Source organism: Pelecanus crispus, chromosome 1, assembly GCF_030463565.1.
Source record: "Pelecanus crispus isolate bPelCri1 chromosome 1, bPelCri1.pri, whole genome shotgun sequence".
Taxonomy (NCBI): Eukaryota; Metazoa; Chordata; class Aves; order Pelecaniformes; family Pelecanidae; genus Pelecanus; species Pelecanus crispus.
The window spans coordinates 141,317,673-141,461,851 of record NC_134643.1 but is presented as its reverse complement, the minus strand read 5'-3'; the positions used below and the strand labels follow the sequence as shown (position 1 = coordinate 141,461,851).

Below are 144,179 nucleotides of genomic sequence, written 5' to 3'. Positions count from 1 at the left end.
CATACTGAGAGTGATTAATGGGAAACTGCTGACCTTCTACATATATCCTCTGCTGCTCTTCATTTTCCCTAGAGAATAGGCAGCTAATTACTCCAAATGACTTGGGAATAGAGCCATGAAAGGCTCTTAGTACTTAAATCTTGTAATCTAAGTCCGAAGTTGTGATCCTTTAAAACCCGTCTCATCTGATGCTGAAAGCAGGGAAGTGCATGTACATTTAGTGCAGCATCTGTATGAATCCAAGCTAGATTCAAGTATTCCAAGTAGAAATAATGTTTCCAAGCCTTGAAAGCCCAGATCCCACTGTCTTGTCCCACTCTTACATCCTTCTGGCACTCATGAGCTAGGTACTTCTCTGCCTGTACTGGTGGAGGGGCCCAGTCTGCCAAGATATCCTTACACGATGTCAGTTGAGGATCATCACAGCACAGCTCAGTGACAGTCAACAGTCACCCCTGAGTGTAGGACCTATGTTCTCCTGACCCAGCCTACATCCTCCCCCTCCAAAAACAGCAGTCTAGATCATACACCTGTTCAGGCTTGCCCAACATGGAAGAGTTTCAACAGGCATATCTATCTCCCCTCATGTCCGAGGCATGTCTAAGATTGCAAAATAGCCCATAGCTTTACAATTCAGACACTCTGGTTGGAGGGAATAAAAAAAAAAAAACAAAACCAACAACAAAACTAAATCAAACCAAACAAAAAAAAAACCAATACCCTGAATAACCTGAATACCCTTAAACCAACAACATGAATACCCTTGGAGAAAAAGATTAAGCTTTGATGATCCAGCTGAGTTCTTACAGCAAATCTTGGCTAAGCATGCACTTGGGAAGAAGGGAGGGGTGGGTTCAATGTGAAACTGCCAGGCAGGGACTTGTGGCCAAGAGGCAGATACCTACATCCCACAGTGGGTTGGGATTTAAGACCTATTTCTGTTCTCTGTATTTCTGAGTGATGATATTAAATGTTTCATTGTTCAACACACTAGTTTATGAATATCCCACTCTGAAACACCTCATTTTTCCACTCTTCTACTTTATGGAGTAGTAGTCCCCAATCTGGTGGTCAGGCATCTAAAATGTCAGGTAGCAGAGCATGCTGCTCTGAGGCACCCTCATTTTCTCATGTTTTTCACTCTTGGCATTTTCACAAGATAGGAACTGAGATGGAGACATAAGCTGTGTTCACCAATGACCTTGGATGCAAATTGATTGAAGGTTATCTAATAAAACATAATCTCTAATGAACACAGGCTCACAAAGCATTAGCCTGCTGTGATAGTTTAAATAGATGAGGAAAAGATAGAAAAGGAATTTTCTGAATGTACACAAATATAGGGGAAAAAAAGCAGAAAGGTTATCCTTTGTATGGTCGTTCAAAAAATAATTCCATCTTTAAAATGACTACACAGAAATAGAAAACTTGGTTTCAAATTCAGTCTGAAGGCTTTCTATGACTTTGTGTGCCTGTAGCCAAAGGAACCATCATCATAGACAGCACACTCACCAGCACCAAGACGGGCACCAACACGTGGTGGAACAGGAGAAAGAGCAGAGCAGAGAAAGGACGTGTGCCTGCACAACAGCCCTCAGTGGGGATTTCACTGGCTATCCTCAACCTGGCAGACATGGGCAACTCTGGTTAAGCATGAAAAGGGACACAAAGGAGACAGCTACAAGGTCCTTTACAATGTATTGTCCTTTTTTTCCTGTTTTCCAGTATATAAGTAGAATATTCTTGTCTTGTTCAGGTCATCTTCATAACAAATAATCTACATTCTTCTTTTTTAACAATATAATACCCTTAAACCTCTTCTGTGTGCATACACAGAGGTCTACAAGAACTTTTCTTTGAGATCTTCAGCAGCTAATAAGCATGAGGGAGACCACAGACTGAATAAATAACATAAGCCCCAGGAAAAAAGACTACACACAGAAGTTATTATCCTAGATTCCCAAGCTTGAGATGATTTATTTGGTGCAAACAGCCACCTCACCCCCATCTGCCTGAAATTTCTGGAAAAACATGTTTGTTTGATGTTTAAAGGATAACTCCCCTGAACGGGAAAATGGGGTTTCATGCAACTCCCTGGCCAGTGGCATCTTGCCTGGTGTGTCACACTGTGTGCCACAAGGCATTCATCACCTAGGAAACTGAAAAAAGTCCACATTTTATTCTTTAAGCAAGAATTACACAACATACATCTAGTTCTACCTAATGTGCTTTGGTGACAGGGAAGAGAAGGGCATGACAAAACACAATGAAAAAAAAAAGAGATTCAGACAACTCCAAGTGCAGTATTCTCTGCCAAGATTTTCTAACTAATACGCAGTTGAATTAATTCACACATGGTTTCATCCACTTAATAAGGCAAGCAGCTATATGTGCACTTTCACTGGGGATTATTGAAGGGCAGATTGTCATTGATAATTATGACTATGTAACAAGGCAAGTGAGCAGCTTACAGTAGCTCAGAGTGAAAAATGCCATCCCCAGATCAAGAAGAAGTGGAGGTAACTTTTCTAGTTGGACTGCAGGTCAGTCCTTGATGTAACTTAAAAAACACAGGTCCCTGCTAGGCGCTGCACAGCAGAGCTGGTCAGACTTGTCCTCCAGAGTCCCAATCTGCTTTTTAATGCTGGCATGAAAAGTTTCCCACGGAGAGCCTGATCCCGAGTTCTCCCTGTGCGCAGTGTTTCCACACCACCATGAGCCACAGGGCCTGAACCACCCTATCCTATTACAGATGGGGAGGATGTCCATGGCCAGAGCTGCCCCAGTCACTGCACAAGCAGGAAGGGGATGGATCCTCAGCTGGCAGCAGTTGTGCATGTCCCTGTGACCACCAAAATGTGTGTACTGCCATAGCCCTGCTACTCTGGATGCAAGGATCCTTTGGTGTCTTGACTAGGGATATGAAGAGATCTTTGGCTTTCCTTGGGAAAAAAAACTCCTTCTTCCCTGACCCCCAGTTCCACAAGGTAATGTAATCCTGATAAAACACTGTCTTGTGGATGGACACTAGCCATTGAATTAGTGGTGAATTACAAAATGTATCACTCGGATCAAAAGCTCTGGTGTAATTTTGTCAGCTTAACTTTGTACATATGCAATACTATCCAATCTTCTTTGCAATAATCTCTTTCCAGAAGCTTCCCTACTTTCCTGTCTGTTTAGCCTGGAGGGTGAATGAGTCAGACATCCAGAAGACCATGTCCTTCCTCTCGTCTTGCTGGTTCCCTGGGAGAGGGGGGGAAGAGGAGTCTGAGTAAGCTTGTCACCCTAAGGTCATGCAGGCAGTGGTCTTTCCCAACAGAGACCAAAGAGTAGCCACTTTACATATAAAACTCAGTGGCTTTGTCTGCACTGCCTCTTCACAGTGCTCTGGAGGGGACCCGGCTGCAGGACCCCAGGTATGGCCTGGAGAGAGCAGCAGTGATGCAGGTTGGTCCCCCAGTGCCAGGTCACACTGGTGGGCACAGCAAGCCCTTCTTGGGATGCTCTGGGCTGTGTGGCCTTTCTGAATGTCCCCATAGGGACAGGGGTGTGCGAGGCTGCTTCGGGTATGTGCTGCTTATCAGGGATGAACTCTCTCCAAGACACCTGATTCAAAGAAGTAGGCTTGGTGTTTCTTGCATGTAAAACTGGAAAGAGGAACAGAGCTGTACCTGGCAGGAAAATCAGACGGTGATCACCAGAGGTTTGTAAGCAAATGGTATATGCTTTAGGCAAACTCCACAGAAATCTTCGGAAAGGCAGGGGGTGTTTTCCTTGTTCTCCTGTATCTAAATATCTGTCAAAGAAGGTTTTCTCATGCTGAGTGAATGACAGGATTTGCACACAGTCCTTAATGATGCATATTGATAAAGGCAAGGCTGGGCAGAGCTGTAAATAGGAAAAAAAAATCAAAGCTGCAACTTGCAATTTTGCTATGGTATAGTTTACCTGGGAAGGTTTCAGAGCCGAGGCTGCAATTTCCTGCACCATCCCTGAGGTCAGAGATCACTTTCCTCCCAAAGCACAAAGTATTGATTGCTCCTCACCCCCTCCCATCATCTTGAATAAGTATCCTGCATTGGTTACTAAGATAAGTAATTGACAGTTTCTGGAAAGGGCAGGAGGAAAGGGTCTTGGGAAAACACATTCTTCTGAAAGCAGAAGCTAAGCAAATTCAACTTGAAATTGAAATGCAATTAAACATCAGTGAGGCATTGCAACAACTCAGCTAGAGATCTGGCAGATTCCCTGTCATTTTAATTTTTCTCCCCTGTATTTGAAATCTCTCTGGAAGAGACAATTTAGTGAAACAAAGTCAAGATTTTTCAGGCAGGAGTTTTTGAGCAAATGCTCAACATGGTTTGTACTGATAAATGACCATGGAAATTCTTTTGTAGATTTAAAAAATATTCTCTTTCTAAAAACAATGCATGATACCCCACAAAGATTTACCTTGCAAATCAGAAGAGCGTGTTAGTAAGGGGATATTTCTCTATCAGGGCTGAGTATGATGTGTGTATGTGGTCAGTCAGCTCACAACTGCAGCCACAAATGTGTAAAGGACTCCAGATGCTCATGCCTTCTTGCTTCACTTGTTAGCCTGGACTAAACATGTGGTTTGCAACCTTTTTTGGTCTGCAGACCCCTAAATACTTTTCAGTAAGCCTCTCTGTAATGTACTGCAGTTTGCTTAGACATTATTTGCTCTTTCTAATTACCATATCTATATGCTGTAGAAATAGCAATGAGAATGGATTTATGGATCTGAGAGTCCTAAAAAACACTGCACTGAATAACTTTTTTCTGATCCCATGACTGTTCTGAGTTCATGCACTGTTGTCCTTCTGCTACCCACATTAGTCTTCAGCCAGCATCCACATTTGCCCACATACTATAAATTTCCTCCAAATCCTATTTGATTCTTCGAAGTCCCAAAGTTTTATTCACGTAACAGAGAATGGTTTGTACAGAGGAAAAAAAAAAAAGTTCCAATAAGCCTAAAGAAAGCAAGATCAGTTAATTTTATTCAAGTTGGAGGAAAAATTCATTCTGCTTAACTTGGCTTGTCACATTTCATATGCCTCATTTCCTAACTCTATGAAAGACCTAGTGGGTACTAGGGCTACTTTGTTGTTACATTGTCAGTCGGTCTGATGTAAACAAAAATACGTTCACTAATGACTTTCTTGGCTTAGTGTAACCCCTGCCAGGAGAATGAGGTTCCCCTACTGTCTTCTGCCTTATGCCTGGTTATTTATATCTGTGTAGGCAGTTGATATTTAAGGTGGCCAAGATGCAGTAAAAGCATAAAGCAATTAAAACAAATGTATCATGTCTCTCTCCTAGGTTTTGCCAGGGAGCCAATATTTAATGAAGCTTAGCATTATCTGACAGCCCTTCAACTTTCCTCTAATTAACTTGCAGCACTTCGAATAAACCCTTTGAACATGGTGGGACTGTCTGTGAATGCAATGTTTTGCATGCTGCTTCGGAAGTCATTGACCTCCTCGGTGTGGCTGTGAGGCCAGCTCTTTACTTTCTTTCTCCATTAATTGCTCTTTCCCTTGGAAGCTGTATCAGTGCTTTCCCCTAAATAGAAATTTTATCATACTTTCATGAGAAGGCTTAGCAGGATATTTTATATGCTCCAGAATTCAAAATATTAATGTGTGTCTTTATCAAACAGGACTGCTTGTATTCATCTGCTATAAGTCACGTTCCTCATTCCAAACAGCAGCCAAAATAATGGGGACCAGCTCCAAAATGTAGCTGGAGTCTCTGGGACCCTCTGTTTTCCCAAACATGTGTCGCTCTCCCCTCCAAGTAGAGTTGAATAACAACCCTTGGATGATACTTTGAGAGATGCGTAACAGGAGAACAATTCCTACTATCAATTATTATTGACAAAACAGCCAAATGTCATATTTTGAAATCCTACTTTAGTTCATCCAGATTTAACCCTTTGTCCCTGTGATGAAGAGCAGGTATGAAGTGAGCCATGTTCCCTTTCCTCCCTTCACTCCTCATCTTTTGTTACAGACTAGCTCATACACCCAAAGAGATAAAGCTGGAGGATTTAATTCCGCTCGGATGGGAGACAGAGCCCAGGTCACCCTTATCTTCAGAGATGGATGCAAGGGAGTGTTACACTGGACAAAAGGAAAGATCCTTTCTCTCCGTTACACCATATCCTATATGTAAAATCCTTCCTCAAAACAGAAGGATCATTTAGAAGAAACTACACCCAGCAGGTGTCCCTTCCAGAGCAATAATTTTTCTTCTCCTTTTTAGTGGGCTCTTCTCTTTGAATTTTGCATATGGTGTAGAGATTAAAACTGAAAATATAGTGAGGATGGACTGAACCTCAGCAGGTGCAGAGTGCTACTGATTTTCACCAGTGAAGACTCAGCTCATCCTTGGTAATCACTTACTTTTTAAGGTCAAAAATAATGGTGTACATACATGAGAAAGTGTGGGTGCCCAAGAAGCTACATATTCTCCCAGCATGTGTTACTTACTGTAACAGACAGATGAAGCTGACTGTAAAACTACTGCTTGCTTAATGACTTATTAACTATCACTTTTCAGTCACGATTCTCTTCAGTATAGCTTAAAAAAACCCCTCAAAGTTAGCTTAAATGTGACAGAAAAGAAGCCATGTTGAGAGTTCTTGCATAGTTGCCTAAAACCGCATTTGTTAACACATTTACCATAGCAACAATGCTTTAGTGTTTTGTCAGTCCATGACCCATGAATGTACAGCATAACCATGTAGCTTGTTGTTTTTATACTGGATAAAAACCCTTCACAGATGTTTGCAGGTTCTCTCTGCGGTTGTTCCAGTCTCTTATTAGGACGTTGGTTAATAACCCAAGCTTGTACAGTTTTGCTTTTGCTTGTAAAATTTATCCTACCTTGTCAGCTCTATTTGGCACTAGAAAACTCAAATTCAGTTCTTGAGCATACAGTTGTTCTTCTTAAGACTTTCCACAACCTTCTGTACCATTAATATACAGTGGTGACTTTCAGCTCATCTTTTGGCTCCTCAGAGTATCCCCTTCTAGGGAAATGCCACTTTCTTTGTCATTCAGCAGCTGAAATCACCGTTAGTCTTCCCATTCAATACATTGGCAACCTTCAGTCAATTTTTTTTCCTAGAAATTGCTTTTGTCACACAGTAGGCCCCTTTTTTCTTTCTCCCTCTTTCTTTTTGGGAATGGACATTGTCTCACAACTTTGCTGGAGTCCCCTTTGATGTAGTTTATACTTTCCCTTATGACTTCACACATGAAGATTCATGTGCACGGTGAGAGCGCTAAGAAAGGACAGAGACATAGATCCTGGACTAATGAGGTGCAATCCTGGAAAGGGAAACAGGCTTGATATGAAGGAAGGTTTCCTAATTCTGAGGTCTATTGACTCACAGAATAGTCTCCAAAGACAAAGAGAAAAGCTCCTGTAAATGACACATTTTAAACTATTTAGGAGTAGAACTTACTGGGAGTTTTCTGATGAAAGGTGAAATGTGAACCACCTGAAGGCAGGTTTTCTCACAAAAGTACATCAGCTATTTTTGATAGGTTGGAGTTTCAAACATGGGTGGTGAAGGTGTACTATCAACCTCCTAATGGTCAACAGTTTTATGATTAGGGCTCTCATCTGCATTGTGATCCCACCTTCCACAAATACTAGATATTGGTACAGAGTTAAACAAGGCCAGGAGCAGAGGAGAGACTGGAAAACTTAGACCTGAGGCTTGAGAAATCAGTGTGAGAGCCTGACAGTTAAGTCCTGGTCTGCATCAGGTGGAACAGTGTCTTGAACAGAATGACAGGATCTCAGATTGGTTGAGGTTGGAAGGGACCTCTGCAGCTGATCTGGTCCAACCCTTCTGCTCAAGCATGGCCACCTAAAGCTGGTTGCCCAGGACTGTGTCCAGACAGCTTTTGAGTACCTCCAAGGGTGGAGACTCCACAACCTCTCTGGGCAGCCTGTGTCAGGGCTTGGTCACCCACAAATTTAAAAAGTGTTAAAATTTGTTTTTCCAACCTTGCTGTTCCAACTTGTCACAGTTTTTTTAATGTCCAAGTAGAAAGGTTTCTTGTAGATACAGAGAGTTTTCATCTAGCTGCCTTTTTGAGAAAAGTACTTGGAAGGTAGGTACAGAAAAGTAATTTACCGCAGTCCTCCTTGTTTTCAGAACTGCAAGGACAGTTATCTCCACAGCAGTGGGATACAGGTGCTTCCTCCAAGAGCACCAACCTGGCCACTGGTGCACATGTAGAGCCTGGGAATGAAAAGACAGACTAAGGGATCAGAAAGGGCAAACATTACTTGAATGAGCACCTCTGCAACATATTCCAGGGTAACCCTGTTTTCCCAGAAGCCTTTGGCCTCAGATACTGCTCTGCAGATTTTGAGGGCTTTGTCTTGTTCTCAGATGAGACACTGGGTTACAGAGGCTAACTATTAAAGCAAATGAGTTGTCATGACATAGGATCCCATGAACAGTTGTGGAGAGCAGAGGATGCTTGCCTTTCTATAGACGTGCGCGGACAGAGTAACTAATAACTGGTTATCCATGACCAGTTGCATTCTGTGTAGAAAACTAGTAATATAACAGAAATTGTAAGCTTACCTGAAGACATTTATAACCAACCGCCTGTATAACATTTGATGTGAGTGCATCAGCAGCATGATAGCAAGACTAAAGAGGATGGGGTAACATCCCATAGCCACCTCCAGCAAGAGCCTTCATATTATTTTCACTGTCCATATACCCCCTGCTCTTTCAGGGATGAACCCTGGCGTGATAAAATCTTTGAGTGAAGAACCCAAAATACAAGCTTCTCAACAGAGCCATCAAATACATTTGCATTCATATTCCAAACCTCAATAATAAAATAGAGAGAAGACCCTGAGGTGGCTGTCCTGCAGCAAACCCTAAAATAAGAACTGAGGGCACCATTCAGAAGAGGTGATCTTGCCATTAGTACTAAACCTCCTGCTCTTTCGGACAGGATGCATCTTGGGACTATGAGGTAAGAGAAAGGGCATTAAGAAGAACACACTGTTGTTAAGAGACAGTTCTGACTGTATGTATTTGTTTAATCTATAACCTTTTGTTTCCTGCCTTGCAATGAGAAGCCTGACCTTAAAGTATCAATGTATAAACTCTTGCTTTTTTTTTTTTTTTTCACAGCATTATGCTTGTATATTGCCTTAGTGGCAGAGTAAATTATGGGCCAAATGAGAAACATACAATGGTCTGTTTTCCCAAAAGCAGAGAATGCAAAAGGAACAGTGTGTGCAGGCAGTCCAGCCTATACCACAAGGATTTAGAGTGTTTCCTGATAAATTGCAAAGGGATCCTTTGGGGGCTTCTATTAACAAGTGCAAATTTTGGAGAGAAATTCCCTTCTGCTTTTCCCTTAATGAGTTTTAGCTAATGAATGTCCCACAAGGAGGGAAAGAAAAAAAGTCATCCCACCTTTTTGAACAACCCCCATGTATCAAACTCTCCTAAACAACACATCGCATCTCCAAAGTGTCTTACATTAGCAGAGGAACCAGTGTGACTCACAATCTGTCTTTGGGGTTGCTTTCTTCGAGAATCTCTTGCATGAATGGACATCTTCTTACACAATCACAGTCCTTTTCTTATGAAGAAATACCTTCAGAGAAGGTATTACTCAGTAAGGTCTTCATCCCACAGAATGACTCAGACCTCAAACTGCTTACAGAGCCCAAACTTCCCAAAGTAAAGATGTCACCCTATTGTCAGGGACAAGAAGGAATGATAGCAGAAAAATGTGGACAGAGGGCTACTAAGACAATCAATATATTTTTATGTTCTATCTCCTCAACCTCTAAAGAATCTCCCCATGTAATTTCAGGTAACATCAAGGACAGTAATTTGGGGGAAGAAGGCCATATCAATTCTTTTGTTGTCCAGATCCTACTTTTCTGCTTTTTGAAGATAGATGCAGTGTCAGCAATTCTCCAGTTAAATGACTTGAACTTAATAAAGTCCTTAATAGAAGTCTTGCAACTCTTTATGGTGAGTCTTTGGGTCTATTAAGGTAGAGGTGATCTGCCCCCTTGATGTGAGGACATTAATCTCTCAAAGTATTGAGGTCAATGCAGAGATGGCGATTTTGCTTTCTATGTATTTGTCCTATTAGCTGTTCCACCTTAGCCCCAATTTTCTTCCTTGTCATCCAAGGAGAAAAATAAAAGGAAAGCTATGAAAAAGTTTGCAGGTTTCTGCATTAAACTTTCAAAGCCTGCCTGCTTGGGAAGTCTTAACGTACAACAGCCTTACTGGGTTTACAGACCATCTCTTGCTCCTGCCTGACAGCTCAGCAAAGTGGCAGAATGGTACAGAAACCAAAGTAATGCTTTTGCAGATTTAGAAAATGAGTTAGCCTTTGCAGCAATCTTCAAAACATTATTGTGCATGACTTAAATGTTAACTGTTAAATGAAATAGCATCTGAGAGCTAAACTGGCCTCAGTTTGAATCAAAAAGTCTGTCTCATAGTTATGGTCTTGCAATATGTGTAGTAGAGCTATGGAAGCTGCATTGCTGGAGGACTTTACAGAACTACCATGGCCTGGTTTATAGTTGCTTGCAGTCATGGAAATCATGAAGGTTTTAAGATCATCCACTGTCTGTGGAGTTGTTGATGATTATCAAGTGACGTTCTACAATCTGGATTTTAAAAACTAGCGATTGTTTTGCTCAAAATTTTGATTGTTTAAAGAATTTGTTGTTAGTTTAATTGAAATCTTAACAGTATAATCAATATTAATCCAGATTTAATTATTACAGGTAAAAAAAAGAATAACAATACAATCAGAACAGATACAGAAACACTTGTTATTTTCTACCCTTTTTGCTGAGTTATGCTGACCCTCTCCCTGCTCCTCTGGGCCGCAATGTAGGTGGTTTCATGCTGGTGATGGTAGGGTGTTGTTACAGCAAGTCGTCAGCATTTGAAGGCTTTTGCTGAGAAGGGCATGATGTTCACATTGATGGTTTCTTCTTCCTCACCCCTTATTTGGCCCATAATTTACTCTGCCACTAAGGCAATATACAAGCATAATGCTGGAAAAAAAAAACAAAACCAAGAGTTTATACATTGATACTTTAAGGTCAGGCTTCTCATTGCAAGGTAGCAAACAAAAGGTTATAGATTAAACAAATACATACAGTCAGAATTTTACAAAGTAGTAAAATCCATATAAGCATATTTTTCAAATGAAAACTTCAATGATGAACAGTTTACCTCTGCTGTTGCTACGTAGGCTCTGCTTGTCACCGGAAGTCTTTCTCAGGCAGATAGAAAAGTTTCCTTAAAATCTATTGCCATGCACACCAGATCTGCAGTTCCTTGTCCTGCAAAATGTTATTCTATACTAGTTTTAATGCTAGACAAAAAAAAAAAAAAAGGCTGGGGGGGGCGGGGACATGGACGGACTTGAATGGTGTTGCCTGCTCTGGGAAGGGTTTGCAAATCCCTACAAAAAAGAACCCAGCAGCAATCCCTTCCATTTCTGTGAAACTGCCTTTCAGGGCCAGAAACAGAGGTCGGTCTTATACTTATAAATCTGCTTTCAATTAGTACAGGTGTGAAATGAAGGTGAGGTGCAGGTGATTGAATGTCGCTGTTGTGACTGTACAGAGAAATGTAAGCAAACTGTGGACTGTGGACCAAGCTCTTTCCCTTTTGGAAGCTACCTATACTAGCAGAATAAATTGCAGAATAAATCACAGAATAATTGAGGCTGGAGGGCACCCCTGGAGATCATCTAGCCCAGCCCCATGCTCAGAGCAGGGTCACCTAAAGCAGGTTGCTCAGGACTACATCCATCATGTTTTGAATATTTGCAGGGATGAAGAGTCCACAGCTTATCTGGGCAACATGTGCCAGTGCTCAGTCATCCTCCTAGTAAAATGTTTTTCTTATGTTTAAGTGGAACCTCCTGTGTTTCAATTTGTGCCCACTGCCTCTTGTCCTGTTACTGGGCATCACCAAGAAGAGCCTGGCTCTGTCTTCTTTACTTAGGCCCCATCAGGTATTTATACACATAGATAGGATCCCCCTGAACCTTCTCCTCTCCAGGTTCAGCAGCCCCAGCTCTCAGCCTCTCCTTGTATGAAAGGTATTCCAGTCCTTTAATCATCTTTGTGGTCCTGCGCTGGACTCACTTTAGTATGTCCATGCCTCTCTAGTGCTGTGGAGCCCAGAGACAAACCCAGCACTCCAAATGTGTCTCAGCAGTGCTAAGCGGAGGGGAAGGATCACCTCCCTCGACCTGCTGGCAAAGCTCTGCCTAATGCACCCAGGAAGCCATTGACCTTCTTTGCTGTAAGGGCACATTGCTGGCTGATGTTTAACTTCTTGTTAAAGGATACCCTGAGCCTTTTCCTGCAAGAGTTCACTTGCAGACTTGCTGAGGCTGCACTTTGCCCTGTCTCCAGGTCGTCGTCCCTGGTATTGATCCCACCACTAGTTGCCAGCCTCAAACTCAGCTTCATGATGCTGATCACAACCTTTGAAGTCTGGCAGTTCAGCTGGTTTTCAGTCCACCTCACTGCCTATTTACCTGCTTATTCAACAGCTTGTGTATGAGGCTGTCACAGAAGACAATGTCAAAAGCCTTGCTAAATGGAGATAAACAACATCTACTGCTCTCCTCTCATCCACCAAGCCAGTAATCTTGTTATAAAAGGCTACTAGGTTGGTCAAGCAAGAGTTGCCCTTCACAAATCCATGTTGACTACTCCAGATCACCTTCTTGTCCTTTATGTGTTTGTCTGCAAAGAGCTGCTAGCAGATGGAAACTAAAGGCTAGAAGCGAGGTCTTTATTAACTTCAATCCCACTTTCAGGTGAAGATGAATTTCCTTTCACTGATGCCCATGGTGTGCTGGCCATCAGAGCAGGGAGCAACAAGCACCATTCCTTTGTACTCTCTCTGTTGACTCCCAAGTATAGTACAATAGAAACCCACCTTTTTTAAATGAGGATGACTCATGAGGTAGGGGAGTGTCAATGAGTGCAGAAAGAGATTAAATGGGGAAAGATAAATCAGAGAATGCTTGGAGGAAAATCAGGGCTGGAGCTGGGAGCTTGGAGGTCTCAAAGTGAGTTGGAAAAACTAAGGAGAGAAAGATTGAGTCTGTATGGAAATGGAGGCTGAACACAGGGAAGCTGTGGGTAGACAAATGGGAGATTACTGAGGGAAGAAGGAAGAATCAGGGATGAGTTTGGTGATGGGACCAAAGAAAGAAGGGCTTCAGAACATGCTGGTCTGCCAGGGAGGAACCCTTGGGCCATATCAACAATGAAAATATGGTGTGGCCTGAAACAGAGGTGAAACTAATAAAGTCTGCTGGGATTATTGGTTTGCATTTCACAACAGGTTTGCATTTCTCCAGTCACTGCCAGTTGCAGGGAGAAGGGAGAAGCAGAGGGAGGAGCAAGGGAGAAGGAAAGAGAAGGAAGAAAGGGAAGAGAGAGGTGGCAGAATAGGATACAAAGAAACAGCTGTGGGGAAGGATGAGAATGAGGAAGAGAAAGTAGCATTGGTAATGCCAGTCTATTGAGACCTCAGGGGTTGCGGTGAGAATAGCCTTGCAGGAGGATGAGCTGAGCTCACCATCTCCCGCTATATAATATAATAGCAGCTCCACCTCCAGCATTCACTCCTTGTCCCTTTGGTCCTCTGGACTTCAGAGATGCTGTTAGTCCTGTAAGATTTATCTCTCATGGGAGCTGGAAGCCACATTTCCTGAGGGAAGGATGAGATCCTGGTGCAGGGTGTTGTATGATGTCATGGAGATGTGGGTCTTGCTTTGCCCCTATCAACTACTCTGCGCATACTGCCAGGCAAGACACATAAACATGGCATTTGAAAAGAAGCAGTCATTCTGTATACATTTTCTTTACATCTAGCTTGATTATCAATAACTTTCTCACAGTTGCAACTGAAATGAAAACCAGCTGCATATTAAGTATTTACAGTGTTACATAATACTAAACAGCTGGGGAAAAAAAGATGCCAGATAACTCAAATGGGCATCCAAAACTAGGAATCTTGCTGTGACCCTGCTCTCTGATTGTACAGTGGAGACTGCTTGCTGGGGAACTGTAACAATGCATTGACTAATGGCTTGTGTAGAAGATAGCCATGGCAGTGATCAGCCCCAAAGAAAAGCGCTGGAGGAATTTAATAACCTTACCATCAGGGCATGGTTTGAGTAACCTACAATGAATTGAGGCAGGGTGCCAACACACTGAGCAATAAGAAGGAACCACATTACTTCACACACATCTACAGTGAGGATGCAGGGTCTAGGGAAAGAACAGCTATCATATAGTTAAAGACCATGGCAGGATTCATAGGTCCAAGGAAACTGAACTGAGGCTGAAAGGGCAGCATTACTCCTAGCACTGCCCAGCTTTTTAGGGATTCATGTTGAAGCCTTAGCTCTTGTTATTATAATTACTTGGTATGGGTTAGTAAGAAATGCACTAGAAAAGAGAAAAAAGGAGAAATCATTGCAAAGGATTTATTTTCCTTCATATATGTTAAAAAAACTATAGACTTAAAGAAAAGAATGGGGTTGTGAAACATCGGTGCTTCCTTTCCCAGTAGTATTCAGGTTAAGTCCAGTAAACTTCCCACCAACAACATCCACAGCTCTCATCCAGCTACGTCTTTTGGAGCTCAGTCGTCTTCTGAGGAAGGCCAGTCCTGAGAGTGACAGAGTCCCTGTGTCTGCCTGGCTGGGTGGGTTAACCTGGGTGCTTGCCACAGCCCCTCACAGAGAGGGGCAGGAGAACATCAACAGGCCTGTTTAATAGCCCACAGTTCCTCCCTTTCCAGCCCATCTCTCATCTTCCCTGTTATTTTGTAACCTGAGATATCCCAAGGACACGGACACTCCATGCAGTGCATGACTTCTGAAAGAGATGCAAGCACATGGCATATATGTGCCATCCCTATCACCCATTAGATTTTGAACCGATCATGTTTAACATATCATGAAAACAGCTGGCCAGGCAGAGGATGGAAATTCTATAGCTATGTCTCTACCAGTATGTCATAGAGAGAACTTCCCAGAAGCGCAAAATCAAAGTCTCTTCCCATACTGTTACACTGTTAGAAAAGCAGCGGTCCTCAAAGGGGTTGGTTTGGGAGTTAGTGCAGACCAAGAGGGACCAGTCCTAATTGCTGATGCAGTCACTTTTTTTTGCAGGGGGAGAGTTTAATGGTAGGGGTCTGGCAGGTTTCTTTGCTATTGGCCTCAGAATCAGCAAACAGTCCCAGCGCATGTATTAGCACAGCTGTAGCTTATCTGTGTATGCTCAGAGAACAAGGCTGCTGCCTAGCCATTACTAGGCACCAGAGAATCCACACAGGAGAAGTTAGTACCTATTCTCTAGGGGGATGACAAGAAACTCTCGCTGGGGTCTCTACCCTGTGAGATCCTTGGATTAAAGGCTTGTGTGCCAAAAAGGAGAGAGCTTACTCTCTAAGTTTGTACAATATTCCACATTAAAGAGGTAGTTCACCATCTATGCAGAAAACCAGCCTTAAATCACACTCTTTTCATTGTATTACTGTGGTTTATGCCCAGTAATGCGCTTATGTCACAAAGACCCATGGTTTCAGCTCTGCAGGAACATGCTTCACAGCATTCTCGCTGGCCAAGAAGTGGTGCTAGTAGAAGCAGTCATGCCAAGTGAACTTTGCAACTGGGGCCTTAGCAGCTAAGGGTTTGAACATCAAAGTCAGTGTCCTGAACTGCAGCTGAAGATCAGGTGAAGCCAATCCTGTCTCAAAAGTAATGCCGCTATGTTCTCCCAGTGTCAAATTTTTGCTGAACAATTGGGCAATTTGATTTTGTAGAAGCTGTAGCTTGAGCATTCTCCAAACAGAGCTAACTGTACTACACAGTGGATTAATCCAAACCCCAGTGTTGAAGTCAAGATACCATGGGTAAAAATATGTGTTTTGGAGAAATAGCTAAAGCTTTTGTGCAAAGGACAAATAACGAGCAAAGCCTCCAGGGTTTCCCTTTATAAACAGAGGGGAGAAAAAGGGAAGGGTGGGAGGATGCATTACTTAGTGCTTATTATCCTGTTGACATTCTTCCTCCTCAACAAAGCTGCAGGACAAATGGTTTTTTTCTTTTTCATTTCTCCACCAATATTTTTTGTCATGTTTTCACATCTTTTCTCTAGGAGAAGCACAACATCCAATACTTCATGAAACAAACCAGCCAAATTGTTCTGATTCCTTTAATGACAACTTGGCACCCTTTCCTTGCTCACTCACCTATTGGATAAATAAGCTTACAAAAACTTTGGACTCTTTAGATAGGTGAGGACTGTTAACAACCTATGATTCTCAACTGTACTGAGAATAACATCTACAATCTGACCATCCCACTATGTTTCAGATGTGCACAAAACATCATTCTGCCTCTTTGGTAGGTGAGATTCAGGTAAATACTGTCTCTGATTTGTACCTCCTCTCTCCTCATGAGAAAGACACCCAGCCACAGTGGTCTGAAGGAAGTAAAAGCATTCTCCAGTCTGGTCCCTGATGTTGGCAATGGGTGGAGCAGAAGTCAGTGGCTGTGGCATCCGGATGCTATTCAGCCTCAGTGAAGCCAAATCAACCATGGGTTTCTTTTTAGCAATTATGAAACACTCATCAGAGAAGAATCCTTAATTCCAGTTTCACCATATACTGCATTTGCTTATGGATGAAATGCCGCCACGCCAGTGCAGATATGAGAACCTAAATCCTCAGGTCATCCACACGTCAGAGGAAGGAGGTCCCCTGTTGTCATGGAAGGTGGATGTAAAGCATCCAGGAACTACTGGGGAGAGGAAGGGTACATGTGTACACCTTACACTGTGGAGTAACAGGAACTTGGGGATTTCTTTGCAACTAATTCCTGGGATGTGTTTGAAAATGCAGCAGGTAGCGAACATGCCACTAGGCTAAGGGCTGGCCACCTGTCAGTCCATAAGGTCTTTCATTCACACTCTGGTCCAAGCAAAATCTTTGTATGACGGCATCTAAATAGCTTTATGGGTCTGGTTGTCAAGGGAAGTTGTGTGACTGTCGTTTGGAGCATGAACAATAGTTACCAAAAATTACGGGTGTCTATTCTGGGTTATTTTTTGCCTGGATTTGGATGCAAAAGTGGCTTTGAGTCAATATATAATTGTCAGCTTTTTTTTTTTTTTTAATCTGCCTTTTGGACTCTTTTAAAAGTGCTTTCCAAATCCCTCAACAATGTTCACATTCAAGCCTCATATTCATGGCACTTTAAAAATACTAATGGTAATGGTCACCTTTCACAAGGCTAAGGGAACAGAAATGCCTCTTAAATAACTACAAAATGCTGCAAACAAAGAACTGCAAGTTTTTCCCCAATGAATGTTTCTTTGGAGATTCAGCAGCTGATATTTTACTGAACTTGTTCTGCCTGTGGGCAATCATAATGGCTCTCAAAAAAAGTAATCCACACCAAAGCTTTGTGCGATAAAGCACAAAGCTGCAGGAAATTAGGTTTATTTTGCTGTTAATGGAAAGAGGCAAAATCCTGCAGTAACTTAACTTGGGGTTTTTTTCATGTTTAAATGATTGAAAGAGATTAATAAAATTGAAGAGACAGAATGAATTTGCACTTGTTATGATCATGGAAGGGCACTGTATACTAACAGTAGATTTCTGGGATAACCATAAAGCAGAATTTAATGAAATTGCTTCAGAGAAATGCAGCAATAAATACATGTAATGAGCCAGCAAAAGGAGCCAGGAGGCAAGGTGCTTCCATAGATATGAGTCAATAAGTGCATTAGTGAAAGGAAGAATGGGATCTTAGAGAGAAAATTGTTTAAAGTGATCAGAAAAGAGAACAGAAATAATTTGTACAAAATTCCACCAAGAAACCTTCCCCCCATCCCCTGGCTATCTTAGCATATCTACACTCTAATAGAAGTCTGAGGGGGCCAAAAATGGCAGCTAACACACTATGCTTTTACTGTCAGCCAAAGTATCTTCAAAGGCTGATGTGTGATATGAAACAAGGTTGTTCATCCCAGCCCACATGCACCATATTACCAACCAGCACACAAAATACAGCGCTGCTGGGGGAACAGCAGCCTCAAGATGACCACAGCTGGAGCTTAGTGTTAAAATATGCATCACTTAAGATGGGGCCCATACTAAATGCACCATAAACTCCTCGGTGCTTACATCTCTGTGATGTGTGGTTTCCACCCAGCCAATTACAGCACTCCCCTTCTCATGGACTCAGGCTGCAAGGGTGAGTTCTAATAGATTGAGCCCAGAGGCACACAGGTGATAGAGAGCAAAGCAGAGCTCCTGTCTCCTTTCCTTTATGGGTTTTGTGGAGCCAGAAGAAACTGGTGAAGGAACTGTGCATCCTATATACATCAGCCAGCAGCAATTTGCTGCACAGAGTAGCACAAACACACTAAATTTATGATGCCGTTCCTGCACCCTACATTTTATCTCACTGATATTTGCAATATACTCTGCAGGTCCTATATAAGATTCAGAGAAATGAGAGCACTATCAAAGTAACTGCCTCTGTTTGCACAAGGCAAATGCACATCTTCAGGCAGTCATTTATATGTCTTACTAAATTACCTTGCCTGGGAGGATGTGTGAAGATCTGAAATAATAATTCACAGCATATATTACATTTAAAATGCCCAGCCTACATGTAGTCAGTATGTGAAGGCATTTATTTCTAAGACATGAAGCTGAATTAGATCACCATAATCAATGTATACATCTCCTGGGCTGTAGATCATGGAAAGCGGTATAAACAAAACACTGTAGAGAGGAAATGGAAATAAGACATTTCCCTGTAATTAGAGTCACTGCACAGCATCGAGCACAGATGTGATGAGCCCTGGCTATGGCACCAAATGGCTTTGTAAAGTCCTGTGCTGCATGTTTTTTAGAAGGCTCCAAGTAGCTCCATGGAGCACTCTCACCCAAAATAAATTACAGGACGGACTTTTGCCTAAAGCTGCTATCTAGAAAGTGGTAACAGCCAGCCTGTACAATTAGGAAGCTGGCAATAATAACTATTTCCTTAGAAGACAGAAGGTGTTCTGAAGGGTGTTACACTGCAGTAAATACTCTTTCTGAACACTGAGGCAGATTTCAGTGTCTAAATGGTTAATGATATGTAATTTCAGTAGGTATGGATGTTCCATTTTCTGGAACTGACAGTTTTTCTGTCAAGTGTTAATGGGAGAAAAATATCTTAAACAAACTGCTATGTAAAAAACCAAGTCAACGAGCAGACCTTTCTAAGACTTGGGAGTGCTGCAGCATACCTCTAATTACCAGGTCATTGATGAACAGTGACCAAGCAAGAGAATTTGTGTTCATTTTCTCCAGAGCTGCCTGGTGCTTTCTTCACGGCATCTATGAATTGTAAAAATATTAGACTTCACTGTAAAAGGAAGGAAAATATAAAGCACAGTTAATCTGTCGGTTAAGAGAAACCCTAGCATTGTATGCATCCTGTTGAATCCCATTTTTGGACAATTGATGCAGAAAAGCTGGGCAATAGTAAGACAGTAAAAAATGAAAGTTTCTCTGCTTTTGGCTGGAAGTGGCAATGATGGGACATTCCCTGGTCCATGTGAGCCTGAGTTTGTGTTTGCTCCCAGCACTGCTACTATCCTCGCTCAGTTTTCCCCCTGATTATTCCTCTTGCAAAACTTTTCTGCAGAGGCGTGTGTCAGCAATACCATCTGCTGGCTAAACCTAGCACTGTCTGGCAGAGTGGGCAAAGGCAGTGGACTGACAGCCCCCGTGGTGGCCAATTTTCTGCCCCTCACCCTCCTGTCCCAGGTGGGCTCCTGTACCTGGGGCAGCAGGCAGCCAGCCCCCAGGAAACGCTGTGGCAGGGGAAAGGCAGCAAATCCCTATCTCAGCCTCACAAGCCAGAAATGTATTCGCTTACTCCTATCCCACATTTCTCTCAGTGTTCTGGCTTTCAGTCCTGGTTCATAGGAGTCAAGGGTTTGGGGGCTTTTAATCATCACGCTTAACAGGAAAGAAATGCCTTGCCTGACCACCTCTCTACTCAGCTGCCCAGGCACAAGGAAGAAAAGATACAAACTCCAGACTATGCACAGGGATCAGGCACAATCCGTTTTCCATGTCCCAGGAAGGGAAGAGTTCTCTGTGCTATGCCTTTGTGGGACCTTTGCACATAGCAGTCCCTGTTTAAGCCAGGATAAGAGTGCAAAACAATTAAAATCATTTTTATGGAATGACATAACTGAAAGGAGAGAGCATGTGCAAAACCCCTTCAGGAACTGAGTTGAGGGTGTTTTCACTGGGTATTTATTTTGGATTAAGCTGTCTGGTTATATGAGCTAGGAACAGAGAAACATCTGAGAAACACTATGGGCACACAAGGAAAGCAGCTGGGAAGCATTAGATCGCTCTGGCCATTTTTTCTTTTGGGGGGGCAAGAGGATACTTTACTTACAAATAGAATCACAGTATTTCAGTCTCCCAGCTTCTGTCCAAGGAGTGGCTAAAGAGTCTGGGAGTCTTTGGCCTGGGAAAAAAAGAGGCTATGATAGAGGGATGAGATAGAGGAGAACCAAGGACAGAGTAAGGAACAATTGTTCATTTTCTTAGATAAAATTATCTGGAAACTCTTGCAGAACAAATGGGAGAATTACACATACACAAAATATGTGGTGGAGCTATAGATCTCCTCTTTATAGGATGCCATGGATGCTGAGAATTTACATGGCTACCCAGATGTCCAAGCCCTGAGGGCACCACCAGCCCTTACTGCCCCATGTCAGTCCCTTGGGGCTCCCCCCAACCCTGCCCATGGCCCAGGACCCCGTTTCAGCCCCCCAGGGCTGCCAGTCCCTACCCCAGAGATGCCCTCATCCAAACATCCAGTCTTATGCTTTTATGGACCAAGGCACTATCAGTGAGAAACTGTTAGTGAATTCAAGTCAGACAGTCTTGCTGGATAAATTGGGTGAGAGAGAGGCTTAGATTCACCAAAAATGAGGAAGATCTATCTCCAAAGCACCAGGGACAGCAAAGACAGAGATTCAATCTATTTCATTCTAGGAGGGGATTTGAATTTGCTTCCATCGCTTCCAAAGAATATGTCCCAATAGCCCAGCTGGTGGATAATATTTTTCATATGTGTTGTTCTGTTCCTGCAAGAAAAATGAGCAATTTTCTTGATTTGGATTGAACTGTTTGGTGCTGGTTTTGCTTATTTTCTAGCCTGAGAAATAATAAAAGTAATTATAGCTTGAAAAAGAGAAAAAGCTACTTCTTAACCTTTGCTCTATGAGGAAAAGGTTTTGGGTAGGGTGTCTGTCTGGCTAAAAATGACTGTGAGCAAAGTTGTCCCCGTCCAGCGATCAGTGAGCAAAGAGAGTAAGCTGGTACTCTCAGGGCCTGAGGAATGCTTCACCTTTTCTATGGGACAAATTAATAGACTTAACTCCAAGGAAGTCAGGATATGCTTGCACTTTGTGCTCTCTGAGGTCTGATTACCTGAGGAGCAGAAATACATTTGTTGGCTATTCTGAACCCACAAATACGAGTGCAGTTATTCCAGAAAGGGAGGTCTATCCTTCTAATTGAAGAGACTTGGAAAGGTGGAGGTGCCGCCTATCAGCTTATGGGAAGAATTATATACAAACAGTTGGAAGGGACAAAGAGTTTGTCAACCTCAGCCCTCATGCTTGACAAGAGGGTGCAAAAGGGGAGTCACGTACAGGGGTGACACACCCTCGGGGAGGACTGGGGAGACCAACGCAGCTGCTGGGAGCTTCACTCCATGTAGAAGCTCGCAACACCAACAGTTTCTGTTTTGGAACAATTATTTAATCAAAGACAAAACCAACACAATTTTCATTCCACAAAATAAGTTAATAAAAATTGCAGTTTCAATGACAATTAGGCAACCCTATACTTGTTGTATTCATAACATCTTTCCAGGGTCTGCATGAACCTTCGGGACTCAGAGTCAGAATGCTTTCACAAGGCAAAGAGCTGCTTTAACTGCTACTGCTGTATTTTTCAGACCACAGCAAGAAAAGCTCTAGGGATTTCAAAAGCCCCAGGCTCGGCAGAGACTCCACAGTTTAATTTGTGAAGTGAGACAGCTGACAGATTACAAACTTAATTTTACTTCACAGGCACTAAAGCCATGAAACTAGTCCTGTGCCTCTTGAATCGGTGATGATTAATGAGTTTCAAGCCTTTTAAAAATACAAAGGGCAGTAGTTCAGAAAGTAAAGGCTTCACCTTGCATAGAAAAGAAACAAGACCTTGTTGCATGGTGATATGACTCAGATATTGTCCAGGCGTGCTACCCGAGCACTCAAGTACAGCTGGAATAAGGGTTACTGTGTTAAATGGGAATATAAGAATTTGAAACATTTCTCTTCCCAGCAATAGTTCACTGCTGTCATTTTAAAGGAAAGTGGACTCCCTGAGGCATCCTAGAGAGAACTTTTGCATCAGGTGTTGCCTGTGTGCATGAAAGTAAGTATCCCTTGGAGCACTGAGCTGAGTAATGTATCAAGGAATGACAAATAATCATTTGATATGCAGAGAAATAACTCCCAGGAATTTTTATCCAAAGCCAGCAGGGTTCTGGTTGGGACTGCAGGGCCAGGCAGTCTCCATTTTGACAGATACAGTGCATGTGTTCAGCGAGAAAAAGTGGCTTCAGGAGCACCAAGTCCTGGACCTGTGGCTCTCAGGAACATGAATCTGAGGGGAATTGAGTATACCCCAATTTAGGGATCCAAGCACTCTCTTTTCTCTCTTCTAGCACCACTAATCTGCTATTTTACTGAGCTAGTAAAGCAAAAGTTATTTCCTTCTTAGTCATCTTGAAATTAATTCATGTCAGTGGAGAGGCAAGAGAACATTCTCTGCATATACTCCAAAGCTGTATATTACATACAGACATTAGGATGTCTGTGGTTTCCAGTTAAGAGAAAAAAATGAAACGTCGAGAAATGGGCAGGGCAGCTGTGGACCTTTGCACACAACTGCAGAATGAAGAACTGAGTCCTGAGACGTGGCTGATCGCACCTAGCAACTGCTGAAAAACCAAAACAACTTTGCAATGATTTGTTGCATCAGACATCTTTCAATAAATCAAAAGAGATTTTTCTTGCTTAAAGCAGTTGTCTTCTTTTGTTGAGGTGGTGTTTGTTTAGTTCCACAGTTTTCATAAGCAGCTCTGTATCCAGCAGAAACAACATCTTGTAAAGCAATTTGCTGTCATTGCCCTCTCTCTTTCAGGTGGTCTCTGTGGGCAGACACACCCAGAGATGCGTCTAGCAGAGAGGGAATTACTGCCCTCCCACACCTCTCCAGCCCCACAGTGTACATGCTGGATGCTGGTGGACACCCCTTGGACTTCTGACTGTACAGGGATCTCCACACGCTCACTTCCAGTAAAGATTTCCTGTTGTGTAGGCACACATAAGGGCACCCAGATCGTTACATGTGTCTCTTGCTGATGAGACAGAAGAAACAAACTGGGGCAAATCAGTGAAAAAAAAAAAAACAAACTAAAGGTGGTGACCATCCTAATTTACATCTTCTCCTACTTTGTGAAATCTCAGGCTCCTTCTCACTAACCCTCAAGTGAGTAGAAAAGTAATTTCAGGAGTCCAACTCTACCTTAAATCATCAGCAAAAGGCAAGATTTGCACAGTATTTGCGTCTTATCTTTACTATAGGTCTATTTGAAGGAGTTACTCTGTACACTACCCTCCTGTAGGCAGGATTGCAAATAATTAGAGTTCGGTCTGAAACTCCATAGTATCAGACAAACCACAAAACTAATGCTATCATTTAAAAAAGGAATGAAAAATCAAAAAAAGACTGTAAACCATTTATTTTTTAGCAAATATCCTATACAACTGTGGCTTAACTACCATTAAACTGCTAACAAAGCAATAGCAAAGAGTCTGACAAAATATATTCCTAACAATCTTTCAAGTCCTGCATTACATTTGGAATGGTTTCAAATATAGAAAAAGGTCCAAACCTCTCCTATAATGAGCTTATTCAGTTTGCATCTTGTACAACTTTTACAGTTTATAACTGGATAAGTGTTGATGCATAAAGCTGTAATTCACCAGTGTTGGTCACAAATTATATTAAAATAAATAAGCAAATATACTGAGATGATACAAGCTGAGCATACAGAATTCATCCTAATTGCACTTGGTCAGAGGGGTTCAAGTAAACAGAGTCACACTATGAAATTTCTAGAAGAAAAGCAATCTAGAAGCAACACTCTCACTACCTTCTCTGAGCAATTTTCTCCTGGTATTAGCATTACTCTTATAAACCCATTGGCTGAATTTACAAAATAAGAAGCTTAAAGGTAAATAATAAAGCTAGTAGGTAAAAAAGTGGCTCTTCATCATCTAAGATATAATAAGCTGGATCTTCAGCTTTCAATTGTGTCACCAAAGCTGGGATTCTTCATAGTTAACCACTAGCTTAGTTGTCTGTTCCCTGCCTGTTCAATGCAGATTCAGCTTAACTAAGATACTAATTTTAGAAGGATCCACCTATCCAAGACTCCTGTTTCTATCCCATGTATAAAGACAGCTGTCTATTTTTCTTCCCCAGCAGGAAGGAAAGAATATAGAGGGCCATCTAAAACCAACCAGTGAATTTTCACATGGCTCAAATTATGTGTCATGGATTGAGTCAGGTCAGTGAAGATTTGTAGGTGTCTCTATCACAAGAGGAGTTACAGCTCTGTGTTTGCATTCTGTCCCGTTAGGGTACAATCAATGTCCCACAAAACCAACAGAACTGCTCTTGCTGTGTTTTGTCAGCACAAAAAAATCAAACCATCATGCTGGATACCTATAGCCAGCAGTCAAGTTGTCCAGCCAAGGATTTGAATTGTAATTTACATTAACTATGAGCATCCAGGTAGCGTTTGATCCATCCTCTTTAACTTCCCATATGCAAAAGGAAGGCTCGCGCTGTGCACACTGGCACACTAGTAAACATCAAAATAAGTTTGTGTATTTGAAGGCTGCTGGTCTCTCCAGTTACAAGATGAGGACTCGGTATATCACTTTGCTGACGTTAACGATCTCATCACAGTTTTCACGCGCCAAGCCCACTCTTGCAGGAGTCTTCACAGTGAAGTCAAGAAGAAAAGTATCTCCAAAAGCACTGAAGTTCTTGGTCTGCTTCTCCAACGCAGGGGTGATGTGGCGGTAGCCCCACAGGGGAGGCGGTGGGTGCACTGCTGCTCCCAGGTAATGCAGATGCACCGTGGTTCAGAGCTGGAGAGGGGACCGGGTGGCAGGCAGAGGAGCCAGAGCTTTAGCATCTTTGCTGCCCCATGTATCAGGCAGCCAATATTCCCAGAGAACGCCCAGGACAGCACAGAGCGGTCGTAACTGCTCTTTGGTTTGTGGTAGCAGGACACGTTTCTGGGAAGGAAAGAAAAACACCTGGTGTTGAAGTTTAGCTGGAGGAAATATTTGTTCTTAAGACCTCGGTGGAATAAGAACCACACACGTCATGTTTGTTTGAGAGATACACACACTGAGCCAGCAGCTCAGCAACTGAGCAGGGGGTAGAAATTACCCATTATCTTTTTAATTTGGAATGGACTTTAGCTTCAGTATTGTCGTTGTTTATTTTATGGCCCCGCATTAGAGGTGTTAGTATTACCACTCCCATGGAAAATGCTATGAATGAGGTAGCACCTCTCCAAGAAAAAAATCAGTCTTAAGATGAACTCTATGTGGGTGGGGAAAGGGAATAGAACCTGTTGTTTTTCTGATGTATGCTGAGAAACGCTTGGGAAATATCACCTAATTTTCAGGGCAGAAAGGGAGAACACTCAATGCCTGTCACTGATAGCCTGTTAACCTCTGTCCTTATAAAATAATATGCTACAAGGAGAAAATATGTAGTACTGAAGTGTAGCTCCCTTATAGCTCAAAGCATCAGGAATAAGTGATTTTAATGGATGATTCCGAACTTTCCCCCTACTATTATTGCACTGTAGGGAGCTGCCATCAGCAGTGACCTACTTGATGTCACGGCAGAAACACGTGTTCAGATGTTGGCCTAAATGCAGATGATTGTGGGTTGGTGCTCATCTATCCGCAGTGTGATATACTTAGCAAATAAATAACATCTGCCAGAGGGCTTCTCTTGCTTTGTGACTAGGTTTAGTTGGGTTCCCTTTCCTTATCTGTACAGTGTTGTGGGTACAGCCCTCACAGATGACAGGCACATGAGCACTGTTTACAGAGAAAGTATAGCTACCCTTAGTATCCTTAATACATACGTGAAATGTTGTTAGTGCTGGGCTGGGATAAACGTTTCCTTTGTAAGGGGCTGTCAACCATGAGCCCTCTGAAAATGTGCCAGGATAGAGAGAATCAAGAGATCTATTTTACAACACTGTGTTCATTTTCTACACTTTCTAGGGGGCTCTTGAGTCACATGTTCAAACTTCACCATGCAACCATGCAGAATTTTTCCTTTCCAAATGATGGATTTGCCAGGGGTGGTGGCAGTGAGGACTGAGCAAGTTGGTCTTGTGCTTCTTGGACCCAGAGCTTTACTAGGGACCAGCAACTATTATAAATTAACATTACAGGCATTAGCAACACTACTGATGAGAAGAGTCTTTCCTCAACGAACCTTGATGTGTTATTAAAGGCACCATTTTGAACATGAAAGGCTTAAACGTGGAGAAGGAAATGTTTCAGCTCATCCGGGAGAAGAAGTTCAGCTATTTTTTGATGCTGCTTGTGTCCAAAGCACCTCCTGATGCACAGGCGACACAACTGCATCAAGGACAGCGGCCCTGGAGAAAGAGCCAGGGAAGAGGTTACACATGTGGCTTTATTGCCCCAAAATTGTAAAGCTGAAATGGCAGCTGTGCATTACCACTCCCCCCAACTCCTGTGACCCACCTCGCACAGGGGGTGTGTGGGCACCCCAGGACACTCAGCAGTGAAAAGCCAGACCTGTGCGCACCAAAGGACATCAGCCAACCTGGGATTCAATTCAAGCTGAGTCACTCTCTGTCATTACACAGCCTCAATTAGCATTAGCAGCGTCAGTCTTTCCCTTTTAAGCTGCATGAGTGTGAAGTGGTTAGTGTTGTCTGAGAAGAAATGATCGACGATGTTGCCTTCAGAGTCCTTTGCCCCCCCAACTCCCACAGTGAGATCCAAGTTTACAGCCCACTGCTTTCCTGAGACGTACTTCATAATAGTGACAAACACATAGCAAAAGAAATACTATATAATCCCTTATTGAAACCTTCCAGATTAACCGGTCCCATGCTGATAAATACCAGCCCTGCTGAAGAATCTGTGGTGCTTTTTTTCATTTAAGTATAATGGCATTATACGCTTACTTGGGGCTTACTTATCCTTTTCACAAAGAGGTAGGTCCTGTGTGATGATTTTAACTGCGGCACCTTTCAATATTCAGCACCCCAACATTACATTTACACCCCAGTGTGCAGCACGCAGAGATGACAAGCGTGGTGGGTCACGGGGGGGCCGTGGGAGGGCAGATAAGAAGGGCAAAGCAGGGGCAGCAGTGAGTGTGGGTGTGGGGCTTGGGTGATGGCAATGGGGAGGAGATAAGAAGAGACACTGTAGAAAGCTAGAAGGAGGTAAGGGAGATAGGAGGGGATGGTTTGGGTGCCACCCGCCGTGCCTGCCTGCTGGGTGCATAAGTTAGCGGCCACCAGAGAGCTGAAATGTTAGTGCTGTTGGAGGAGTGAAGTGCAGTGGGAAGGAACAGGGGCTGCAGCACAAATGTGGTGAGGTGGCAGGTGAGGTGGCAGCTTTAATCAGCTTTTGAGTTTTCCCTCGTGCAGGCCACCATGTTTCCAGCAACTCTGCAAGGCTGAAAACTGCTGCACTCTTTGAAGGGCCATGCAAAGGGCTGCACCCTCCTGCTAGGAGTCAGTGGATGATTTACCCTATGTTTGTGTACAAGACAACAAGGCAAGCTGGTATGGGGCAAGTGAGACTGGCTATTGCAGTATCACACTGCATGTTTGTTTGGCCACTCTGATCCCACAGATAAATGCCCCGCCTCATTTAAAAAAGCTTCCATTCAAAAAAAAAAAAAAAAAAAAAAAACCACCTAAAAAAAAAAACCTCAAAAACTAAAGACTTATCAAAACACAAGCAGTGTCACTATGCTGAAAAATATTTAGCAACTGCAAGCTCTTAAAAGGAAAAGTGCATTTTTGGATCATTAGCTAATTTTCTCACCCACACGTAGGACTCTCCCTGCAACGCAAGTAGTGTTGAGCTGCTGCCCCCCAGCATCTGCAGTGTGGGGAGAGAGGAGCCATGTGTGGGAGTGGGGCAGGAGAGCAGCAGCTCAGCTGTGCCAGTGCTGAGGGGCCATGGGGCTGGCGGGGTGACTCCGATTCCCGCATCACGTTGCCAAACCTCCCCGTGAAACCAGAGGGGTAATGTTTGCACCGCTTCCCCCAGGTTGCAACCATTTAGCCAGCCAAAGTTAGACATCAACTGCCCATCAAGCATGACCCTACTCAGAGAAGAGCATGCTGGAGAACATCAGAAAAAAACTATTCAGCAGTAAAATGCCATTCAGGTGTTTATCGTTTCTGATTCCAATTGCTGAATTTCACTTAGAAAAGTTCCTTATTGCCCAAGGTGTTAGCTCAGCCTGAGCAGCGTTTCTTGGGCTGGCTCCACAGGGTGTGCCTGAAATGGTTTTCTATCTCAAATAAACAGGACACACGCAGTGCCATAGGAGTCAGCAGTCTAACACAGCAGGGATTGGAGCTCAAAAAGATCACCACTCTGTGCACCAGAGATTAGGCTGGGACACCACACAGCTGTTGCTCATACATAACATGCACAGCACAGTTGTTTTCAAGCTGTTATTTTCGTGTTCCTATTTCAAATAGGGCCTGATCCATCGTTTTATTATTCCGGTTTTACCTTGGTGTAAATCTGTTCATGACAACAATCACATCAACATGTTACTGGAATAATAAAGTCATGGACCACACCATCAGCAACTTGTTTAAAATAATGAAAATTATTTAGTAGTGTACATAGTCTTCTGACTGAATGAGAACATCTAAAGAAGAACACAAGTACACCAACAATCAGACACAAAAGACTGTATTCTAATTTTCCTGAAGATTCATAAGTAAGATTTCTCTCCGTAATTCATTAAAGTAGTCATAACCAAGAAAATAAAATAGATCTGGAAATATTTAACTTAAATGTACAAAATAAGCACTTCCTAAGGGTTAAGCCTACAGTTTGATACTGCTGGATTATTCAGCACATAATGCTGGCCTTTAAAAAAAGCCTAGTTTATAAATGTACATACATATATATATTCATTATATCATTCTTGTGCAATTTTTCTTAATCGCCACAAAAAACCCTAATATAGAGTCTAAAGAACCTAATACAGAGTCTTTCATGTTAAAGATAATTTTGCACCTGCATAAGATCTTGGCAAACAATAAAAGTAAAAGGCAAAGAACTAGAAGATCAGTGTTTCAATACAGGGGTTTTTTTTCAGTATCACATACATTAAACATTTTCTGGTTGCAATTTTGCATTGATGCTGAGACCAGTATCTGGCATGTACTTGCCCGCCAGCATACTGTATAACCAAAGATCTCAGTCCTAGAGCTCACCAGCTAGCCTCAACTCCCATCAGAGGTGATTTTCTGCCCGCATTTGTTGGCATGCTCCAGAAACACTCCTGGGTCTACTCCTGTCTCAGAAACAAGGGAACTGAGAGACTCCAACTGACTTCAGTGCTTTAGGTAATCAGAAAAAGCCACCATTAATACCTAAGGAGAATTTTGCTTGTTTTTTCATCCTAAACTCTATTTTGCATTATATTGCAAGCTCCATACGACTTCTCCCCGATGCAGTAGACTCACAGCCTGGAGGCTGAAAGATGGGTTATTGTTACCATTATCCTTATTAGTGTGCCACTATATTCTGACACTAGAAAACATAGTGTCCATATGTTAGCGAATGGAGGTATGCTTAGTTATCCTCAGTTTTGTAGAGTTTGTATCATGGAATAGCATAGCCTTTTGCAGCAGTTTGTGTGTTTTTTGCCTAACGAATCCCGAGTGAATAAATAAAACAAGCACTAAGGGGCACCTTCTTTCTGCAGGAAGAGTTGGCCCACAGGGCTGCCGGGTGGAACCAGCTCCATTGGCCTCTTGCTTTCGGCATTCTTCACCCAAATGTCTGCTCCAAAGTCAATCAGCAGTGTCACCAGCTCCACACTGCAATTCCTGGCGGCCACGTGCAGAGGGGAGTCCAGTCCTTTGCCGCTGTTCACATTTGCTCCTGAACACCAAGAGATGACAAAGAATAATGACAAAGAATAATGGCTATACAGTAGCCTATTTCCATTCCCTGCACTAGCTGCTATTTCTCTGAATAATCTGTAAATGCTGTAGCACCTACCCAGAGGTAGATTTCCTTATGCTGGGGCTTGGTACTATAATTTGCATGTACACAACTCAAACTGGTTGAGGAGGAGTGGGGTTGTGACTAAGAAAATACTCCCAGAGGAACAGTGCATGGGGAAGTCCTTCGTCCACAGCCCAGCCCATGGATATCTTGAAGCAGATAGATAGATGTAGTTCTATCTATAGCCCACCTTTGCTCCCCATCCCAGTGCCCCATTCCCTTAAAATACATGCAGGGTTTCAACCTGCTCTGTACCAGAGGCCTGTAGGATTTCCGAATGCCAAACTATCTATTGGGGAAAAAATGTGAGGATGGAAAAGTTCTAGATGCCCTTGGTAGATGAGGATATAAGCAAGCACCCCTGATGAATGTTTCCCCACCTGTTATCCTGAGCTAATGGCTCCTAAAACACCCTAAGAAGGGTGAGCTGCAGAACTAATTCAAAACTATTTATAATGTTTTTATATTACTCATTCTTATATATAGAAGGCAGCAAAAAACAAAATGGCAGAAAATAATAGCCGAACATTTACCATTAGATTAATTTGTATTTGAATTCTTCCAAAAAAAAAAAGATCACTGCACTAAATAGTGCATAAGGTGATCTACATGACGTTTGCTTGTTTTTTTCCAAAGCAGCTTTGTTGGTTGCTTGGTTTTGTACTAGCTCTGTGGCTACTTTAGGTTCTATGGCCCCTTTGGTTAGAAGACATGCACTACTGTAGATAATAAGAAATGGTCTTATATAATTATCCAAGTGCTTAGACTTACAGCTAGGTTTGTTTGATGCAAAGTACATAGTGCTGAACATTTTTCTGTGTTGGAAATGTTTCAAACTTTTTATGAACTCAGTGGGAATTAAAACATGTTTGCAGAAATACTGTGTAAAAATGATTGAGCCAATTTTTTCGGTAAAGAGGGAGGAAAAGAAAAAAAGGAAATTTTTTCCTGACCATTTCAGATAACTGCAGCATCACACACAGAGACACTGGAAAGGATGGTGTTTGTACCAGGCACGACCGGCCATGTGAAATCCAGGATCACTCATCATTTTGTTGGGAGCTGTAAAGCTGAGTTCCTGGGTCAATAAGACCTGGTTACCCTGCTACCCCATTTAACCTAGGGCTGCCATTAAGAGCGAAACATCTCCAGGTCCCAGAGCAGGAGTTCCTCTAAACCTTTGACGCAAAGAGAATCCAAAGACAGATGTTGTGGAAAATGGAAGTACACCATCCTTAAATTTTCTTTTTACCTGACTCAAGCAGCTTCTTGGCACAGCTCACTTGCTGGTTCTCACAAGCTACATAAAGTGGAGTACCCAGATGCTTGATGTTTTGATCTATGTTTACTCCACGGGACGCGAGGAATTCGACACATTGCACATGACCTTAAAAGGGATAAAGGAAGAGTCAACTCACAGAGATCAGGCATTTTTTCAGCAAATTCTCTATTGCAGCAGTGTAATTTGGCAAAGATTCAATGTTTTGTCGAGAGATTGTAGTGTAATACTTTCACCCACTCCAGTGTTTCCAACCTCGAAAACAGGAGCTGCAAATCCACTGTTAGCAAAACAGGCTAAAGCCCTTGCATTTTATCTGACTTATTTCAGATGTCTACTGAAGATGAGATGAATCACGCTGTGTTTCTCTGCACTGCTTTTGAAGATAGACAGACGTCTCTCTCAGAAGTCCACATGGTAGGCAACTGACTTGGACAATGCAACCCCTTCCAGGTGTCACCACATGAACTCAGAGGCCCTGAGAGTGCAGCCGAGCTGCCCTCAGTGAGCATCAGGGGTGGGAGGAACTACACCACTCGTGATGAGACCAGCTAGGAAGGTATTTCACATGACCCAAATCAAGAAAATTATCTTCTTTATCTCTCTTTTTCCACTTCAGCACGTTGCTAGTAACATGAAAGGGGTACTGATACCCACGTGGTTACCTCTCTTAGCAGCTTCGTGGATGGGGGATGCCAAGTCACAGGGTGGGTGTAGGCTGGCTCCATGCTCCAGCAATAAATTCAAGCAAGCCACACTGCCACTGACACAAGCGCTGAACAATGGAGTGTGCCAGTCGACAGTAACTCCATTCACCTGGGGGGAAAAAAACCACAATCAGACTTTTTGTTCATCTTCTCAGTATTTCAAAATAGATTAAAATTATCCAGTTTCTCAACAGAATAGTAAGGTTCTCAATACTTTTTATTTAATTCCTTGCAAAACTTCCTATTGCTTCTGAGGTTTACAAGTTTTTGATAAAAATATCCTTAAAAAAATCTTTTAAAAAATTGCCCCCAAGTCTCTTCTCCTGCAAATGAATGTCTAGTCAGTGCTGCTCTGGGGTTGCTCTCAGTTATCTCAGCTGAAACACACCTGCCCATTGCCCTGTCCTGAAACGGTCCATTTTTAGCTGAAAGTGGGCAGCCTCTGTTTTTTAAAAAAACTGAAAGGTAATATACGTATAACAAGTTAATTTGCTTTTTCACTATAATTTCGACATTAGCTTGAAAATCAGAGGCCATGAGACATGCCCATTTCACCATTGTACTTCCACCTTGTTTCCATTTTCTTCCCATTTTATCGTCAGTTGATCCTAACAGTTCTACACCTCTCCTTAAGACTGTGCATATTGACACCAATGGGATTAGTGTGTGCAGAAAATAAAATGCACCCTTTATTGTTACAGGATTATAAACCCTTTGCAAGAGGAACTTCCCCTTATTCTTTCAGTAAATTATGAGAACACTGCACCTTCATCTAAAGAACAATAGTAACTGTTGGTTATATCTGTGCTTTTTGGATTGCTTTATCAAGAAGTGCATCTTATAACATATGTGCTTTAAGCAGAGCTAAGTACAGAGTGTAAATCACAGTGATACACTGTCATGAAATAGTACATCACCTAGCATTAAAAAGTGATAATACAACATACTAACACTGAAGACAATGGTCTGTCCATCAGGCACTCACCTGAGCACCGTGTTTTAATAGGACACTGGCACAAGCAGCATGACCCCCTAGGCAGGCTTCATGGAGAGGAGACACCTGGTCTGCTGTAACAAGATTCACATCACTCCCCTGATGAATTAATAGAAAATGTCATCACAACCAACTACCAAAAGCCCATACAAACAAAAAACCCCCAAGCCTTTCTATAATGACCTTTAAAGCTTCATGCAATGACACCTTCCTCAACTGCCTGGAGGTGCTCATCTCAATAGGTAAGCAGAGAAAGAGGCTGCAGTGCTTTGGCTGGAGTGGATATTGGCACAGTGTACCAGAGGTCATGCCTTCTACACACTGCTAATCGGTGCAGAAAGCTCTGGGCAGTAGACTGAATGATGGAACAATACAGACATCCTTTTAGGAACTCAGCATGATTTTATTTCTAGTACACCATGAATAACAAACTCTGAAATAAAAAAAAAAAAAAAAATTAAAAATTGCTAGTAGAGTTCTTGGCAGGGTCATGACTGCTGCCTTTTTGCATCACCGTTCAAGCATTCTGACCTCCTGTCTGCCGAGTCTGTGGTTGTTTGACTGGATCAAATCCTGAAATGTTTTTGAGGTGTTTTCTGGTCTTTGGTCAGAGTGTGTCATGTTCTGAAGGAAAGCCAACCCCTGCATTAGAAACCACTGATTTGATTCTACAGGATCTTTTGTTTCAGGCAATCTTGGTGCTCCAGAATGTTAAGCTGGAAGAGTCTTCAACTTTCCAAGAATTTTGAGGAAATGGAGCAGTGAGGTTCAGAAATCGCTTCTCCCTAGCCGTGCCCTTCTGCAGTGGGAGCAGGGGCCCCAGATACCCTCAGGCACTTCAGGAACAGATGTGTGGGTGGCTGAATTGAAGCCTGAACCGCAGCCTTGCCTGGGTCCAGAGCTGTCCTCAACCTGGGGCACCAAACACTGCTCGCAGGTGCAGGAGCTGCAGAAGGTATCCCCGAGCCACCCAGAGATCCCAGCGACCAGAGTCCCATTACCTACACCAGCATTAAAGAATGACCCAGGATATTTTGATACATTGTCAGCTTAGTGCACAGAGTTTGCGCTAGGCAAGGAACTGCTTGTAGAAAAAAAAAAAAAATCTGTTACATGCAGATTTCATTGCATTCTAGACAACATGATTTTCTCACCCTGGAGGTTTCACAGTAAAGCATAAACTGCATTCAACAACTGAACAAATCCAGCAGAAGGGTACCTGTTTGATGAGTTTCTTCAGAGTAAGCAGACTCCCACGGATAGAGGCATCATGTAAAGGAGACCAGTCTGAAACAAAGTCTGTATAAAGAGAAAGACAGGAAAAAGGCTAACAACTCCATGGACTGTTTCATCAGTGTACTTTACTTCAACTGCGTGACCCTGGCAAACCTTTCTTCTTCTAATTTATCACTTGAGCTGCCAAGCTTTCCTTGGAGCAGCTGCCGGGAGGGAGTGAGACAAGAGGATGGCTTCAATCTGGGTGTGTTTTTAACTCACCCCATGTTGGTGCTGGCTGCGCTCCCCTTCAGAAGATGAGAGGGATTTGCAGAACATTACCTTGCTCTGTCTGAGCTTGTCTCTCGCTTTGAATTATTTCTAGTGCCTTTGTTTTCACAAGCTCATTACACTTTACCAATTAGCTCAGAAGGACTACATTTTGAAAAGGGTATGGCTTCTCAGTCATTTACCCCTGCTCAGAGCTGAGCTAGAGTCAACAATACCTAACGAGAGAAAGTACCAAAGTACAAGGAGACAAATTGTGTTACCTGTTGATTGTGCTCCTCAGTTTTCAGTGTTTGGTGTCAGCCTGTGCAGTGGTGCATTTTAAGTAATAGCTGCATTGCTATTGCTAGTATTGATAATTTCTGCATTGTACAAACCATGAAGTGAGACACAGCACATATGGAGGGAAGCTGAAAGGAAGGGTCTGCCTCAGCTTGTAGGGACAGCCAAGGGGACAGGATGGGACACAAGCTGCATGGCAGTGAGGACACAGGTCCAGCCTGTGAGGGCAGAAGTAGGTCATAAAGAAACTGTTCCTACTGCCATGATAAATGCACTGATACTTTAAGTGCCCATATAAAGCAAACATATTCATATTTGCTCTTGTAAGGTCTTATGTGAAAGACTGACTACAGGTCACCTTGCCAGACAACTGAGGAGGCATGAAAGGTCCGTGTCAGAAACTGAATTTTAACTAGTGTTCTCAAGTAATCTTGGTATATAATGCTTGATGTTCAGAAAAATACCACATGCCAAAAATAATTACTGGAAATGAGTCAGCATAGCTGCGGTTGGATCAAGGAGGTATGGAAGGGAATCCTTAGGGTTAAATTTGGTACTAATCCATCAAGTCACATAGAGTGCTTTTCTGAAAGACCGTTTTGCCAGGCACAAGCATTATTTGATGCATTTTACAAGGCATGCATATCTTTCATCAATTACACTGAGTAACATAAAGGTCTGAGGAAATACTGCTAATGACTTATGTTTCACTTCTCTAGTGGCTGTATTTGTTCTTTATTTTAATATAGTGAAACAAACTAGCTTAGTGCTGAGGACCATACAAATATTAATAGAAGAAGATCTTCAGTATTACAGATTTTATGGCTCAGGGCCATCTGACAGCAACAATCCCTCTGGGAGACATTTGCCTCCTTCAGTATTCATTGCCTCAAAACTTGGTGTCTGGTCTATGTTAACGGTCCAGGTTCCCCCAGGGAAGGAAAAGAAGCATTTCCAGAGTGCATTTCACCCAGCTTCTTTTGGAAACACATTTTTCTGCTCTCTGGAGAATTCCCACTCTCCTTCCACTAACTACAGACAAAACCCCAATGACCAACCTGGACGAGTTGCTGAGGTTTTCAATGACTAGACTAGATCATATGCATGGAATAGGTTGCTTAACGTCAAGAGGTCCGCCTTCAGCAACAAAACCTAATAAGCCACAGTAATTCTTTAAAATAACTTTCACAGATTAGATGATGATGTCAGTGCTTATGCAAGATCTGCAGATCCTGCCTTGTCTCAGGTATGAACATGCATGTGAGAGCTCAACCTCTCATGGCTGATATCCTGCCTCTTCTGGCTATGCCACAATGTGCTGGGACAGGGTGATAACCAACTGTGTCAGCCATCACTCAGCTTGTTGGGTTATTGCTGTCTCACTTTCAAGTGTACTCAGTAAAGGACATTAAATTTAAAGAAGATAAGATCCAGTATAGCAAGACTTACAACGTTTTTGTGATTGAAAAATTCTCCACTAAGTAAATCATGACCTGAAGATGGTGGTATCTGAAATGTGTTGTGTCTATCACACACAGAAGATCTTTGCCTGCAGTTATGTTAAGCGTGTGGGGGGATTTTTTGTGGGCATAGTGGCCACAAAAGGCCTGCTATAGATTTAGTCATTCTTGCAAGACTCTTTTTTGACTGCAATACATTTGTCTAGAGTTGTTCATGTAGGCAAAAGGATATTTCTGCTACTACCATATACCATTTTTGAGCCACTCGATGTCCATCACAATGCTTATCTGCATAGCACACTTTTGCAAATATGTACGTATTGCATCTTACTGTCTCTGAACAAAGGCTCATTGATGGACTAAACTAGGGTAAATTTTAGTGTTTCCTTTCTTGGACACAAAAAATGTGGGTCTCTGTAACAAGTAGGTAATCAAATTGGTAGTAGTCACATGCACATTACAAGAGGGAACCTGACTGTTCACTGTGATAGTTCTTATTTGAATGAAGTAATTAAAAAAAAAAAACAATCGAGCAGAATAATCAAGACTTCACCTTCTCTTCTGAGGATCCTTCCCTAACAGTGCTCAGGCATGCTCCTGGCTCACAGGACAATCCCAGTGACATCCTGGAAATAACCTCAAGGTGAGTTTGGAGCATGAAGGGGGTGAGCTGTGGGCGGTAGAAGGCCCTTAGGAACAGGGGTCTCATCAGGGATGATTGGACAAGCAGCTGATTCATGATTTTCACCATTTCTCCTCATTTTTCTGTCTCTGGTTATGACTGCTACCTAGTTAGGGGAAGGGAAAGGGGAAGGGCTTGTACAAAATACTAGATCATTCATTGGTTTATGCTAGGTTTATATTTACCTGATCTGAGCTATCACTGGGCATCCCTTGGGGCCAGAAAGGAGATTTGTTTTGTGTCCGCTGGAGACTGACCATGACTGGAGACAGGATACGGATCTGGTGACTGGAATTACCTGGTCAGTATATCCTGCTCATGGGTACCATTACAATGGGTACCATTAAAGTGACTATCAGCTTTGAGTTCTGAAGGAGAGATGCCAAGGAGAGCAGGCTGGGAGGGACCATCAGCCCCGAGGCTGTGCCTCCTCTGAGCATGGGGCATAGTCTTCTTCCTGCACTCTTCCAGGGGGGAAGCTTGGTGGCTTCTCCTGCTCTTGGCATGTATTTGTATAGCTGTGGTTTGGGGTATTTTCCTTCACATCATAAGTGTGTTGCCAGGGAACTGGGAAGGTGTTTGGTGATCTGTTGACCATGGCCTACAGACTAGGTGTTTGGTGGACACTTTGAAACCTCCCATCTATTCCACTGCTGCCTGTGACTATGAGACACTGTCAGAGACCGTGCAGGCTTGGTAGGTAAATCTGCACTGCCAAGTAAAGAAAGCCAGGAGGATAATTCAGCATTGAGCTTTAAGCAGGTGAAGATGCAAAGGCAAGTCAGTCTGCACCAGTTGGTCTCAAAGACAGAAATGGTCCCAATCTCTTTTATTTAGCAGTATAGAAATAGCTCAAAAGACTAGATTCTGTGAGTCAGGCGATCTTTTCAAGTCTTGTATTACTTTCAGTATGAAAGTCAAAGGGAAAAAAAAGAGAAACTGAGAAGCAACTCAGGCTTCACATGCACAGAAAGATTCATCAACTCAGATGTGTTTCATATTTGGAAGAAGCCTCAAAATTAGAAGACCAAAGGATGGAAGAGACATAACCCCAATACAGCCTTATGGGCAGTATCGAGTGCATGAAATGAACAGAGGAATGATCTCAGGAAATCTGGGTAATGTATGTCAATCAGTTTTTAAAGAAAATTGTATTCTTCATTATTGGCATCATTTGAGCTCTGCCTGCCTCCTTCTATGTTCCATGGGCCATGTCCCACAACAAACATGTAGTTCCAGTAAGTTCACAAATACCCATTTAGATCCTTTTTTGCCTTTAGGAAATCAACAGCCATTTCCAGAATCTGTGGTTCTGGTCTCATAAGGATAGCCAAACTATGCTAAAATTATTAAAGCATGGTATTATTAATTGACTAAAATAGCTTTGCTTTAAAAGTGATGTGTGTCAAATGATGTTTATCTGACCATGCTGTTGTTCTTGCTGATCATGCCTGTGTTACCATTGGCTGTGTATCTAGGCTCTGTAAAAAGCTTTTGATTTTCCCATTTAGAAACCAATGCCATTGCCCAATCTGCATGATTTGCAAGGGAAGTTTACAGTAATTCTAAAAATCTAGATTAAGGAACAAGTTTTGTGAGCTACAGCTTGATCTTTTTTTGGCCACACAAATACAGGCGGGGTTTTGTGCAAACTACCAAGTTGTTATATCAACGGGTGAGCACTCTCGTGACAAAGAGGGAGGTGCATGTTCATGCCATCACATCCATGTGCAGAATTTATCCATTTAGTACTTGCTTGAGAAAACACAGGTTTCTACTGAGACTCTGAAAAAGAGCCAGACCAGACCGTAGTTATCTATGGACTGGCCATTAGCTTGCAATTTTACCAAGCCTTAACAACAAATTAAAAGATTGACCACATAAGCATCAAAATGTGAGTGGAAAATAAAAAGAGGTATGTGCCAACACATTGTAATCCAGCTGGGAATTCTGTACTGAGAAGAACCAAGGCTTTTATTCTAAATGGAAGTGGAGGCCTACGATAGCTTCACGCGAGCCTTGGATAAATTGGGAAGAGGGGGTTTAAAGGCCTGTCTGATGACTAATTCATAGAATCATCACAGAATCACAGAATGCTTTGGGTTGGAAGGGACCTTTAGAGGCCATCCAGCCCAACTCCCCTGCAGGGAGCAGGGACAGCTTTAACCAGATCAGGGTGCTCAGAGCCCCGTCCAACCTGACCTTGAATGTTGCCAGGGATGGGGCCTCCACTGCCTCTCTGGGCAACCTGTTCCAGTGCTTCACCACCCTCATTGTAAAAAATTTCTTTCTTATGTCTAGTCTAAATCTATTCTTCTTTAGTTTAAATCCATTATTCCTTGTCCTGTCACAACAGGCCTTGCTAAAAAGATTCTCCCCATATTTCCTGTAGGCCCCCTTTAATTGCTGTGATGTACTTCCGAACCTTCCACCACGAACAGCACAGCCCTAAGCCACCATCTCTCCTGCCCCAGCTCCATTTGCAGCAAACACCTCCGCCCTGAAGCAATGCCGGGGAGGCAGCCTCCTGCAGGGGAAGGCAAATTTCCCCAGTTTCCACACCCAGGGCATCACCCTCCAGAAAACCACAAAGTTTCCATTTTCTGCCTGCTCCAGGCCGGAGATCCTGTTTCTCGCCTGGGGGAGGAGGGAGGCTGGAGTGGATATTGGGGTCTCACTCAGTCCTGCACAGCACAGGAGGCATGCTGTCAGTAATATAAATGATCAGCATTTATACCATACACAGGCTTTTGATTAAAGCCTAAGCAAATGCCCGTGCTAACTGGCCACGGACTTTTAAAATCCTGAAACAGTGACTTTCAGGAAAGTCCTCAAAACACTTTGCCCATCAGAGATGCCCGTGAAGGAGCAAGGCCAGTGTACACAGGTGGCACAGCTGTGTTCACTGCATGTACCACCAGAGCAACAAGGACTTCTGATTGCCAAAAATATGTACAACTGCTCTCTCACAGAGGAATGAGACTGTTTATCCAAATCTGGAATTTACCCACACCTTCATCAACAGGCAAGCTGAGTCAGGCCTCAGGACCTGCAGCAGCTAGACATCCAAAAGCCCACTGGCTTTCAGTGGCATTGGATCACCTAGCTCCCCTTTCACTGCTGAAAATCCCAGCCAGCCCAGAGGTTACATTAAACCTCATATTTGATTGCACTGCCATCACTTGGGCATGTGAACACTGACAAGGTGTATACAGAGGGAGCTTTATAGCAATAACCACACAAACACACAAACCCTGACTGCTCCCTGTGGACAATGGAGCATTCACAGGAAAGAGCACTCGTTCTTGAGGTGATGGCTGAAAGTACTTTTTTCCAGCCTCTGACTGTGTGGAGGGTGTTGCACACTTCGGGCCTGTCCCCAGGCTGGTTTCCTTCTGTGGTGGTCACACATGGTGCAACTCACAAGGGGCTTTCAAATCCTTTCAGCAGAGGTATGCTCTTGCATACACATTTGCATATGCATATGCTTATGGCACTATATATAACAGTGTTACAAATGGTATTTTTCTTATTCATATACGTTCCTGCTGTATATTGCCAGCAGAGCTTATTGACTCTGCTAAGGAGCAAGCAGACACAAGAGGAATGGACTGAACTCTGATTTTCAAAGGACCAAATGATCTGTGCACAGCAGTGCAGCATGTGGGCTCTCTTCCTTCCAGCCTCTATTTTGCTGGAGCTCACCTCCAGTGTGGACCTGTTTCAGTTCATACTGTTAATAATATCGCCGTCCCTTCCCTCCTGCACCAGCCCCAGGATGTACATACGTGACACACATAAGGAGAGGCAGAAAACACAGCAGGTATACTGATCTTCTAGTTTTAGGGCCTTATTTTCCTATTTGGTATGAATGGAAGTGTCCTGAACAGCCCAGGAAAGGAACAAGGACAGTGTAAAGTCACATTATCTTAATTTACCTCATTCCCTCTGCACTCATCTTGAGCTGAGGGAGTAGCTTCTCAGAAAACAGAGCTACAGGGAACGCGTCTAGCTAAACTGTTATGTGATATTAAATTACTTGTCTTTTGTCACCATGTCATATTTTCAATGGCTCTGGGTCAGACAACAGAGCAATGATCAGAATGAGGCCATTTGTCTGAATAACTGTTCACTGGTGACCACAACACCATTGGTTACAACTGACCACAATGCCCTGGCCATTGCAGAAGAACCTGACAGGCCTGAAAGCTCAGATTGGGCAACAACACTTGGGTCTTCTCATCTGAAAGAAAGAAAAAGGAAAAGGAAAAGGAAAAGGAAAAGGAAAAGGAAAAGGAAAAGGAAAAGGAAAAGGAAAAGGAAAAGGAAAAGAAAAAGAAAAAGAAAAAGAAAAAGAAAAAGAAAAAGAAAAAGGAAAAGGAAAAGGAAAAGGAAAAGGAAAAGGAAAAGGAAAAGGAAAAGGAAAAGGAAAAGGAAGAGGAAGAGGAAGAGGAAGAGGAAGAGGAAGAGGAAGAGGAAGAGGAAAAGAAAAAGAAAAAGAAAAAGAAAAAGAAAAAGAAAAAGAAAAAGAAAAAGAAAAAGAAAAAGAAAAAGAAAAAGAAAAAGAAAAAGAAAAAGAAAAAGAAAAAGAAAAAGAAAAAGAAAAAGAAAAAGAAAAAGAAAAAGAAAAAGAAAAAGAAAAAGAAAAAGAAAAAAAGAAGAAATGAGAAAGGAAAGGAAGAAAGGAACAAGGAAGGGAAGGAGGAAGGGAAGGAAAAAAAAGAAAAAGAAAAGAGGAACTGAGCCAGTGCTGAGCCTCCATCTGGCACTAATCTAAGTCAAACATGCCACATTGCAACTTCTTTTTCAGTGTGCTGTGGTTCAAGTGCTGCATTTGTTTCCACTCATACAAACTGTAAAGAATCACTCTTTTCTGCGATGCACCAAAAAACATCCAAAAATTCAGTATCGAATAGGAATAGCTTATTAAAACTCCTTCTGAAGTGCAAGGGCATGGGGACGTTCTGTGGGACTGACTGTGGACCTGCACTGGAAGCAGGACACCAGGATGAGCATGCCACCGTATCCTGAGCCTGCCCTTTGCTGCTGCTGGCAGAGGCAGAGGCTTGCGGCGAGGCAGGAGTGTTACTTACCCCTCATCAGTGGGTTTGATAGAGACATTGCAGATGCTTGGCCTCCGGCTCCTTGCGATTTGCTGGAGTTTTGATTTGTTCCCTCATCATCCATCTCGGCCCTGTCTGTCCAAGTTCTGGTTTTTCACTTCACGGTTGGTCTCGAGAGTTCAAATTCCATCGTCCCCGGCGAGCCCCCGGCAACGGGAGTAATTTATTAAGCAGACTCTGAGTGCACAAGTCGAACAGACCTTGCAGCAGACTGGGACGTGGTGCCGGCAGCACTTTGTGCAGAAACCCGAGTACCTGGGTTGGGATTTAACAAAACAGCTCCCTGACTGCCCTGGGAGGCAGCCAGCGATCCAGCAAAGCGAGAGATGTGCCTGATGTCACATCCTCTCCAACACAGCGCCCAATCGGGGTGCCCGCCGTCCGTTTTTATCAGGAAGGAAATTCTTAGTTTGCCAAAAAAACAAGACAGAAAGAGCCAGTTCAACTAGTTGAGCAAACTCTGCCTGCAGGGGATTTGCAAAGAAAACCCGCAGAGATACGAGCGCGCGCGGATCTGCACCACTCCCAAGCAAGTTGTTTGCAGGCAACTTTGCCGCGTGCCTCCCTGGACACTGTACGCTGTGCAAAACCACCCCTCTTATCTGCCAAGCCCTGACGGTATGCAAGAAACAGAGAGCCGAACGCCTGCTGTGCAGCAGTGGTCGCCACATACCCTACAGATATTGAAACCACATGGCTGGGGAGCTGCGCTTCCCACTGGAGGCCCTGCATTGTCTCCGTGGTGTGGAAATCACAGTGCTGCATGGGCTTATTTCCTTCCCCCCCAATTTCAATCGATTTCACTGAGTCACAGTCACACCAGGGGTTTCGTATCTGAGCAGTGCCCTTTTATTTTTAAGCAATTTCTCGATCTAAAACATCACAAACCTACCAGTGAATAAATGGCGACGTTTTTTCAGGAGGACCTCCACGTCATTTCTCTGGGTCTGTTTGCAAAAATTCTGTTCTCACAGATCATCTCCGTTTGCACTTTTTTCTTTCCCAAACTAGTATAATTTACAAGCGCAAAATCCTTTTATGTCCCTGAATATTTGCTCATTTGTGTACAAGTGCAAGTGGGCAGAACTTCCATCTAAACTGTGTAAATAAAAATTAAGTTGGGTTTTTTTCCAATTTGTTTACTAGAGCAGAATTTGCGTTTGTGTATTTGGAGATACAAAGTTGCTAAGCCTGGGCTAATTCTGATCCTAACTCGGCTGAGCCTAAGCAACTGGGTTTCATCTTTATTCCTATTTATAACAATGCAAGAGATCTAGAATCATATTTAGGGTTTCTTTGTCCACATCTTTAAAAAAATCCGTTATGTTAAAAGATACAAACAGCAGTTGAACGTCATCCACAAACCCTGCCAGCAGGGAACCTGTGAAGGCAACCTGGGCACACGCCGGTGCACAACTGCTGATGAAATATGGATGAGGACACGGCCTGCCCCTTCCAGGGCTCTCCCTGCTGAATGCCCTCCTGCCTCCTGGGGTTGGCTCCCCATGCTGGATGCAAGCTGAGCCTTTGGTCTGGCTGGAAATTACATTTGTGTCTTAGCCATTGAAATTTCAGCATTTAAAAAGTTGTGGGAAAAAATATGTAAATGGAGAAAGTGGTATAAATATTGGTTTTGATGATTAACATGTAAAATGAGGAATGGAAAAACAATTTTTCCCCTTTAGTATTTCTTGACTTTAGGGGCTAGGTTGCCACAGCTTATGTATAATCATATCTTTAGCAGCATTATTAAACATGCCAGCAATTCCACCACTAAAAGGAATCAGCTTATGCATCCAAATATGCAATGATGGGGTTTCTAAGCGAAGAAGCATTAGCTAAGAGCTTTAAATTCAACCATAGCAAGAAGCAGCCTACAAGACAGAAGTCACTTAGTCCCTAGTGACCCATGGACAAGGAGTCTTTGGCCATTTGGTCCTTTGACCAAGAGACCTGCTGACTGACAGGACAATCGTTTGAATAGTCTCGTATTTGTTGCACATATTTTGATCATGTTGCGCTACATAAACCTCTGCCTTGACAGATAAGCTGCAGCCTGGTCTTCCTGGAGGCTGATAAAGTCACACAGGGCACCTAACGGGAACAATGAGCCTGCAGCCCTTGCCATGGGGGCGGATATCCCTGCCCTCCATCACCCTTTCTGAAAGGGGGACCTCTGAGATGCCCGCAGGAGGTTGGTAGCCCACAGGCATACTTTATCCTGGGTTGTTGGTGTCCTGGTCCACATGTAGTTGTATCTCATGGAGTAAACAGGCATAGGGTTCACAAAAGGAGTTTCTGGTTTGGTCACACTTGTCTTCTGACAGCACCAGAGAGGCAAAGACCTGGGCGAAACTACAAGTGCAGGATCCAGTTGCCACATCCATTCCTCAGAACTGGGGCTCCTTTCAAGGCTACAGGACTATACTGTGTAATCGCAGTCTTTGGGCATGATTACTCCTTTGGATCATGGTATATTCCCAAATAACTAGACAACTGTCCCCTGGGCTGGTCTTGCAGTCTCTGCTTAGTCAGAGCATGTTCAGTTCTTGTGATGATTCCCCTGTCTTTGTTCCAGCCTGGAAATGTCTTACATTACAAAACCCTGCCTGTCTGCTAACAAATTGGAGAAAAATGACCCTTACCTGGGATGTAGCTGTCCCACTTCTTGGTGCAAGCAGAATTTCTTCAGGCATTAATAGTCTTAGCAACAATTCTACCCAAAATTAGGCACTCACCTGGCTCTGGCTCTTTTTGGTAGGAGTATGAGGTAAGAAGACAGCACAGCTAATAACTTCAAATCTACAAAAAGTTCATAAGATTAAAAAAAATTACACTCAAAGTCTTAGAACAAGTATGCTGCTTTATTTCAAAATGTACTTTATCCTGTCTTTGTATCCTAAAGGCCCTACAGACATAGACCATGTTGAGCCTTTAGGTGGGAAATTCAGGGAGTCAGTAAGTGATGAGACAAAATTATTACTTCAATGCACACAGTGGGGGAAAGCCACCATTTGCAAGAAATGCTGCACTCCCTGGAATATCATGGTTTGATCTCCCCCGAGACGTACCTGACTCATCTGCATCACTATCTTGCACAGAAACCTTTGCAGGGTTAGGACAGTGCAGGGGGAGCCCATCACAGGTCCCTTCATCCATTAGGATCTAGGTGGGGCAGGGAGCTCTGCACAAGTCAGGGATTCATTTCATACTGTGTATATATATATGTGTGTGTGTGTGTGTGTGTGCGTAAATAGCAGGTTCCTGGGTCTCCCCACCTTTTGCATTTGTCCTGTGTGGTGTCCAGCACACGCACACCTTCTCCTCAATAAATTATTTTCTGTTTGGCTAGATTTCACCTTTCAGCAATTTTCTGTGTCACATGCATTAGCAAGGTTGGTACTTTTCACAGTTTTAAGGAGTCTAGTTTTAAATTCTGCTAACTGAGTTTGTAGTAGAGGCACAACGAGTAAAAAGGCTAAATTAGTGACACAGAGAACAGAGTGAAAAAGAAACACTGTTTTTCTTCCCAATTGCACAATTGCATTCTTTTCTTTTTGCTGCAATTTTCCCCATGACAGTATGGGCAGCCAGGATATCAGCATGTGAGGTTCCTAAAACTTCCATTATAGGACACATACCATTATGTCCCAAGATTAGTGTCTTATTCGTTATACATACATTGGCAACAAAGCGTGAGTCCCTGGAGCAGGGAACTCTAGGGAGCTTCAGAGGGAATGTTCAAGCCCTGAAATATTGCTTTAGTGTGAGCCCAAGCTCTCCTTCGCCTCATTTGCAAGTGTGGGGCATGTTCAGAGCTGAGAGCATAGTCACCTTCTCTGCTGACCAAGAATTGTGCTCCTCTGAGTTAAACTGTAGATGCCCTTACGCTGATATGCAGCCAGGTTACAACAGAGAGTAGCTAGAAAACGCGTAGGTCAAGAGTTTGATGGACATCAATTGTCTCTTGAGCTCTTGCTTCAGCTAGTAGCTCAGACATACCTACAGAGGCAGTGAGCTGGCCTTGGCCTGGTGTGACAAACAGTATTATTTACCATAATATTATTTTACCATCTAGAGCCACTTGCTTCATAAGCACCATTTTGATATGAATGGCATCATCAAGCTAAATGAAACTCCCCCAGATAAAACATTCCGAAGTCAGGGGATACCTGTAGGGTTATACAGCCTTGCTGGGTGCCAAGAATACATAAGAAAGCTTTGATTCATTTAGCCTCCTTAGTTGCAAATCTTTTTTGGAAGCTAGCAGAAAATTCTGCAGCAAGAAAGGAACAAGTTTTAACATCAACCTGGATCTCAAGATAAACAGCACACAACTTCAAATATAGATCAGAAACAGCTTACACAACACAGAGACACACCAGAGCTTTTAGTCATTACAATACTATTTTCCATTTAAATAGGACTTACATCCTTAAGTTCTACATAAACAGAGATAGCTACAGAAATCACTTCATCGTTATTCAAACGCAACCATCCTCGGTGGATAAAAGTGCACAGTAAAGTTGAACCTATGACACTCTAATACCACTTTTTCTGTTTACAGCATATCTTATAAACAGAATCACTTTTTTTTTCTCCTTCAAAATTTTATATTTTATAAGTAATTCAATGAAATATTCTACTGTCTTGATTTTTTGTCCCACTTGCTAATCAGTTTTTAAATTGTGCATATCAATTATTCTTCACAGAAAATACTTCATTATTATTTACTGGTTTGGACAAGTATAACACTTTGTTTATTATTATTAGCACAAATATTGCTACAAACAGTGAAAATGCACTGCTGGTAAATCTGTCGTGGCATGCAAATTTAGCATTTGTTTCTGAGGATGCAAACCACAGAATTATAGAAAATGTTTGGAAAATTGGACACAGAACATGGGATTTGTTCAATTTAACTTCAGAATCCAAGCCAGAAATCCTAGCTTTCTTTTAGACCTAATGAAGAAAAATAGGTATTTTAAGACCATGATTCATGTGACCCATTTTGGATATCTGCTCTGAGAGGACATGAACTGTGCCTTTAGAGTCAACCTTCATGGACTCTAAGAGGGAGCCCCAAATGATGAGCAGAGATGTAGGTGTGTACATTTAATCAGCTGAAGCCCACCTTAAAAGTATGGCTACATTCACAGCCAAGTGACCCGACTGACCACCCGCCAGTGCTGTTGTGCACTTTGTACTGCACAGACTCTGGATGCAACAGCTCAGGGTGAAACATCTTCAATCCAGCAGAAGGCCAGCATTGTCCCATGCCTGAACAACAAGACCTTGACTTTGGGGCACCTACACTGCAGAGGGGAGGATTTTGACAGACAGCTCTGGCAGATTTAGCTGCAGTGGTCTAAGCTGTTACCCCTTCCCTGTTCCCCACTTTGAGCAGAGATTACCCACACCCTTACAAGGGATGGCAGCACTGGCCACAAACTGGTACCGCAGCTGTCTTAGTACATAGTCCATTATGTTATCTCAAAACCCCATAAAAGCAATTTTCTTCTCCAGCCTGTAAACCTGAGCCCTGAGACACTAGCACATGTCACATTCTCCTCTAAGGCAGTAATTTCCAGCCAACAAGCAAGGCAAACATCTGGGACAGCCATGTTTTAAATCACAGTGGTTAAATCTGCCAGAGCTCATCCGCAGGAGTACTAAATTACCAGCACTATTTCCTGAGGTACCCGGGTTTTCTTTGAAAAGCTGCTGTGAAACCTCTGAGCAGACACAGAGTGAAGAAGTTCTCCCTTGGAGAAATTCATAATGTTGTCCAGTTCTTGCATCCTTAATTTCCTTTCCTCAAATCAAGTCTCTCCTCCAGAGGATTTTCTTTTGTTACAGTTGTTCTGAGCATGCAATGTTTTCTTTTTCCCTTCCTCTCACCCTCACAGAAACTTCCCTTTGCAAACATCCCATCAGCCTGGTTGGGGCCCAAACAGACTTCTGCAAGTAACTGTTGTTCCCTTACGCAGATTAGCAGTTTTACTTAACAAGAGAGTTTCTAAATCAAAGCCAACAAACCCTGAAGGAAGTAGCAAACACTTCTTGGTGTCAGTAGCACCTGGATCTGTGCTTTAACTCGTTGCAGATGTATGGAAGCACCAAGATTTCCCAGGGAGCAGGACAAACTTAGTATGAGAGCCTCCACACAAGTTTCTTGTATTCTTTTTGTGTCAAAGAGGGGATTAGAGGCATCCTCCTCACAGAGAGAAGAGCAACAACACTCCATTTTTCACCATCTGGTGCCAAATGTCTCTTGGTGAACACCTGCATAAGTGCCTTCATATGCTACAAAATAAATCTTGACATTGCTTTCTGAACTGGCTTTAAAACTTGTACACTACAGTCCATACAAAAAGAATGCAAACCCTGAAAGTTTTTTTTTCAAATCATTACAATTCCAAGCCTTTCTTGGGATTTTTTTGTCCTGTCTCATGGGTTGAAATCATGGTTTTGTCAACACTGCCAGGTTACTAATGTGGTGAAATGATCTCATGTGACAAGTACACACCAGTAAGCAGACAGTAGGTGTAACAACAGTAAAAATCTCAACCTAGTACTTGAGAGCTGTGGTGTTTTTTTACCACAGTCTCCTAGAATTTGGCTAACTGTAAGGTAGTCTTGTCCAATACCAAATTTAAGTGAAACCCAAATGCACACATAGAGCAGATTTCAATTTCTGTCTCCTCCTCTTTTCTAACTTCTCATTATTAGTTTTGAAAAACAGGGGAAATTCTTTGGCTTGCTGGCAAATCTTTTTGGTTCCCAAACTTTCCAGTGTAAAATAGACATTTCTGAAGAAGGCAAAGTAATTTCCACGAAGACATTAATTTTGTCAGAAAAACAATTTCCATTAAAAAAAAAAAAAGTTATGATAGTTTTCCAACAATCCCAGAGATTAGACCAGTGTGGATAAAACCCAGACATATCACAAATAAGCTCAGCACCACAGAGGTCAGCCGAGTGGGCCCTACTAAGCAGCACTCATGGTGGCAGGTCCCATTTAGAGCATATTCCCCAGTCTACAGACTGCCAGCAAACGTGTCATCTTCCTAAGCCCAAAGGCCTGTGGTAGGTCTTACCAAACTAAGCAACTTCCTATGTCTCCCCTAGTTGCTCTGTGTTCCCACTGCCTATCAGTACCAGGAGACAACAGCAGTAACAGCTGAGGAGTATTGGAAAGGCTGATAGGAGGGTGATAAAAGGCTCATGGGACTGAGGTATCTAATTAAACGGCTCCTCTGCTCTGGTGCCTCTCTTCCCCAGTTTCACTGGGGTTAGATGTTCACTGCTCATCTAGCACATTGCATTGCAATAAGCTTTTCCACCCACACTCACAGACTGCTTTCCAGACCTTGTTGGAGCTTACCTCTAGAAATTTCCCTCACGTGACATATCTTTCCACACTTCTGCCTATGATGGGAACAGCCAACGTGCTCCAGCTGTTCTCACAACCATGGCCTCCCAGCATTTGCCCATGGGAAAAATTACCAACACCTTGTCACTACTGCAAAATGCAATTTGTGGGATTGCACAGCGGTTAGCCCATGATCCCTTGAACACTTGTCCTCAACTGGGGCTTCTGTTGGCTTCCAAAAATGACCTGCAGAAAGCTATACTGCCAGCTCAACTGCTTGGGCAATAAAGGCAGAGAGAGAAAACATCCCTGAACCTTGTATCTGGTTCTGTTCCCTCCAGCACCCTGCTGGCATAGCCCGTGCTCTCATTTTCTTTTGGCAAAGATTATTAGCAAATTACTAAGGTGGGTGACATTACTAGACTCTCCTGAACAACATACTTGTCTCCCTGCCCTGCTCCTGGAAGATGTCATGCAATGCTGTGGAGAAGAGGGCTAGTGGAATAGCCTAAGTCAAGCCCATAGGATCTGAAGTGCTCCCAATGTTATCTTCAGTCCGAAGAAATCCACATACTTTTATTGGACAGAGTAGCTGCTCAGATCAGGAGCTATCTATATTTTCTCTCTCGAAAATGCAAAGTTGGGATTGCAATAAGCAGCCATCTACAGCAGTAGTGTGCCTACGTAGGTGTCATGGCACTTTGGAACATGGTTTAGTAGGCATTGTGGTGTTGGCTTGACGGTTGGACTGATGATCTTAGAGGTCCTTTCCAACCTTAATGATTCTATTCTAGTTTTACTTTCATTAAAAAATAATGCAGCCACCAGGCCAGGAAACATGAAATCAGTTATTACTCTACCCTTAATTGGTTCAGTGGTGGACTTGGTACTGTTAAGTTAATGGTTGGACTGGATGATCTTAAAGGACTTTTCCAACCTAAATGATTCTATGATTCTATGTTTCCTTTGCTGCCCCCAAGCATAACTTGGTTTTTGTTTTGCATGGGGCTGGAAATCCTCTGAAACAGCTAATAGATGCTGATTCACAGTGCTGATATTGTAGAAATAAGAGTTTCCCTTCCTAAAGGATTATGATCTGAGCACATTGACAAGTATACAAGCTTATCCTAGTTACCACCCATCCAGCTTGGCCATTTATCTGAATAACTGATGCTGTGGCAGAAGGGAAACCACCTCCAGAAACCAATGTACAGAGTGCAAGGCTTACCTGAAGCTGAAGCATAAAGACCAAAGTATGGGTCAGGACCTCCTGGCCCTCCCCTTCCCCCAGCTGTAGGGACATCTCTGGTGCATGGTAAGCTCCAGCCAACCTCTCCCAAGGCTGCACCTAACCCTGTGTGTGGGTCACTTCATACCAGGTCCTGGGGTCATCCGCTGTGTCCCAGACCAGGAACAATAGAGCCTCCCCAGCACCCCAACTGCCCTTTGGCTGCTGGTGGGGAGGAAAAGGTCTGCACACAGTCCTCGCCCTGGCAGTGGGTGCAGGGAGGTGTTGGGGGCCAGACCCATGTGCTACTGTGTCCTCCCATCCTGAGCACCCCCTCAGACTGCTTGGAGGGGCCAGTTCTCCACACACCCACCCTCTTCAGAGCAGACCTGAAAGTTGCCTGCAGCTGCAGACCACAAAACAAGAGTTCTCTAAATCATTCTCCATATTGAAAAGGTGAGCGGGTTGCACCCAGATATCATTTTCTCATGACCTCTCTTCATGACACTGTTGGGGCAGGCATCTGAAGATCTGGAGCAAGCTCCTTACTCAGCTTACTCTTTTTTCTGACAACTGGTTTTGCTAAAGATTTATACTGGCAAAGAGAAAATGTTAAAATGTCCCAAGGATGAGCCTTTTTAGTTGCTACACCTAAGACACATCCCAAAAGAAAAAAAAAAATCTCTAACAACTGATTTCATGGTCAGTAGCAAAAAAGTATTTCTTCCCAAGCTGCTGCAAGCATGAAAAGCCAAGGTATTTCTCATCCATTTAGCAGACACGGAAATTTTCTGCACAGAATGAGTCATTTCAGCTCAAAGATTTTAACAAATGTCAAATGAGCTGCCATCCCCCCAGACACCCAGCAGAGCAGCTGTGGTGCCTTGCTACCCTGGCTGCCAGCAGTGGGTGGGAGGGGAGTGCTTCCAGGGCAGAACCAGAAAGCACTTCTAACAAAAGAGGAGTGTGAGGCTCAGAGTGAAATTTCTTGCCCTATCTACACCAACAGCCTGTGGGAACCTGCTTGTGGAAACAAGCTGGCGTTACTTGTTGGCAACATTTTAGAGGAAACTTTTCACTGAACTCTTGGAAAACCCTGACCCAAAAAATCTGTTCCTCAGTAACTGTAGTTACTCAGGATGCCATGTTTCATATATACGCCTTGCTGTAAATCTGTAGTGACACTGAAAGCACAAGTAGCAAAACAAAATTATCTCATTAATTAATTAGGAGCCATTCTGGATATTTGGGGATGAGTGGTCTTTGACAGGTACTCAGTGATGAAAAGCACAAAGCTCCTGGGACAAAGCCAAAGTATCTTTATACGCATATCAGGCTACAGACAGCAGAAATGCACCTTCTGGAACTGCTAAAAGCAAGCATCTCTGCAGGATAATGAGATACAAATAATAAGCAAAGGATGTGCCTCTGGGCCAGTCTCCTCAAAAATATTTCAGCTTACACTGTGATGGAGACAGCATGAAAAGTGAACAGTAGTGTCTCTATTTATGCAGAGCTTGAGGTAGTCAGCAATTCACAAACATCCATCTGTAAAGTGGACATATTCTTTGAAACGTATTTGGGGATAGCTATACCCTGATTTAATATTTGAAAATGCAATAAATTGCTGAACTTTTTAGTCTCTGCATGTTCTGCGCCCCTATCACCTTCCCTGTCCTCAGCCAGTGTTATGCTACTATTAATATTCTTCATTTAATACTTCTCTCCCAGTTGCCATAACTAGTCAGTATAGTTTTTTTTGTTATGCATAAAATGTGAAAAGATGTGCCTTGTTTACACTGTTAATAAACCCTACCACCCTCATGGGGATTGCTACACCAGCCTTTAAAGAAACACAGGGCCATTGTCACTACCTATAACTATTTGTTCATTGTGACAAGAGTAAAATAGGCATTTAGTTAGCATGTAGTGTGAGAAAAGTGCAGGGAACAAAGATTTTTAACATCCTAGCTCTAACTAACTTTTTCTGGGATTCAGTAAGCTCATACATCTCCATTCTGTAAATACAAAGCATAATGCATGTTCCACACCACTCCAGAAAAAAAAAAGAAGTTGGGATTAATGTTTGTGAAGTTGGTGGAGCACAACACAGGCATCATATGACGAGTTAGTCATAAGGCCTATGGAGTCTTTAATTCTTCTCTTCCTAAGAGAAAAAAGCACATTTTATTCACAAACACTCATAGAACAGAAGATAAATGTTAAAACAAGTTTTCTCTGGAAATCTCTAAATCTCCCTCCCTTCCCATCCTGTCTAATTTCTACACTGTTACAGCATGTTAACCTCTATACCCAGCAGGTAGACCTGGCAGAAGATGAACCATCCACCACAAAAACATACTGCTAGCAAGTCCCTGGTAACATGCAGCTAAAAATATGGCAGGATGCTGCAAAATTCACATACTAAATGCCAGAAAACCCAGCACATGGTCAATATAGCAATTTTTGTCATTACTGACCTTATTTTTCCCCTTATTTTCTACAAGTTTGGGCTACCAGAATCTCAGGCACTAATTCAGCAGGCTTTGGCCAGGCACCACCCTCCAGCACGGCACACTGTCTCGCTGGCAGCGGCGGTGGCGGCAGCTCCGGGCTCTGGGCAAGAACAGATGTACGCAAAGGAGAAGACAACCCTCCATCCCACCACCTCCCCAGGGCTGGGGCACTAACAGTGGCGGAGCGGCTCCCGGGGATGTCAGCTGTGCAGTGGAGCCTGCTTCACCTCCACATTTTGTAAAACATGCTGTAGCCCAAAGCGCGGTCCTGGTTAGTGCGGTTACTGGGTCAGGTCCTGTGGCTTGAGTTACAGAGGGGATCAGATGAAACAGCCGCAGACCTGAAAAGTTATTAAAGGGTAGGATATTTTTTCTCTCACCATCTTCAGATCTTTTCCACTGAATCTCTACATCTGGGGGAAAGGACAAAACTAGAAAGCCCTGTATATTTTTCCATTAGGTTCTTTCAAAAAAACATGGATTTAAACCCAAATCTTCCCTTCCCTACTAAGACTGGTTTGGGAGTCTCATTTTTTCTCATGTTCCTAGTCATCACAGAGTTTGGTACATCTTGTAGCTAAAAGCATTAAATACCTTGTTACCATAAATACTAAAATCACTTTATTTTTTTACATAGCTGGAACATAATTGTATTTCTCAGACCCTAGTTTTGCACTTGAATGAAAGTGAGCCAAGTTAGTGTTTGTGATTCTGGTAACCCAAACTTGTAGAAGGTAATACCACAAGCTAGGTGCATGATGACAGAAATTTCTGTATTGACTATGTGGGGGGTTTTGGCATTTACAATAGTTTTGTTCTGACTGCTGTGAAAGAAAGTTCTGGATATATAAGTTTAATTCACTGAAAAATAAGTTCAAAATCTTTCACACATGTGAAACTTTATCCATTGCTAGTAAGTATATATATTAGTTGCAATGGTTTGCTGACTAGTGTGTTGCTTTGGTTGACTTGTTAAATAAAATGTTAGAATGGCATGCTCTGCTGATTCATATCTCTCTCTGTTTCCAGATGTTATTCTCAATTGAATATGCAAATTATGCTTTCTTCCACAATTCCTGATACATTTTACTGAAGATTTTTCAATTCCAAGCCCGATGTAGTTTTCTGTTCGCTTGCATTGTACGTCATGAGTTTCTGCAAATGGTATAGAATTTAAGGACAAAGGAATTTTCAAGAAAGAGAAATCAAATTAGACAGGAGGTCTGTGTGGAATAATCTGTATTTGACATTAACATATTATACTTCTCTTGTGGAACATTAAAAAAAATCATAGTGAGGAGCAATTGGCGTGTGAAAAAAGTTAAATTCTGAAAAAAAATGTACAAAGGCATCATGAACTGTCAGCCCAGCATATAGGTCAGTCAGATTTTTCAGCTGAGAGTCAGTGAATGTGTTTCATTTTCATTAGTATCAGACTTGCCCTAGCTGGGACACACCACCAGTATTTTCAATCCAATAAGGAATGGAGGGTTGTTAAATGCCAACAGCAGAGTTACACTGCAGGAGATAGAGGTCAGCTTGAACTTAACAGGTTGGTCAGGAGACCAAAATGGGGGTCTTCTAGGGGCCAAATTAGAATGTAACTTTTCCTACCAACTGTGGGGAATACTGTTCATTAAACACTTTCAAAATGTATTGGTTTATTTACTTTCACTGCTGTATGTCCCCGAGGAGGTAGCCCATTAGTCAGAGTGCTTGCAGATGAGACTGGGAAAAAGTGCTCTCAAGCTACAAGGAAACATGTGGAGTAAAGTTTTGGGCCAGGGTGCTGAGATAGCAACAAGGGCAGAGCAAGAAGAGCATTGCCACAACTGTCTTTACAAACTAGTGCAAAGTGCGAACAACAGCAGAGTGTCTCCTGCTGTAGTCAGACACCTGCAGCCAGCCAGCTAGCAAGTAGCAGCGCTGTGCCTGCAGTTGGCCCAGACAGCACCCGGCACGGCAAAATTACTTGTTCCAGCTCTGCATGAACATGGTGGCCAGGACGGTCCTGCTCCCACAAGGATGCACCAGCTGAGGAGCCTGTGAGTGGGACACATGTCATGGGGGTGATGGCTATCTGAATACCAGTGCCCTCCCCCGGGGCTAGGGAGGGCTGAGATGTGCAGGTTTGGAGCGGGGGACCCCAACACAGCAGCCTGGTGAGTAAGGGAAATACCACAGACAACAAGGAAATAGGTTGACCTTGGCTAAAACGCCTGCCGTTGAAGAGTTAGACTCCTTAAGGAGGAAACTAAAAACTATTTTCTTAGTGACAGAGGAGAAATATGTGAATCCAGGAGAAAGATGATCAGGAAAGACATGCCTATGACAGGAGCTTAGTGGTGTGAGAAGAGACACAGTGGGGGAAAAAAAGGATTGCAAAGATGTTTTGAGATATGGGAATGCATCTGCTGGTAGAAATAACGTAGATATGAAGACTGCTTATTTTAGAGTAGAAAAAAAGACAGGGCTGATACAAATTCCGTTTAATTTTGTTTTGCTTTGGATCATGAGCAATGATAGAGATATACTGAGTAATTAATGATGGCTTGAAGTCAACATCTGGTTAGGCTGAGATCTGTGAGGTCCTCATCACTGGCATTTCTGAGTCCACCCTAGATCTCTCATAATAGATGGATAAGAAAACTGAAAAGTGGCCCATCAGATTGTGAACAATAAAAGGAAGTCTTTTGGGTTTATACCGTACATGAGTAACCTATTTAAGCCACACCTGCAAAATATACCCAGGACCAAGGACTTTATGGCTAGCGAGCATCCATAGCCCAAGCTCGCACTTTACGCTGCAAGTCAGTGTCCATACTCAGAATCCGTGTTTGTGGTTCAGAAAAACTTTTCCAATAGCCAGGATATTGTGTAATTATTCCTATTGAGATATGCAGCACTTTTCACTGAAGCAGATAGTACCTGCAGTTGTTGGGGGTAAAGTCATAAAGATGTGGTATAGCAATGGACATTGCAGCACAGAAAGATGTCTGTGTTCCACAGAAAACCATATTTTACCCAAATAACCAGTTTCTGTCAATGATCATAGAATTACAGAGAAGATGCCACCTATTTTGAAGGGAAGAGACCTTGTGAGATTAATTAGCCCTTCTCCTGCCTAGGGAAAAGCTGCTGTATCCACATCTGACAGAGGTTTTCAAACTCATTCTGAAAAAACACCAACAAGAGTCAGTATTCTCCTAGCAAATTGTCCCAGTCCTTCCCTATCCTCACATGAGACAGCATATTTGCAAAAATATGAAATATCTCCTCCAGCTATTTCCTCAGTAATATTTCCATGCACTGTTACAACACAAAGCACAGTCAATGAAAATTAAAATGGTAGCTTAACCTTTTGAGATAAGAGCAAGAAAGCCTAGGTAAAGTTTCTAATGAAATTTCTTAACATTAGGACTTCTGAGCTTCTATTCTGATTTTTTAAGGCTCTGTTCCCTCCAGACTCTCTGATATACAGAATTTCAGGAAGAATGATGTCTCCAGAAGGAAACAAAGGTGAAGTGATTTTTTGATGGGAAGCTAATATCAGCAATAAACATAGGGCAGCTTCTGCTGCTTCTTAACATAAATCTTTCCAAGAGGCTGAATAGACTTTGCATTTCCTTAATGAAGATAGTTTTCAATTTAAGATCCTATGCAAGTGAAATACTGCTTTCATTGATGATCGCAGGAGGAAATCAATTCAGTATTACACATTCTGAAATAGATCCCATAAATCGCCATAGGTCCTTGATTACAGTGCAAGTCTGACAACCCACACAGATGAGGCTCTGTCTCTCTATTTAGATAGTGGATGGTATTCTGACTGCCACCTTATAAACAGAGCAGGTGACCTGGCAGTGAAGATAAGACTGAGAGAGATCTGCTGACATCAGATTAATATAGACATTTCTTTCTTTATAGTATTTGATGTTCAGAGGCTCTTGATAATTTAGAGTTCAGATCTCTGAGATTCATTATATACTGTACTATCAAGGTCACTCATGTCACTGACAACTTTATGGGCAATAGTTCTTGCCGTCAGATAGCATTCAATATGTGCAAACACAGGCTGAAAACTACATTCATTTTTGGCTGTAACATTGCAGGTCCAGTCTCATGAACTACTGGGAGCACAATTTATCTTACTTGTGCTGAATTAATCATAAGAAAGTATGGGAAATGTTAGACCTGTGTCTCAGAGAGGGAAACTGTTATGGTGAAATTAAGGGATTAGCATCGAACCAGAGAGGCTGCTGCTGCTGCTGGAGCGGGGACAGGAGCTCAAGGCTGCAGGAAGCCTCCAGCAGGCCAGTTCCCCCTGACTTAAGATGAATGGGCAGTGAAAATTGGTACCAGCATGCATAGCTCACAATAAAACCACCATGTCTCATAGCCTGAAAATGTGTCATTGGCCTCTAAGACCTGTGAAGTTGAGCTAAGTGGAGACAGACTCTCCTTTTACCTCTATTTCCCATTTTACTACAACTAGCGAAACACCATTGCCTGTCTCATGGCAGAAGTTCACCAAAACTCAGGTCTGAAGAAACATTTCTCCCCTCAGAACAACCTCCATGGGAAAAATAAAAAACCTTTACAGAGACACATAGGCATTGCACCAGTCACTGGATCCCACATTTCTCAACTCAAAGAGGTGCACATTTTTAGCTCTGCTGTGTCCAAGCTACTGACCCTGACGATATTTAAACTGATACCACAATGGGCAAAGTCATAACACTAAAAATCCCTTCTCACAGGAAGGTAATGAAAGCCTCTAGAGCAGGGGATGAGGAATCAGACAAGCGTGTAAACTCTCCTGGTGAGCAATATCCATCAAGGAGAACTTTTAAGTGATGTGCAACCATCCTTAGGGGCCCCGCTTCTCTCTTGTGCTGCAGTCCGAGGACTTAAGAAACATCATAGCATGCAAATTCCAAAAGAAGAAAAGCAAGTCATTCCTTTGGTTATCTTTAAACCTTGCAAAGGACAGACATTGAAAGCTGACCTACTGTGAAAGCTGACCTACCTATGAAAACATTTGCGGTTCTGTCCTAGAATTCAGCTAAGAAAAATAGTTCATGTAATGAACACAGCCAGATCTCAGGCGATATAGCTTAGGACTTCTTTTAGAAGAGGTGAAGGTTTTTTCAAGAATTTCACACATTTTTGTGGGCTTACTCCAAACGCCTGCATCTGCTTTGATAACACCATTTGTGCCTCAGAGGACAAAATGTGTTAACACTGGGGGCAGCTGGGCTCAGGGTGAGGGGACGTACAGTGGCTGGACAGCCAGATCCTGCTGGAAGTTGCGATGGCTCTACTAGATCATGGGAAAGAGGTGGCAGGATGCAAAATCAAAGCTGACAAAAGATGTGCAATATATTATATATGGCTGACGTTGGGCACTGAAGGCCTTTGTTCTCACACTTGTGGAAGAATAACAGCCACTACCTTGATTTTGACAGTGCAATTGGATAGACAAGAGGAAGAAGCTGCACAGACACTACAGGAATAAATATAACACTAAAAGCAGTGAAAATCTCTGTGGGTGGGTGGATGTGTGCATGTGCATCTACAAACAGATGTCAAGTGAGCTGTTCATGTATTACAACTTCTCAGGCTGGCATAAGTGGATGTTGCAATAAACTGTGAGGGAACTGTATCCATAATACCATTCACTGTCTGTTAAAAGGTGTTTTCAATTTGCACTGTCACATAGCAGCTAATGTTTGGTATCCACAGTAGACAGTAAATGATGTCTTTCATTGTTTTTTCATCGATATAATAATTTCGGAGTAAACAACCATTTGTTCCTCTTTCTTTAAAGATAGTCACAGACTTATCGATAAAGGAGAAAGTTCTCAAGTGGCTCAGGCAGGTGCAGCTTGTGGACTGTATACAGGCACGACCGACCCAGATGCTTTCTGATACACAACCGGCACAGCTGGGCAAGACTGGCAGGACCTGGAAAAAAAAAAGGCAAGAACAAGAACCCCCAACCCCACCACGAGTATAAGTCAGAAAGCAACAAACACTAGCAAGATTTGCAAATCAGATCAAGTGCTACACAATGACTTGCTGAAGTCAGGGAGAGCTTAATACAATATTGTTCATATTTAACTTACATTGTCAAAAGTGGTTCAGCAACTTGAAAACTATGAGCACTAAATCCTTTTTCTGTATGCATGGCTAGCCTTTTCTGCATCTTTTCTTGAGCAAATACTTAAAATACCATAAAGGTGTCTGCGCTGGAGAGAGAGCACAAGGATGCATAGCCCTTGCTCAGGAAATAAGACAACTCCCAGCAATGTTGTGAGGAAAAAGACAAGAGGGATTATGGGGAGATGCAGAGGTGCTCAGTGTAGACCAGCCATAATAGGGTGGATATGGCAAATACAGTTAGTTGTAGACAACTGCTGGTGTCTCAGCAGGTACTTGCACAAGTAACAACTGCAACTCAGCCTGTTTATATGACCACACTGTCTCTGAATATTTATGTATGTCAGTCAGTCTATCAGTGCTCCCCAAAATCATTTCTTAATGTGTCATCCAATCTTAATTAAATTGGAATTAATTTAATTAAATCCTTTAATTAAAAAGGAAAATGTCTTGAAGTTAGAAAGTCCCCCAAAGTTTTGTGCAAAAAGGCACCCAGGGTAAAAAAATAAAAATATATAAAATAAAAAATATAAAATGAAAATAAAAAATAAAAATAAAAAATAACTTAAAAAAAAAAGAATAAAAAGATAAGAGGCCTTTTTGCCCTTCCCTTACTCTGAGGGAAAGGTTGACATGTGATAAATTCTTGTTAAACATCGGAGAGTGCACTGGTAGGAAAGCTGTCCGAGGACTTATTGGGATGACAGGGAGGCCAGCTTGGACAGAGGCTTGCATGGCACCGCACGCCATGGTGCTGCCCCGGTGGCTTCCCTGCAGGGTGACGAGGCAGGTCCCCCCAGCCCACCCCACCACGTGTCAGGTGAGGGGCACACCAGGCACAAACCCATGGGAAATGCCCATTCTGCAGTCTCATGCTTGCACGTGCAAATGCAACTTGCTAGTGAACATGTCCCTGCTTCCCCTTCGCTTTCCTCTTGCTGGAGCTGCTTCAGGTTGAACCTTTACACCTGCTCAGAGGTGCTCAGTTTTCAAGCCCTGGATCAGCCCTGCCCCTCTAGTTTCTGGCCAAGCAGTAGCTATCACAGCAGCGTTTGGCAAGCAATGGGTAGAGATGTGTGCTTAAAAGCCTGTCCTTGTATATTCCAGGCAAGCTCCACAATCTGTGCTTTTACTACAGGAAAATTTAGGAGCCCGAACAGGCTGATAGTGCCCCCTCTGAGAAGAAATTAATAGAAAAATATGGGTTACATAGAAAAGAGCACTTGTACTAGTGTCACCGGAAGTGAAGAAAGAAGCTACCGTCTCCCAAAGCAGGAAAACAGAAACATTTTGTAATTCGCATCACTTAATAGCTAGGAAGAGGAGCAATTAAAGGGAGCTGTCTAAGTAACCACAGCAGAAAAGTCAGGGGGTAGACAGAAAACTTTTGAAGAGAAGTCCCTGGGCTGCTTATTTCAAACAGAAGGGCCTCAGAAAACACAGAAGTAGGGGGAAAGGGCAGTTGCAGATGTTAGATACAGCAAAGTATCTGAAAGTGGGACTGAAGGGATAGGTGAGGAGACTGAGGAAACTTCATTTCTGAAAAGCGAAGAGCCAGCAGGAGCTGAAGTGCCCTATAGTGCCTCTGAATGTAAAGGAGGAGAGGGTGACAAGCTGAAACTGGAAATCAGAAAGAAGGTTCAGGAGTAGAAATTTATTTATATTGGAGTATTTCTTTATCTACACAAACTCTCAGTCACACAGGGCAACCAGAGCAGGACAACTGCAAGCACTGCCTTTGCTCAGGCAGCCTGCCATCGCTGAGCCCTGAGCATCTCAGATACAGGGACAGAAGTCACAAGAGGTGAGAAGCATTCAAGCAAAAATCCTCCCAGAAGGTTTTAGAAATGACAAATTAAAGCTCTGCATGAAAAGCCATGGAGAAAGGGAGTAGGACAGAAGGATATTAAGCCAATGTTTCATTTTGGCTATAAAACCCACCTGAGTGTGGAGGGCCAGCACAAAGCCTACGTGCATCATTGACAGTATTAATTTACCATCCAAGAGCTGTTTTGCAGCTGGAAGTGGGCTCTCTGTGCACATCATGCTTTGCTCCTTGGTGGGGAGCAAGCTGTGCCCAGGAAGGCAGCCGGCTACCCGCCTGGGGAAGCATCCTTCACCCTCCCTGCCGGCAAAGCCCTGGGGTGCATAGGCTGACTGACAGGGTAGCAGTGAGCTGGGAAACGCAGAGGTTAGAGGAGGAGGGTGGGACTTAATTCAGCACGTCCATATCCCAGGGATATTGCTATTGGATGCATCAAGTTCTGGCTGCATGTGGTGCAGGTGAAAATGGCACAAGAGGATCTAGATTCATTTGTGGTCAGAAGTTTCTTCCAGTAGACTGGAAAAATAATCAGAAATAATGTAGGAAGGCTGAAAGTAAGCTGCAAAGGGCACTGCTGGTTTGTGCTGGGTTTGCAGCCCCATGAACCACATGGAAAAGCTGCGTGCCGCGAAGCTGAATAGCCACCTGGCAAATAGCTCTGCTTTCTCCTGGTGACCAAAGGCACCCCACCTCATGCCACTTTTTCTGCAGGAAGCAGGACATTGAGCCATGGTGCTAAGTTGAACACAAGATGGTGGTACTAAAATATTATCAATGAATAAACTCTCATGGCAGTTTTTAATCCTTAGAGTCTGATAGGTAAATAAGTATAATGTTTTTTCAGTAGACAGGAAAAGAAAGCACAGAAAAACTGACCAATTTACTCACTAAACCCCTGACACTCAGTAGCAGATCTAGCAACAAAACAGCAACCTCTTACTCATTTCTGTGTCACGTGCTACAGGCTTGAAATTGGTACAGAAGCTAAGAGAACTTACATAGAGTATTACTTATAAAAGCAGTTAAGAAAATGTACTTAGGTAAAGGAAATAATACTGTTCTACTTAGAAAAAGAGAGGAAGAAAGGAAACCATTACCTTCCCGAAGCAGAAGCGCCTGCTCCACTTTGCTGTTGGGTACGGCAAGATCCAGGGCACATTTGAGTTCAGCATTTCTGCATTTCGGGTTAGCACCATAGTCTGTCAGCAAGACAACTACCTCCACGCTGGATTTCCTTGCTGCCGCGTGGAGAGGGGTGTCTAATCTCTTCCCCATGTTAACGTTGGCTCCTTTGAGTGAACAAGAGTGCACGGTTAGATCCGGGAGGCAGCAGGAACTGTCCGAACCCACGTCACACAGGCTGGTTTCCACCAGTAGCCTCAATAAATGAAGGGGATGATGGCACACAGGCCTCCCTCATTTCTCTCAATAGCAGCAGTGCAAAATTTATCAGGTCAAATACCTGCTGTATAAATGTCCCCTGAGCCACTGAACCCTGTCTGTGATGAAGAGAACTGAGCAGCTTGACCTTCAACCCAATAGATGTTCAAAGCCTACCATATGCTCTGTAAATTTGTTAATAACATAAAATCTAACATAGATTATGTTAATTGAATTACTGAGGGGAAAAAAGTCCCTTTATGTATCTCATTGTAATAACTCCAGGAGCACGGCAAGCAAAATGCTTGCCCTGGGCTCTCCAGGCACAGCAGGGCCACACTTTGAGTAGGTGTAAGTCAGCCAATGTACACTGACAGCAAAAATTTGTGCTAGCTCATAGGCTGTGCCTGGACTTGCAGTGATTATTCTTTCAAGCAGCTTTACTGCTGTCTTCATCATCCACTGTGAAGCAGGTGAAATTAATGCTTACTATGGCAGTTTATCATACTCAAGAGTTGATTTTGGTCACTAATATTAGCCAGCATTGTCTGTGCTTCCTGTTATCATTCTAGAAAACTAAAAGTATTTTGTTTTCACATTCAGACAGTCTCAGGGAGGTCGCTGTAATTAGGGCTTTTTTTTTACTGAGGAAATCATAAATTCTTCGTGAATGCAGGTGAAATTTTTAATAGCCTCAAAAGAGTATCACAGACTGGTGCTGCCCAAGCACCCCTTGTGGAAATAACCCGTGATGTTTGCAGTGGAGCGGCAGCCCAGAGAGACCAGCAGCACTGGCTCACACCACCACAGCTCTCCCCTGGCCCCTTTTCCAGGTGTACCTAGCTCCAAAAGCTTCTTCACGCAGTCTGTCCTCTGGTATGTGCAAGCCACGTAGAGCAGGGTCCCATGCTGCAGGTCTTCTTGGTCAATGTCAACCTCATGGGCCAGAAGGGTCTCCATGCACTCCCTGTGACCTGTGGAGAGAAGAGCCGTCATTTAAAGTGCCATAGAGCAGAATACACCCAGATACAACCAATGAGGCACAAAAGCTGGGAATAAGCCAAGCCTATTTATCCATACCAGTATGGACAAGAATTTTTGGGGAAAATATTTTAACATCAATAAAAGATGTATTCCTCAGTTATTATTAGCTTCACTCACAGCCTGAATGTTACCTCTCTTGACCGCTTCGTGAATGGGTGATGCAAGATGGTTCCTGAGCTGCGGCTTGGCTCCAAATTCGAGCAGCATGTTGACACAGGCCACACTGCCACTGCAGCAGGCATTAAACAGAGGAGTGATCCCATCGATGGTGACTGCGTTGACCTGGAACAGCAAAGATGCTCAGGATAATCTGATTTAAGAGGAATGCCCTTGCAGTGTGTCTCATGTGCACACCAGAAATGCATCAGAAAAAGACAGTTGTTTAATTTCAGAATTGATTTTGCTAATAACTTTCAGAGTTATATGTTGTGGCACAACTTACACAACATTCTCCTTTGAGGTCTGCCCTCTTTCCCAGATAGCTAGTGCCATAAGGCAGTGACACTGCCTGCTATGAATGATCCTCCTAGAGTTGCTCAGAAAATGCAAATTTTTTTTTTTTTTTTTATGTGGAGAACTTGAGTACCTTCATGACTGTGTTTGCACTGACCCAAAGCCAGAATATGCTCAGATGAAAATGGCTTTGCTTTTTAAATGAAAACATTTACTTCATGTTTAATACTTTCACCTGAAAACACATTTCCAGCAAAAGAAATTTTCCTGGAAACATACTCTTAATCCCAAACACAAAAGGAGCTTGAAAGAGTTTGTGTTCATATGCATGTTTGTGTGTGTGTGTGTGTGTGTAAGAAAGAATTTCTTTCCTCCACCTCCGATGTAAAGACCTGGCAAGAACCACTGTCCGTCATCCTCCATGGGACAGCACAGTCCCTGGCTTGCGTTGTGCACAGCACCGTAGCTGTTATGTTTAACTATGTAGCAAGCCCTCAGAGGCAATTTATGCAGCAAATCTGCATGTGTTTAATTCTGTGGCACACTGGAGAAGAGCAATGGATTATGCAAGCATGTGGCAATTTGTGGTATTTCCAAATGAGGGAGAAGAGGAAAGAGACGGGAGAGGAAGGGCTGGAGAAGTCCTGGGCCACCGGGGAAGTCGGAGGACTTTGCTACCAGTGCAAGCACAGAAGCTGCATTGCAAAGGGTTTGGAGCACCAGGGTAGAAAAACCTTAGCTCACACAATTTAACTAGCAAGATATTTTGCCTTTAAAGCAGAGAAAGGCAGTGATGTTTAAGAACCTATTGGTTTATTCTGGGTAATTCAGCAAGTGTACCATCTGCAGTTGATACCTTCCTAGATATCATTTGTCCTTGTTCATTTGAACTACTGACTTGTTTACAACGCTGTATGAGTTAACTCCTTTTTTCACAAGGTGCTTTTCCCACAATTACAAGCCAGTCTTTGCCATTTCCAGGGTTCCAGTCCTTGCCGTCTTCAGCGGGCTCCAACTGTGTAGCAGCCTGTGCAAGGCCACGCTCCCCCACATGAAGCTGCATTCAGGCAGGTACTGCAATTCTAAACCTGCAATTAGGCAGGTACACTGGAGGAGGCAGCCCCTGCTCCTTGGTGCTTCCTCTGCTTGCTCACTTTCATTGAAAACCAGGGGAGGGAACAGACCTGGCTGGAAAATAATCATGACAGGGCCAGGAGGTGGGCAAGCTGGCATGGTATGGGGAGATACCAGGTACCACAGCATGGTGGACATCTGTCTGCTCAGGTTTTGGAGCCCAAAAGGCATCTTGCTCTTCCTGAAATTGCAAGGCTCCAACTAAGGCTCTGTTTCAACAGCATCATCACTACAGATCCCAGCCTATTCCTTGATCTTCCTCCCCTCCTGCTAATTGCTGAGCTAAACTATCCCTCATCCTGCAGTGCTTCTCAAACAATAAAAGGAAATAAACAGATATGCTTTGGGGGTATTTCAGACAGATTACATGCTGCAGCCCTGCAGCCCGTCACTCTGTGATGTCACTCCCCCCAGTCTCATCAGGCAGATGTGGCTGGAGCTGCTGGAGGCACTGGGGGTCTATCAGCATCATTTCACAACAGGCCCAGCAATTCAGGCAAGCTGATAACCAAGGGTAAGCAGGGAGGTAAGTGAGAAATAAAAATTACTTCCTTGTTTTCCCTTTCTACTGGGCATTGGTTTAACTTGTAAAAGAAGAAAGAATGGTAAAACACCTGTTGTGGAGTAAATGGTTTGGTAAAAAAAGGAAATAAAGAAGAGCACAGCAATAAAGGAGGGCAGCAGAAGAGCACATTTTCCCCCAGAAGTTAGACAACAGCCTGCTGACTTTATTTATAGGATCACAGGGTCATAGGATCATTCAGCTTAGAAAAGACCTTTAAGATCACCAAGTCCAACCATTAACCTAACACTACCAAGTCCACCACTAAACCAATTAAGGCTAGAGTAATAATTAATTTCATGTTTCCTGGCTTGGTGGCTGGATTTTTTTTTTAATGAAAGTAAAACTAGTATAGAATCATTAAGGTTGGAAAAGACCTCTAAGATCATCAGTCCAATTGTCAACCCAACACCACCATGCCCACTAAACCATGTCCCAAAGTGCCACGCCTACTCGTTTTTTGAACACTTCTACAGATGGCGACTCCACCACCTCTCTGGGCAGCCTGTTCCAATGCTTGACCACTCTTTCAGTAAAGAAATTTTTCTTAATATCCAATCTAAACCTTCCCTGATGCAACTTCAGGACATTTCCTCTTGTCCATATGAACAGAGAGCAGGGGAAAAGCAAATACCAAAAAACACCAGAGCTGTATATTATACCAGGAACAGGCTGATTTCTTAGGAAAGTAACAGGTAGTTCAGAGACAATTTCTCCGAGTTATAAAAAGGCAATGTCATTAATATACCATAATAAAGTAAAATCAAGCAGAAAGGGATTTTCCTTCCATCTTTCTAAGGGATCGAAATTTGGCATACAGTTTAGGAAGTTAACAAATTTATTTTCTTTTACAGAGGATAGCTTGATTGCCTGTTATGGTGTTGCTCAGTTTCTTGCCATATAAATTGTACTTGAAAACACAGCTGAATTAAATATATTCTTATATATTTCATCCATTCCTGTATCTCCATTTTTAACATGTATTCTACCTTAGGTCTGACTGGGGGAAATGTTTTTTTATTAGCAGATAAACTGTTTCATTGCTTTAAGCACATCTATGTTTACTTACGTGAGACTCCCAAACCATCCCACAGAAAACCAGAGGCAATCCCAGTGATTGTTACGGGGGGGAAAAAAGGGGTAAGTCATTTTCTTCAAGGTTATTTTCACCTAGCATCTCTCATTCCTTTTCCATCAATCATGACCATGTTTCACATACAGAGGGAAAACAAAACAGAATAACGGGGTGACCCAAGCAACCACTGGGGGAAGGCAAATGCATTACCCATGGAAACAAAACACTGTTTTATTTTTCCCCGTTTCTGCCTGGAATACTCCTGTCCATCCGCAGCCTGGCCCTGCCCCACAGGCAGCCTATCCAACATCCCCACTGATGCAGGGAGCATCCATGCTCCAGGCTCCCGCATCCCCGCCAGCGTCCCCAGGACTCACCTGAGCGCCGTTCTCCAGCAGAACCTTTGCGCAGGCGACGTGGCCACCCAGGCAGGCCTCGTGGAGAGCCGACACACGGTCCGTCGTCACCAGATTCACATCGAAACCCTGCAATGCAGGGCGGGGGGCGTGAGGGGAAAGACCTGCCCAAACCATGCAGCTCCCCCGCGGGTGCAAAGGGCAGTCAGGCTGAGGTGGGGGAGAGCCACGTCGATGGTTGCGTGTCCAGGGAAGGTGCATGGGTTGGATTAATGCTGTTCAGTGCTTCGGTGCCCATCCCCAAAGATGGCAGCTGGTGATGGGGTTAAAGAGGAAGCAAGGACAAGCTATGCCTTTTATTTCTAGTTCTTTATGATGCATGGTCAATCACAAGAAAGACATCACATTTCTTTGTCTTATAAGGGTGGCATTACTTTCCTTATTAAGTCCAGCACCAGGAGCTACAGCTGGTGGGATTTACCTCCTTGAACGGGGATGCCTCTGGCACAGGTATCAGCAGCTCGTCTGGAGCCCTCAGCTCCTTCAGTGGGAAGAAACGGGCTCCCCTAGATTATGATTCATCCCATGAATCCATCCATGTTAAACCAGCTGTTTCTAGTAGGTTAGATGAATTGTGTCCTAAAAATACTTCCACTGACTATATGGGGGGCCCAGAGTGTTTCACTCACAGGTAGTAAGTACCTGGTAAACCCATAAGATGGATGAGACAAATCCCACCTACAAATCAGTTCCTCTTATTTGACTACCCAAGAAATGTTTTACACTGGAAGAAAAAACTGTGATTTACAAATGACTTATTAGTGGTATTTCCCTAAATGACAGTTCTTACATCTATTCCTGCACAAACAGAAACCAGACATATTCACAAAGGAGAAAGAAATTGTCACATTTATTTTTCCCAGGAATGCAGCTAAATCTTCTGGTAATTAAGATTTTACAACCATGTGTGAGAACATGTCTAGAAGCAGCTCCATTTTCCACTTGATGTCTTACATTTTGTAACACAGTTGATCTCTACCTGATGTGCTATAAACTAGGCTGCTCACAAGATGGCAGCAATGCACTTTTTGGTACACGAATGCTATGGGCAGAAAGAAGTATCTGTGAGCAATGTAACACTGTAAAAAAGTCACCAGTCCCGATGCAATGAGCATTAAAAGCAACCACTGTAATTATTGTAAGCTAGAAATCCTATGATAGAAAAATAATCATTTTTCAGTCACGTGAAAGCATTATTAATGTAAAAGCTGTCACTAAAAATTTCCCGTACATTAAATCAGTGCCAGGGGAATAGATAAAACCTTGAAAAAACATTGAGATTATTCCATTTCGAATTGTACAGATGTTTCATACTTAATGATCAGAATATTCCTTCAAGAGGAATATCTTCTAGAGACTCCTGATAAGGAGACCTATTCTCAGTCATTTTTCAGATATATGTATTTAACAAATGAAACAATCATTGCAAGCAAAAGGGTAAGTATTGATATCTTGGGCAAAACAGCAACCCCTTCCATTACAAAATGGAGAACGAATTATAGGTCTTACTATAGCTGTTTGTCAAACATTGTTCATGTTAAGCCTTGTTTTCAATGTCTATGAAAAACCAAACTCTTCTTTTGGTGCTGGAACAGGCATTGCTGAGCTCTTGAGCTCTTCTAAAACTCCAGTGCTCCATCGTCTCCTTATGTCTAGGCATCCCCTGGGGAGCAGAAGCCCCACTGGCTTTCTTGAAAGCAGTGGTCCTACAGCAGAGACTTCTGAGTGTCCCACATATACCCTAAGGTATAGCTCCATATTTAATTTTAGGCTAGTAGTGTAACTATACTAGAAGCAATGAGCAATGATTATGCTGCTCCATAAACATCTTCATCCCTACATTTATCAAGCTGTGGTGAACCAGCTCCAATTCAGTCTCTACAGACATTGCTGCCTTGATCTCTTTTCATCAGCAAGGACCCTAATCCTTCACTCCCAAAATTAAATGTCTTCAGGAGAAGGAGAAAGGGTGGATTAACTAAATGATGTACAACCACACCACTGGGTGCTTCATGTGTAACCATGACCAGTGTATAACCAGGGCATCTAGTGTATAACCGCAACACCGGGTGCCCACTAATAAGATGGTGTAAGGTCAGCATAAACAAGAGATAGAGGGAATCAGAAATCCCCAAAACCTTGAATGAATAAGCCATCTTCCTTATTATCCCTAACCTCCATCACTTCCTTTTCCATAAAAATCATTTGATATCAGCAGGTGAAGGAAAGAGGGATCAGGAAATGGGAGGGGGAATACTGGCTGTAAACAGCAACCTTTTAGCTGCAGCCATGCCTCGATAGATGTCTGGAGTGGAGGCTTTCACACCGGCAGCTCCACTCCTTTAGGACATTGTCCATTCGAGCTGTGGCCTCACTGGTAAAAATGATTTACCTTGAATATAAAAAGTCTGATGGCCAAGTCACAGAGCTTACACTCAGGGAATTAATTTCCCTGCAGTTGTCTTGATTGGGGTGAGGGGAGTTGCTCATTCATGCCAGATGAGGGCATCGAGTTTAAGCAGAGGTGGTAAGGAAGGTGGTTGGCAAAGCACAAAGAACCATAACCTGTTCCTTTACAGCTGCCCACTTTCATATCCAGATTCTTATCCTTTCTAGTATATTCTTTCCTCTTCTCTTTCTTTTGCCTGCACTCTTGGTTTCATTTGGAGCAGAGGACTTCAGGCTGAACAGGTCTCTCTTCAGAAAGACCATGCTTGCTGTTTTATAAAGCAAGACGTACTTTTTCAGCTTTCTACTGATCTTTTTAAATAGCTGATATATATATTGTCTCTGTTTTCAAGCCCAGATTGCATGGTTCATCATTGAGAAAGAGCCCAAGGATCATTGTTTATCATACAGTAAGCCACAAGCTGTAACAGTCTTTGTCCTGTGCTTGTCCCCAGCATCCTAACTAAGCAAACTAGTACATGCCCAAAGGCGTGCATGCAGATATATTATTTATACAGCTGTATTTCTTATGCCCTGCTGCAGTCTATTACCAGCTCACCAACTCACAGATGCAATTCAACAGAAACTACACTACTTCCCCACCTTTTCTTTACCTGTGGGCTTTTACCTGTGCAATCAAGGTTTTCAAAGACAGGAGGCGTCCTTGGAAGGCAGCATCATGAAGAGGGGATCGGTCTGCCCAGCTGCCTGAAACAGCAAATGCATAAGTTAATTCAGGTAAGCAGCAAAAGCAGATCCTGGGAGGACAGGGAAAAAACAGCTGCATGTAAATGCAGATCGGGATGGAAATCAATGCGGGGTCAGCAGTGAAACTGTTTGATAAATTGATTTCAGCAGAGCAGCTGAGGGCTCAGCACTCCTGAGAAAGCTGGTCGCTCGCTAAGGGACCTAAACAAAAGCTTCTTGGCAGAACTTTTAAAACCAGCTAAAAACATGCTTCAGCAAAGACCACAAGTTTAGTGCTGCTGGGGCTCACCCGGGGACTTGAGAGCCCTGCAATTCTCCTATTCAAAATAGTATCAGCCTCTGTCTTTCCTAGGGAGCTTTTGTCACAAATCGTATTCTGGCTTCTCTTGCACTTTGTTAAGAGTCTCATAGCAGGGAGACACAGGGATGACTTGTCCATCAAATGAATTCTGTCATGTCCCAGGCAGTTTTATTTCCTGAACTGACAATTTCATAAATAATATCCTCCAGCTCAGACTACTAGGTAATAGGTTTCATCCTCCTCCTGATGGGAAGGTTTCAGAAAAGACACGCAAAAATAAATTCTGCCTGAGGCTTTACTTTTCTTCCTTAATCATTTTGAGTTGTTGAACTGTTCAGACTCCTTCATGTAGGCTAGGCTTGCCTTTTTTCTTATCTTTATTCATGTGCCAAGAAAAAAAATTCCTTAGCCTAACTACTACCTACAGGCATAGTCAGTCAGCCCAGGTTAAATCCCTGCAACTCAAGCAGACAGCAAATTTACTTGTCCTGTATTAAAATTTATAACCATACCGCGACACAGTGTGTAGTAAGTATTTCTCCAAAGGCCAGGTGCATTTACAGTGCCACAGGATAGAAGCAATAGCAGTGTTTGCATTCATGCTCTGTTGTACAGCAACCCCATGAGCACTGTATTTGAAACCCTTGTCCTGTTTAATTTTTTCAGCTACACCGCACACCAGAGAGAATGGAAAGGGTGATTTATCTCCATTTCAGGTGTTACCCAAGGCAGGGAGAAATCAATGAGAGGCACAGACACATCCCTGGACACTTAGGGCCAAGGACACAGCAGAGGTTTCAGCCTTGGCCAAGGGAGTGTCCTTTTGTTACCCGAGAACTGGGATGCACTTCACCTCAGGGGGTTATGGTTTTAACTACAGTTATTACTTTTGCTTCCATTTATTTAAGGAGCTGTTATTGGCCTCCTGAGGCAGGAAGCTGGCATGGAAAGACCAGCCAGCACAATATATGACCAGGTTCCTAAGGACCAAGTAGGACACACCAGGCAAAATGATGAAAACAGGAACCAGGTAGGGACTGAGAAACATTTTCTTGAAAACATCCAAAAAACCCCACATCCTTCACCATGCTGGTGACTGAAATAGGCAAGGTCAGTTCAGAAGGTCAAAAGACTTTGCAAGTGACAAAAACCAGGGCCCTTACACGGGAGGAAGATTCAGAAGTAACTCAGACTACAGAGCTACAGTGCCTTATTTAACCTTCCATGCATAGAGCATAGCATGTGCAAGCACACGTCACATGCATTTACAATGCATGTGTATGCGCACACATGCCTCACCATGAAAACACATGCTGCTGCGTACTTCCATGCTAGCCACAGCAACCTACCTCCCTGAAACGTGTGGCAAATATAGCTGCCATACGGGGCACATCTTCCCTTCACAGTTGTGAGTGACATGTCTGAAAATACTGTGTCTTTTTAAATGTCTACAGATAAATTAAGCCGCCCTGGTGCTGCTGCTGCGCTACTTCACTGCAAAGAGAAAAGGCTGTGAAGCTCCACCTGTAACCCAATATAGTGCCCCAGCAACAGCATCACATGATCTAATGTTTTGTAAGATTATCCTTAATGGCTTTTTGCAAATGGCAGCTAGAAGATAAAAATATGTTGTGCTCTGCTAAACTTCAAGGCACTCTACATGAAGGAAAAACTGCTGTTTGCCACGTGTCTGACTACAATTGCATGAAGGAACTTGGAAAAAAATGACAGTAATAAATTATTGGAAACATATTCTGGAGAATAACAAATAAATTAATAATTCAGACATGCCTGTATATCAAGGTTTTGTAAAAAATGCTTTGCCGCAGTATTTCTCTTGGCCAGATCTTAATCTCTCTGCTTTGGGTGGCCATCTCACACCACCCATGTTCTGCTCACGTTCATGTGCCTGTTCATGGCGGCACTATTCATCATGAAGCAAGTGCCCAACAAATGAGTCACATAAAAATCTGTGATGTCACAGTGCTGATATGAATCTTCAAGTAGGAAAATATGCCCTCATTAGTGGTAAATGTAAAATACTGTGTCATTTTAATTAGTGGAATTACCAGGCATGCAAATGCATGTCTACTCATTATTATGGCAGTGAAGTGAAGGAGTAAAATCACTTAAAAAAACCAACCCAAAGTAAATTACTTACTAAATAGCCTACTAAATACAATATATTCCCGTGTCGTATATTTTTCAGAGTAATTTTAGCTGTATTCGTTTTTATCATCTGATTTAACAAAACAGGACTTCTTGGCTTGGATTCAAAAAGTCATTAGTTATATCCTCCTAGTATCTCCTTTCAGAAAATCAACATGCTAAAACTTTTCCCTAAATATTCTCTGACAGTAAAGCTAGCTATTTAGTAAAACCATCTATAACCCCTGCTAAAGAATGCCTTGCTTCCGAGAACAATCTTTTTATTTACATAGTGCCTTAAGCAAATGTTGTCCTCATTCTAGCTGGGTAATTGTTGGAGTCTCATATTTTGCACACCTAAATCATGCCAACACATACTGACACTGTAAAGACCCCAGAAATGGAAGGCACTTCGGGTTAAAACATTCATCCATGCATTTAGCAACAGATTCCTCATTTCATGGAAGCTCAATGATTTAAACCCTCAAGTTACAAAAATGGAGCAAATATACATTTAAATGTTAGTGTCCATATTTTTACTTTACCTGGGACTATTCCATAGATCTCTTCTGCTATCCTGGCAGCCTCTTTTCTGTTGCCTTTAACAATATAGAAATGGGTCAGCAAAGCCAAGGAAATCTTAATTAAAAGCTTGAAGCAAAACAAAGCAAAAATGGCAAAATAAATGTTAGTGAAAGCATGGAGTATAGAACTGCCCTCCATTTTGGTTTCTCTTTGAATAGTTTCTCAGGTCGGCTAAGTTGCACCGGGCTATTCTTGGTATCGTATGTCATCTATTTTAAACTCTCCAGAACCTGCTGTTCCTCAGTTCCCAAAAATACATTCTGGTTTTATTTGGTATGGGCTATTTGATACTAAGTAACAATACCAAGGATAAGATAGTTTGAACATCCGGTGCCATACAGGAAACAAACAGAAAATCCTTTCCAAACCCACATGAACTAGAATAAATTTTCAGATAAATGCTCTCCATACCACCTGAAAGCCTATACATCCACATTATATTTGTTCTTTGATGTAGCAGTTCCATTTACAAAGGCTGCATAGGTAAAGCTGCAGAAATTGTTCAGAGATACTGCAAAAAGAACACTTTCCTGTCTTTCCCATCTTGGTAACAGGCCTTCCTGGTACTCAGGTACAGAACAAAGGCAAGCATATCAAAGAAAAGCATTATCATGAAAGAATCTGAAATAAACCCACATATTTTCAAAGCCAGAAGTCAAAATTTTTCTAGGAGGGGAAAAAATACATTGAAAGTGTGTAATCAGAAACACATAACATACGGGTATTTTCCATCACTCAGGGATAAAGAATGGTGTCCATTAATATCTCCTGCAAACAACATCTTATTGTTTTGAAAGAATGGAAATATTTTTACATTATCCATCATCAATTCAAAGGTGCAGCATTTGAAACTGAAGAAGATGAACCTTTTCTTTAACTGCCCTTTTTTCTTTCTGAAGCCACATGGCTTCCATAGAGTATTTTTTCTGCATGTAATTAATTGAATCTATGTAGAATACCCCATCTCCTTTTCATTTAAACTTTTCTTGATTCCTATTTTCCTATATTCACAGCAAGAGGGAGATTTCTTTCTTTCTTTGAATCCCCTCCTTGCCCAGGATCTCTTACCCTTCAATTTACATACCTGTCAAGAGAAAGAGCAGGATGACTCTCCTGTCTTAAGAGATTCCAAGGAGATGGTGGATATGCAGGAGGAAATTTTACAGGAAATTATTTCCCTGGACATTTTAGATGCAATTTGTTTTGTTTTGTAGCAATACAGCTGGCTTAGTACCTTGCTGTCTTCAGCACTCTGCCCTCCCAGGTGCACTAGAATGCTGTATAAAATATGTGTGGACACACTGAAACAAACACCCCAAGCTATTTTTTAATTTTTCAAGTGAACCAGTTTTTCTAAAATTCTGAATTAAACAAAGATAATACACTTTTACCAATAACTTAACACCTTACCTAAATATTATGTATACCTTTCCTTCCACAGCAATATAATACACCTGTAGAAACTATAACACCTATGAATCCAAAAGAGGAAAATTACCTATTTTTAGTCACTTCAATAGTTTGCTAGAGGACAAGACAGCTGAAGACAGAGATTACATGGCAAGAGAAGTTCAGTTAAGGAATCAGAGTAAAACAGTTAAGTTTTCTCAACTAGGAAACAGAAAGGAGAAATTAGCAAACAAAGGTGGACCAAAAAAGGGGTGATCAGTTAGCCCTAGAAAAATATGAGATAATGAAAACACTCCTCCTGAAGCCAGAGGAGTAGCAAAAGATGTAAAGAACAGAATATAGGATGCAGAGAAAAGGAACAAACAGAAAAAGAAAAAAGATCATTACAAAGAAAAGGTCAGCCTAAATGATGGAGAAATATTTCTCATGTAGGATGTACAAAACTGGCACTCAATAGGACATTAGCAAGCAGGAACAGCACCTTTTAAGAGAAAGACCAGAAAACAGACTTTTGTTTCAAGGGAGATCCATTGATCTTCTTTCACAATCAGCCTGCCAGATAGTAGGTAGAATTGTACAAGTCCAAAACCCTCAGAAAAGTACAAGAAACTGGCGATCAGGTGATTTCCACTGAAATTCTCTTATCCCTAAAGGTAGGTGAAATTCCAATAATACTGAAGAGCTCTCCAGGTGGTCTAAAAAACCATGAGGAAGTTTGATGACTTGGAAGCAGTCACAGGAACGTGATTCTTCCAGAAGGACAAGCTCCATTCACATAGTAGCAAAATTACCCTGCTGGCTTCAGAACGAGACAAATAAAGATTTTTAGTTAAATGATGGACTCATTTGAGGAAAGCTCATGTAATCTCTTAATCTGCTCTTAGTGTATGAGAGAACACTAGGAAAATTACTGCGGTAGATTAAAAAAAAAATCATCAGTGGGAAGACGGCTGAACAGCATGGTGGGAAGTATTAATACTGGTGAAGGTGGTAGTCAGATAAGCCGTAGCAAGATCTGGTATAATCACTCGGAAACGTCTGGTATTTCTGAAACTAAAGAAAGGCGAGCAACATAACGTAGGCATGAGAACAGATATAACACAATGGAAGAGCAACGACAACGCAGAAACAGGAATCTTATCTTTCCTCCTTGGCTGTTTTGGGCAGCGTGGTTGTGAGTTGAATGAGACAGATTATGCAACTCCATCGATAGACTGGAGCAAACAAGTCAGCCCTCCGTGGAAAAAACATGCCATTTTGAGAACTTCTGCAGGATGCCCAAACTACTCCATGAATCATTCTAGCTTTCAGCTAGAGTAATTACTCAATCATCAAATCAAAATATCCAGAAAATAAATTAATCCTTCAATAAAATTGTCATGAGATGGTGAACAAACAGAAATAGTTTAGCTAGATCCTCCAAAGAACTGGAAAGCTAATCTTTATATAACCTAGGTTTACAAACATGCAAGGAATAAGCACAAAGGAAAAGGCAGTCCAGCTTAGAAGAGCTCATTTTCACTACAGTTCACCTTTACTTTAGCCAACAGTGGGAAATGTCAGAAGTGACCTGAAGAATTTGGTAAGGAAATAAAAATTAGAGGAATCCTCTTCTCAAAGAAATTAAAAGTGGTATTGGTCTATCCTTACGCTAAACGCTCTTTGAATTACAGCAGTGTATTTCTAATGTATATAGTCGAGAGTTTGAATATCAAATATATTCAGTCAAAGACAGACAACTGGGGAAAAAAAGGAGACAGAAATCCTTTATCTCGAAGGGAAGAGATCAGAACAAAGACGGACAGAGAGCTGGGCTATTTCTTTTCTATCAGTCAGATCTAATAAATGACACCACTTCCCAAACACGCCTTGCCCCGCTTGCACCCTTAGGTCAGCACACTTACAACACTCCTGCTTTCCAAAAGGCGTGTCTATAGTGACTCACTGCTCGCTCGCTCGCACACAAGCAGACGTGGGATCCATCTCACCTATCCGCCCGCCCATCGCACCACTAAGGTCTGGTTATCTAAACTCCTGCTTCTGCCCGGGCAGGAAGATGGCAAATTCCAGCAGGTAATTAATTTCCCCCTGCCTGCCTCCAACGCCTGTCCCAGCAGGGGATGGCTCCTTCTCTAGATGCATGCCACCACTCCCTCCCGGTCCAACACCCAGCGTAAAGAACTAGCGTGTACTAGGCAACCAGCACAGTTCAAGTTCAGTGAACCCCCCCCCCAATATAATCTCCAGAGTTATGCCAGCAGTGAAGACAGTCAGAATCTGAAAACAATCTAATCTACCTGTTAAAGTTTACAAGAAAAGTGCATAATTTCAGTACAACAGTAAATTCAGATGTATAACCGCATCTTGCCTTTACTTTTCTTCCCTTAACAAAAAATATCCACCTTTTATCCAACTATGTCAATGCTAAAGTAATTAGGAAAAACTGTGGAAGTCAACGTACTCCTGAGTGTCATAAAAGAAGTACAGCAAATATGCTGAGACTAGCTTAATGATAGCAAATCAAACATTAAAAGTATTTAAATATTTTTTAATTTTAAAAAGTTTTTAAAACCATTTTCTTTTGAGATTGATTGTTCTTATATCTATTTACATAAAGTTTGTATTTTACTGGAGCATCAAAATGATGCAATTTTACAATTATATGGTTATAAGCCTAAGCATATATGAAAAAAAGGACTAGCAAAGAGAAATAAATATCAAAAGGGGAAAAATAAGTTTATTTTAAAAAGATGCAGAAAAACTTGACCACAAAAATAAGTACATTACAGTGTAATTACCTTCTTACAGATCCATCCACATCCCCTAAAGCACAATTTGAAAGACGAATCTTACATTCATACTTTTCGTGATACTTGTTCAGGTTTAACACACAATTTTCAATTATCAGCACGCTGTCCATACCTTAATTCACAGTGTCTGCATATAATGTATTGGAAACATAATTTCTCCTTGTGCCTGTGGGATGGAATTTCATTGCAGATCAATGGTCCCTTTATGAAAGGGGGGGACCTCCTAAATAGAAGGTTTTGGGGTGTTCCCTCCTCCTCCACACAGGAGGCTCTGCTCTATGCAAGGCATAACTCCATTAGTATCACTCTTTGGTAACATTTCCATAGTATTTCACAATGATCTCGTTACCTACAAGCACAACTGAAACATTTTAGATTTTTTATTCTATCTATTTTTACTTTTTTTAGATTCATTTCTAAATACATATTCCTAAAATACACTCATGATCTCTGTTTGTTTTTTTTTTTTTTTTATTATTGTGATTATTTTATTTAAACCTTTCCCTTTCACACACTGATGCTTTTTAAAACTGTGAGCGATTCAGGGACATCATACCTTACACCATTGCACAAGGGCGGTAAGTGAATCAGTCCCACAAAGAGTTATGCCGTGATAAAAGCTGCATTACTTGAGAAACAGCATACTTGTAGTTAAACCAGGTATGGATTAAATTTTTGTGACAGCTTGTGCAGAATGTCTTTTAATCATCATCTTTCTCATAAGAAGTCCAACCACCAGTGATGGGAAGCAGCGATATGGAGTATATTTCTGTAGTTTTTAATTGTATGTTCCCACATATTAATAAAAAATATCCATTCTTTATGGAAAGGTAAATAAACTTTTAGATCAACTGCAAATCTGTCTTGTAAACAAGACTATAACAAGGTTTTATGTTAGTCATAAGTACACAACGTTCCAGAAAAGAAAAGTGAGAAGTGTTTTGAATAGATTCTCACAATCCTGTTGAAAATTTGATTTCTGTTTGTAGATGTTGCAGGAAACCAAAAAGAAATAAACCAGAATCAACAAAATATTATTAAAAATATATATATAACATTTCCCTGGAATGATAATCAGTTTTTTTAAAAAGTTGTTACAAATGTGAATGTTATTAAAAAAAAAAAAGAAACTTTGAAAAGTAAAACATTACCTTAATTCCACCCACTTATCCATGGTCTGTGTGGCACCATTGTAGCTGACCTCCACTTTTAAGGTAGAGTTTGAAAAATTCAAATGGTAATACAATGCATATTGTACGCTACATATCAAAGGCTAAAAATTCTAGTAAAAGAAAATAGACTTTGTATATGGCGTTTATTTCACATTACCTTTCTGTGTTTCATGAAAATACGTTCAATGAAATTATAAAATGTCAGATGTTAGGGTAACTACATCTCTACACAAACAAGATGATATTGACAGAAGTTGTGTTTTAAATACTGCCCGTCAAGGGTCTGGAAACAGTATTGTCGTATTGCACAGTTTTAATATTAATACAGTGTCCGACACTACATAATCCTCAGAGTCATAAACTCCTAAGAATTTTAGTCTTCAGTGATACTTGAAAAAGAAATTAACCCAGTGCATTAGGCAGGGGGCATGGTTTAGAGGTGGTCGACATAAATGAGATAAATGCCTCCTCTCCCACATTCCTATGTTGTGCAGCCTATTGTCCCAGGTATGCATTGCTTAGGACAGCTAACAGAGGTAAGGAGACACTTCCTTTTTCTTTATTTTTTTTTTCCTCTCCATGAAAAGCACACCTATAGGTTATTTCCATTTAAGGGATACCTTCCCAAGATTTCACTTGCAGAACCTGCCTGACACTGTCTCTGATGTGGTCTAGGTGAAATCACTCACACTAAACACTGTCCTTCCCAGAGATGGACCTGAATGCCATTTTGGTCATAATTGGGGGGTGGTGAGGGGAAAGGGGGAGGTTGGAGAGGGGAGAGAGAGGACGAGCATGATGGTGCTTGTTAAGCCCTTCACAGATTTCTCTCTCTTGCACACACACGTGTGTGTTACTTCACCCTTTGGCACAGTCTGCTGGAGTTTTCAGGCCTGAGCTCTTTCTGAAGACTATATTAACTCTAAATAATATAATTTCTTCACCTACGTACTTTAAAAAAATGCCATAAGCTTTACATCACTTTCACACATGTAAGTGAACAGGACAAATTTAGCACCTCTGAAAATACCAAAAATTCATTATGGATTTTTTTATTTAGCAACAGGATGATCCAATCTTAACTAAGGAAGAACTGCAAAAGAATAATGCTATGCAGGCAAAACACTGTCACTGGGACACAACTGCTAGAACTAAGTCTCTGAAATTTCCATGGTAATGAACTTCATGACTCATTTCAAGTGCCATTTTCATCTTAGGAGAGAAAAGGTGTGGTTTTTTGGGGTTTTAATTACGTATTTTAAAATAGGTCTCAAAATAAAAATCACGGTAGATATCAGGAATTAGCAGGGACTACTATAAGCTAATAATTTTTACGTATTGCTTTCCCAAATACCACTGAAGTTTACAGTCAGTTTCTGTAATATTCAAGTTGTTGAGAAAAATCTTGTATTTTTGTATTTTTTGTCACATGTAAAAACCCATGTTCTCCTCCCAGCTTTAAGTGCAAAAGAGATGTCCATAAATTTTCATAAATCCAAAACCAAATTAAAACATAATCCTAAATTGAGGTAGCACATTTAACTAAGTTTCTTTCCAAGAACTTCAGAAAGAAACTGAAGAATTTTAAGAGTAATGTCTCTATCAGCAAGCATTAAAACCTTTTGTGACTGCTGTGTTCTCTCCACTCCATTTGAGCATTTTAGGAGCTTGGAAGTTCTTCTTTAACTCTTCCTTTTTTCCCCAAAAAATACTGTTTAGTCCATGCGCCTTTAGGTCCTGTGGCATCTACTGCAACATCAATAATGGAATCTGGAGTCATCCACCTCAGAAACGCCAAGAAAAGGAAGTTCAGAACAGCAAAAAGAGCAAAAATACACCCAGTCACCGGGCCACAGTGAGACATTAGTCTGTTAAGTCGCTCATCCATTGGTAAAACCACTTCATCTGCAACCCTGTCATACACCTAAATGGAGAAGAGACAGAAAGTAAGATCTTAAAACAATGGTGCTTCTACCTCAAAAATCAGGCAGTACTTTGTTGTCAGTGTGCAAAATAAATTATCTGTTCCTAACGACTAGGTGGGACAAATATTACCCAAAAACAGCTTTGCAGATTTTAAATGTTGATTTATGAGTACCGTTCTAGAAATTTCATTAATTTATTTAAGGAGAAAAAGGAAAAGAAATGTTCTATTTTTTTTGATGGACCTCAAGAGTATTTCATCAAATAGGAAGGCTGCATAATTTGTCTCTCATGTAGTGTTATATAGAGAGGGTTGGGTTTTTTTAATTAATTGAATGGGTTCTAATCTCATATTCACACCAGTCATAGGAAAAAGAGTCCAAACATGCAATTACTAGATTTTCAACACAAAGATGGATGAACTCATAGATGAGATGGCAATCTTCCAAATCTCTGTATTTGAACAATCAAGCAAATCATAATAGGATACTGATTTTTATTTAAAGAAACACTAGTCATTCTTAGTAAAATCCTTAAAATTCAATTAATGTGAAAAGCAAATACACGCTACTAGTGACTTAATATACATATTAACCACAACCACTTAAAAAAAAAAAAAAAAAAGTCCCGTGTTTCATGGAACAGAAACATAAATACCCAATACACACAACTCAAAAGAAGGTTTAAAAGGATACAGAGCTTTTGCCTTGAGAACATTACAGGCTTCATCCTATGGGTAACTTAACAATGAGCTAACAGACAACTAACTTGTCTTGTACAACGCATGTTCCATGGATACTTCTTCAAATGATACTAACATTTTCCTTCACAGAGGGTTTTTGGTTTTGGTTTTTTTGGGTTTGGGTTTTTTTTTTGTTTCATTTGGGTTTTTTGGTTTTTTAAAGAAAGGGCTGTAAAGGAAACTGAAATCTAGAGTAACTTCTATAAAAACTTTGCAATTGAAATGTTGCTTGCAGTTACAAAGTCATAAAGTTAATTGTACTACCTGTACTTGAAAATGATAAAATAAACTGGTTGTACATGATACTTCAGGGACACTTACAAGAGATAGATATCTGAGTACAGTACAATGTAATTAAAAGGCATGTGATTCAGCTATTCTCTTGCCTAAAACACAGGGGCTGAAGTCAGAAGCTACAGATCTCCACAGGTGTTTATAACGTTATTGCAGTTAACATTCTTCACTAACGGCAGAATTTTTATGCTGAAGCACAGTTCTAATGCTGAAATACGATTTCTAAAGTGTGATAATTTATTTTCATTACATACATGGCTTATGTAAATTCAGCTATATTCAGCCTACCAGCATTAAACTACCTCTCATAATTTTAAACCACTTGTTAGCACGTGGCACACAAAACTTCATCATCTTTTCCTTTTCATACATTTTATACAGCATGCTTTCCAGTTATGCCAGAAAAGTTACTTAATGTGAAGGCTGGAAAAAAAAAAAATATTAGTAGAAATGTAACTAAATGTAACTAAAGATCTAGACTGCTCTTCAGAATATTTATCAGCAGTTATGGAATAGAAAAAAAGGCAAACAAAAAAAACCTCTCTAGGGATGTATTTTGGGGGGGCGGGGGGAGTATTTTCTGAACCTTTTTAAACCATGTGTGTTTGACAGGAAACACACTAAAAAATTACACTGGAAGATTACACAGAGAATGTAGACAGTAATGTTTCAAAGAAGCAGCTGTTTCAGAAATATACTTTATGAGAATTAAAAAGAAGTGGTTATACATACTTTCTCAGTTCTCTCTGCCACATTCCTCCATGTATAAAATGTCTTTACTTTATTATGAACAGTTTCTGGGGATGGTAGTGTTCCCGATCTGAGCTGGGCAATAGCTTTTTCTATTCCATCACACAAAGATTTCACGGAGGGTTCACATAAAATAATGAGATTTTCTGGAAGCACCTCAGGAATCCCGCCAACTCTTGTACTCACCACCTTTGAAAGAAACAAAAGAAATAGCATATATGCTGCTTAGAATGATGACACTACTATTACGCTGCTTAGATGCAGCACTTAAGATGAATAGGAAAAAAAAAATACAATGAATGGTTGCCATGAAGGCAAAGACCAGTATGATGCTTTGGGAATTTTACCTGTATGCAAACTGAAGGTCTAGGCCCTAGAAAAAATCTAGCACAGCAGATTACGTTTAATGATGTTCAGAATGATTCTTTGGTAGCACGATAAGACAGAAGACTTGTTCTAATTAGTGTTTTATGAGACATCTTTCCTAAAGGTGTTTGTCACAGCACACAACTAAATCCGTGTAACCAGATTATGCAATCACATTATGCAATCATCTCTAAAGAGCAGCCAGCAATAAGAAAACTGCAGAACTTCCTCACCTCTAGAGAGGAAAAGAGATGACAGGGGAATAACTACAACACCTATGTAGTACCTACTGTCAAAAGATATCAGAGTGAAAAAAAAAGTCAGTCACATTTTCTATACTTCCTGTATATTAGATACTCTGTATCAGTCTGTATTTTAAAAAAAAGTTTCCTTATATTTTAATGTGAGAACCTAAGTTCTTTATGGCTGTTGATTTAACTTTTTTTGAGTTGTCAACCTGAGTTGTAAATTTGCCAGAAAGGGCTTTTACTGTTTTTTCTCTCTCCGACTCTTAGCTTGAATCCCTACATGGTAAGGCAAATATATCCTCAGTTACTATAAGAAAACAAATGTCAGTTCTTGGTGCAGGAAGAAAACAGGAAAACAGTTCTAGTACAATGGCTTAGTCTGGTAATTCAGTATGCCTGACTGACCAAAGTCACCCATGCTCATGAGCAGTTTTCTGCAACTCCTCTTAAAGTACTGTCAAAGTAAACCTTCATGAACATCAACTACCCCAAAACTCTGTAAAGGAGTACATACAAAAGAGCGTTTTGGAGAGGCAGTCTGGTTAGCTCAGAGAACTGAGAGTTAGCAGATCTACATGTTATTCCCAATTCTGCACAAGTTTCTTCTGGGAGCTTAAGCAGTTTCAGTTAATCCTTCTGTCTCAGCTTCCAGGTGATCTGTAAATGGGGATAATATTTGCTCACCTCGGTAAAGACAGAGCCTCAGATTAAATCAAATGCTACAAGCACATATTATTTAATCATAAACTTTGTTTAATTGGGTACATGTGTTCTAGATATTTGAGATTTTTTTTTTTTTTACCTGTAAACCACAGCTTGCTGCTTCCACAATTGCCATACAAAAGGCCTCAGTGAGGGAAGTATTGAGAAAAATGTGCCCCTGGACTAGAACATTTCTAACGTCCTGGTGTTCCAAGGCTCCTAGGAGACGCACTCTGCATATAAAAAAAAAAATAGATAAACACTAGATTTGGACTGTAATAATGCTGTATAATGTTACACATCTGAAAAATGTACCAATGGTTCACACTTATATAGTGAGAGAAGGAACACAGACATGTTTGTTCCATTTTCTGTAAACTTTTCCAGCAATGAAGAAATAGAAGAGTCTGCTTCTTATTTTCGCGCTAAAGGAAACTTTATTTTCAGAAAAAGCTGGGGTGAGAAGTTGCTCTGTTTGTTTTATTGGCAACTGCCTTCAAAGCATTGCTACTGAGCTTTCTAGTTCTGTAAGAGAACATGGCTTCATGCAGTTAATAATTAAGATTTGTCACCCTTTCTTTGTTTCAATGTATTATCTGAATTTTTAATGTGAGGTCTGATCATTCTCAAAGTCTGAGAGGGGGCGTATTTAGGATACAATGATCAGGACCTATTATTTTGAAGAGATACTGGTAAACAGAAAAGGGTGAAATAAGAATGATACTAACGAACAATTTTATTGTTCATCCAGAGGAATCACTGACTGAAGTACAGAATGGGCAAGAGAAAACAGAGAAAAGGAAATGGAAAATTAAGAACCTTATCCTTGCCACATAAAACTGTCTTTGAACAACAAGAAAATCCCAAAGAAATACACAAATGCATATGCATCACAGAAACATTTTGGTAACACAGTAACACCAAAGGAACACTTTTGTAGTACCACAAGAACACATACTAGATAAGCACTACCCTGAAGAGTTTCATACTGAAATAATAAAATAAATCACTAGCAGTCATCCCCACAAGCAGCAGTGACAGGAACTAGCCATCTAACACATTATGGCACATGGTAACATGTGATCCAAGCGTCACAGTTTCAGAGAGGTGCAAGATAAATTTATGTCTAAAGTCAGCTTTTCTCTGACTCAAGTGAAGGTTCATACAGAGTCTGTTTCTATGAATTAACTTGCAGGATCATAGTCCAACGCCATAAGTGTTCAGTTAGTGTCTGGTCTACCTGCATTGCCTTCAATAGTTCTGATCTTCTCCAGCCTGAATTTTTGGAGGTTTGGGTTTTTTTAGGGGGAGGGGGGCAGGCAGAAAGGGTGTCGCTGTTGTCTTCCCCACCCCTAAAGCACATTGAAGTGTCATAGACATGCATAGAACAAACCTGTCATGCAGCTGGTATCTTTCCCGGACTTCTTCCAGTATGATTCGTTTTGGCCCTTCTCCTCCAACTAAGAAATGTAACTCCGGATATTTCTGACAGAGCTCAGGAATTATACCACTAAGCAAATCTATACCTAAGAGTACAAAATTTAGGGCAAGGTGTTATTATATTTGATTTTAGAACTTATCATGATGTAGCCTACTGCTAATAACTCTATCCAATAGAATAAAATTTAAAAAGAAGTCTCTTGAAGACAGTTACACCGCTGAACACAAAATTCTAAAAAAAAAAAAAGACAACTTGTGATTGTTAGGAGACAAATAAGATAAAAAAAAATCACTTAAGTTGCTGTTGCTTGATTAAATAAAAAACAGTTAAAAATTTTCTAACAGATTATATAGATTAGGGCCTAAATCATACCCCCAATATAAGCCAAAGCTTCCATTTTACAAATTTCAATTTTCAATATCTTCAATAGCACAAAAGAAAAACACCTCTGAACCCAACACGCGCAAACTGAAACTTACTTTTCTTCTTCTTGAACGCACAGCCATAAAAGCTCAGAACCATCACCTGACAGCTCCCATTTAAAACCCAATCCATACCACAGATACAGCGTAAGTGGTACCTAACCAAGACCTTTCTTACCATGCCCTAAAGAAAAAAAATAACCAAAAAAACAAAATAAACTTACATTTTAGCCCCCATTACCTTTTCTGTAAACAAGTCTGCTGACAACAACAATTGTTATTGTACTGTCATCCCTCCTTGATGGGTCCGGAGTGAAGTCGGTGGGATCAACGGCATTGGGGATGACAGAGACTATCAGAGGGTCCAAAGCTGCTCGCAGCACCGTGTTTTCCTTACTCGTGTACGAGACGCAGATGATGTGGTTCGTATCACACAGGGACACCGTCAGAAGTTTGTTGGTAAGCACCGAGCTGACATCCGCAAACCCAAAGAGGGAGTGGTCCGTGAACACCGTCCGCAGCCCCATGGTCTTGGCGTGGAAGAGGGCGTCGTGGGCCATGGCGGAGAAAGAGCTGTGGGCATGGACGACGGTGACCCTCTCCCGCACAAATATGTACCTGAGCAGGGGCAGGCTATGGAAGAGCGTCGTCGCCGTGGACTGGTTGTACATCACCCTCAGAGGCAAGTAGTAGACTTTCAGCCCGTTGGTGAGGTAGCGGATGCCCTTCCGGCGGCCGTAGGCGTGGGTGACCACCAGGACCTTGTGGCCCCTCTCGATGAGGCACTGCGACAGCTGGTACACGTGGCTCTCCACGCCCCCCATGTTGGGGTAGAAGAAGTCCGACACCATGCAGACGCTGTGCGCCCCCCCTGCCGGGCCCCCGGCCGCCATCCCGGGGCCGCTCCTGCCGGGGGAACCACAAGGCGCCATCACTCGCCGGCGGCCGCCCGTCAGGACCCCCGGTCCCCTCACCGCCGCCGCCGGGCCCGGCCATGCCTCCCGCGCAGGCCGCACCGCGGCCCCCGCCAGCGCCAGCGGCGCGCACCGAGGGGCGGCCGCCGCGGGCCCTTTAAGAGGGCGATCACCCCGGCAACCGGCGGCCGCCTCGAGGGAGTGGGGGGGGGGGGGGGGACGAGGGGGGCGGGAGCGCCTGCGCGCGCGCACGTACCTGCCGGCCGCCGGCGCTTCCCGGGCGCTTCCCGGCGCCTTCCCATTTCCGGGCACGGCCGCCCGGTCACCACGGCAACCGCACGGCGACTTCCCTCCTCCCCGCGGACGAGAGCTCCCGGCCTCCGGCCCGACGCAGCGCCGGGGTCCAATCGCCGCCCGGCGCCGCGCCGCGCGGGAAAAACAGCGGCCAATCGGAGCGGCCGCCGGACGTCTCGCGCGGGCGGCGGGGAGAAGGGAGGTGCCGGAAGCGGGGCGGGCCCGGCGCGCGGCGGGCGGTGGCGGGGGGGGCGGGGCACGCGGGGAGCGTGGGCGCGCGGCCAGCCGTTGGGTGCGGCGGGCTTCGCCTCAGGCCTCCTCCCGCTGCTGCCGGGGCCCGGGCAGCGGGGTGTCCGCCCTCCTGCGGCAGCGTCGGCCTTGCAGCGGTGGGAAGCGTGCCTCGGCCCCTTGCTGTCCAAAAAAGAAAGCTGGCACGCAAAAAAGCCTAGTCCAAAGTGAAGAAGAAGGTGAGCCGCGTGCTGTAAAGTGGTAGAGCTGCCTCAAAACTCCAAAGGCTTTGCCCAGCCCCTAGCGGAGAAGCTCTTCTGGTGTAGAGCCTTTGGCTCGGTCACAGCTGGAACTGGGGAAATGTCCTCAAGTCTTTCGTCATGCGTGCTGGAAGCTTGCTCTCTCTAGATGAAAATAAAACTGCCGTGATTTTTACAGAAGGTCCAGGAGCTTGAACTTTGAGAAATGCGGTTGGGTTGTGTGAGTTGTGCGCTCACACCCTGGGCTGGCATCGCTTGGCTGTGTATTTCTGGTCTGCTCAAGGAGCTTTACAGTCAGCAGCTCCAGCACCGGCCCAACTGCTGCTGACTGCCAAGGAGGATGTTACCTCACCAGGCTAGGGTTGTTCATGCCTTCCCTGTATGTTCCCAAAATTATGTTTGGCGGCTACTTCTCCTTGCCAAGATTTCTGATATGAGTTTTGTCAGATTTGATTCTGTCATCACTCCTATACAAATATGCGTGTCATGAGTGACAGTAGAAGCTGACCTAGGCTGCAGTGCTGGCTGGATTCCTGGTTAGGTTGAAGCTTGGGCAGACATGGTTTGGAGGCGCTGATCCCAAGAAGGACCAAGGTGGAAATCAGGCACTTCATTGGGGACTGAAAGACGTTAGTGTGCTGAATAAGAAAAACTTTGCTCATTGTTTGAATTTTTCTCATGCATTCAGAAAGATGAGACCGGTATTGGCAAATCTGCCTTCATCATCAAGCGCTCCTCCAGGGTGGCAAGAACCTGAATTTCCGGATGAGAAGCTGAGTGTGAGGCCAGAAAGGGGAAGGCGTCTCACCTGCAGCAGCAGGTATCCTGCTGTGAAAGAAGAAGAGACCAGGGGGCCATAGGGATCCTAGTCCTCAGCAGAAACTGGAGCCTGGGTGTAAGCAGTTGCCTTAAATTCCATCTAGGAAAGAAAAACAAAGTAGTGCCAGGAGAAGGAGGAAAGCACTTGGAGGTTCTCAGTTGCAGCACCCCATGATGTGATCCCTGGTAAATGACGGTGGTGACCTCCCTCAGTGTCAGGATGCCCTGAAGAATCAAGCTGTACTAGTCACTCCAATTTTAGCTGTCAGAAGAACAATGCTTACCATTTTAAATATTTGGAATTTTTTTTTTTTTTTTAGACTAGTTCTTTTGTGCTGTCTAGAGAAGTTGTAATTCTTGGTATGCAAGCTTAAAAAATCCAAAGAGAAATCCTAACTGGTATACAACGTAGCAGCCCCTCTCTTCAGTGAAAGAAGTGGGTTTTAACACGTTCCATAAGTGGATGCAGACCAGCCACTGTGCAAATCCGGAATACTGGCACCAACCTACAGAACCTTCCACAGGACAGATAGGCTTAATCTCAGAAGCATCTTATGCCACAACAGTTGTGATTTTCTGGCCCTCTGTATTTATCTGAACTTTGGAGAGGACTTTGTGCTTTCTCAGCAGCTGGCCATAGGCTCTGAACGTCTTTCCTGAAGGAGGTCAGGAAAAGTATTGTGGCCAAGCCTTCCTGCCTTTGGCCTGGCATGTTAGCTTTGGTGGTCTGACACCTGTGTTCTTCATTAAACATGTCTAGTGGTGCTTAAGGTCATACCTGTCAGTAGTCCAACTCAGTCGTCCCATATCAGCAGCCTCCTCCCGTTGTCACGTTCAAACAACCTTGAAAAATTTGTCTACCAAGGAGCCTAGGAAAAACCATAATGGAAAGGAAAGGAGTCTTTGCCAGTGGGAGGCTGGCAAAGGTGCTGCTAAATGTTCTGTCCATGGCTGGTTCACAAGGATGGGGTACCACACACTTTTTGCTGGCTGTGGTGTTATGTTTTTTATTCATAAAATTGTACCTGATCCTGGGCAGATCCAGAGTCTGTCCTGCCCTGAGTCTGTCCTGCCCTGAAGCTGTTGTGAAGGGACCAACAGCTGAAAGGAGAATCAAATTTTCTTCCTTTCTACATGCCTGAACTTGGTATGCTCGCTCCCTCTTTTAAAGCACGCACAAGGTCAGAGTGAGACTGTGGGATATGTAAAGCAGAGAGTAAAGACATTAAATCCATGACAGCCAAGTAATTACTGCTTCCAAGCCTGGTCCTTGAATGCTCCCTAAAGCACCCTCATAAATTGAGTTAATGGAGAGAGAAGGTGGAGGAGACTTAGATATTCCAGTGGCTTTGTTCCGGTAGCATATGCCGTCTTGCCTCAAGGAGACCACTTCGGTGTTCTTGGAAAGGCAGGAAATCTTTCTGCCAGGTACTCTGCTCTGTCATCTCCCTCTCAGCCTCCTTTCATGCCGAGTTTGCTATGCTGTCCCCAGCCTGGTAGACAATGTTGCTTTTATTGCATGTCTGTCTTGAGCCAAAACTATCAGTTTGGTGAAGTGGCTTTGCTGTGTGTGCTGAATTAATGCATTTGTTTACACTTAATATGCCTAAAGCATGGACATTTATTATTTTGAAACATTAGTAATTGACAACAAGAGGCAATCAGTTGTTCACAAAATAGTTCACAAGAGAGCTGCGAAATGGTGCTGCTGCAGAGCCCGATGCCACAGCGAGGGAGCCATAGCGCTCCTGGAAGAGAACTCCTGTGACGTGGAATAGTGATGCGAGAGTGCACAAATGGCTCATGGCGAAGGATGTTTTCTCTCTTAGGATTCAGGAAAGCAGAAACTGTTGGAAGCCCCAAATGGAGAACATTAGTGAAAATTAGTACTGCTGGATGGAGAACTGTGGCCTATAGGTGCAAGCATAGAGCGAGATTGATTATGGAAACCAAGCAGGAGAGAGCCAGAGACAGCCCAACACCCTGTTTGAAAAAACACAGCGTTTTCAGTTTCTGATCCTGCTGGAATTAAATATGCTCCAAAATGAGGAGGAAAGCAATATTTGGAATCTTTGTCCTGAAAGAAAGGACAAACTGTCCTTCCGTTTGGTTTACTTTTATATGGTAAGGCTGGAGAGCCTGTCACTTCTGAGACTCCTGCGAAGACGGAGTGAGGGCCCAACTGTCTACTTCGGCAGTTATTTTTGGTGCTAGGAATCAAAACCAGGACCTAACAGGTTTCTATAGTACCTTAAAAAGCTTGGTTTTGCATACAGCCAATCCTGTGTCTGGCTGTAATACCACCCCGTCACCCTGTGCCGCTGATGGGGAGGAGGTAGAGAAAATTGGGAGTGAAGTTGAGTCTGGGAAGAAGGGAGGGGTGGGGGGGGAGGTATTTTAAGATTTGGTTTTATTTCTCATTACTGTACTCAGTTTTGATTGGCAATAAATTGAATAGATTTTCCCCAAGTTGAGTCTGTTTTGCCCATGATGGTAATTGCTGAGTGATCTCTCCCTGTCCTTATCTCGACCCATGAGCTTTTTCATTATATTTTCTCTCCCCTGTCCAGCTGAGAAGGGGAGTGATAGAGCGGCTTTGGTGGGCACCTGGCATCCAGCCAGGGTCAACCCACCACAGACAGAAATGCAGTTGTGTGCCTTTATCTGATCTGGATCAAATGAGATACAGTAACACACAGTTCTGGTATCAGTTATGATGAAGCCACAGACTAGACTTGGTTTTACTTTTTTTTTCCTCAGCTTTACTAGATTTTGCTGTCTGTTTAGTTGCAGATTTAAATTTCAGTTTCTGCAGCCTTGAGGCCACATTGAAGTGCTTTAGCATTTGTGCATCAGCTGCATTAGAAGAGAAGGCCTGTCTTGGAGGTCTTCTGTTTGTACCTTTAAGACTGTACTTAACAAACTCTTTAAAAAAATCCTGGGAATTGATGTCATAGAGTCAATACAAACTGAACTGGCAGAACTCTCAGATGGGTTTCAGTATTAAAATGCTAACAAAATGGGTTTAACTGAAAGTTAAACAAGTGTAAGGACTTCTCAGTGGAGGAAAAAAAAGGTGCAGTGACAACAGCAGATGGAGCTGTTGGAAACTTAAAATGTGTTCATCCTGGTCTGGATCCAAAATATTCTCTGTACAAAGCTGAAGAACCTGCACCTGGTACATGCTGTTTCCTACTACTAATGCTCCTACTACACGTATGCTCCAGAATGTTATCAACACTGTTCTCTGATACACAATAGTGTAGTACCTGCCTGTTTTCTATAGTTTCAATTAAAAGAAAAACAAGTTTCTTATAAAAACTAAACACGAACTATACAATATTTTTATAGTTTATGTCCAGATTTAAACTGTAAAGCAAGAATAATTCATTGTAGTTATACTTTAAAATCCATGAAATGAAACAAGGTTTTCTTTAAGTTGATAGTGTTATTGTAACCTTGAATATCTAAAGATAAAAACCAAGGTAAGGTCCATGGAGGAAGCAGTAATTTTTAATTGACTGTTAGAACTGGCAAGACTCAAGAGAGGCTTCCAGGCATGCAAACCCTTCTTGAGATTTGAAACAGAAGCCACAGATTGCAAGCTTTGTGCAGGTTGGAAACAAGTGCTTTGAGTTTAATTTAATTAATGTGGAGCAGAGGAAGATGATAAGGTGATTGGCCTCCACAGGACAGGTAGAGAGGGAAAGGCAGTTATTAGCTATGGAATGTTTAAGAGAGAGCTCTGGGTGGTTTTAAAAAGGGGTGCACAGGGAAATGCCAGATCAAGAGGCCAGATGATTTTAAAGGAATTTTCATTATATGCCTTTGTAATTGAGCTACCAGAAAATATTACAGTTTATTGTGGCGACAATATTGATAAGTGTTGCACGGTACTTGTCAACACATTGAGCTTTTCCTTGTGTTTCATCACTTGTATTGGTGATTTCATTCCAAGGAGTGAAGCTAAATAACCACTATGCAACAGCATCTGAGTGTTCAAACACAATTCTGAACAGTTAGTCCATTCGTAGGGAGCAAGAAACGCTTTCCCAAGAAAGAAAGAAGAGCAAAGGAGGCATATGAGTGTGCTTAGACAGCGGGATCAGGGGTCAGGGGAAAGTTTGGATAAATGCTTTGCCAGTGAGTCACCTAACAGAAACTGATGGGTTAGTCTGGGTATCTTGCATCACCGTTTCAGCTGGACCTGTGGTACTAGGCCACACATTAGAGGTACAGTCTTCACCAATTAAAAATACCACTTAGCAAAACAAGTGGGGCAGAAGTCTAGGTGGAATGTTTCCTATTTTGTTACCTTCTTTTCTTGTCACTTAATTTGTCATCACACTCAATAACTGGATATTTTTTTATATAACCACTGTTATATTTTTAAATATATAGCATATACTAGTGCAGACTAGAATTAAATCATTGATTATTCAGCCATAAACATTTTAAAGGTAGCTTTTGATGTTTAAGAAATGAAGCAGTTCATGCTAAGTCGTGGATCCTCAGTGCTCTCAACCTGGAGGACCTTTCACATTGAGTAGCACTGTAAAGTATGATAAAAGCGGAAACAAAGAAGGGTGTTAATGGCATAGAAGTCAAAATACGGACCAAGCCCTGACAGCATCCTTTTAATGTACTCATTTTGCTTTATTGGCTAAAGGAACGGTTTCCTTTTAACTTAATTTAAAACAGACTTTCTCCTCCCCCCTGAGTGAAAGGTTTTTATTTAAGTTTTTGAGTAACTGCTGATGTAGGAGTCTGACAGAAATAAAATGAATGGCAGTACATCATTTGTAACCCCTGACTTGTTTGTTTTTTAATGTAGAGTATAATAAATGAGAACATAGATTCACTTGTCCTGGTAACCGCCTTGTACTTCCAGAGAGACCAATTCACTCCATGAGTCAAAAATTAGAAGGTAACAACCTCTTTGATATTTTGAAGTTGAAATGCATTTATCAGTTATTTAGAAAATACAAAGGAAACTGGCAGCTGAAGGAGCTTCCACAAACTTTGTTTTGGGTTTTCAAGGTTTCCCTTTCCTTTTTTTACAGTACTGCAAAGCAAAGTAACTCCTGATTTAGATAGCATAACTCCTGGCTTACAGTGGTACAAGAAAACAAAAAAAGCCTGAACAGATTCACATTTTTTTTTTTTGGCTGGAAAACAGGAAGGCACCTTAAGAGTCAGCTGGAGCTGATGCCCAAAGGATACATATAGATTTATACACTTGCAATGTATATGAGTATGACAGTATTTATATATGGTCTGTCAACCTTCCTATGAATAATGCTTGCTATAAACAATGTCACAGTACATGGCGTACGATGGCTTTCAAAGTAAATGGTAGCAGTGCTCTCAAGATTTGCTTGAATTTCTTCAGTGTCACCAGCATTTTGTAAGATCACACATACCTCTGTCCTTCTAGAAGTCAAGTACATTTTCTGCAAGTAGATAAAGGTTTCCTGACTCTTTCAAATGTAGGGTGAATATTTTGCTATTATTCTCATTCAGCCTTTTTCCCTGCAAAAAGCACATGCAAGTGAAAGCTAGCTACTCATAAAAACTGACGTTTTTAGAAATTTCATGCACATTGTCCTGGTTTCGGCTGGGATAGAGTTAATTTTCTTCCTAGCAGCAGGCATAGTGCTGTGTTTTGGATTTAGTAGGAGAAGAATGTTGATAACATGCTGATGTTTTTAGTTGTTGCTGAGTACTGCTTATGCTAGTCAAGGGCATTTTCAGCTTCCCATGCTCTGCCAGGCGCACAAGAAACTGGGAGGGGGCACAGCCAGAATAGTTGATCCAAACTGACCAAAGGGCTATGCCATACCATATGACGTCATGCTCAGTATATAAACTGGGGGGGGTTGGCCGGGGAGCAGCGACCGCTGCTCGGGAACTGTCTGGGTATCGGTTGTCGGGTGGTGAGCAATTGCATTGTGCATCACTTGCTTTGTATATTATTATTACTGTTATTATTATTATATTGTTGTTATTATTATTTTACTTTATTTTATTTTAATTATTAAACTATTCTTATCTCAACCCAGGAGTGTTTCTCACTCTTACTCCTCCGATTCTCTCCCCCATCCCATCGGGGTAGGGGGAGTGAGCGAGCGGCTGCGTGGTACTGAGTTGCTGGCTGGGACTAAACCACGACACACATTTATTTAGAATTAACTATTATTAAGTATTCTTATTCCTATTATACACATGAATATGTAGAGGCCATAATCAAAATATCATATTAAAGACCTCCCTCACTATGTAAAAATTAAGACACACCGTAACAGGAAGTTTCAGCATTATTGTTCTGGCTGTGAAATCTGTAAATCATGTCCATATGCTTAAAAAGCAAGTCACACTGAATACAGTCATTAAAAGCTTTTCAAACTTCAAAGAGAACGTTCCTCTGCTCAATAACCTTCCCTCTGAGAAGGTCATTTTGTCATAGGTTAAGAGCTAATGACATCAGTCAAAAAACAGATCTGCTATGAATTTTACATACCTCATTTAAGTCTTCTGAATCGTTATATTAAATCTCTGTTATTAAATTCTGATGTATAGATATGAAAGATAACATAAAGCATTTCTATTTTAAAGTTTGTTGAATATTTTTAAATGGATCAAAGAATACAGAATTTCTCAAATAAAATAACATTATGAGTTTTTCTACATCCTCATCAAATTCTAATTATCTGCTTGTGTTTCCATCTCCACCCAGAGCCTCCTTTTAGTCATGGTTTTCCAGGTAAAGGATTTATGGCTCTGCCATAATGTTAGTGACATCCGGATCTTCTTGGGGCCATGGCAATGAAGACCATCATGCAGCACTGGCATTTACAACATTGTGCTTAAACTCTTGAGCTTTTCTACATAGTATTTCAGTGAATGTTACAAATATGCAGTATATGCTCTAGCTCTGGTCATTTTCTAATCATACAGGAGAGTGGGATGGAAAAGAACAGCACCCTGCAGTGCAGAGACTGGCACAGGGCCTTAGGAGAAGATGATCTGCTAGGAGGGCAATTTGTTGTAAAGGAAAGAAGCTGTAAGATCCCCATGCTGCAAACACAGTAGTGCACGAGTGCAGTCCAAAAAGTAGGTGGATCAAGGCTTCGGAAGGTGTAAGTGCCTTTCTTCTACAGGAGCCAACAGGAGGGGAAGGATGGCCAATGCTCATACTTCCGGAAATTAGGGCTAAGAATCTCTAAGGAGCATGAAAGTTATAAACTAGATAAATATTTAAGTGTGCTGGCTGCTTGGGCCACTCTTGTTAGTGAATGCCACCACAAGCAGTTTTCTTCTCTACCTTCTTGGTAAGCCTAAGACCTGTTCTGATTTCACAAGCTTTCTGGCACATTGCTGCTGCAAAATGGAAATCCCTCGCAGATAAAAGTAGCTGTAGGGGATTAAACATGAAAATAACACTGAATTCTACGTTGACCTTCAGGTGTGTTTTTGATGATCACACATTCTCTGTTGTTTGAGCATGTTGCTATCAAAAATATTTACCTAAGCATTTCACAAAGTGATCCGCAAGACATAAGCACAAAATTTTGAGGTTCGGGGTTAAATTCACCCAGAGGCTTGGGCTGAACGAAGCCTGTGGACATGGCAACGTCTCACTCCTTCCCATTGGGATCGTCAGTCCTAGTTAGACCTCCAGACACAGGTCTGTTTTTCAGTGGTCTAGGAAGGTGTGAAAACCTCAGAGCAGGGTTCACAGTGGTGGTCAGCAGTGATACCTTTCTAGCCTGGGTATCCTAATGACTATTGCACTCTCCTGAGGGTTACGTGGCTCATGTTCAAATCCCTCTCTGCCTCAGTGAGAAAAGCCTTTGAACATGGTTTTCATCTCCTCAGTGACTGCTTTATCTAAGAGCCTTCTGTAGTTGAAGCAGACTTACTTGTCTCTCAGGTTGGAGCAGTTCTGTTTTGTGAAAAAAAAAAAAAGTTAATATATTCACTGGTCAGGACAGAAAACTGAGGAAGCCTCTACAAATCAACATTGACAAGACTCAGGCATAATTAATACAGGGTTCCAGTTGCTAAACTTCAATTTAAGAAAAGCTAGGAAATGCAAAAGCTTAAACTCTCCACATAATTTAGCTGTACAAATACTGCTGTATAGTTTCGCACAAAGGTGTATGGTTGCTCCATACGCCTCTGGCGACACCAGTTAAGTGTCTGGTTTGCCTTTGCAGCTCCCTGGCTTTCTGAGGAATGTGCTGATGGTGTAAGCTATCGGCAATCCAACCACGAGGTCGGGGTGCCCCCAACAGCTAGGTGAGAAGTGATGGGGCAGTTCGTTCCTTTTATGGACCCTTGTATAGCTCAGGGACTTCACCCACCGTGTAGACGTGTCTGAATTTAGAGCCTCTTGGAGGAGAGAGGGAAATGTAAGGGTGTGCATCTGCTGCCAAGCTGGTCCACCTGGTTTTGCACTGGGGTCACGTTCCCCTTCTTGTCCACGCAGAGTGCATGCTAATAGCAGGTGGCCTGCACTCTGGAGGAGAACCCTCAGCCCGCGAGCCCAGTGCAGACCAGTGGGTAACCCTGCTGCAGGGGCTCCACCCAGTACACTCACCGCTCAGAGTGTGCTGCTTGGTCAGAGGATCCCAGGCCAGTTCCCAGCACAGATAACAAAAACAGCCTGCTGGTATGTTTGCACAGGCCTAGATCACAGATGGCTTAGGAAGCGCTCAGAGCAGTCAGCCGGGGTCGAATCCTAAATGCCTAACTCAGACAAAAGACACGTTTAAATTGTTTGGTGCGTTGTCCAACAATTCAAGCAATCTTACAGGATTTGGCTCTAATTTTACTTTAAAGCAATCTATTTTTTCCCTATATAAATTCAAAAAAGTCTCAGATGCACATCAAAAAGCCATTTTCTATTCCCTCTGTTGTGTCAACCTTTCCATTTCTGTAGCAGTCGTTTCATTTTCTCTATTCCGTTCATTGACAGTACAGTGTAGAATTGGAGAATTCATCAAAGGGGAAAAAATGATCCAGTCATCAAGACTATGACTTCCAGTTCAGGATTATTGCTCACAATATTTTCTCTGGACTGGCTCAGTCCAGACTTCAGTGGCTCAGAAAATAATGCTGTCCTTGTACTTGATTTGGTTAAAACACTGTTACTCAGGCCTCACACTAGTGAAAGGAATTTCAGTGCAAAGAAGGTATTTTCATAGCATGGTAAGCTAAAAGGAAAATCATCTTTTAGTGCAACATGCCTTTCCAAAAATCACTGAAGAGTTAGTACTAGTGTGGCTGTTATCCCCTTAGGGAGATTAACACACTACACCAGGAACAAATAAATAAATCACACATGGTTGTCGGGCAGACGTGGGAAAAATTATTCTTTACTGAAACTGTTGGATCAAGTGACCTTGTTTTGACCCGGGTTTGGGCAGAAGCCAGTCCCAGTGGGACATACGTAAGAAGGCTGTACTTGAGATGGCTTTGGGTTTTAGCTTATTTTCTTTTTGTTGGGCAGAGTGTTAAAATAACAGAGAAAAATCAAAACCACTCGAATAACTGATGTATTTATTTTCTTATATACACTTAAATATGGCACATCTGACAGTAGTTGTACAATAAACTCAAAATGATAATCAAAGCTGGACAGTAGATCAAATAACTCAGTGCTGAACCTATTAGAAGCCAAATCCTGTACACTGAATTTCTGAAGAAAGTTTCACCCAGCAGCTGCATTAGCTAAGGATTCAGAGGCTAAGATCATCTAGTCTCAATTTCTGAAAGACTGGTTGGTGACTGTGACTCTATTACCAATATACCAGCTTCATCTTCCACAGCGTAACATTGAACTGGCACTTTCCACTCTTTGAAGAAAGCAATTCATCGCAGCCGGTAATTCATCGGTTGCTGTTACCTCTTAGAGAACAATTACCAGTGTCCCAGAGGATTCACCTGCAGTTAGTGATTAATAAATAAATGCAGACTGGATTCATTCTTCTGCTATTATGTGGAAGATGTTCATGTTTACTACTGTTTGAAAGTCAGTGACAGCTACTTTGCAAAGCAGTGGATTTTCGGAGAATAGGGGAAGCTCAGTCAAGGAGTTTCTCTGCTTTGGGACCCGTGAGAACCTCTCTTCTCCTTCGGACAACGACAGTGCCTGGAACATACTGGTTTTGCAGTTGGGCATGTTCTGGGTTGGGATGGACATTTGTCCTCACAGCTGTTTGATAAAGGAGAAAAAAGGAAAAAGAAAGAAGCATTGTAATATGATGATTCCTCACTGCCACAGTCCTCAACTTTTTCATCATTGAACACTGCAATGCTCTCTAGACAACATTTGGGAAAGTGTCTGCACCCTACAACACAGGGAGACAAAGACTGGTGCCTGACGGTTCTTGTCTACAGCAACATGTCTTGCTGTTGCCCATTTGCCCACAGTCACGACCTAAGTCACGCTTTCATTTCTTGTGAGCAGTGAAGTCCAGAGTGTCAGCACTGGATAGTGCCGCCCTCAAATTCTGCAAAGTACCTTAGCTCACCTGACACTTCAGCTTTGGTCCTCCAGGAATGCTGGGCATAAAAGTCAGGCATAAAAGTCCTGTGTCCAGATTACAGTAATTTCTAGAAGCCAAACTCATGTAAACAACTGATTGCATCCATCCCCTCCCACCTGTCTGAAACACATAAATGACCGAGTTCCTCATGCTCACTTTCAGCTCTGCTGATTCTGTTTTTATACTTGTTGTCAACTATTTTATGCTTGTCCGTATTTTCAAAGCTGAACCTAAAGATGCAAAGGTTACTTCCTGCACAGCTTCTTCTCCATGAATGAACCTATGAAGTCCATGAGAATGGCCCCTGTGGGTGATCATTCAGTGAACTGCAGCTCTGCTAAGGTACCCAGGGAAACTGGATGCTGACTGTCCTTACGTAAGCTTTCAGACAGAGCTCCTGCATGCTCCTGGGTCTCTACATGTGGCCAAGGCTTTCTGAGAAGGAAATTTTGAAAATAAACTGATCCATGAAAAAGGAATATTTTAAAAGTATATTTTCTATCAAAGTTTTGCCAGAGAAAGCTCAAAAGTAGTTACACAAAAGGATTAGGGAAATGCATGGAGCCCCAGAACAATTTTCCAGCTTCTCAGTGGAATGAGAGCTGATTGAGTGGCTTTGTATGTGTACAAAATTGCATTAGCTCTAGAAAATCACTTGCTCTGAGGACAAACTGAATAAGGAATGAGCTGTATGGTGTGGGTGCCAACTGAGGGAGCTTTTGTCCCTAGACGTTCGTGAGTCTGCATTCAGCTTGACAGAGAACACAGGATGGGTTCTACTTACTTACAAATGCAAGACTCAGTATCTCACTGTAAATCCCGTGTCACACAGTAATTTCAGTTGTAGCAGTTTTAACCATCATTCCCTTAAGATTAGGGGGAAAAAAAGTAGTAAATACTGGTAGTTGAATAGCATCCTTGTCCAGATTTCTTTAAAACATGTTAAATAAACCTTAGACTCCTCCTATGAAGCAAGTATTGTAAATATCACCTCTGTTATTATTACCTCCCTAACTGCAGCAAGATATTTTATCCCGGGTGGACCTCCTAGCTAATTCAGCACTTCCACCTCCAGCATCTGCACAAGCTAATTCAGATCTTGCTGCACAGACACTGAATGACAAGGAATACTTACCTGCAGGTTTCAGCATGAAATATCTTGTGTTTTAGAGCACAGCTCTCCTGGCTCTCCCTACACAAATAGCAGCTGCAGTTCTCTTTACTTTGAAAGAAATCTGTGGGACACTTCTGTCTACAGATGCATTCACAATTTTCTTCATCAAATTCCATATGTTGTCCACACATAGCCAGCTCAGCAAGAGGAGGGAGTCCTGCAATAGCGCGTACATATTTTAGCGGTAAGCTTTACATGTCTAAATCCTACTTTTGAAGAGGCTAACTCTTTCTTTGTGGTCACTGCAACTCACATATGTACTATCTGATAGATTGTAGTCTTCAGAATTTCTGTTGTAACTTCCAGTGCAGAAAAGGACTTGAGAGGATTGGGCTGATTATTTCGCATACTCTAATACTACTATTTCTGGTGGGTTGAACCCTGCATAAAAATACTTTATTTGGGAGCTGTATATTAAAAGAGCCTAGCATTAGGTTTGGAATGCACAAATCTTTACTGGGCAGCAAGTTTTGAAAAGAAAATCTCAAAAAGGATTTAGTCTATACCCATGACAAAAATGCACATCCATGCAAACTGTCACACTCAGCACTCAATGTACTTCACTATCCACATACTGCAGAAATTTTGCAAAAGTAATGCTATGTCTAGTAAGGTGCGAGCTGGTCTAGCGATTCAATAAGGAGCACATGCACACTCGTCAGTTAAAGACAGAAGAAAATACTTTGTTTCAGAAACAAAACCCCAGCCAACTGAACACACTGTCTAATATCTCATCTGTCTTCCCTGAAAATACACATCTGGAGTACAATATGAGGCTAATCCTAGCAAAAAGGCAACACATTTTGTGAAAGTTTTATTAAAATGCTAGCAGCACATCCCTGCTTAAAGGTCATGGCAATAATGTGTCATTGGGAAGGTAATTTCCTGTAGTTTTACAATTAGTTCTTGGATCTAACCTATGAAATGTGGAATGTAACCTGTGTCTGCGACCTCTGTAGCCTGAGCTCTGATCTCAATGGCCAGAAAAGGCTTGCACATTACTTGAAAGAAACCTTCATTATTATTTACTTAATGCTGGAAAACCAATATCCAGACAGAATAAAACCCAAGTCCTATAGGAAGGGAGGAAGGAGTCTGCCCCAGATTCCTGGAAGACAAACCTCTTCCTTGGGGTGATAAAGCTTGGCGTATGTGAAGTGGCGTAGTGTTTCAGTCTCACTTTGTTTCAACCTCAAAGACAGATTTAAGTTACTTTGTCCCAGCTGCTGCCAAACACAATGTACTTCAGAGAATGATATTTTATATGAGGAAATACTGAGTCTATGTCAACAAAAGCTGTAATTCAACAAGCCACAAGTTTTAATGCTCCAAGATGACCTTACAAAAGGCTAAGTGTTAAGAGGGCTCTGGCTATTCACAGTCCTCAGATGATCTGATCAGATGATCTGATCCAGAGTGAGAACAGATACTACAGAAACCACCATGCAACTGATCTCTTGCTTATTAACATTAGGAGATTGTAATCAACGGTCCAGTTTATGAGGTTATTTAGTTTTATTCTAGGTTGCTCATCTAGGAATTGCTTGTCAGCTTGCTTTTATTGTTGCTTTGTATGGTTTATTCTTTTGCTTGCTGCATGTAGGTTAAACCACAAAGGCAAGGCTTCCTTCTGTGTCCATCTGCTCTAGTGCTATGATAATTTTGTTTTGACCAGTATGATTTCCTGAGAAAAACAATCTTTTAAAAACCTTATGCAAGGCTTGGAGAAATTTCAACTTCTTTTAATGTTTACTGTTAGTAAGTATCTTTAGTTATGCACAGTTACCTCCCAGAATATTTCCTGCAAATTTCTTTGACAGAATAAAGTTTTCGAGGAAAAGCAAAGGGAGAAGGGAAGTAGTGTATGCATCTACAAATTCTACCCTCTTCCATTTCCTTCCACAGACCTGAAGGGGTATATGTGCATAATCCTGAGTATGTATGTCATATCAGTTTGAAAGCTTCCTAAATACCTTAATATTATCATAAAAAGTAGTCAAATACTTTGAAAGGTCATATAATCTTTTGCACTGGCTACAGCTAATAGACAGGACTGATTTTGCCTATCTTATTCCTGATTCAGTCTGTTCTTAAGAATTTTCACATCATACAATTTAAGGCCCATGTAAAATAAAAATTTATCTAGGGTGCCTACTTCACTAACTCTTTTTAATACTTTCCTATTTCCTATTCAGCTTGCTAATATAGGAGGAGTAAAACATCCAAGCAAAAAACATGAGATGGGGATAAGCACACATGAGTGTTTATTTTCAGGTGAGTTTCTACACCATAAGCCAAGTCTATCTAGGGATGTGGAATCAAAACTATAACTCTCTCAATTAAAAAATGGGACAAAATCAAAGTGAAACACAAGCAGTCTGGAGATAGTAAGCAAAAGTGTCCATTTGCAATTTCATCTTTACCTTCTCGTCTGTTGGGGTGCTGTACATCTACAACACATTCACATTTGTCACTATCCCAGATCCATCCATTATGGCAAAGTTTGTTGGTAAAGGGGCATCTAGAAGGAAAAAAAAAATTAAGATAGGAATTAAAAAAAAACTTAGGAGCATCAGTGTAGTCATTTGGCAAAAAGCCTGCCGGTATGCTGGATCTGCCACTTGTACTACGTGAAAGTACAGCATTTGTGTGCATTACTGCTGCAAACAGAAAACCTTGGGACTGGATGGTTTTGCTGCTAGGGCTGAGCTGTCTGGTTCCCAGCAACTAGAAGGAGCAGGTACAGCACATATTTCAGACTACATCCTTAGGAAAGAGCTACAATTTCACAGCTCCACTTTTCCATAAAACAGCTCTACCCCACCTAGGGTAGTCTTTGTCTTGCAGTATTCATGCCATGTTACTGTATTCAATTTTGCCATGCTGCCAGAAAGTGCAGCTCCAGTTTAAATTTGCCCATGCTTAAGGATGTACAATAGACTGTTTTCAGGGTCAGAGGGGCCAGTTTGACTTTTAGGCAAACTTTTGGTACAATAGACTGTTTTCAGGGTCAGAGGGGCCAGTTTGACTTTTAGGCAAACTTTTGGCTCTGGGACAGGAACTCGCAAACTGGAAGAAGGCTGAGGTTCTTCTGTGTTTGTGTAGGAAGGAGATTCAGAGTGGCCAGCAGGCTGGGTGAGGGCTGGAGCAGTTCTGCTGAAATGCTACCTCTCCCCCAGCCCAGATGCCTAACTAAAGGGCAGTTATGGGGGAAAGCCTAACATGCAAGGCTAGACAGAGACATCTGAGCTAACTTCAGATGAGTCACTCAAGCTGGCTGTGCTTCTGGGGTCTTTGTTAAACTAAGGTAGCCTGTTCTTATCAGGACTACAGGTATTTTATACTGTGATAATGTATAGATGTGAGATCACTTTTCTCCAGCCAGTGAGCCTGACAGGTGCAAACCAGGACTGGACCAGAAAGTGCAAAGCCACAGTTTGCACTGCTTCTGACCTGACATGCCATGAGGTACGGCAGAAGGCTTTAGCTTGAGCACAGCACTCTGTGTGCCCTGACTAACTAATGCGCAAGCAGTGTTGCTTATGTCAGGTTGAAAAAGTCTATGCACAAATACCCAAATAGCTCCAGTGCAGCGCAGGGCTAATATGTGCACTTTGACTCTCCACTCAAGCGCCTAAGTGTCTTAATGACTCCAGATCCTGCTGAACTAGCCTAGCCTGCTCTTTGTTGGATTCTGGTGTCCATTCGCTTATAATTTGGTGGTCCATTCACCCATTCATACCATTCTGGTGCCCATTCACCAGCTGAAGCTTTCTAACCCTGAGTGATAATTAAGTTATTTGGAAAAACTGTTGGATAACAGAAAGTGAAGGAACCATTGTAATGACCAAACCCAAACAAAAAAATTTTCAAGCTTCAGACTGCACAACATGTGTAGAAGTTTGTAAATGAGGGAACTTACCCATCTTCTTCTGGATACTGGACAGATCGTCGTATGATGGTGTACTGATGACGCTGGGTATTTGACAGACACTTACAGCCTGTGTGATTGGCAATTTTGATTGGCACAGGCTCAGGAACACTTGTCAAGGGAACCGAGATCTCAAAGAGCTAGGTGGGTGAAATAACATTTATTTTTCAGTTTGCATTATACACTTAATATTTGGAGTTTTAAATCAAAACCTCTTATCCTTTGCTACCATTTTCCCCATCCTTGCTCTTTTCTAGAGATAGTTACCATAGGTATAAATGGCTGGTGGGCACTGAAGGTTTTGAAGAGTAAGCAATACCCACCAAGGTAGGAACTTCCAGAATGCTGGTCCCAGTGCTGTATTATGAGCTATTAAACACCCAAAATAATTCAAAATTATTTGCAAACGCACTCAAAAGCCTCTTCTGATTGCTAGGACCAAATGGAAAAGAAACAGGTGTTGGAAACTTTGTTTTCAATTATATCATTGGTTGAATCTCAGCCACTTATGGAGACAGCTATTTAACTGCCCTGGGGTACAGTCACAGCATGCATCTTTAGGGGCCTAACTTAACCCCCACAGCCTCCTCAGAGAGGGAAGAAACAGGAATAAGTAGAGGAGAGTTCATTCCGCTTCATTTGGGATCCTGGAAGGATCTCTCTCAACTATAGCAGGAGCCTAAGCAACCAAGCAGCCTACCTTCAGTGCATCCAAATTGTTTAGGGTGATCTCTGAGTAGCCTTGTGGAAGCCCTGATTCCTTGGCAGCTATGTGCAGGAGCTGTTAAAGTGACCCACACTCCCTCTGCCCCCCCAAACCAGCTTCTTTCCCATCGAAACCAAAGCACAGGGAACGTCGTCACATGCCAGCATGTCTTGGCTTAATGCAGCATCCACATGATGAGAAGTATTCCTAAGCCTGACTGCTTAGACGTTTAAATTTAGGTGTTGTAGTGTCTAACTTTAGGTAGTATGAATATCCTTCCGTGGATATTTTATACCAAGGGGAAAAAAATGCTCTCACTAATACGGGAGTAATTCCATTCATTTTAGAGGAGTAAATCTGGACTGATGGCAGTGTATCCAGGAGTGGAATTTAGCTGGGGGCTTTTGAAGGAATCTTTATTTTGAAGGACACTGAAAGACTGTTACACCCTGCAAAACCACAGTTTTTCAGCAAACTTATGAACTGCTGCTCCAAAACCACATAAATAAATAAATACTTTTTAGCCTGACCTAGCTCCCTGAGCTTATCGGATGTCTTTTGTGTGTGGCCAACAGGTCATAACAGCTTTCTCCTTCTGGTGTGGAATGAAAGCAATTAATGAACGTTGACGCAAGAAGGATGGGCCCTGATTTATTTTACTCCAGCTATATTCCGGTACAACCAGACACAGTGGAATTACATTCCAACAAACCTGAAACAAATACAGAAGTGAATCAGACCTTCTCCCCATGAGGACTCCAACTTTCTTTTTAAAACAACTGACCTTGATCTTTGTTCTGATTTAACAAAAAGACTTTTTGATAACTAGAATTTAATATATTAATCCAAGTCAAAGGTTTTTATCAACTATAAGTAAGGATGCACAAGGCAAAGATTAATTAAGGAGGACCAGTCTTCTGTACTCCTTCTGTAGGTATGAACACAGATGGTTTCATCTGTAGAGCTGAGTGAAAGTACTAAACTTGGAGCTCTGCTCAGAGTCACCCGCTGGAGCAAGGTATCTCTGTACATAGACACTGGAGGGAGTCTGCAGAAAGAAGCTCTCTGGATACTCTCTTTATGCTCACTTTTTTGTACTGGTTATTAAAACTCAGGTATTTGTCACCTGCTGCACCTAAGCAGTAATTGGCTACTGGTTGAAGCCTTTCTTTTCTGAAGTGACTTGTGATTTGGGACATTCAGATCCTGAGGCATTCCAGTGGAAAGCATCTGTCCTCTCCTCTTGAAAATGTCCCCTTTTTAGGATCACAAAACTGCATATCCAAAATTATAAGCCAGCCTTTTTGGCACTGACAGCAATTTTGAAAATTCAGCTCTCGGACTCCTGGCCTCACCCAACAAAATTCCGGGAATGTCTCTTAAACCTTTAGTGCAAAGGATTCTCACAAGCCAATACTCTCAAGAGGTCCCAGGTCCAAGTAACAATACATTAATGAAAGATTAAACTCCTTAATGTCATGTGACCCTACAGTCAGTTTCTCAGGGCCTGATTTTCCATCTCTTCGCATATATAGCCATTTTTAATAATGCAACATGAATGTAAAATGTTATTGCACATGCCTGCATTCACTCTGCATTGGATAAAAAAACTTAATTCTTCTGTTTGTTATGATAGTGCAGACAGACCTTTCATAACAGGATCTCAGAAACCAAACATCCTCTTTCCCCTCCCTTCCGGGAGAGCCAGGGTAAAAAGAAAGCAGATGAATAGCCTCATTTACCGTTTTTGACACATAAGTTGTACTTGTATTCATGCAGCTCAGACTCTCCTCATTGCAGCAGCCTCCGCATCTGAACACGTTCACGCAGGGAGGCTTGAAGAATTTGTTGGTTGTTGTACCCAGCTCCTTCGCAACTTCCACACAGGTTTCCCTTGGCACGCATTGAGTCTTTTGCCATTCCTCATCTATCACTGGAGAAAACACCATTTTTATGAGCAATCATGGCAAAGTTAAACCTCTGATTAGTGAGGCAGAAGCATTGTATAAATAAAAATGAAGTGCTGGCAGGCCATTTGCACTTACTTGGATCGATTTGCGCTTACTTGGAATCAATCTAAGGACCAGAGAGAGTCTGAGAGCAAAATTATCCCAGTAACTTACACCAGCTGCACTGGCAGAGAGGTCATTGTATTTATATGCCTGTAGCTTTCAACATGGATGACCAAAATCTCCGTTAATTCCAATGGGTTAAGTAGAGCTGCATCGATTTCCCCTAGCCAAGAGTCAGCTCCGCAGCCTCTGTCTGACAAAAGCTGTCCCACACCCTGTTCTCCTTTTCTCCAGGGTAGACCTCCCTATTGTCATTTTATCCTCTCTTCGCATGTACCCCACTGCGGACGCAGTAGAGCCTGGGCCTGACTGCAACAGCACATTAATGATTAACAGATTCTGGTCAGAGGGTATTAATACTCCTACTGGATGTCAGCCAGCGAACACCGTTTCCAAAATGTCTAATGAAATCCAAGACAAACGCTCTCACACCTCAGTACCCTCAGAGGGTTCAAGTTTGAATAACAGGAATATGAATTCAAGCACAATTTATCTATTCAAAACACTGTGACATCTTTCAAATAGAGAATTGCTGTCAACTAGTAATTTATTTTAGACTGATCTGTCAAATTCTGACTGTGAGAAGGAATAATGCATTAATTGACTGAACCAGAGAGAGAAAGCAGTGACATTTACATAATATCATCTCGAGTCTTGTTAAGAGGTGGCCCTGCTTTTTTTGGCTTTTGCTTACCCGATTCAAGTTATGGAATTACTTGAGAGTCATCAATGCTTATGCTTTAAATCCTTCTTAAAATTATGAAAAACATTTTTCCTGTCTGCCCCCCTCCAGCAGGCTTCTGAAAGATCAAAAGCAACTTCTATACTGTTAAGAAAATTGTTCTCTCTCCCGATGCAGCCCACCTCCCTACAGTTGTGCAAGCAGTGCATACATTTACAGGAAAGTTCTGGGAAAAAAAAAAAATCTGGAAGACTTTTAATCTAGATGCTATACTTTGTCTTCAGATGAACATTTATTTCTCTCTTTCCTACCTGACTTTCCTTTTATTATTTTTAGGTTTTTTTTTAACTGACTGTGTATATTTAAATGAGCTTGTTTATTCCCGCAAAGTCCTTCCCCCAGGTTGATTCACTCCACTTTCCAGCCATGCAAAAAGTACAAGAAATAAGACCTTGGGGACCGGATTCTGAGTTTACAGCATAAATTAAGAGAAAAATCACTAAAATAAATAGAATTTTCTAGAGCAATGTTAGCCTATCAAAACAGCAATCCAATGCTGGGCCTTAAAATAGAAAATAAAGTGTTTGCCAAACTCATTAAGGTATGTGCATGTAATCACTTCAGATGTCACTTCCATGAGTGTAAGCGGTGATGACCTTTCCAACTGCATACATCCTCAATTTATTAACCACTTATTTAGCAGAAGGGCTGTTATAGGAAGGGGTGGTCAAAGAAGCGGGTGTCACATTTTGTTCAGCAGCACTGTGGTCACCCTGATCTGTTCCATGAGCAAGCGCAGGCTATCTGCTGAGAAATTTGGCTCCGATACACACTCCAGCTTGAAAGCACTGCAGTCCTAGGTGAGCTGAGCTGCTCAGGGGAAGCTGTGGTTAGACAGGGTGACACGAGTTTTCAGTGGATTCATCATTAAAGCTCTAGAAAGGAAGAACAAAGTCCTGAATTTGCCCTGCTGGAGTTTGGGGTGCTGTGGAAGATGGTCTAGCAGTGAAACAATGAGGAGCCTTGACCCAGCCTTCTTGTCAAAACACTTTTTAAAACAAAACAGATGCCCTTGGCAAAAAGATCAATGCTTAATGACTGGAAAGGGTGTGGGAAAGAAATACATGTTTATAGGCTTGGGTTTTTTTTAAAGGAGCTTTAGTACCTTGAACATATTAAGATATTAGAACAAAAGTAATTTCTGTCCTGGGGTAATTCCACTTTGAATGGAAGAATGGAGAACATGACCCAGTAGGATTTTTTTAACTTAAATTTTAGTGGCTTGACTTTGAATGAAAGCGCTGCCATCTCTGTGTCTAGAGTTAGACTTTTAAAGGAAAAGTAGGAAACAACCTAACAGCTCTTCCAAGCAATTAATCATAAGAAAACTATATCTGTATGACTATATTACAGACTTTATTACCTGAACAGTTACAGAATTCAGCCATTGAAAAAAGCCCATTGCAATATGAACTACCTCAGTAATGCTTGACAACATTCTCTGTTGTCTCACTATATTGACAAAAGGAATATTTTAATTTTTCAGAAATGCTGGTGCTCAATAAATGAGCAATAGTGAATAGAGAATTACAGCTTTTGACACTGGGTACTACTTCTAATGGTTGGACTGGATGATCTTAAAGGTCTTTTCCAACCTAAACGATTCTATGATTCTATTCTAATAACAGCTTTATGGACTCCTAGAGTTGTAAAGGTGAGCAAACAAAATGTGTATCCTTAATTAAAGCCCTCTTAATTGTTCTTCCAGTGTATATTGGATTATTTTTTTCTGTACAAAATTTCTATGAGAAGTTTAAAACCACGCCTGTTATATGAAAGCCCTTTTTGGACTGGCACTCATATCTGCATTTCTGTGCTGTGGCTCAGAGAAGCAAATTAAGGCCTTTGCTCAGCCATAATTTAGCTGAGTAATGGTGTGCAAATGTGGCTGTGGTTATTGTAAAAGTGGTATTGGAACAGGATCAGCAATATCTCATTTCCCAAAAGGAAGGTGATATGATCATATCACGTCAGGGTACAGACTGAACAAAAAAGAATAGCTCAGTCTGTCCTTTTTTAGGCTACAGTGGAGTTTTGCTGTAGGATATGCATTTGCTAGAGCAAAGTGTACTACCTGATCCTTTATTTTACATCAGTGAACACATAATGCCTCTCGAGTGTCTCACCTACAAGGAACAGTATTTATTTTTGCTCCAGGTGAGGGAATAGATTGTGATTCCCTGCATTCAGGTGTTGGATGGTTCTTTCAAGATCTACTTCTTCTCTCTGGAGAGACTTCCTGAAATAGATTTGGATTAGGGCAATACCTCCTTCCTCTGCAATCCCCACCCAGACACTGCTGCTGATACAGTGCCTTATATCAGAGCACACCTAATAAAAAAAGGGATTTCTATGCCTGCAGGAAAGCTCATTTGTTTCTGCCTGCAAGCAAATTCTGAGATTTAGCCCAATGCTGCTGGCCAGCCCCTCGGCTGGTCATTCCAACCTGTTCTTTGCATGTTGACTTCCCCTCCTTTCTGTGGACTGACAAATCCATACATAATACATCCTGTCTTTGGAGAGTATACAGAAAGCAATAAGCCTGATTTGGCCACAAAACAGGGAGGCAGACTCGGGCTATTGCCTGACATTTTTTCATAAAAAGTAATTTTTCATGAACTCCCTGTTGTTTCCAATATGGGTGTTTTCTAGGAAACCCCTGGTATTTAACCTTTTGCTGGTTAAGAATCAGTGGTCCTGAAACTGAGATCATTCAGCTGCAAACCTGCACCTACCTTTCAGTGTATCGATATCATAGAAAGCAGCAGCAAATCTGGTGGAGCGATGTGATGCAGAGCGGGAGTCTAAATTGGCCAGACTTTTGAGTTTTAGCCTGCATTTCCACAGCTTCCAGTCCTCAGAGTGAGTGATGCGAAGCAGCTCTTCCAGGCTGGATGCTCTCCTGATCTGCTGTTCTGACTGCTCCAATGCTGACAGAGATGTTCTCTGGAAGGGAAGGGGGAGGTCAGAAAGCCAGTACCTTTACAGCCTGTCCCCAGTGCAGCACATGGAGCACTTGTACAAAAAGGCAGCAAGTTACTGAGGACAGCTGAGAATAGCCGGGAAAAGAGGAGCACACGGAGATGTCCCGGGCTTTGACAGTGCCCGGCACCAGCCCGATCTGCAGGATTTGTGCCCTTATAAATTGGGAAGGGAGGATGCCCACTTCCTCACCCTTTCCATCACAGCCACTAAAGCTATTTGCCAAATGCAGGCTGTACTCCCCATATCCCAGCTCCCCAGGGAACCTGGCAGACACCGATCACATCGCTGCTGTGCCTGAATTGGCCAGCCATGCCAGCATGAATCCTGCCCCCCCCGCCATAGACAACCTGAATGAGTTCAGCTGGTGAGCACAACCCATGTGCCTTTGCAGCAAGCCGCCTCAGGTGCCAAAACTGTGGTGCCAACCATGAGACATCACTGCAGGGGCAAGTGATACAGCTGGAAGCTGCCCTGAGTACGAGGGCCCATCCACACGGCGGGCAACCACAGCGTTCAACGTGCTGCAAAGTGCAGGATGCGTCTGCTGTTTCCCATCCCGACTACCGTTTGGGTCATGCCCAAGTCAGCCACAGAGGCCTCAAGTCCAGCCTGAGTGCTGCGGCTGTGCAGCAGTGTTAATGCAGCCATTGCATTTTTCACCTCCATGACATATGTGACCACTGTCTGCTCCCATGGGAGATGCTCCCTACAGAGGCCTACCCCATCAGTTTAAAGTTGTTATTCACTTGAAACATACCCATTTAACAGAAACTTAATATTGCACGGCACCCCATAACAATACTGGTTTCTCTGGCTCCTGCTTTCTGACATCTGTGTTTGTGCCTTATCAAGGCATTGAGTGTTTATTTCCACTGACTCACCAGATCTGCTGAAAACTATTGCTCCAACCCAAGTAAAAGGTTATCTTTGTAAAAGGCTGTGTTGCGCTGGGCTAGTGCTCTCAGTTGTACTCTCTGGTCATACAGTAGACTGTACTTTTTGACTTGCAAATAAAGGGCTGCACTGCCAGCTCTCACAAATAAAGGCAAAGCTGAAGTATCGGAAGCTGGCGATGAGGTGTGTAGCAGCCTGCAGTCTGAACCGGTAGCAAGCGAGTGCTCTGTATAGGACTGGGGAAGGGGTGGGGGAAAGGGTCATCTATAAGAGGAACCTTTTTATATGAGATCTGAAACCCAGGCACTGACTGCATCTGTTATTTGTTATTAAAACATCTGTAACATTTATTTTGCAATGATACAGATGTTAGCGTGTACATACAGGCCAAGTTCGTTTTTGGGTAATTACCTTCTACTGACCTAAAATTCCCTGTGTAGTTAGCTCAGAATAAGTTGTTTGCTCTTCTTTTATGCCCATACAGAACATTATATTGTGCTCTAGCAAGCCACCATGTTTCATTACAGAGATAGCTGGTTTTCATAGGTGAATGATTTCTCATGTATTTCATATCTGGTGAAAACTGGAAAGCCCATCTCAATACTTATGGACAAATAGGTCAGAAGGAATGTGAATACTTAGCACCAGTAACTGAATTTCAAGATGGTTTTACAAAAAAGCTACCCAGAATTTTGCTGATCTAGGAAAGCTGAAATTCAGCTTGAGGTCAATGCATCAAGACTGATTTGTTCTAAGAACTGCAGCTTATATTCACTTCCATTCACAAATGGTCTCCTTGACCGTACAAAACATGCGAGTATAGGACCAGTGCTGGTATGGTAATGGGACCAAGATATTAAAATTGAACTCTATTAACTGTTAACAAGACTTTTTTCTCTGTCTTTACAGTAAAAAGATGTTCTAGCTGAATCAGCATCCAAGACTTCTAAACTAGAATGAAATTACAGCGAACCTGTAAAATGAGATAATGATATTCTGTAAATTAGAAGACATATCCCTGCACTTCTTGTAAGGATCAGTAGTTTGGGACTAGCTTTTCCATTTCTTTTACTTAAATATGAAGAGGTTTTATTAATGATTATTGTATGAGCAAAATGAGTTTTAAACCTAAGATCAAAGAGAATAGAAAAAGTATACATGCCTTCTTATAGCAAGAAAAGATCTCTGGGCTTATCTAAAGCAAGAATTTGTACTGCTTTAAGGGTTCTTCTATTTTTAAAGCTATACAAGTTCCTTAATGTGGACTGAATATACTGAAATGAACTGACTCTATGCCTTCACAATTAGTATTGTATAGAAAGAGGAACAAGTAGTGGAAGTAATCTTTGTACCCCAAAAATGCATCTCCAGTAGGACTTGAAATCTGATAATTAGAACAATGTACGTCTGATATTGATGCATCATAGTGGTGTTGACAAGGCCTGCCTATGTGTGCAGGTTGTTCATTCTCTTCTTTTACTCTTTTTCATATATTGGAAACTGGAGGAGTACGGTCAAAAGAAATGGAAGGAGCCGTGCTCATTACAGAATTCCCTATGCAGGAATCAATGAAATGTATCCTAATTAACTAAACCGTGATTATCCAAAACTCACACAGAGCACTTGGAACTGAGTTATCACTTCTCTGTCAACCTCAGCCCTGTTCAGTGTTGCCTGGGCTATTCAACCCTGAAGTGAATCTGTTGCCTCTACTCTCTCCATGTTTCCTAACACCAATCCAAGCTCTGCAGTTTGATGGGATTGCCAGTTGCCTACCAGCACAATGTCAGAATAATTGTCTTGCTTCTTCTTATATTTGACTTCTTCCTGGGGGGAACAGATTTTACAGCTGATTTTATAACTACTTCCCAGGATTCCCTATCCAGTAAATTTCCTGATGCCCTTCCCTGTAACAACAACAGCATTGAGATAAAGTGCAGACTCTCCCTCTGAGCACTGCTGACACAAGGCAAGATGGTGAGCAGAAGGCACTGCTAGATTTTAAGGGAGGGCTGAATCCCAAATAGTTGTAGGTTTTTACAGTGTGGTCATCTGTTTTGTCTATGAGTTAGTCACTCTCAGCTCCATCTACAGCCAAGACAGAAATATAGACACTTCTAGAGCACTGCAAAAGAGGGCCACAAAAATGATCTGAGGGCTGGAGCACCTCTCCTATGAGGACAGGCTGAGAGAGTTGGGGTTGTTCAGCCTGGAGAAGAGAAGGCTGTGAGGAGACCTTATTGCGGCCTTCCAGTACTTAAAGGGGGCCCATAGGAAAGTTAGGGACAATATTTTTAGCAAGGCCTGTTGTGACAGGACAAGGAATACTGGATTTAAACTAAAGAAGAATAGATTTAGACTGGATATAAGGAAGAAATTTTTTACAATGAGGATGGTTAAGCACTGGAACGGGTTGCCCAGAGAGGTAGCAGAGGCCCCATCCCTGGAGACATTCAAGGTCAGGTTGGATGGAGCTCTGAGCAACCTGATCTGGTTAAAGCTGTCCCTGCTCACTGCAGGGGAGTTGGGCTGGATGACCTCTAAAGGTCCCTTCCAACCCAAAGCATTCTGTGATTCTATGTTTCATTTGATATCACCTTGAAAGTCTTCCTGCTGGCTGCCCAGCAAGCCCAGGCTCACCAGATCACAAGAGGTATTTGTGTGCTGCATCTTTGGTCAAATAAATCTCACTGCAGCTATCTGGGGTATAAAACATCTGAAGAGAAGCACTTAGTTTTATTCCAATCTACCTAAGCGCAAAACCAGGAACAGTGAATACTGCCTTGTGTGTTTGACTCCTTTGAGGCTACTACAATACTCTTACCTAAAATTTTCTTCTAAACACTTGCTAGAGCACTGTGTTCAGAATCTAGAAGGACGTCACTCATGCTTGTACGCTTCAATCATAGAGGTAGCTATCCACAACTTGAAAGCACTCAAAACTAAAAGCCTGAAAAATGAAAAGAAGGTGGAGCGTGCATCAGCCCCACCAGCACAGCACATCCCTACGGCCTCGGACACCGCAGACTGAACTGCTTTAGTCAGGCACTCTCTTGCTGCGGCACAGCAGCACTGAATAGTGTGTGGTCATGAATCTTTCTGAAGCATTCATTTCTGGTCATCCTGTTTTGAAAAGGACAGCATCAAATGAAAACACAGAACCTCTTACAGTCGCAGATAATACCATAGATGACGTGCCATAGGGCAGCTAGCACCACACAGATGTGGAGACTTCTTTCATGTACTGTAGTTTGAATTCAAGCCCTGTTTAGATATAGACAAACATACTGTGGCTGACTGAAAAGCCCCACTTAGAACAGTGCAGCTTTGTATGGAAAGATGAATAAATGTTTCAAAATGTGAAATTGCAGGAAGTTGTTAGGTTCAACAGCGTTCCAAACCTACCTTTCATGTGATGATCAAGGACTTTATCTCCTCTCACAGTGATATCGAGTGGACAGCAGTTAAAATCAGCATTTGAACAGGAGGGGAGCTCTCCACTCAGCCACAGAGCAGGGGAAAACATATGGAGAGGTCAAACCTTCACTGACATTTTTGGGAGATCCAGCTCCTCACAAAAAGCAAGAGGAACAGAGCCGCCGTCCGTCTGTTTTTCCTGACTGTAGTCAGCTGCACATGCTATTTCCCACTTTTGAGATACCCCTACCTCCCTTTTTTAGGCTTTCTCTGCTAACTAGTCCTTCCTTCCAGGTTCCCCTCCCATTCTCCACTCTGCTTTCATCATCTTGTACTGCTTGGATCCCACTGTGTTTTTATGTTGTTTATTTTTACTGCTATCTCCATATTCTGCTAGGTGGGAGTCTAATGAGACCTACCTCAGGCTGAGCTGTTCAGCCTTCTGGTGCAAAGGAACATCCATTTTTCTCCCTGCCATTCCCTCACTCCACTTCCTTTAGGTTGGCCCAGATTTTAGTAGTCAGCTGGGGTGAGCCATCACCACTGTGGTAGTTGCTGGTTGTAACAGCTGCAACCTAGATGTGGAGCAGGAATTTGCTGCACTTGGTGTGGTTCACATAGGTAGCAAAATGATGATCTCTGTCCCCAGGAAGTGAATATGCATTAAGGCTTGAGAGAGAAAGAAAGCAGAGAAGGAGCCATTGGCAAGGGGCCAGGGCAATGTCCTTTACATGCTCTCAAAATGAACAAATTACCTGTGGACCCATATCCCTGGAAAGCTCCAAATGTCCTAACTTTCAGTAGCTGTAAATGTACACCCTGTAGTCAACAAAGTATGTAATGCTATTGCCTGCAAGAAATGTTTGCGCGGAACTCATCAATAATATATCAAAGCAGTGGGTTTAAGTAGTTCATTCTTATCTCTTCAGCTTACTGCCGCTCTTAATATAATTTTTCTAAGTATCTTATCTAAGAATGGATCCCATACCCAAAGGTAAAAATCAGATTCATATTTAAACAAAGCTGTATGTTTTTCTTAACGCTGACCTCTCATATGTTCCAAAACTATTCTTCAACTCAAAGAGGAATATCTGTTTTCCTCTATTTGGGCTATGAGCAACATCATTGACATCAGGAAATGATAACGTGGGTTAGCATTGTGATTTTTGGATAATTACAACTTTTGTCCTTCCAAAAGAAACCCTAACAGGCTATCTGTCTTCTTCCTAGCAATCTCAGATGCCAGAAAAACCCTAAAAGTAGTTAGCATTGGAAAGGAACAAGAGAAAAAGCAGTGATACATTCAGTGGCCTTTCCCACCTTGGACGCTGGCTTAAATCGGACACTGAGTTCATTATCCCATTGATTTATGCTAGTCAAATATTTGCCTTATGCATCATGGCATACAGACGCACAATCCCACACTTAGTCTGCTCTGTTCAAACTGGGCCCCTTCCTGAGAATTAGTATTGACAATCTCCTCTTAGGTGCTGCAGCTCAGGGATTTGCAATTATCTCCATGCTTGACAAGCTCCTAGGTTTCTTGCCTAAGAAAAAATACCCTACCTTTTTCAAAATGATGTCTGATAAGTCAGCAGAATCCATGTTTGCAGAAGCCCTTTTTTTGTATGTGCTGCTCTTTCCAGCCTGACACAGATGGTCTTTGCATTAATGCGGTGTTTCAGGATATTCTGGAGGTATTTTGAACAACAGAGAGAAGATGTGGAGAATACGATAGTAAAAGAAAGGCCCACTAAAGTCCTAAATTTATTTGAGGCACAAACACATGCCTAGGACCCAAAATTAGTTCTATTCAAGGCCATCAGTAACTATCAGTATTTTTATTTAAGGAAACAGATGCATGGTGAATAATATTTTGTGTGCACAAGAAGGCAAAAATAAAGGTTGATTGAAATCCATATTTTTCTCAATCTAAGGAAAGTCCTGTTTGCATTTAATTCTGTACTCAAGCACACCCAGAGACCCAGGAAATACATCCTGAAAGCTTATGCAGATGACTAGTTTCCTTAAGCCCCAGCCTTTGCAGTCCTTATCCACAGTGGGACATAAACCTCTACTTAAAGCTAAACATGTGTAAGCACTCTTCTGAAAAGGAATGTTTTTTCTGAGTTAGGGTCACAGATACTATTGTGGCAAGAGCTGCATGAATACCAATGGAAATCTTCAACATTATCACTGCATCTGGGGCCAGCACAAATGATTAAGGAACCTCTCAATAACCTTGCACTGTTTTATGATCCATCCTCTCAGCGGTTAAGCAATAAAAAGAAGGTAACAGCTTTATCTTGCCAGGGAAAGCAGATTGTAGCTCCATAACACAGAGTGATGATTCTTTTAATGCCATTGTATCACAAACATGGCCAAACAGGTTTAAGCTAAGTTCAGACTAAATCTTTCAAAATTAAGCAATCTGGGGGGGGGGGGGGGGGGAAGATTCATTGCAAAGTGAGGGCACTTGGACATCAACAACGAGTACTGGCAGCCTGTGAGGACATTTTGAACCTTTATGTGCATGTTGTGTGTTTAATGCAGCAGTAGCAGCTGCATTCAGTTCAAGAGAAGTCATGTAGAAGACAAAGTCTTGATGCAACCAGAAGTTGAACTCCCCCCGTTCTAGTGCTGCCCGAAGGCTATTCTCAGAACTAGACTGAAACCAGTTTAAATACTAGGTAGATGATTCATCACCACATGAAAATGCCAAGGAATTTTGCTGCTATGTATGCTACACCTGAAAATAACCTCCTTTTCTTCCGTGATGCATTTCCCAAGGTGTTTTTATGACAGTGGATGAGCAGAGTGTAGTTACAGGCTCATCTTGCAGAGAGAGAGTGCCTACAGCTCCCTGCCACCCCACGATCATTAAAAATTAAAAAAATCTGATCTTATGTGTCATTCACCTGACTGAATATGAACTAGTTATCTGAGACTCCTGTTACAGCTAAAAGAGAAAAATAGACCCATTGCACGCACGTTCATCTGATTCTAAAGTCTGTTGGGTAAACTGTGCCTCCAGACTCCCTCTTTCTCTCCATTGTCGCTGCAGGAGGAGTCGGCAGGTCACTAGCTCCACTGTAGTTAGGTGACCTGAATCCCACTCAACTGAGAGCAGTCAAATGAGATGAAATACCCTCTCTTTATCCAAAGCACAAGCAATTTATGAGGGACAGCAGTCAATTTTTCTCAGCTACACAAATATAAACAGCCAGGAAGTACAACTGCACCGAGGTCTGAAGGACCTGGGACTGGCTGAAGGCCAGCAGTAGCAGCTGCCCGGACAGACGAAAGCGCTTCATTCCCAGCCCCAAAGCCATGGGGTAGTTGCAGAGCCATGCTGTGGGTCACAGCACACAGACTGTGAGCTGATGTGGCCAAGGGACTGCAAGGGAGTTCCTGTGGAAAAGTCTTGTTCTCTCTTGGCAGGAAAACAGGGCAGCTCCTGCTATTCTGAGGCCAACACAAAGATCTACATGGTGTCTGAAGGTCTCTTGTTTGACCATTTTCCTGGTAAGGAAGCTTGTGTGGAGTCTCTGCAGTAAGAGGAACTCCTTTTGAGGATTTTCATCATTATTATTATTAGCATTTTTAGCATTATTGTGGCTCATAAGAGAGTGGGGTCAGGTACTAACACAAAATAAAGAGACGATCCCTAACCTGGTGTCTACAGCCAAAGTAAAAGACGAGAGAAAACAGGGGAAGGCATTCATCCAAAGGGAGTACCAAGGAAACACAGAAAATATTGGTCAGAGTGATGGGCCATGATTTTGAGATAGCAGGGGCTCAAACATTGCCAAATTTTATCATAACAAATATTGTCTGTAATACAGCCTCTTGTATCCTTGGGGTGTTGCATAACGGGTGATAAAATAGTGAGAAAATCTTCTGCAGCTTCAAAACATCAGGCTTGCAGGAGTGACTTACTGCCTTATCAGCAAGCTACTGCATCACCCTATGAACACCTAGCATGAGGCATCTAACTCTACCACATGTCTGACACATACTAGTTTGCACTGATTTTATCATCACCGTTGTATTTAATTTCTGAGGCAAGAAACGACATCTACTTTTCAACAGCTCAAATAAAATCAGAATTTTGATTTTCTATCAGCTATGAACTTCTGATGTATGAAGTCCCATCCCTGACTGTATCCCCTCTGGAAGCATGATTATCTGTGCATTATAAGTGCACAAATAAGCTATTTTCAGTTATGGTGAACATGACTACAGAGAGACAAAACAATGAGATATTTTGACTTCCTACTGATATTGTTCTCTGAAACAGATGGGCTTGTCATGGGATTTTTTAGTGACTATTACAGGCTTTGCCATCATATCAGAAGCATGGATGAAGTTTCAGGAGCATGCAAGTATTTCATTTCACCTCCAAATGGTGACTTTAAACAAATACTTGAAACTGTTCTAATCCTTAGAAAAAAGTTTAGGCTCTCTCAGTGCGCTGCCTTATCCAGACTCAACATTCACTTTATCATCACAGTTACAACATTAATAACCTGGAGTGACATGCTGTTTGTGGTGGGGACAACTTTAGGTCCTGCGAGGCACATTTCCAGCTGTCACTTTTTTAAAAGGGTGTTTTCTGCAGTGAGAATTGTATTGAAAGTATACAGCAAAAAATGTGCAACTGGGCTGAATTTCTTCTTTAAGAGGTTGAAAATGGCCTCAGTGTTCTTTTCCCAAATATAAAATTAATAAGGACTGTGTTACAGTTGAGAAACCCTAGGGTTGCATTAGATATATGATAGTCAAAGAAGTTGGGGTTTTGGGGGCTCGGAGGCGAAGTACCAGGGCAGCACTTTTTGTTTTCCAGAGCCCCCTCATAAAATTGATGCCTTGATTTGCCTGCTAATATTTTCATCTGTGCTCACTACTACAGCATTTTCTGCAACTGCATCGAAGGGAGACTCCATATAGAATCATAGAATCATAGACTCGTTTAAGGTTGGAAAAGACCTTTAAGATCATCAAGTGACTCTCACCAGCAAAAATAGGCATGTGTCAGACATGCATTGCCTGGCTGTAATGCCCAGACAGCTACTCCTGCTGTGCCTGCGGAGGACGAAATGGTACTCTGGGTGGAAAGCCTGAAGATCACAGCTCTACCCTCGTCAGTGCCTGCTTGCCCAGAAAAAGCTCAAGGACTGAAGAGCAGGCACAGGAAAAAAACTTTTGCTTCCCCCACCCACAGCCTAGGTGAAACCTCTCCCTCGTCTCCCTCAAGAGTTAAAGAGTGTTGGCCTTGGCCATGCAGCCTCTCAGGAAAGGGTGCCTGTGTGATCAGACCACAGACACCTGTGAGTCATGGCTGCTGAAAGAGAAACTGCGTAGAGGCCTGTCCTGCAAGAACAGCAGTGGAGAATTGCCAGAGCACGGAAAGAAGGACCGACCGATACGTTACCTGTGGGTTTGGGAGGAACGTAAAATGGTAAAACTAATAGTTTGACCAGGTGGTGTATGAGGCGGCAGGGGCGTGACAGGGAGACATTTATCTGAGACTGTCACGTTTCTCGCTGATACAGGTTTGATGTTTGAAGGCCTCTTTTGCTAAAACCTTGTCAGTACCTCATCTGACCAAGACCAAAAACTGGAGGAGAAACAGCTTCTAGACTGCCCCACCCCTGACGTTCAGTGTGGTAGAAAGTTCCTTCTGGACTCCCCTCCTTGGGAGTCAGTCTCCTTGGGCTCCAGCCTTACTTCCAGTGAAGACAGGACACTTAGTTATCCGTTTCCTAAACTTAGTGCTCAAGGTGGTGATAAAACATCTTCTACTTTAGCTGAAGATGATATGTTTTCACAAGTAAATCAAATTAGCTACCCTATGGCTTCAAGAGAACAGCTGTTTTATATTTTGAATGGCCTTTTGAACTAGAATAGATCTTTTGTGGTGCCACAGCAAACAAATGAGACTTCTTGCACTTTAGTAGTGTGCTTACTCAGAGATGAGACATTTTGGTTGCTGTATTCTTGGTTTGACTGAACCAGAATATTCAAAGCAAAGAACTGAAAACATCAGAATTGTACATGATTTTGCAAAAGCATAAATCTCAGAATTTTTCATATTCTTTTTCATGTCCAAAGCAATCAGAGGTGGTAATATTTTATCAAAATACCTCTCACAACTGTATACTTTTAGCCAGCTAGATCTTTGCACCAAAATGAGGGAGGTTTTTTTCCAGCCAGCAAGTATTTTGAGAATCAGCTACAACTCTCATGAAACAAATATTTCTTCCCACAGCCAGGTCTTTTGGCTCTCGTGGGAAACATCCTCGCAGCAGCTGAAGTGTGATTTTGAACGTAACAACATTCACTGCACATCACTTCGTTGGCAGTGGTAGAAAAGCTGGATGGGCAGATGGAAGAAAAGAGTAAGTCTACTATGGTATGGAGTTTCTTCCTGTTCAAGCCTCGTTGTCTACGTTGGGAGTTTACCTTTAGGCCCCTCCTACGGTGGTCACGCAAAGTATATTTTCTTGGTCAGTGAAAGGACAGAGATGGATTGTCATAAATGCCCAGGGTGGTATCTTGTTGATATATCCCAAATGCTACTGACAGCTTTGGGATTCTTACAGTACGTTTTCTGAGCTCATTTCATTTCATCAGCTCATTCTGAGCTCATTTCACTCATTATAGTCAAAGCTTTTCATCTAAACAGTAGTTATACCGCAGAGCATAAAAGTAAACTTGATTTTAAGTATGTAGCTACAGAATAATTGTTTTTAGACATTGTTTAGCAAGATAGCATTCATAATCAAGCAACACTTAAATTCAAGGTGAGCAAAATTTGAACAGACTGGCTTTAGAAGCAAAGTTTAGCACCTATCTGCAGATTCTAGATATGATTGCAGAAGTCCTTTCAGTGTGCAGGTTTATCCACACAAACACCTAGCACTCGAAGGCAACACTGAATAGACACCAGTAGAAAATAAATTAAAATATCCATGTTTGCTGCAATCTGTTCACGCAGCCATGATGCTCAGTACAGAGCACAGCTAGAAAGATTACATAGCACTTACTTCATCATACACAATGTTAGGTGCTAGTCTAACACTGTGACAGGGTATATATGTCAAAAATAGCGTATTATATGTGTTTACAAAGAGTGTGTCCAGACTGTAGTCACTTTCTTTTGAGATTTGTTCATTCTTTGGAAGTTGATGGGGTTTGGACAGTGATTTTGGAATGGCTCAGTAACAGAGACCTGAATGAAATCAGATGACTATATGTTCTTTTAATGCCTGAAAATATTTTTTTAGTGTGATGAAGGTTCCTTCAGTTAGTGCTTTCATTGGTTTCTGGGTTTGCCCCAAGACACTTTAATAAATGTTTTGGAAGTGTGACTAGCCAATTGGACAGCCAGGTTTCAAAATGTCACTTCACAAAGCAAAGCCATTGCCAATACTGAATGAACTTATGTTACCCCAATCACATGCACACATTTTCCTGGAATTGTAATTTTTCTTAAGTAATATTTCCTTAGCAGTTCAAGAAACTATCCTAACATGGTTTCTGAGTCACATTGCTAATTAAAGTGAAACGTTTTGCCTGTTTGTATGGCACATTCTCTACGTGCAACGTGACATATGATACAGTAACATGATGCAACTTTTTTGCAATTCAACCCGACTCAAATAGAATTCCCTCCCCAGCTGCACGCAAATAGTGACCACACTGCAGTTGGTGACAATGAATTCTCCAAACTAACCCAGCATGCTTCCCATCTGAAAGCATGGCTCAGACAAAGCCATCCTGACATCTTGATTATAAGGAGAGCAGTCACCCCTTTCCAAACCCACGTGGCACCCACATTGGATTGCCAAATCCCGTGTGTTCAACTGCACGTCTGTTGTAGTTGGTATGATTCTGCTGAAGTGGCAAGGACCCTAGATGGCGTTCTACCACTGGCTGAGTGGTCGCACACTTTAAGTCACATTTGGGGGGAAAATAGAAAAAATATGCAGATGTCCTTCAGGAAGCTGAATGTTTCTTAATGCGAGCAAACTAAAATACCCTGCTCAATTGTTCTGCTATTCATTGACACAGAAGCCTATATATAGCTCTTCCACAAGGACATCAAAAAAAGAGCAAATTCTGCCTGGTCTTCCCATGGGCAAGTGGGGTCTCTGCAGCTGTAGTGCGGGCACATAGCATTTTGTCTCCATTCCTCAAATCCCAGCAAGAACTATGAAGATTTGCAAAACGTGCTGGGGAGGTAGGGAGCAGGCAGAGAAGTAGATAAGGGACTGGCATATAGTGAGAGGAATAAGGAATTCCTAAGCAATAAGGGTTTCTGTAGGAAAGGCATCATATCAGATTTACTTCCCTGCAACAAAATATCTCATGTCATTTTTTCCCCCAGCAAAGCTGAGCAATGCAGTCATTTTGGGACTACATCTCAAAGCCAAGCCCAAGAAACAGCAATGTCCAGTTCTGAAACTGGACTTACTTGCCCTGAGAGAAAGGCCTAAAGGAAACACAGATCCCAGTCATTTAGTGATAACTATAAAAACTACTGTACAAGGTTTTTAATGGGAATAAGAATAAATGAGTTATCACCTATAACAACTGTACATTATTTATTTTTCCCAAATACCAATATGGTGTCCACAGGAGATAAGACACAAGTAAACCTTACTCAGATCTAGTCTGGAGTAGGGACACTAGAGATCAGAACAAAATTTGCAGGCACAACAGCAGAGGTCTCACAAGCCAGAGTTTGCACCAGGTTTTTTTTTTTTTATTTGCAAGCAGACTCATTCTCTGTTTGCATCTTGTGGGAGCCTGCATCAATACCACCACATCAGTGGTTAGAAACAACGCAAATGCCTGTGAGGGAGAAAGCACAAGTAGGCTGCAGAAAACAGAGACAAGCAACATTCACTGAGCCTGAGCTGACTGCTTGACTTGTGACCACAAATCAACAGAAAGTTGCTCCGCTGCCCTCTGAACCTGCTTTCCTGCCTCTCCTTGGTTTCACAGAGTTTCAGATGTGAGCCATGACCGCTGTCAAAGTTTAATTAGTGATGTATTCATTTCAAACAGCTGACTAATAGAATGAATTTCTCAAATGCTGCATCTGATTAATCTGAACAGCCTGATGTGCTTTTCAGAGCTCTGCTCTATACTCAGACATTACAGTCCTAGCTGAGATGGACTGGACTGGAACAGCAGCTGGGAGAGATTTTTTTACTATTTCTCACGAGCAAGAACTGCTTTTGATAAAGTAGCAGTGTGTTAGTAGTTTCCTTTCCAAATTGATAGGAGCCAAGGACGGATGTCATGTGGCATGCCAGTAATACAGAATTGTCCTCTTATCCTTCACTGTACCTTGTCAAGGCAGTAGCAGATAAGTCAGAACAAACTGGCTTTCCTCACAACCTCCCTGATAGCTTCCCACTCCTGAAGGAAAAGCACAGATGATCATTTCTGCAGGAATGCGGCAAGTACATTTTCACACATTTTTGGCTCATCGTGCCTATCAGAGATGGTAATCACAGAAAAGCAAAGGCAGCAGTGACAAAGCTGGGATAATAAAACACTTCTGAAAACCACAATTTCATAATCTTTATTTAAAAGAGTTTGCTAACTTTGAAAGGAAGCTGGATGTGAGGATGAAAAGCCTAGTTTAAACAGAGAAATTGTTTCCAACAACTTTTAGAGTTGCTTTTTCTAGCTGCTGAGCAGTTTGCTGTACTTCCAGGAGTTGCCTTTGAGGAAGATAACCCATGAGATAGAAGATATGTTAGAATCTCTCTTTTCTAGAAACTGAGCAACATTTGCAAGCAGGTATTAGAGAGCTGTGTAGATCTATCTGAACAACAGTGTCAGTCATAATTACAGAGACAAAAGCTTACATCCAGCTCTGCTGCTTAGGTTTCTTTGCATTGCTCTGTTTTGGTTGTACAGACAGACAGACTGCAGCTAGATCTAGGAAGGGAGAGATGCAAAGAGCTTCCCGATTCCTTCCGCTCACGGTATGATGGTATTTCCATGCCTTCCCAGGGGCAAAGCATTCTCCACTTAGGTGGTCCAGGGACTGAGGATCATGGCAAAGTGCTGTTTCACACCAGCAGAGAGGGACTATGCACCAGCTGTGTTTGGAAAGTGGCTTCCACCTCTGGCCAGCTCACAGTGGCAATACAAGATTGTTGAACCTAAGATCTATTAGAGCAAAAATGACCACTCAAGGCTGTGTCAATGTTTAGTGCAGAAGTAAAAAAGGTTTACCTGTGGAAGAGGAGTGCATGTAACAGAGAGAAGCCATGTTTACCTCCAGGGCTAAACATAACTAACCCCGCGGTCTTCTGATCAGAATGCAGATTTCTATTTCAATGATACTCCTCAGGCCTATCAGCTGTGGGTTTCTCTCTAGTGAACCAAAGGAGGGCTCACCATAGGGAGAAGACCTCTGCAAAAAGAAAAAGCTATAAGTCTGTTATAACTTGGGCATTACCAGTTGTCCCTTTCTCTTGCCTTCCCCCTAACACTTCATTAATAATGTAAGGGGCAGAACAGGGCAGGGTAGCAATGAGACTCAAATTCTCAGAGGTCAAGACCTTGCAGCCTCATTAGAGAGGCAGTTTTAGTGTTGGAAGGCAGGAGCAGCTCTGACAGCTCATTGGCTTTTCTTGGCAAAAAAATTGCCTCGGCTCTGATGAATATAGGGCATAGCTCTCTGTATCTAATTTTAAAATTCTGGAAAAAGTAGCCTATGTCTTTCATTGCTCTAGGAGAGGAAAAATGTGTGGGGGAGAGACAGGAAAAGAGACAGCAAAGTTCGCGGTTCCCTAGCTGAGGGGTTCCAAAATGTAAGAGACTGTCAGGACAAAACACTAATACTCAGTCTCCAGAAAACCCATGTGGTAATCTCATTGTTCAAGGAGGACTTTGTATGCCAGGCTGGCATCCTGAACCAAGCAACTGGCATGAGAGGCAGAGGGCTTGCTGCCAGCCTTGACATGAGTTCAGCGAAGGAGCCCAGCCTGACACCTGCACGGCTGCCCACCGCTTCCATCCAGACTGTCCCAGTCTGAGGCTGCCCACCGCTTCCCATCATGAGACTGTTTTCCAGTTGTTTATAACAGTGACAGACGTTAGATGTTCCGGATGAAACTTTCCACGCCAGATGTCTGCCTCAAACTGATTTTAATAATTTTTTGCTTTCTCTGTCAAAATGGCTTGACCACAGTTGAGGATGAAGCTGCTTCTTTATCCATGCGAAAACATTTTCTGGCAATTTCATCTTTTCAAACATCTGGCGTTTCCCCACTGTGGATCACAGATGTGAAGTTTTGACACCTGAGGGACCTTTGTTGGCCTAGATGTGTCTACTGCTATCTCTGCAAAAACCCACCCAAACATAAAAATCTCCGAGAGCAACAGCAGAGACCTGCCAGAGTTTAGCAGCTAGACACTCTGCAGATGGGACCCGTGCTGACCCCACTCCATTCGGGAGTGGAGCAGGACATGGGTGCAGGCCACCACAGGTCCAGCCCATGGGGCTGAGAGCAGAGGACCTGCCCTTCCTCTCCATCAGGCCACAGGAGTCAGGCAACCAGGCATGGGAAGCTGCCAGATTTGCCTGTGGAAGGGGAAGGAGATGAACACTGATGGAAGAGGACAAGACCTGGCCCAGGAGGCTGAGAGCATCCGGGAAGACCAGAACAAGAAACTGAGGTCAGGAAAAGGAAAGCCAAGAAGTCATGACCACAGAGACAAAGTGAGAAGCTAGGGATGGAGGCGGGAAGGGGGGACCATGGTCAGACATGACTGGAAAGAAAAAGGGTCTAGTAGGGCTGTTTCTGATGAACTGGGACAGACCTCCTGAGGGTCTGAGAGAGAAGCAGGACATCCCCACCCAGGAGGAAGCGAGTGGGAAGGTGGGAGGCATGTGGAGAGCATGAACGGGAGCCCAGTGGGGAAACTGAGACCCTGAGTCCTGGAGGTGAGGGAGCACGGGTCAAATGATGGGACTGGAACAGGTCAGGAATGGAGAGAGGAAGGAGGAGCTGGGCCTGACAGGCAAAGGACAACCAGCCTTGGTGTGCAATGGGGGGAAAAGAGCCTCCTGTACCCAGAAGAGGCTGGTGCTTCTGAAGGGTTGGGAGAAGCCAAGCACAGCGGAGATACTTGCTGAATCACGGCAGCTTGTACATAAGCTTTTTAACCTTCACAGCATTAGGATATTTGTGGAAGGGGGATAAGAGAGTGTTGAAATCCTTAGGCCCCCGAAACTCTATTGCATGATACCACACTGACACCACCTGATAGTTTAAACCATCAACAGGTTTAAAACTTCAGGTGCCCTGGGCAGAGCTCAGCTACTTGAACTCATAACGGGGGAAGAGCAGGTTGCTGGTGGTTAACCCTTCTTGGGTCTCATTAATTGCGTATTACCTACATCCTGACCTTGTTGTTTTGTATCCAGGCAATACTGCCATTGATCTTGAAGAACTTTAAAAAAATAAGGTGTGGCAGGTGAATGCAATACATCATTTCTGTATTCTGCAAATTCAGTTTGAGGTGCAATCGGTAAGAATAGGCATAACCTTGTGTGCCATTAAACACTGAAACATGAAGGACATTTTTTGGGCTATATCCACATACATACACACACAAAAGCCCTCATACATGCTAAAACAACCCAGAAATCTAACATACTATATAAAATATTAGAATAAAAATAATCAACAGCTTAGCCAAAAATCTCTGTCTACACAGAAAGAGCCGGAACAAGCGGAAAACCAGTCTTTTCCGTGTGGCAATCAGCAGCCAATGCATGTGAAACAGAGCCCTTTTTAGTGTGATCTACACGATACCTTCAGGGTAGTCTTGGAAACTAACAGTGATTTGCTATTATTTACAGTACCCTGTGGCTAAGCTGGCTGCTTGAGGGTGGTAGCCAAATTTCAATGAAAACAATTACAGATGTACATATGTTGTATGGACAATCCTGTCACAGTGAATAAACTATAAACCAGTTTAAATTAGCAAGAAGAGCTCTTGCAGTTATTCGAGGCAAAGTGGATATGGTTTCAAAATTTAATTAAAGGACTAACTACTGGTTTACTAGTATGCTGAATAAACTTGTGTCCCACGTGAGGACAGAGTTATCATCACTGCCAATTATGCAATGGTTAGTATTCTACATTAGAAAGCACTTTCTGGTTTAAATAAAGTGATTCCTATGTGTAAGAAACCAGTGATTTGTCATGCAGTGCATAAAGGTAATGTATACAAGACTGATTACTCCGGTCCTAATGCCTTCAAAGAACTGATTGCTGAGGTTGTAAATTAAAAGCTTGTGAATGGTAAGCCGGCAAAGGAGTTAGTTATTAGTCATTCTGAGGCACACATCCCTCACCACTGCTAACTTCTTGTGCTGGCAACAGCAGTCTGCAATTAACTTAGCGTTTCTTTTCTAAAACACAGGTCAGCATGCAATGCAGTTTACAGACCAGTGTGTGGTCATCTCTTGCAAGCGGGAGGTTTTCTGAACTGAAAACAAAAGTATTAGCTTGTTTTGCTCTGTTAGTGAAAAACAAATAATTTGTTCTGGACCGCACACTGAATTAATCATTTTTGGACACACTGTACATGTAGAAACTTTTTCCAGTTTTTGTTCTGATTTTTCTAAATGATTGTCCTGGATGTTCTCACATTGTCTCAGAAAGTCAGATCTGAAAAATCCTACTCTCAAGGTGAGGCTTCAACTTAAATTTTGTTGCATGTATTATGTTCAGAAGGTTAATTGCCAGGGAATATGCTCTATTATTACTAGCTGCTGCTTATTTTAAAGGGCTGGATAACGTCTCCTAGTAAAACAAAAGAAAAACATTTCTCTGATTTCTGGCAAACAAGTGAACAACTGATGAACACGTGTTTTTAGAGGAAAATTTTCAATACCAGAATACTAATACCTGCAATTATAAATCCCTGAAATAAAAAAAGTGTATTTAACAAGTATTCTAGATGCTCTGACTTGCATTTTTGTTTAGATTTTGCTTTTATTTTGCATGACTGACACTGAAAGTTTAGCTTAAGGACAAAGTATACAAGTACTTAACAATAACTAGTAAAAAGACATAAAATATTAAACAACAAATACGGATTTAACTTCTTTATAGATTCTCTTCCCTCTATGGCTGCTAAACATCTGTGCAACTAACCCATCACAAAAAAACCCCAAGCACCAAAACAGAAAAAAAAACACTACCTTGCACATTAAATGTATGTAATTCTGGCAATTTGGGTTATTAAGGATGACAGTAAATAAAGATCACCTACCTTCACAGATCCATTCTCATAGTCAGATCCTTGCAGCAGATGTAGAAAAGAAACTACGAAAATATTCACAGTTGCCCACGGTTTGTACATTCTGATGTTCAAAATCCACAGGTTACTATGCAGTCGTCGTCATACAGCTAGAGGCGTCTGTTTCGAAATGCATTTCTCTATCAGCAATACAGAAAAGAAAAGCTTCCAGAATTTCTCTTATAAACTCACAAAGGATTCCAACATACGAGAGTAAATAACTGGCTCTTTACTGCTCAAAACAGTTGTAAGCTCATCTAGAGAATGTAATTTCTTAGAGCAGATTTTAGATACACTTGAAGGAAAATCATGATAAGGGTTTGAACAGATATATATCTGTATGTATACACATACACGCTCGCAAGTGATCAGGTATGGATTCCAGTTACTGAAGTTAATATATCTTCCATCAAGGCACAAAGAGGCATTCAAAATCCATCTGTGGTCCAGAAAATGTAAGAAATCGTCGCTATTCTGTGCTCCGTGTTACAGCAGCCTTTTAAGATGGTAGTGTAATGGACAATGTTTTGAGCTCGAGAGCTGTAATCCAACTCTGTATTAAAACTTTTTTCACAACCTTCGTGGAAGCTTGCAGAAGCATGTGTCTTAAATCTGATACAGACTTTGGCAGTAACACAGTCAAATTTTGGCTCTAATCCCATTTTGTCCCTACCAATAGCATAGCAGTTTTTAAACTAACTGATGCAATCTAGACTCCCATTATTTTAAAGAAGATTACCTGAAACATGAAACTTCAGCACACGTTCTTACACAGCACACATATTTTAAGTTACTTCTTTAAAAAAAAAGAGAGGGAGGGAAAGGAAAAGAGAAGACTGACTTTCTTTAATGTGTCCTATCTTATGTGGCATACGGTTTTCTGAATTTAAAAAGGAAAAGTTAAAAACTTTAAAAAGAAAAAAAAACTTTAAAAAGGAAAGTTAAAAACTATCTTTGGCAACAAAAAGGATTTTGATTTTTTTAATGAAAGCTCATGAAGCTACAGATAAAAAAGGAAAAAATCTATTTTTATTGCAGCAAAACACAATCATTATTTCTGCCCCAAGATGTGCATGCATTTTCTCTGTATATTTCCACAGTTTAAAACCAAAATGGAGATCTAACATGCAAAATTGTAACATAGACAAAGGCTCTGATAATTATGCACGTTAAATCTACATGGCTGTTCTCATATAATCTATTATGTTCAGGAGAGTAGTTCCACTCTCACATGGCTTAGGGTTTGCAGAATTTGTTAACATAAAACAGTCATGTACCTAATATTTCAGAGCACTGGACGTCCAAGCAGTAGCTCTCAAATACAAGTCACACTTCTGTAACTGTCATTAGCTTGCATAATTTCTTCTTGAGTATTCATCACAAATGGACATTGGAGAGAAAATTATTTGAATCCAGTCTTTCCAGCTGTTGTCAGTTAACTGAGCCATTATGTTTTAAAAGCACATATGGAACTATTATTTTTTAGCTTTGTCTTTTGCCACTTGTTTTGTGAAGTTCCCCCTTTTTTCTAGCTGGTGGCTTCTTTCCCCACCTAGCCCACATTGGTTTGTACGAGGACAGCAGGAATTCCACCTCTTTGAACTAGGTGTGAAAAAGCTCCTCTTCTCTGTGTACCTGCTTCTCCCCCTCGTACCTTCCCCGCACCCAGGCTGCCAGCGATATTCGCAGTTTCACAGGCCCCACGCTACAAGGAACGTTCGTGTCTGCACTGTCGTTTAGCATTAAAATACTTTAACTATTTAATTCATCATTTTAAATTAACATATTATCTCATGCTTTTGTGCAGTCACCTTGACTTCATTTAATGTCTCCATTTCCCTTCTGATAGTAGTATCCATCTCCTTACAGGAACTGAAAGCCTGCTAAACTAAATGAAGACTCCTCAGCCTCAGATGCATAGCTTCAACTAAGAGACCAAACAAAAAATAACCACTATACACTCAGGACTGCATGATAATAACTTTCTATTGACCTGTAATTAACTGGAGGGAGTGCTTGGCCATTAACATCTCTCATTTAAGGGGATCAGTATTTGAAACACAGACCCAGATTCACAAAACAGGCAAAAATACATGCCCTCATGCCCTGATGCCCGTGAGCAGGATACTTATAGAGCCTGTCTCCAGCACAGTTCAGGGATGAAAAATTTCACCAGCCTGACCAGGCACCTGGAGCAAGCCTGCCCTCCGGCCTTGAGCCAGACTGTGGCTGTCCTTCTCACAGGCATCATCTCTCCATAAGCTGGCAGAAGCAAGGGAAAGCCCAGAAACAGCACTGAGGTTTTTAAACACCAGCTATGGAATTTCTCCTGTCAGCCCAGCAAGTGCTTGCACAAAGCAAAACATCTTCAGCAGGGAGAGTGAAAAGCATCTGTAGTGGTACGTTCCACAAATCAGCAAGGAAGACACGTTTCTGAGAACAAGAGCATAGCTCAGGTCTATGCTCTAAATCAAGAAGGAAAGTGATTCACACCTAAGGGGTCTCAAATCCTCAGCCTCACAGTGAGGGTGGTGATTGCCTTTCTGCCCTTGCAAGACCCACAAACTGTACTTCTGGGACTCTTAGCAATTTAGCACTTGATTTAGAAAATCAAAGCTATTTGTTTTGCAAATGTTGGAGGGAAACAGCTCAATAATATTTTGTGTGTGTTTTAGTTCATCGCTGTTACTTACCACACTCAACCCTGAATTACAAATACATTTTGAAAGACCAAACTTGCATCTTTCTCAAAGCAAAGCATTCATCTGAAAAGTCCACCCACCTCTGGCTTCTGTGGGCTTTTTGGCAGGAAGACTGAACTGACCCTCAGGCACTGAATCAAACTCGTTTACAAGAGGAAGTTAGATGCTGGAGGCAGAAGACAAAAAATACCTAGTCTCTCCCTTAGGACTCGGAGACAAAGACTAGCAAAGAAGGAAAAAACCCTTTTGTTAACTGCAGAGGACTTTACATCTAGCTCAAAGTTGTTAGTGAAAGCAAAGGCAAAGCAAGAGAAATCAGTTGATAGGACAGCAGAGCAACTCTGATGATTGATTTTTGGGAAACAGAGTTTTCACCATCTGCACCACTGTCCCCATCCCTTTATTGCTCTTGTCTCTCTCCTCCAATTCAGGATACAAATCAGTGCTCCCTTGAGCACCATTTCAGCCCTGCTCCTCACACAGCTTTCTTATGATTTTTCCTGCCTACTGCTGCACTGAGAACAATTTAAATACTTTTGCGTTGGAGCTCAAAACTCAGAAGTATGTTGAGATTATATTGCAGGCTGCCTGCAACAGCAGTGAAGAGCCTTGCTGTCTGACCAGACACCTCCTAGGACTATGCCCTATGTTTTCAGTTAATATATGAACACAAGCTGACAATACTCACATTGTAGTTTCTTGTTTTATCTCAGTTTGCTATTGTAGAACCACCTGCTCAGTTCTGTACATGGCTTGAATTTGTATTTCTTTTAAAATCTAGCACTGTATAAAAGAATACTTAAATAAAATATACATGACTATTTACATGACTCTACTTTTGTAGCTGAATAAGCAGGTCCATTGACATCAACAAGGCTAAATACTGTGTAATGAACCGAGAATTCAAACATTTATGTCAACTTTGGGTGAGCAGCTAATAGATTAATATTGTGGCAATGAGTCAGCTCTTGGCAAGAAGAGCTTAAAAATTTAGTTTAGTTAAGTCTATTTCAAATATTGATCAACACTGATGTCTCAAATGGATGAACAATATGGATGAAAAGAAGTTTAAATTTATTTGTCAGCAAACATTATGTATAATTTATTCAATAATATTTTAAGCATATGAGTCTTTATTCCAAAGTAACAGTCTCAAATACATTGCACAGAAACCCCGATTCACTAATTCCCATGCTCTGTTTTTGTGATGGAAGAGAACACAGAGAAAAAGACTCAGAACTTGGTAGATATTCCTAAGAACAGATACTTTCTTGGTACTTTCCACTAATTTTTAGGATAGAATATGCAGACCAAGTGCAGCTTATTTACCAGAACTGCTTACTGTGGTGCATTGCATGTTCTGTACTTGGGCTTCACAGCAAAGACAAAAAAGCCAGTACAGATGAGTAGAACTCAAAGAATAGCAGCATATTTAGCTTACACATTTCTTGCATGCATACACACCCAAGGAACAGAAGAATTTCTTGACAATGCTGAGCAATGCAAATTCTTTCAGGTGAGACAGTAAATTCCTTTGTCTATCTGAAAATAACTTACACCCGCAGATAGGTCCAGACTAGTGTCACTATTTGCCAGACAAAAATAAAAGGGAAACACCTCAAACAAAACCCATCATCATTTGCAGAAATGTAACAAAACACAAGAGGAAGATATTTCAGGCCTTTTAACATAAGAGTAATCCATAAATCAGTAAAACTACGCAGACCACAGAAGGTTTGTGAGGATATACCCTAAATAAACTCTGATTAAAGTGGTCAGTCTTAGATTGCAAAGTTAAAATTGGACATCAATAAAGGCAGTTCATTACCTTTACTTCAAATAAAGTATTATTTCACCAGATACTTCATGTTTGAGAACTCCGCACAATTTCAAGTTTCAGCATGGCTCAATGTTCAGGGAAATAACATAATTCCCAATGAAGGTTATTACCTAAGTATTTGTAAGATGATTCTATGAGCAGATCTGTACGTTCCTTCTGAGTAATCCACACACAGAGGAACTTTTGTTTTCTTGAAAATAACATAGAATAATTGGGTCAATTTTCTCAAATATTGCAGACAAGAATCTAACTTAGATTTAATAAGACACTCATGACATAGCAATTATATGGCAATTTGGGGTCACTTACTACACATTATTAAATTAATTGCCAAGTAATTATTAAATTAAAAATATTTTTTAAATAAAGCAATGTTTAGTACAACTGCTACTGGCATCAGGAGTTTCAATCAAAGAGTCGAATGTTTAAAACATCACACTAAATGCTAAGCTGGATTAATGAAATTTAGAAAAATATGCAAAATCCAGTCTGCAGAGTCTCAGATTCAGAGCATAACAAGACTCTGCCAAAGCTGTGCTTGTGGAATGATGTACCATGATGTGCCAACGGGCAGTACCAAACAGCCACCTCCAGAGCCAGCCCTTATGCCAACCAGAATGCTTCTTCATCTCATAAGGTTACATTTGAGCCACCCTTAAATTAGATAGACTTATTGTCTACTTGCTGCAGCAAACCTAGAACTCGGTGCAGGCTGAAAAACCTGCCTGAGAAGCAGGCCAAGCCAACTGGGTGCTGTGCCTCTACTGCGCTCCCGGCTGCAGTGGCTAAACTGCTATCCATACCCAATCTAGCTAGCTTAAAGTTCACTAGGGAATGTCTACACAAGCTACAAACACACCCTTGGCTGAAGGGCAGGCTTGCTCTTAGCTTTAGCAAATACGAACCACAATATCTACCCGTCAGTTCTCAGCCACACCACGCTGTGGCCCAGCTGAGAGGATGGATGCCGTTGTTAACGGCATGTAGCAGGAGGAGTGCTGTCAGCAAAAGGCAGATAAAAATCACAAACAAACATTTTTGGTTGAACTTTTGAGTGATGAACACACCTTTGAATTGCTGTGTCTTTGAAAGGCTCTGCCTCAACCTCATGAAGAGCATGGCTGCCTTGTTACCCTTCTCTAGTTCATATTTGTAATACCTAATACCTGGAAAGATGGAAAACCACTGTGGGGATGGCTGCTGTGCTGAGCAACAGCTGTAGCCAGCCCAGGTGTGAAGAAATTGGTGTTTCTTTGGTTTCAGTGCTTCCTTTGCATTTGTTTGTGTAACTCCAACTTCTAAGGAGCCTCCCTGATCCAGAGAGCAAGACCTCTCTCCAGATTCCTGTAATTCATATGTATCTACAATAATGAGAGCTCTGTGTCTGCTTGTCTTCACATCCATCTGTGTTTACCTAACCGTTAATGAGGGCACAACTGGAACGATAATCAAACTTTAATTACAGAGGCATGTAATAGCATTCACAAACCTTTATTTCACTTGTGAATTTTATAAGTCCTCGCTTCTTTCTACAGAGAAATGAGGCAAGCTGAACAGAAAGATAAAAGAGGTCTCACAGTTAAGGAGAAGAAAGGGAAAGAAAAAAGGGGGGAGGGAGGGGAGAGGAGAAGAAGGAGAGAGAGGAGGAGGGAGAGGGGGAGCTCTGACCAGGGAGCAGATGCCATCCTTCACACCTGTTATTGTAGCAAGGGCCTTGCATCCAGACTGACTGCAAAACACTGGCTGGCTGGTGTTTAAATACATCTGAGGATCACTACCTCTTCAAGTCAGATGTCTGAAACAGCTCACAAAGCCCAGGAAGGAAGGAGATACCAAAAGGATGGATTCAACATCAACAGTTCAATGTCTACATTCAATGTGACACTTCATCCTCTGCTACTGTACAGTAAGAAAGGGAGATATAACTGCAAAGCACAGTGAGCATCCAGACTGCTGAATCCTGAATGGGTTGCAAGCAAAACAGACGAACTCGTGGGTGCTTGTAAAGAAGAAACTAATAGTCTCTCATTTTCTCAAGCACACGTGGCACTGTTGCTAAATCGCCTTGGGACTTAAGGGTATGCACAGCTTGCACCAACTTATGTAACTGAATAGACATTTGTTGTATTATGCACATCAAGCCTAGAATTTCTTAAGAGAAAGATGTGACTGCAGGTGATACCAGCATCCTTAACCTTACAGTCTCTGGTAATGTCTTGAGCAAGTTAAAGAGCCTTATCTGCTCCTGCTGTACACACTTCTGTACTCCTGCTGCAATGGACGAGGCAGCACCAGCTGGCAATTATTCTTCGGTCAGAACAAGATGTTAGATATTTCCATGTGGAAGAGCAACAGCACAGCTTGTACTTTAAATATTTCCTTTTTTCTCATCCAGAACTGTAGAGTCCTACAGCAGTATAATTCAAGTGGCTGTAGGGTGGATGGTGGCAGCAGAACAGCTACAAGACATCAGGGAGATCTGACACAGCCTTATAATGATGAAAATATCATCATAAAACACTCACTAGGTGAGAAAATACTCATTTAGTCTAGTGACTGTTGCATTCTCAGAGGTCAAAGAGCAAATACATTTTACAAGCCTGGTCAGTTAAAGCTGAATTCATGCAAGGATATTTTCTGAAGCAGTCCTGACCGCAGGATCACCTTCAAGTGCTTCTGGAGAGCTTCACCCAACTCATCACAACACTTCTTTGAGGTAGGCAGGCTTTGTGATAGAAGTGGAAAATGCAAGATTAGTTTTGTCTTTGCACTGCAGACACCAGACTGGACTTTGCCAACATAAGCAGTTGGTGGAACTGTAGGTATGACTTAGTCTGTCATAACAGGATGACAGAAAAAAACCAGTCTCACAACCGAAGGTATTTACCTAAAATGTAAATTAGCCTTTGGCCTTTTTCTGGACATTTCAATCATATTGAGTCTACTCAGAAAAGTTCTTAGTTAAAAGTAATACAGAATACCTCAAGTTCAAGCACCTGGCCAGGTTCCAGGGCTCAGGTGTTTCTTGCTTCCTAGTTCTGATGTCCTGTCAGGGAGATGAGGCCTTGAAATAAGCAGAAACAACCCCCTGGGAACAATTTCTGTGCCCAAGTCCCAGACTCTTCACCCAGTGGGTACGGCCAGGGTACACTGTGAAAACATCCTGCCCCTCAAGGCCAGCAAGGAACTCCAAGGCCAAGCCAGAAACACAAGATAGCTTAAAGATACCTGTATTGACCCTCCCTGCCTCTCCCTGTCTTCATCGAAAACCAAGGAACTTTTTGCAGGAACTTTCGGCAGTAAAAATTCTTTGGAACAACTGCCTTCACCCAGCATTTCTCCCAAACTGAGACTCCCACTCCCCATACAGATATTTTCACAAAAATATGTAACTAACAAATCAGAGGTAGCAGGCAGAGAAGCAGAAGCGAAGAAATTCAGAGGGAGCAAATTTTGATACAAATCCTAGGCAAACTGAAACCACACTGAAGGAGGTATGACAGCAAGAGGGTGACAATAGAGGGGTTTATACATTTATTTTCTGCAGGTGCTTTCCTGCTTACTTCTGTAGCACCCTGAAGCAACATCCTTGGAGCAATATATGCATATATAACAGATGGTCTGAGAACAAGTACAAGGTTCAGCATAACTGACCTTGCAGTGAACACCCTGAGAGTATACACACAGTGGTTTACAACAACAGCATGTCGTGATTTAGTGCCAGCCAGCGACTAAGCACCACGCAGCTGCTTGCTCACTCCCCCTACCCCAATGGGATGAGGGAGAGAACTGGAGGAGTAAGAGTGAGTAAAAACTCCTGGGTTGAGATAAGAATAGTTTAATAATTGAAATAAAGTAAAATAGTAATGATGATAATAACAATGTAATAATAATAATAATAATAATAATAATAATAATATAGAAAGCAAGTGATGCACAATGCAATTGCTCACCACCTGCCGACTGATACCCAGCCAGTTCCCGAGCAGCGATCGCTGCTCCCCAGCCAACCCCCGCCACTTTATATACTGAGCATGACGTCATATGGTATGGAATAGCCCTTTGGTCAGTTTGGATCAACTATTCTGGCTGTGCCCCCTCCCAGCTTCTTGTGCACCTGGCAGAGCATGGGAAGCTGAAAAGTCCTTGACTAGCATAAGCAGTACTTAGCAACAACTAAAACGTGAGTGTGCTATCAGCATTACTCTCATCCTAAATCCAAACCACAGCACTGTGCCTGCTACTAGGAAGAAAATTAACTCTATCCCAGCTGAAACCAGCACACAGCAAAAAGCTGAAAGTTAATTTCAGGACTTAGACCTAGTTGAGGACACTTTAGAGTAACAACTCAGTAATCTGAAAATAAAACCTGTCTGGTGCACCTTAAAGTTTGAGGATGAAACGTTTATTATTTACATTTGGTTTCACTGCTTTATCATTCACAAACACTAGGCCAATAAAAGGGTAAATCAGCTCCCTGACATCAGCAGGGGAGAATTAATGATCTCTCTCTTGAGGATGTTTAGAGAAGGAAGTGTGTACTGTAAAGTAGGTATATCACAAAGTTCATGTTTAGCTCTAATGGGATGATTTTTTTCACACTTAAAACACAAAAGCACTTCTGTGCTTTTCCAAGAAACCCCATTTCCTGTCTTTATTACATCCTATTGCTATCAATAATGTATAAACATAAACACAGTTTGTCAACCTCACCCTGCATTTCCTACTGAAAACAAAATAAAAGATGGCCTGGCCAACCGGCTTTTGTAAAGAGTTTTCATCCCCAAGTTGATAGTGCTACTCCAGATCTGTCTGCCTGCATACCAAGATCAAATGAACACTTCAGATCCATTATCATCTGGTCAATCAGATGTGAAACGATCTACTTATCTCTAACGCCCATCCACTGCAGGCATCGGGGTTCAGAAGACCAGGTGCCATCAAGGATTCTCAAAGGACAGGAGGAGTCCTGAAGCAGCTCAGAATGCCCTGGCATTCATTCGTCTCCGAGTCTGCTCGTCTCACACCCAATGCAAACCTATTTTTTTAAGGATCAGACCACTGCCTGCTGTTCCCCACATCTGCTCCCAAGTGTAAGATTCTGCAACTGTGTTCAGATAACGCAGAAAGACCGATGGATCACCCACCAGTCCCGGTGTTGTAGGGCAGAAGAGTTCACTTGGTCATATAAACCAAGTTTTACACAGAGTATTTTATAACATCATGACAGCTCTGAGAGACCTCCTCATCCATCTGGGAATTGCTCTGTTGGTGGTATTTGATGAATACACCGTGAACTTAAGCCTCTAGCACTGCATTTTGGCCAGGCTATTCATAACAAAATCCTCTAGGCCCAGGAGGGCAGTCAGGGAACGGCAAGCAAATCTATGTTGTTTAAAAGAAAAGGGAAAAGACAAGAACCACATAAAATAATAATATTCTTATGTTCGTATCAACTGCTAGGTTAATCTTTAAATGCAGTGGAGAAATTTGATAGAAGAATTTCTAATATAAAATATGAACACTATTTAGAAATAGCAATAGAATAGAAATTTCTGAAATAGCATTTACTTATTTATTTATTAAAAGTAAGAAATTAAAAAAATCAAAGAAAACAGGCAGACATGAGTCCAAAGGAAATTAAACCTTAATTAGCTAAAAAACTTCTGGGAATCTATCACTGCTGTGACAGGTTAGAAAACAGTAGTTAATATCAAATTTTCAACAAGTTTTAAAACACTGCAAAAAAATACATGATCTGTACCTAAATCTTCAACTCTTGCTCTTGTGATGCCTTTGCTTTGACAGAAAGCTCTTCAGGAATAAGATCAGTCCTTATCTAAGAGGTACCAAATCTTAAAGAGCTTGAGATGCAGTATAATATTTTCAGGTTTTCAAAAAGTAATTATCAATGCTCTATAAAAGACACTAAGAAGTGTCTTAACCCAATAAGCATGTTTTAATCAATTTTTTTTCAGGATTGACTGGGAACTGAGGATACCTCTAGATTGTTAAATATGAAAGAGACAGTCAGAGTTTTCAGTATATCTGCTCCTCTGCCCTAATTCATGGTTACATTGCTCCCTGGCCCTGTTTTGCACCACTCTGGTTAGCTCGCTCCAAGGCAACACCCAGTTATGGTTCTGGCAACAGTTCATTCCAGAGATCTCTTTATCAATGAGCAAGACTGTAGCAAGGGGAATCCCTGATTCACCTCACCCAGAGCGTTATGACAGTCTTCAAGCAGGCTTTGCGTCTTCAAACATGCACAAGTGTCTTCCTGCCATGCCCCAAGGCATAGTACATACATAATTATGATCTAATAATTAAGTCATTAAGGATAATGATGTTTTAAAAGTTGTAAAAAGGGATAATTATAACTTAAAGCCACAGGAACATCACATGGAGCTTAGAGGAGATGCCTGGCAAGATATTACATAGACCTTAGATTCAGCAAACCTGCTCATAAATACTAGCCTGATGGCTTGGCCTGAAGCAATTTGAATATGTCTCTTGACCTCAGGGAGAGGGCCTGTCCCTCTTTTATTCAATGTTAAACAAATAGTCCAAGGGACTACCTGAGGCTTAGAAAATATATGCTATTAGGAATGTTTTGTGCAGATCTGCATCTTCTATGACCTTTGATGTGAGCAATGGTCATTTCCCTGATTTTAATTGTCTTCTGTTATGGAGGGACAAAAACAAGTACAGTAAACACATTTCAACAGATAATCACTTACGAATCTTTCTGCCAAGCTGGACTCCACATTAAGAATATTTCTCTGGCATGCATAGCACCCCACCCACCATTGTTCTGAATAGAGTAAAGAGCACTCGGCAGAAGAGGAAGCAGACCACAGCAAAAGATCAGATGAGACAGAGGCTGAGGGGGTCCCACCACAATGTAAATTCATCAAGACTCATAGTGACTTAGGGTGTCTACTTTGCTTCCCCAAAGAGACACTCTATCTCCCCGTTGCAGTCTCACAGATGATCCCCAAGGCTGGAAAAGTAGGCAATACACAAGACAAACTCATCTGGAGAATGGTTAGCGTGTTAAGTGTAACTACAGGCCTATTATTGTTGTCCTATTGTCCTATTTCAGGAAAAAGAACTTTATTCTGGGATAGCTAAATTTTTAGAATTGCAAAAGAGATTTAAAAGGAATGATCAGCCCAGATGAAACTCTGTTCCTGCTGACATCAATGGAAAGGTCCCCTTTCCAATTCCAACTTCGCAATTAATGCAGAGGTTGAGGGATTGATGTGTATCATGAAAATTAAGATAAATTCAACCAATTAATAAAAGCACAAGCATTATGGAATATTTAGGAACTTTCTGATCTAAAATTCTGAGAGTATGTTTGTAAATTTTGTCTTTGAAGGCTGCAGGGAGGTGTAAGGAAGGTGATGAGCCCGCAGCTATGGCTTATGGCAAAAATGTCAACAACTCTCATCTTAAGTCTAATCAAGAAGTGTCCTTCGGGCTGCAATTATTAGGGCAGAGCTACCTTGTTCTCAAACTGAACAGTCACCATCAGTCAATACACTGTGTGGTGAAGTTCTAGTTTTTGTTTAGTGTCACCAGAACCTTTGAGTAAAACAGATATTTAAATACGAAAAGAAATTATAGGAACCAAATTGTATATTCTTTCTACACAGTTCTGAAAACTATTTTGCTCTGAAATATTTATGTTACTTTTAAAATCAGATTAAAATCCTTACAAGAGTTTTTTTCTTGAATACATTCAGATTCACTCTTTCTCAGTGTTGACCTGAAATGCTTCTGCCATGAAAGAAGGCCATTTTCCCTCCACTTTCAAGCTAGATCTGTGCAGCCAGCATTTCTCAAACACTGTATATGAAGAATGGCCCAATATCTTTTGTTGTTGCATGGACTATGGATAAGACATGGCTGAAATACTCTAGTACATATTTTAAAATGCAGGAGAAGATGATACAAAGGAGAGGAGTCTGTAAAAAGTGGATAGTCCCATTCAAATCAGCCCTTAAATTCCTATGCCATACATTTCATTGTCTGCCCAGAACTGTCCCACAAGGTCCTCACTGTCACTCTGTCATCATTTAAGCTTTGAATATCATTTCCCAAAGTGACATTGAGGATTTTATGTGATGTAATCTGCAGTTTGGATGTATCAACAGTGCCCTTCTAATAAAGGACACATATACTTCCTGGAGAATTTGTTTTCTCGGGTCCTTTCTGAGAATTGCAATTTACACATCACTAGTACTAGTTCTACAAAATACTGAACTTCTGACTTTATATGGGATCATTTTTCCTCTCCTCACTCTTCTAAAGGATGGATGGAAACAGCAATGTTGTGATATGAAAGATCATTTCAAATTGCATATAAATATAAATGTAGCTCCTATGGCCTGTTGCTGGTCTGTCAATTTCTGGCTTCATGGTTGAATGACAGAGCTTTAACTATATTCCCAGATATTTAAACTTGTTTATAATACTGCAGAAAAATAGCTATATAAACCTAGATTATATATGTAAATGTGTTGCTATTTATACATAAAATGCTTACAAAAGAGTTGCAGAGTAGCATCAAAGACAATTACTTTAATGTTCATAGGCAATTTTCCTGATACATTACGAACCCTGTTATTTTTTGTAAATCAAAAAAGTTTCAAAAGACAAAATATATTTTACATGTCTTTCACTTATAAATACAGCCAAATCAGATAAGAAATATTTTCCATTGCTAACCTGGGCCAAGAATGCTAACTAACAGTACAGTTCATAAGGGTCTCACTGAAAATAGCTGTTCTAAATATGTGGGTAGATTAGGCTGTCTAAACATTTGTAAAAGCACAAGGAAAGCTATCCAGAAAGGCTGTCTTTCATTTATAATTGTAATCTTTTCATAGAGTATGACTTTTATTGGCTACTGCATTTAATCCCCATTGGGTCTGCTTCCCTTCTTCCAGTGATTAGGATTAAGCAATAATTCCCTGTATCTTGAGACATACAGACCAGACCAATTAAACTCCAGCATAATTCTGATTACGGCTTCTTCTTTTGGTTGGAAGTGCTGAGCAAACTTTGAGATTGGCCTAAATCTCTTAGCAAGGGAATTAGGACTGCAGACATGAACACAGAAAAACTGTGTCTCTCTGTTCTGATCATCTTAATCATCCATTCACTACATAGAGAGTATAGGAGAGCTAAGCAGTCAGATGCTGCAAGACAACTTCTAGGTCACTGCTGGAAAGCGAATTGTCGGGGGCACAGCTTTTCCCCGCAGGTTGCTCTCTGTGGGTGGCCCCTGCGCTCCCCTAACACTGTGCAGGCGGGCAGCCCCACCGAGATAAAAAGGCAGAGAGCATTGGGTCCTAAATCAGTTCCAGCAGGTGGCAAAGCAGATCTGATAGATGACATCGAGCACGTAAATAATAATCTCATAATATAAACCTGTTCTGTGGGCGTTTTTCTTTAAAGCACGGCAGTATCAGCAGTATTCAGAGGCTGAAGAGGAAATGAAAGCAGTGAGCTGTCAATCTACCAGCACGTTGTTCTGCTCAACCACAGACTTTTGTTGTTTTTAAGAGCAGCATCTCACATATTTGCAAATCTTGTCATCTCATTGTTCGCCAGAATGCCATTTTCTGAAAGCTGAACAGAAGCCTTAAGGAGAGTTGAATACAGAGATTTACCAACATACCCACTGCCAGGCTTGGTGTGAATAAAGGGTGTCAGCACTGAAATACAGTGAGACACAAAAATCGAGGTTAGTGTGCAGAGTTTTAAAAAAATGTATAGAGAGGACCACACTGAACTGGGCCAAGGGGTTTCACAGACTTGGACAGTGAGCTGTTCAGGCACAGATACCTCTTTGGTTAACATCTGTAAGCCTTAGGTACAGTTGCCATCTGAGAGATGGATAATAAGAACAGATTTACAGACGTGTCTTCTCTTTTTCAACCTCACAGGCACAAATGAGGCAGTATGACAGACTCGGGGTATTCTTAATACTGCTTTACAACTCGCTTGCAGTCA

General features: G+C 42.0%; 4 protein-coding genes across 5 annotated transcripts; all 4 read right to left on the bottom strand.

Moving 5' to 3' along the window:
- Positions 1-26,818: 26,818 nt before the first annotated feature.
- ASB9 (ankyrin repeat and SOCS box containing 9) lies at positions 26,819-42,782 on the bottom strand. Its single transcript, XM_009488120.2, has 7 exons — positions 42,607-42,782; positions 34,806-34,885; positions 33,578-33,685; positions 32,551-32,701; positions 31,859-31,993; positions 30,289-30,480; positions 26,819-26,957 (listed from the first exon to the last, which is right to left on the bottom strand). The coding sequence occupies exons 1-7, from the start codon at positions 42,698-42,700 to the stop codon at positions 26,833-26,835; spliced, it is 885 nt and encodes a 294-aa protein (XP_009486395.1). The 5' UTR covers positions 42,701-42,782; the 3' UTR covers positions 26,819-26,832.
- A 16,815-nt stretch (positions 42,783-59,597) lies between these two features.
- On the bottom strand, positions 59,598-74,205 carry ASB11 (ankyrin repeat and SOCS box containing 11). 2 transcript variants are annotated; one of them, XM_075717224.1, is made up of 7 exons: positions 73,957-74,205; positions 70,883-70,962; positions 67,768-67,875; positions 64,298-64,448; positions 63,962-64,096; positions 62,840-63,031; positions 59,598-59,722 (listed from the first exon to the last, which is right to left on the bottom strand). In XM_075717224.1, exons 1-7 carry the CDS (start codon positions 74,132-74,134, stop codon positions 59,598-59,600), a joined length of 969 nt encoding a protein of 322 aa, XP_075573339.1. In that variant the 5' UTR covers positions 74,135-74,205. The 2 variants fall into 2 exon arrangements, with proteins under 2 accessions (XP_075573339.1, XP_075573340.1); XM_075717225.1 differs by having other exon boundaries at positions 67,768-67,824; positions 73,957-74,134.
- A 6,720-nt stretch (positions 74,206-80,925) lies between these two features.
- On the bottom strand, positions 80,926-87,208 carry PIGA (phosphatidylinositol glycan anchor biosynthesis class A). The gene is made up of 5 exons (XM_009484882.2): positions 86,518-87,208; positions 85,807-85,939; positions 84,514-84,646; positions 83,080-83,286; positions 80,926-81,312 (listed from the first exon to the last, which is right to left on the bottom strand). Exons 1-5 carry the CDS (start codon positions 87,206-87,208, stop codon positions 81,049-81,051), a joined length of 1,428 nt encoding a protein of 475 aa, XP_009483157.2. The 3' UTR covers positions 80,926-81,048.
- Positions 87,209-98,883: 11,675 nt separating this feature from the next.
- On the bottom strand, positions 98,884-129,674 carry VEGFD (vascular endothelial growth factor D). The gene is made up of 7 exons (XM_009492676.2): positions 129,585-129,674; positions 110,705-110,915; positions 106,898-107,088; positions 104,441-104,589; positions 102,942-103,039; positions 100,480-100,675; positions 98,884-99,010 (listed from the first exon to the last, which is right to left on the bottom strand). Exons 1-7 carry the CDS (start codon positions 129,672-129,674, stop codon positions 98,884-98,886), a joined length of 1,062 nt encoding a protein of 353 aa, XP_009490951.1.
- Positions 129,675-144,179: the final 14,505 nt, after the last annotated feature.

Coding starts and splice junctions, on each gene's coding strand:
- VEGFD (XM_009492676.2), bottom strand. CDS start 129,674: ATGTACAAACCGTGGGCAACTGTGAATATTTTCGTAGTTTCTTTTCTA. Junction 100,676..102,941: donor GCACCCCAACAGACGAGAAG/GTAAAGATGAAA, acceptor GCGCTATTGCAG/GACTCCCTCCTCTTGCTGAG. Junction 99,011..100,479: donor TTTCATGCTGAAACCTGCAG/GTAAGTATTCCT, acceptor TTTATCAAACAG/CTGTGAGGACAAATGTCCAT.
- ASB11 (XM_075717224.1), bottom strand. CDS start 74,134: ATGGAGGGCAGTTCTATACTCCATGCTTTCACTAACATTTATTTTGCC. Junction 70,963..73,956: donor GATCTATGGAATAGTCCCAG/GTAAAGTAAAAA, acceptor TTGCTGTTTCAG/GCAGCTGGGCAGACCGATCC. Junction 63,032..63,961: donor GAAGAAGCTTTTGGAGCTAG/GTACACCTGGAA, acceptor GTTCACTCAAAG/GAGCCAACGTTAACATGGGG.
- PIGA (XM_009484882.2), bottom strand. CDS start 87,208: ATGGCGCCTTGTGGTTCCCCCGGCAGGAGCGGCCCCGGGATGGCGGCC. Junction 85,940..86,517: donor CAGACTTGTTTACAGAAAAG/GTAATGGGGGCT, acceptor TTGTACTCTTAG/GTATAGATTTGCTTAGTGGT. Junction 83,287..84,513: donor CAGCAAGCTGTGGTTTACAG/GTAAAAAAAAAA, acceptor TTTCTTTCAAAG/GTGGTGAGTACAAGAGTTGG.
- ASB9 (XM_009488120.2), bottom strand. CDS start 42,700: ATGGATGATGAGGGAACAAATCAAAACTCCAGCAAATCGCAAGGAGCC. Junction 34,886..42,606: donor ATCAAACCCACTGATGAGGG/GTAAGTAACACT, acceptor CTCTTTATACAG/ACTTTGTTTCAGACTGGTCT. Junction 32,702..33,577: donor TATTAAAACACGGTGCTCAG/GTGAGTGCCTGA, acceptor TTTTCCCCCCAG/GTGAATGGAGTTACTGTCGA.